Below are 113,150 nucleotides of genomic sequence, written 5' to 3' on the forward strand. Positions count from 1 at the left end.
TCGAGACAGTTTTGTTTTGGGGAAATAGATTTTCAGCAGCTGCTTTTTGGTAAAAGGGACCTCACAGACAATAGGTGAATCATCCTCCAATGCAGCCACTTGACATCAGCCACAAAAGCTTCCAGCCTCATGATCAATGAGTGCTTCTGAACTATACATAGGAAGAATTACGGTGGTATTTTTGTGAAGCATGGAGCTTTGCCTCTCCTATTTTCCTGGGAACACAATTACAATCCCATCTCTGACTCCTTCAGCTTGGAGTTGCCCAAGACAAGTCTGTAACATGGCAAAACATGAGCAGTAGATCATAGGACTTGTCTCATCTTCACCTGACAGTGAAATCCATGCTGGCCTCTCCCTTTTTATTTGACCTTAGACTTCTTTTTAGCATGTGACTACATTAACCTCAAAGGCAAAGCTATTGTTTTTTTTTCTGAGGGACAAAGGAAAAGGAAGCACCATAAGTTCAGCCTGGGAAGGAAATAAACAGCACATGCTATACCTATTTGTGTGCCCATTGAGGGTATAAAAAGTTGTGGATTAGTTTTTTAATACATCTGTGGAGGGGACCAATCCTACAGGCTGGTGGGCACTAGCATAGAGAAGCAGGGCTCAGCTGCCTGCAAAGGCTCTCCTTGTAGATTCATCTCCTAACAGTGTTTGGATTAATGTTTTGTATGTAATATTCTACCTTAAGATGTGCAGCTACAAACTTTTGAAACAGATTATGATTTATTTTGCTTGTACATTTGCCTACATAAAGATTCCATGCAGTCCACATGCAAAACAAACTGCAGGTGAAAGAGGAGATGTAAAGCAAAGGAAAGGCAGATCTGCTGTAATCTTCACCTTAAATAAGAAATAAGTAACAAACCTGTAGTGAATAAAGACCAAAGGTAGCGTGGAAAAAACCTTTGTTAATGACACCATCTTCTGGGATGTGTCCCCACTGAATCACACACAGCTGAATTACTCCAGTTTGATCCAGAGTGGTGACTCATATTAGCAAAGGAGTGAGCCAGAGATGCTTGTGGAGCAGAAGGGAGAGATCATGAATTGAAACTATGTAGGCTGGGATTAAAAAAAAAAAATTGGACCTTCACAGAAATTATGGGGAGGTTTCAGTTTTGGAGAGGACAAGGAATAGGCAAGGAGCAGTAACCTGTTCAGGAATCAGGACGCATGTGATGGAATTTTTTTGTTGGCTGTGTTTTGGCTCATAATCATTTGTCTCTTCTAGCATGACATGGAAAAGAAAGAACTGACAGTGAGTTTGCAGTACAGTACTTTCTTTCCAGAGGGACTAGCATTAACTCTACTAATCCACAGTGATTTTTTTTCTGCCAAGTATTATTCCTCACTTTCAGAATCTTGCAGCTCAGTCTGAACTCCTCAACACAGACCTGAAGCATAATAGAGGAGGGTGGTGCAGACAGCTTTCCAAAAGACAAAAGCTCCTCCAACAGCAGCCACGCCATCGCCCTCCAGTGTTTTCAGGAAGAGAGTGGCTTGTTTCTCTGTCAGTTTGAAGTTACCATGGCAGAGACAGGATGTTTGGTTTCAGAGAGCAGGCAGTAAGTTTATATTGTCAGAGCAAACACTTAGGACTCTAGATCACAACATCCCTTGTTGTTTACAGAGTGTGTTATGCCAGAAACGGACGCAAAGATGCACTTCATGACAACAAAAGAGGACAATGCCATTATCCTGCAATTGTCAACAGTGTTACAGTGCTGAAGACTTTAGTTCAATATTTGCCAAGCAGTAAAATGAGCAATGCCTGTCAGTTTGTTGACCTAGATGCATCAGTTACTAGAAAAACTATATTGAGCAGACAGCAGTTCAGTTTCAATTGTTGGGGTCCAAATTCCAGCCACAGAACTAAGTGCTATTGAGTCACATTCAAACTAAAAAGAAAACTGTTGAAGTCTTGCTTAGATCCTGTCACCAGGACACAACAAACAAGCATCCTTATGTTGAGACACTTTCAAACCAAGTGTAACAACAGTTTTGTCAGCACTAGGCACTACAACTCTTGCAGGCTGAAATTCCAAGGGAGATTTAAAATGCTCTAAACATTGTTTCTGGAAATGCTGAAAAACCTTTTAAAAAAGGTGACCTTTGCCTTAATGCAGAACGATCGCTGATGTTCTGCCAGCTTCAGGTTACAGCAAATGTTGAGACAGTGATACATTTGTACAAAAACATACTGTTATTCAGTCACCTGTGTCTCAGCACTGCCAGAAAGGCTTCAGTTGGCTCTCCCTGTTGGGAAGGCTGATAGGCCTGGGAAAGTGCCAGCCCTTTCCTTACACCAGGGCAGATACAGGGAGGGAAAGTACTTTAGTTACACTCACTGGGTAAGTGGCACAGACCCTGGACTGACAGCAGCTTAAACATCCTTCCCTTGCATTGTGAGATGTCCCACTGCCAAATCACTTTATGATTGATGTGCAGCTGCAATCTGTGTACAGGAGAATGACAAGCCAGTAGAATGGGCTTGAGCTAATCACAGGACAGAATGAACTGTACTGACACTAATGTTTCTGCGAAGAAAAAGCAAGCAACAACTGATATAAAACAAAACCCATGGTAAAGTCTGTCAGAATCAGGACAGGATCAGCATTCACGAGAATACCTCTTTGCCGACACCACAGTGAAAGACTGACAATTTTGCAAAAGTCTGATTGATGAAATCTGCTATAGACCATGCCTTTGTGCTTCACTTGGGAAAAGCTGGCAAAATGCTTTTCCCCATTTTGCCCAAGGAATCTGTCTTTCACAGAGCATCCCCTGCCACTGACTCTCCTGCATCAATCACAGACTGCAACTGCTTCAGACTGCATGGACTCTATATACTGAGTGTTTAATAACTAGGAAACACACCATACCAGGCATGACAAATACCCAGTATATTAAAGGCAGAGGCCCACCAGTTGGCTTTAACCCATGCCTTCCTAAGTGCATATGTCACAGAGATTCCTCTCCAGCTTATCCAAGCTCTCAGAAAGGCTTTTCTTTATGTTTTAAAAGAGGTCTTGGATGCTAAGATACCATTCTGCTTTCTTAAGTAATGTCACAGGACTTCTGGTTTGGCCACACAGTTGCTCTTTAGAAATGAAAAGGAGAGTCTATGCTTCTGCTTGGGACAAGTGGCAGAAACACTGCAATCTTTTTTATAAAGAATGCAGGGAAAAGCGGGAGAAAAAAAAAAAAAAAGGATCAGGAACTGAGTTCAATCACTCTGGGAATCCAGCCTTTATGTACTGTTTACCAAAAGGATGAGCTGGGAAAAGGGGTGAGGGGCAAATGTGTGCATTAGGTCTCACCTGCTGATTCTCAGAGGTCATGAATATTCTTATAATCCCTGTCTCTTGGCCCAAGAGGCTACAAGCCCTTTCATCACAAAGCTTGATTTCAGCCAGGATCTGGGAGCTGCTTTAAGCTTCAGCAAGTGGTAGAATATTCCCTTGTTTCCACATGAGAACCACCTCTTGCCACAAGCCACTCTCCAATGTTTCTTTTCTGTTACTCATCTACTAATAGTGTTTTGTCTTTCAGACTAGCCTAGATACTTAATTCTGTTCTGGTCTATGCAGAGACCAGCCAGTAAGTCACGATTTCTGAGGCAATCAGCATTTTTTTTGCATTGCACACATAAGCTTACATATCTATACGTTGAGATAGTTCTGTTTATAAAATGTGCTACACACTTGTAGCTAAACCCAAGACACCAGAAACAACTGAAAAGGGATGTGATCAGTAGTGTGAATTACACTGTATATTTTTCATATCTGACTGCACTATTATAAGCATCAAATCTGACCTTCAGCACATCACAGGCCAGGGCTGTCACCTGGTGTGGGTGCAATTTGCACACCGATGAGGCAGAGGGCAGGGAAGGAGGTTGTGCTGGCAGGAAAAGTAAACAGGGTGTGTAAAAACATGCAAAAAAACAGTGTACTGAGATAAACCTTCATAAGATAACCTCTGGCTAGCTGTACTTCCATAAGGCTTGCTGAATTCTAATTTCCAGACACCAGGCAATGGAAAATAATTTTCTTTTACTGAAAAGGGAAGTGTTACCTTCTCCAGCTGAAGGGACGGACTATGCATAAACTGACAGGAAGGCAAAAAGTCTTTTGAAACAGGAAGCTCTTACTTTCTTTACTTCCAACAGTATCTAGTGGCAATGAATCTTGGGCCATGAAACAAACATTTGATAGCTTAAAAAAAGAAGCTTCCTATCAAAAAGATATAATTGATAAAAGCTGCCAGATAAAAGTCAAGATAAAAATCACTCTTTTGTCCACTGGTTTGAGCAGAAGTACTACATGATAAGAACAAAAAGCAGAGCATTGCTTTCCTGCTATTGGTGGAGAATTTTAAAAATTTTTAGTTATTTATGTATTTTTAAAGTGCCTTATACAGTTAATATTAATGCTGATCTTGCTCATGAGAAAGTAGGCAAGGTCTCACACAAAGCTACAGATGACCAGTACTGGAACTCTGTGAAAGTATGAAGTGTTTTAGCAAGAAATCCAGGAGAGGTGGGGCAGGGAAGCCATTCTATTTGGATGAAATATTTAGTCCATAAGTTGTCCTGAACTACAAAATAATTTGCACATGAAAATAGCTTTTAGGTTAGATGGGTTTGAGATTATAACTGTTCGACGAGCAAAATATGTTAATATTGCACAAGCATCAATACAACAGACAACATCCCTCATGTCTGTGCATTCAAGCTGCAGTCCACCATAAAATCATTAATGTATCTATGTTTTTTTTAAGGCAACACCCTTACCTGGGGCATGACCATCCTCCTTCATCCCCTTTATGTCTGTATCTTTCATACAAACTCTGAGGCCTGATGTTCTTGCAGATTTGTCCCAATGCCTGCTTTGGCTTATGGAAGCCTTCTGAAAAGCAGACGTGCAACACAGTGATGAGCCCAAATGACACACAGGCCTCTCACGAGGTTTCTACTGGGCCACGTAGATAGTGATGGTTGTGCATCTCCTGTTTTCCTGCCAGATGTGTGCTTCTTGGCAGTTCAAGTTAGCCAAAACGTTGCTCTTCAGCAGAACAACTCCAGGAATACTGAAAGAGTGTAATTGCCTCCTTTTGTGGTTTACTTCCAATTTTAAGCTTCAGATACTGCAAGCTTACTGCTAGGTACAGTTAAGACTTGGAGGGAGCAATGTGTTTGTGTTATGTTTGATGCCTTAGGAATCCATTACTCAGGAAGCCAGAACTACCTCCTAAACATGATGGCATTGACAGGGCAGAAGGCGAACTTATGACTATGCAGGACAGATACAGTGGTATTGCCACCTCACAGTTTGCTACCTGCTGCAAAGTCTTCCTTCATCCTTTTACAGAAGTATCTTCAAGGATGCATAGCTCTGGCATGAAAGGTCTCATCAGTTCCTAAGATTCAGTCCTGATATGCAGGAAGCCATTGCTCTCCTTACTATCAAACACATGAGGCAAGATCAATCCCTAAATCAACAAATGTGACTTTCTTCAAACCTAAAAGTGCTCTGCCACTTTCAGGCACAGGTGTCACATGCTGCTTTGCAATTCATTGTTTAGTGCATGTTGTACTCAGGTTTTGCCTCAGTCTCGACTTCTTCCCAACTACAAGACATAATGCTGGGTTGTTCAAAGGTTGTTCTTTGCTTCTTGTCTGCTCTTAAGACAGATGTTTCAAGATATGAGAGAGGATATAAACACACGTACACTGAGGAAAAGAAAAAAGGTGTCCAGGTGTTTAAGCAATGGCAAACGTGAAAGGATTCCAGTTCACTGGTTTCTCCTTTAACCTGGCAGTTCCAAGGGACCAAGCGTGTCACGACTTGTACGCAGAACACTTTCCGCTTGGGTGAGTTCAGACAAGGTCTGCATTAACTCCCCAACCTGCAAGAAAATTATTTGAAACAAAAGGTTCAGATATGTCCCTTTCCCTCCAACAAGCTTGGAAACAAATGGTACAGGAATGAGGTCAGAAAGGAATCATCCGCCTACCATACCGCTGAATTCATTTACCTACCTCAGAGCCCATTCGGGGAAAGGGGTGGGATGGGGAACAAGGAATGATATAAAGCAGAATGAAGCTCTAGGGTCACTTGCTACATTACAAGATTTGACAGGCCTTTGCCAGCCTTCAGCTTCTTTGTGTCCTTCACATAATAGAGAAACACAAACTGAGCAGCCTGTGATCCGGGGATTGCACTATTAGATGGAGCAAACCCTTTGCAAATGCTAATAGTATTGTAGCATCCTGTCAGGCAGCAACACAAAAAAGGGTGTTGATTTTCACATGAACCAGAACAGACTCTTTGTAAGGAAGCTTGCAATGAATGTTCCATCTCTAAACATCAAAAGCCATAGGTAATTGGCTTGTGGACATGAGGCAAAATACTGCTTCCCATGTTCTTAAATATAGGGGGCATACTGTTTGTAACCTTAACACCCATTTTGTGAGGCTAGGACACAGTTGCTTGAAATGGAAGTGAAAATGATTTTTGGTTATAATTTCTGTAGTGAAATAATTTCTAGATCTAAAGAGGCTTTTGTTGTGCAATCTACTGTATTCCAGCAAGCTGGAAAGAGATGCTCCTTTATGAAACATAAATGTGCAGATTCAGTCACGGGTAGAGTTTGTCTTTTCCAAATGGAAAGGTTGATAGTAGCAGAGCACAAACAGAATGTGCTTGTCCTCTGCAGGCCTAAGGATGTAGCAACTGTCAGTCTTGCCCAGTGATGCCCAGCTCTTTCCTGAAAAAAGTCTCTAAAACATTAAAACACATACAACACTTAAAACTACTTCTGTTATAAAACTCATTATAAAATACCCTTTTAATTCAAAGTTCACATCTTCTCATATACTAAGAATGGTACAATCCAAGGTGTTAACAAATACAACACTCTGATTAACCCTCAAAAAGTTCACTGTAGTCCTGTGGTTGAAATACTTGAACAAAGCTCATCTTGCTGATTGTCACTACCAAAGGTAGTTCAGAAATCCATTTTAAAGTCAGAATGTGAAATCACCAGGCAGGTTTGCTCTGGAAGACCTCTTAGGTCCTAGAGACTTCTAAAAGCAGCAAAGAAATAGCCTTCTATCAGCATTCTGCAACACAAATACACAACCATTTGCACAGGAAACAGCTTTTCAGCAGAAATGGCTAAAAATACTTCCGGAATTGGCTCTAGAACAATACCTACAGCCAGTTCCAGAATCAGTCCTACAGCTAATGACTCATTTCTCAATGCATCTCCAGAACCATTCCTAGAACCCCAAGAGTCAATTCAAGAAACACTACACTAGTTGCTGGACTCAACATTCAGCCTTTTTAAATGCAATTGTCAAGGGTTACTATGTTTAAGACACATGAATTTAAATTATATAAACTTCAGCTTCAGAAATACATCATAACTCAGTTTGGCTTCAAAACAGATTCAGTCAAAAAATGGATCAATAAATCCTTGATGGTGCAGTAGAGCATACAAGCACATTTTTAATAACTAAGAACTTCTTGACTCTCTTCACACTCTAACTTACCTACACTTGCTTTTGACACTTTCACACATTTCAAAGTTTTAAATCTCTTTTAGGTTCTGATAATTTAGGATGAGGTTATTAGAAACAGTCAAAAGGAAAAATTCTTGACATTTGAAAAAGCACTATTTATATCTTTTCATGAAAAAGCAACAGAAAACCCCTTGGCCATTAATATTTAAACCTTGACTCATAAACATCTTATTTCTTGAAAAACAGAAATATCTACATGACAGTAAAGAAGATGCTTTGGAAATGCAAACATCCATTATTGGAATAATTGTATTTGCAGTTGATGATCCCCTCCCTAATTGCAAAAAGCCACAGGAATTACAGAATAATCTTTGCACCTTACAATAAACTGCTTTATGCAGAATCTGAAGGTAGTGGATGTAATACAGAAAAATACCTTGAATTTTGCAAAATAGTTTGGAATAACATACTTTTCAGTACCACATGAATTTTAGAGACAGTTCAAATAATTGTGTTCACTATCTAAACATTGTTGTAATAATCAGCACATCCTTGGTCTGCTGTGGCCAACTTATAGCTCTTTTTAAGTCCATTTTTACTTTTGTTAAGTGATGCTAATTTACCAGTGAGATAAGCACAACTCGCCATAACTTTTCTTACTGCTAACCTTAACATAAGATCCTATAAAAACAGCACAAAATTACCTGTTGCTTATTTGTCAAGACCATTTTTGGTTAGTTTAATCATTAAATCAAGTGAATGCAGAGTTCTAATCCTTCACTGATCCTAACATGTCCATGTCTGCAATTTAGGCTTTGTGGAGCAAATATGCAGCCTCTTCATTACCACAGTCTTACAGTGAATAATGGTATTTTCAACTGATTTTGTAAAAACTTTATCTAAAAAAAAGAAAAAAGAAAGAAACATTCCTGATTTCATGAGTTGGTAAAGTGACTGCTCTATAATTTTCAAACCCATTCTCCCAATGAGCATGTTTATTTTAAATGCACTTGAAACTAATACTCCATAACCAGTCTTCATTTATATTTGGAATATCAGTTCCTTAAACTGACACAGAGATAAGATTTCAACATTATGATTTTTCGTAAGAGATCTTTGTCTAAATGTATTACATAAATGGTACAGTAAAGGTTCCTTAATTTATATAGTAAAAGATAACACTTAGCACAGTTACCACTAACTTGGTGCTGTCACAGCACTTCTGAACCAGACATTTGAATACCATTAACGGAATACTTTTTCACAATTTAACATTGAGAAAAAGAAGGCCAAAGTGACTTCTGAATTAGGTGCAATAGCACTGTGTTCAAAATCCACATTTTTATTATTCTTCAGTTACATTTTTATTCAATAAATACCTAGTTTCCATGGAGTACATCATGCTGAGCCTTAGATGAGCAGCACAGAGAACTTGGAACTAAAAGTATAGGAACATCACACTGTAAGAGATGAAGGCTGGGCCACTGGATGCAACATTTACATTACACAGAAGTTTCAGTGATCTCTAGTTAATGCAAAAGTTCTTTTTTTTTGTTTTGGTGTTTGCATTTTTACAAATAGGGATTTAACAGAAATACAGACTTATTTCACTTGCTATACAACTTAATAACTGCCTTCAGAATTGTACAAACATTTCTGAAGTTATCTTCAGAGAATGATGATGACACAAGCCATTTTTACATTTTTCCATACTTGAATGCTCATTTTCAGGAAGTAATTTAAAACAGAAATACCCCAAGCATTCATTTAGATCACCTTGAAATATTTAAACCTTTCAACACCATTTTATGAATAGCTCTATGTTAACTTTCTATCCACTTGACTGAATATTTTATGTCTGAACATTTGGGGAACATCTTACCATATTTTGTACTGTTTCCTCCAAGAGCAAACAAAAACAGTATCTGTTGGAATATGTTCAGATTCCTCTCTTAATTGTCACACATCAAAAATCAATAGCCTTTCAAAAGGGAAAAATAAACCTAAGTCAATTTTGCAATGCATATAATCAGACAACTGCAAAACAAACTTTCTGGCCTAGTACCTTCTCCCACAGAAGCATTCAGAAGTGGATCCAGATCATTCATGGCAAAGTGTGGACAGAAAAATATGGTGATTAATCACCAGGCACCTATGATACAGGCCCTATATCATGCTTGAATTTGTCAGGTGACATTTCTATAGTAAAACTGAAAGGTAGTAATAGACTTACTTCCTATTTTTACTATACTAAACAATAGAAATCAAGTGGTTGCAGAAGAACCTTACACATAACATTCTTATAAAAGCAATTTTGGTCTTACGGTAGTTATTAGAAAAATTAAATTGTATTTTTCCTTTCTTAGTTAAGGAGGTTGCCAACTTGGAATTGTACAGAACATCTTTCTACATTTCACATGTACTCAGATCAGGTTACTTTGTACCCACAGTGAAGGGAGGAGTTAACAAGGAAATCAGAGTCTGTGGCATGGCAGAATTGAAATGTAACCGGCTGTGATTCAAGAGTGACAACAGACATTAGGGAAGAATGGGTAAAAGAAGCAGCTGTTATTTCCTGAGCCAAACCTTTTAAGATGACAGTGAACAGCAGTCTGTACTTTGACTTGCAAGCACTACAAAAACTGCTTGGGTGATGACTCTCAAGAGCTTAGGAGTTTAACAAAATCCACAACTTCCTCTCAAGATCTGGATACCATGCTTTTCAATCTGCACCAGAGAAATCAGAAAATGCTTCAACACAGAGCATAACAAATACAAATGGTATTACTTAGAAGGGCATTTTAGTGTACAAATACTAAAACTTTATCTCAAACTCTGAGGATCATTTGCAGGCAAAAAAATGACAAAATATAAAATAATTCTATGGAATCTGATCCAGCTCTACCATACAAGACAGATGCCAAAAATAAAAGCTTTTTTTCCTTTCAGGAGAAAAATTAACCTTAAATGTACAACTTCTGCAAGCTCCCAAGCTATGTCATTGTCACACAAGTCAGATTCTTCAGTCATGGGCATGTAGCTTCAAAATTAAAAGAGCAGGTGGATTTAAACTGAACTTCTCAATCGCATGAGACACCATTTTCTTACTCCTCCAACACTTCAGGATGTTCCCAATAAAGACAGGAAAAACAATGGGACACAAAAGCCACTTCTGTTCAGTCTTCTTTGTGCAAGGTATCCTGGAAAAGGCTGCATTCTTGTGTAAAGCTGCTGTTGAAACAAAAAGGAGATTATTTTAAAATGTATGAAAATATATGACAGCACTTAGGCTTATGTTTTCATGAATTAATATAGAAGAAATTTGGGAATCATCAGCATGCAAACATTTTGCTAACAATATACAGTGCTTTTCAGCAAAAAAAAGAATAAAAATTCCTTTAATTTTGATTCGAGCTAGTTATAACTTCTTTCTCCTAACAGATAAAAATAACAAACTGAGAGTAATAAAAAAATATTCTGCATAACTACCCAGTAATCATATTTCTACTCAGTTTCATATCTGCTTGTAGCACAAAAGCTAGAACTACAGCTCTGCACTTTAGAAACCAGAAGCAGCAGCAGCCAGGCAGTGGAATAGAACAAAAAAGGAATTCTCACAAAGTCTGTATGAAAACACATGTATCTAAAAGGCATGGATCATAATTTTATGCTGAACAGTAAAAATACTGTAGTGTTGTTTTTATGTTCTAAACAAAGTTACCTGCTTGAACAATCTATTTTTCTTGATGGAGAGCTTCTATGAAAGCTTCAAGTTTTTCCTGGATTTCCCGAACTTTTTCTGGAGGAATTTAAAAAAAATCACCATTAAAATACCTACCACTTAACTGAGGACATGCCCAGAAAAAAAAACCACAACCCCAAAACAACAAACGCATAAACCTGAAAACATGAAGAAAAACATGCTGTTATCAGTATATTCCTATGTATTTAGTGTCTTAATTACTAAGATTTAGAACACTTTTCTAAATCAAAATAAACAAAACCCATTTTAACAACTTTTACAAATGCATTTATGATTATCTTGCTAATTTAATAATTAAAAAATTTACTAAAACAATCCAATCCTAGAAACACTGTCTTTCAAAAAAAGTGAAATTTCCATTTCATCATGCACAGCAGTAAGTACTGTACACTTGTACCATAAATTTGTTCTCTTTTAAACATTGTCCCCTCATCCCTTTCTGTTTTAATCAAATATCCTTATTCTCCACAGAAAGTGTAACAAACACTACTAATCATTCTAAACAGAGTTGAAAGCTAGTGCCCTTTCAGCAGGGAGAATTTCAGAGAATCAAATTCAAGACACCTCTTCAAAAGGGCACAGACAATGTTAAGAATGCTTAAAACTTGCACTTTATTTCCTTGCATTTCAGTAGTAACCAGGTGGGTGCAGAAACTTATTTTATATAAATACTAAAGCTGGGAGTTTATTTCTTTACAAAAACATGCCTTCCACACCACTACAAATGGTTACTAAGAATGAAAATGCAACATCGATTGCAAAAAAATCTGGAGTTTAGGCATTTTTCCACTCTTTTCTCAATTCTGAACAACACTTGTCATCATTCAACCTATTTGATTTATTACATTGCATATGAGGCAAGATTTGGAACATAGCTGGAATCCAAAGCCTGCGAGGTTTCCTGCTTCTCTCTCACCACATCCTCATTTGAAGCTCCTTCTGTGCGTGATTACAGCCATGAAAAACACACACTTCAGAAATATGAAGGAACAGGGGGAGAGCAGCAGGACAACCAAAAATAAGTTAGACGAGCATAAACACCGACCATTTTTTTTGCAAGCTAAAAATACTATTGGATTAAAGCCATATGTTCCTTTGTATGAAATACAAGGTCTGAGCTTTTTTTTTTTTTTAATCTTTTATGAATGTTTTCTTCTCTTTAGCAACACCATATGTTATGAACTTGCATTGCTGAGCTAAAAGAACAGCAAAACAGAAAAAAAATTAACTGATCAGCCTTAAATGGGATACATAAGGAAGAGTGAAAAAAACATATTACCTCCAAAGAGAATGCTCTAAGAATACAGCTAAGGGAACTCAAAGTTTCATCCAGTAATGAAGCAACAATCACACAGATGGTTATGAAATCAATTTTAAAGTAATTATAATAATGACAGGAATAACACAAACTCAACAAAACCCTTGTTCTAACAGAAGAATTTTAGTTTGCATTTGAAATAGAATATGGAAAATAGCCTGCAAAAGGATGAAGAAATCTCAAACTAGTATCTCTATGACACAATTGTTAGGTGACGAAGGGCAAGCCATGTGTGCTTTCAACACATCCATGTCCCCTTCCCCAGTGGTGCTTATCTACAAACACAGATGTACAGCCAGGCAGAAACACACTCTGGGTCCTACAGAAAACACCAAAGAACTTTCTTTTAAAAAAAAATAAAAATCAGCTGAAATTAAAGTACTTTAATATCACAAGAAGATTACAGCCAGTATGAGGGCAAAAGCTGTATCTTGAAAGAAACAGCAGGAGCCTTTACCATGAAAAAAACAAAAATAAAATTAAAAAAAATCCTTGATTCAGTTCAGAAGAATCTTTGAAAGCTGCCAATGAAAAAAACAGTAATCCCACGATCGCTTTCTACTCAGCATAATCAAAGTGTTTTTGTTACTATTTTTTAAAAGAAAAAAAATACATATTGTTTGTATGTTAGTATATAAACTTCTTGCATAATGTTAACATTAATTCAATGGCATTTATTTAAGCAACTACTTAGCTCAGCTTCCAATGCTGATGGTCTAGGTTTAAAAAATTAGCCTTTGAAATCAAGTCCTATTAGCTTGGACAGAGCTGACAGATTTTTGTAAATTATTAATCCCAGACCTCACTCTCCAAAATGAGCAGCAGTTGCCAGTGACAACTGGAGATTAGATCTTGTGATCCAGAAGATCTCTTTATGTTGTGCTTTCAACAGCTTTATTTTTGATGTGGATTTTTTTAATTGCGACATGCTTTTCCCAAGTATGTTCTTTATATTGATCAAGCCATTAGACTTGGTGAAAGCAGGCAGATTTAGCAGTATTAAATGGAAATAAATTCCCTTCTCTACCTCTTGCTAATGAAATATTACAGTCCTGAAAATTAATAGCATCAGCAAAAATCTATAATTATTATTCCACCCTTAAAAAAAAGGGTTTGTGCCAACAAAATCTATTTTAATTTTCTGATTAGGGCATATTAAAGTAATAGGATAGCAAATATGTATTCCACCAGAATATACTGAATCAGCTGTGTTTGCTCAGAGAACAGACATACTAAAATTGCCCTGATATTATTTTTTATACTTGGACTGAATTGAAATGACTGCTTAACTGTAATAATTATGAGGTCATGAGGTAATTTAATACTTTGAAAAAACATGCTGGCTATTCTTAAAAAAGAGCAGTTACAATGACTGCCAAATAGCTGCAATTATTCATGCTATGCCCTGTATTCCTAGCAGTAGTAAAGCCTTTTGCAGCAGCAGACCTCAGTCAACCTATAACATTTTCCCACAAGCCCATTCTGTAGCACGGAGAGAGAGAAGCAGCCTGATAAACTGGATTACTTTTAAAATAGGCTAATGGCAGAGTTACGCATTTACACAACACTAATCTTCATAAACCAGTAAATATAAATGCTTGGGCAGAACTCTTCTAAAGAATGCAAGTACAGGGTCTGCAATGCTGGGATAACTGCCCACAGCTTCATCAGCAACCTTGTGACACTGCTTTTAGAAAAACAATTAATTGTTACAATTTGAGAGTCAGATGTCACCCATCTTTACTTGGGGAAGTTCTCTGTGAAATGCACATTCTATATACCCATATTTACAGGGGTTTAATTGACCTAGATAAAAAAATATTAGTGCCTTATGCTTGTAAATTATAGTAATTTTATTTTGAGGAAGGTTTATCAACATACCATACCCAGAATATAATCTAGGTTTCAGATATGAATACTTGAAATATATGTAAATTAAGAAAGAGAGAGAGGAGACCTGTTGCTTTTTCTGTGTTTTGTGATACTCTTTTTCCATGTACAAGTAAGTCACAGATTAAAAGCATTTGGCTTGCTACCAAAATATTTTTGTAACAGGTTGAACTATCCTAGCACTGTTATACAATGCTCCAATATCACAGAAAGCTGTCAAAGTACTATATTCTTCTTATATGATACTGCAGAAGTTTAAATATATACTATTGCTTACACTGGATTCCAGAAAGATGACATGGTCTTTGGTAGTTTTGATGGAGACCTGAACTTATAAATACATAATTTTTCCAGCACCTGTTAAACAGTGATCAAAACCCAAATCAAATAAATGAAGAGTAACTGTAACTAAACCCTTGTTTCCATGTAAAATTCAGTAGCCAAGGGGCAATGAATGGCTATTCTACTTCCCATTTACCCCATGTTTACCTAAAAGATAAGCTGGTTCATACACCAACTCACTATGCTTCTTGATCTGGTCATGAATATTGCCATAATCCTCCCTCCATATCCCATAAAACTTCACTGACAGAATGTGGAAATTCTTTATTCAGACATCTTGAGATTCTCTTTCATACTCAGTCTCTCCTGATCCCCATACAAAACGATATTGCTACCCAATCATTTTCTTTTCATGAAACCTATGATCCTAAATCTAAAAGGCTCAAAACCAGACTAATTGATCTGTAATGAGGGACTGGATAAATTGTGAACACAGAAAAATGCAGCTACAGACAAAGCTTGCTTTTCCTAGTATGACAAACTGGTCTGAAGGGAAACCCCTGAAATACTCAGTGTGACAAGGAGTGCTTATCTACTAATTAACAGTGCAGAAGCTGGGGAATCACTCCTCAAATGAAAGACCTAAAGTGAGTTATCAAACAAATCTCCTGAGGTAAGGCCAAATAATCTCAAAATGATGTTAAACACACATTACAAAAGCAAAGTATATTACTGATTTATTTCAGCCATGCTCTAAGTAGCAAGAAAGTTTTTTAATATATATATTTCCAACTGCCTTTATTGGTTTAATAAAACATGGTCTTTGCCCACAAAACCTATCTTGCTTATGCTTCATAAAATGTATTTTGAGACATTCAAATTGTACATACTTACCTGTAAAAACCCAATAATTTTTAAATAATATAAACCCAGTAGTTTTAGCACAGAATTTTAAAGATGCTTGTGTCTGTCTGTGCCACAAGTGAGAAAACTGCTTGAGTATTTTAGGCAAAAAGTTTTCACTTCCCCTGTTTACAAGTTTGCCTGCATGACACCAAATTTCAGTTGCAACACCAAGAAAAAAATTGTAAAATCTTTCTGGACACAAATCCAACTTTATTTTGTACTTTGATGAAACTACTAGCATGAAACAACCACAGTAAAAATGTGTTAATATCCCAAATCCTCCTGTTGCACATTAAAGTGATCCCTACCTGCAACTAAGGATTACATGGCTTTGATATTTTAAAGTTGAGGATTGTACTCCTTTTGCTTTGGATTATGCTCAGACTTCAGTTTTCCTCCTCCTTTTTCAATCCCTTATTTGCCTATAAACATTCTCACTGCTTGCGATTCTACTTCTATGTTATGGTTAATTGACCACGGAAGCAGAAATGTTTATTTTACTGCTGTGAATGCATCATCTTTCCTCTAGTAAAAAGGAAAGCCCAGTCTAGTCAGATTTAATCAGAATGCCCAGAAGCACAGCATTAAAAACTGGACATGTGAATCCATCCTTTCCTATTGAAAGCCAACCTGTAGCTTAGGGCTACCTAAGACACAAACCCCCTAGCTGTGTACCACCCCTGTGAGCAGCCAGGTGGAGAAGGAGGTGTCGGGGAGGGGGCGGGGAATCTCTGGAGCTCAGCCCTTTGTACTGCATACCTGGATTTTCTGAGGGCCACACAAAAGTTTCACTTCTTGTTTAAAGACAGTTCGAGGCAGCACACTCACAGCCACTCCAAATAATGTCCCAGAAAGCACATTTTCACCCACAGCTACAAGACCTGCATCAACACGCTTTCTCTTGTCTCACCCAGCCACAGCTACTACAATCTACTCATCACTGCAAGGTCACGTCCTGCTGAATTTTAGAAAATCCTTTGAAACTACCCATCACATTTTTGGCCAGTTTCCTCTTGTTCACATACCATGTTTTCCTCTGGATGAGGCCAAGAGGAAAACTGAAATTTTCAGGGGTGGGGGAGGTCAGTGGGGGGCAAAACCACCCAGGCTGCCCTTAAAGAGACAGCACATCATTTATCAGCTGCAAAGACAGATTTATAAGTAGAGGGCCTCCTCTGTTCCTTTAAGGTTGCAAAACAGATGGGAAGTGAATGGACAGTCAAAGGGTCAAGAAAACACATGGGAGGTGCTGCTTGTCTGCTGTATGTATGTTCACTGCTTAAGAAAGGGTCAAGATTGTAACTGCATGGCTGGGTGCTGGAAAGGCCTTTCCTTTAAGCTGTTGCAAAGACAACCGTTCTTCCTCATCCTGCTGTCAAACTGCTATAAATATTGGTTTGTCAAGAGAGTTTCAGGCAGCTAAAAGTTTTTTTAAAAAGGCTGAGCAGGAGGATGAATCATGTGAATGAGTCTTAAACAATTAGCTCATTAGTGTAATAAAAGCACTGCAGAACCCTGAAAAGTTTAAATGGAATTTATAATAGGTCGCGTAGTAATTCCATGAATCATTAAAAATATACAGCCTTTAAAGTGCAAGCTTGCAGAAAAGAACTGGCATACTCTTTAGTTACTAGTAGTTAGGCTGAATGAAGATGCTTATGCTACATTATAGTAGCCCTCCTTTGTTGTAATATAAGTAAGAAACATAACAATCTATGAGATTTAAATTTGCAGCCAGTTTGACATTTTAACTTCAAATTATGCTCACTGAAATGGGATAATTATGATACAAAAATATTGTAAATACATTTATAAATACAAGGCTTTCCCTCTCACACACAAAGCTAGACAACCACCATTATATTCAGAGTTACTGACACTTTTTCTACTTGCTTTAAATCCCTTTGCCATCCTGAGAGAAAAGGTATCTCAATCAGAGCAACATCTGGAACACCTGCAGTGCAGTTAGCAGAAAGACAATGAGGACAGAAACATGCTCTAGCAATCCAAGTTGATGAAGTGAGATGCTTCTATTATTAAATACATAAAGATAATATTTCAGTGTCCTTTCAGAAGTATTTATCTTAAACCCTAGAAGAAGACACAAGCTCTAAACATACTTTAATATCACTATGAAAATCTCCAAAGACCAGTAAACATATCAATGGATATGAGTTCATCAGTAATGCCTGCTGGTGACCTGGTTGAAAATCTCCTTTTGCAAGACATTAGCAGGAGAAAACACCAAGGATGCTGTATCCTACAAGTACACTTTTAATACAAAGTGCACATTTCTTCTTTTCCCTGTTGTAGGTGAATCCACCTCTAAAACAGGAAAAGCTCACCTCTAGATTGTATTTTTAGCCTGCTGTAGAAACATAATAAAATCTTAGTCTTAAGAAGCAATTTTAGACCAAAAAAAGGAAACAATCACAGCTACCATCACCAAAGTAAGTTTTGTTGTAAGTATTAATATCATACTAATTATTAATCCCTGCATATCATAGCTAAGCAAAGCTATCAGCTGCCTATGAAAAACAGTATTACCTTTATTTCAGACTAAAGATAACCAAGGAGCAGCAGAAGAGACCTTGTCTGAAAACACTTCAGCTATTTTTACAAGGTATTCAGCATTGGAACATTATTTTAGCATTACTAATAATACTTCTTAGTATTAGGAACTGTGCTTTGTGCTGATCAATTTGTAGATTATTAATCATTCAGTGTCTTGATCTATAGATGCCCCAGATTCACAAGTGAGGTCACAAACTAGTGTACATCTCTATACTGTCATTAAGGTTAGCTCAATGTGCAAATTATTATTATTAATCTATATTAGGCTGCAAGTTGATGAGAGTCACGATGCCTGCAATAGCAAGGGAGGACTTGGGTGCTTTCAGTTTTCTGTCTCTACTTTAGATTTTTCATTAAAACTGAATCTTTCAACAGATGAAGCTGTGCTGCTTACTAGACAGCTAGAAGGAGCTTTGTAGCAGAATGACAAGGTAAGCTCACAAAACAGACTCCCATCTTTAATCAGACTTACAGATTTAAATTTCAAAATCGAAACTGTCAAGCTAGAATGAATCTGAACATGATGACGCCCATTATTTTGGGTCAAGGTAGTGAAAAGTATAAAGGTAAACCAGAAACATTACCTGATGATTCATCCAGTGATGTAAAAAAACACAACCAAACAACTTTCTTTTGCAGAAATGATGTATACAGCTATAAAAGTAAGTTACTTGTGGTAAAGACCACTGTAACCTTAAGGCTAAAAAACTTTGAAGGGAATGTAAGAAATTAATTATATATGTTAGTTTTCCACCCATGATAAAGCATACTCAGAAGTTTGCTAGATAACAAAGAAATACACTACCAGGACTATGTCAAAGTCTCTCTAAAGTATAATGCCAGAAAATGAAATGGTGATTAGACAAAATATCTTAATCATAAACAAATTCATTTTTGATCGTGAGAAACTTAAGACATCATGCCCTAAAGAAAAAGTTATTCTACTATTTTTTCTTAGTTTGTTATCATTCCTAGCTGAAAATAGTTCCATCACTTTTGTTTTCATATAGACTTCCAAATTACAAGCCAATTGGATTCCACTACGTCAACAACGTGCAACCGACACGGACACTGACTTCCTCTGCTTTTAGAAATGTGAATGGTAAACTCCACAGTTCCATAGTAGTTCAAAACAAACACACACACATTGGTCAGTTTAAAAATTTGCATTTATACAAATAGTGATATCTCCATGATAAGTACTTATTTAAATTTTAATAAGTAACCTCAAAAGCAACCAGTACTAAGAAAATAGCATCCAATTAGATACTTTGATTCTTGCATCATTAAGGAAATTTTAGGAAAAAAATAAATTTGGCAGACAAGGCTAGAACCACTCTCAAGTACAATAGACATGGGTCTAGGGTAAGAGTCACAGGCATTAAATATGTCATTACTCACGTAGCAGTTTATCATTATTTTTCAATGTCAGCTTTAAATGATAGGCTTCGCCTAGTCAGTGATGAATGTGCTGAACTTTGTAAGGATCTGTTCTAGAATCTGGACATCAGTGCCTAACTCTTCATCAATAACTTTAAGAAATCACAGCAGACAGACTTGGGTCATCTGGGATTCTTAAGTTAAGTAAACCATCACTCCATCACAGGAGGTTTACAAGTGATGTATGTTCTCCCTTGAGGATTTACTTCCCTCAGAGAAGATGCCATGACACAAAGCAGGAACCACCTTATCTGCTCTTTGACACAGACCGTCCTACACATTCTTGTGGTTTGAATTCATCAGTTTCATGCAGCTGCCCCAAAACTCAAAGGAAAAAAAAAATTGAAGATAAAACTTAAACATTCAACCAGTATCTTTCATGTCAAAGAACACTTGCTTGGGTTAATTTCATAAATTACCTACAGGGAATTAAAACACGATAATCATTCACAAAAAATTAATTTGCATTCTAACAGAGTACCAGACAGTTAGCAAATCTACCAAAAAAAACGGGATGACTTGTTAACTTGGTCATGTTCAGAGGTAGCAGAAACTGAAGACATGATTGCATAGACTGATCCCAAGAATGCTGCCTCTGGATTTCCTGTGCCATGGAGCACCAGGACCTCAGCAGAGCTCCAAGGGAGCACAGGAGTCATACTGCCACCAGCACACTGGTGACACCAAAACAAGCTTGAACTCATTAGACACAGATGGCCCACACAAACACTTTATTTGATTGATTGAGATTTGGGCAGAAATGAATGTGCTCTAAATGACAATCAGCCTCTGATAAGATGCAGGCCATATTAATGTCCTGAGGGAAGCTGCTGGCAGGAGGCTCTGAAGATTGCAGCTACCCTGCACATGTTTATCAGAAGCTGGAGATCTGTTTGGGGATTCCCAGAGGAAAATGGGTGCTCTGCTTTTGTCTGGTTAGAAGGCCACTTCTCCTGCTGTGACATTCTGCTGAGGATCAGACTTGTAACTGAGTACTCCTCACTGCTGTGACCTGCTGAAAGGAACAAAGCAAGACTGCTGCCACTTTGGTGAGAGACTGTTTTTACTGATGTAGCTTCCGAAACTCCAATAATTAGGCATTGTGGAAGAAATGAGTGCACAAAATATCAGCAATTCTGCAGATTCTTGTAAAATTACTCCTCCATTTGGATTTTCTACAATGCTTTCCTCTTTCCCATGCCTGTCTTTGTGCAGCAGGGACAACATTTGGGCTCTGCATTCAAGTATCTTCAAAATTATACTTTTTTTCCCCCCTTCAGTTTTGTAAACACTGCAAACCTTGTTGGATCTGAACAAGCACCTTAAGGATTGATTTAAGGACTACTAATCACTGGCTTTTGAGCTGTTTTGTCTACTTCTGGTTTCTAGGGAAAAATTACCAAAGGTCTACTTATTTGAGAGATGATCATTCTCCTACAGCTGAGCCTTGCCCCTTATGAAACACTGTGACCTTTTAAAAAAGTTAGGAGCTCCTAACAAAAGAGTAAATGGAAGCAAATGTTTTAGATTTTTTTTTTTTAGATCTTAATCAACATTGTAATCAACAATGTCTTGAAGGATAGAGGTCAAATCAAAACAGTGTTGACAAGCCACCTCAAGGGACTGGAATTTAATTAGGCTACAGTAATGACCACAATATAGGATTAGTTTCACACAACATTTTTATTGTTCAACTAACAGCAAAGAAAGCAAAGAAAAGGTAACCACAGAGCAAGTCATTATCTGTAAAGTACTGGTCACAGACTTTATCCTCAACTTTGCATACCTACACAACAAAAAAGGAGACTCACTTGGATTTAAATCAGTTTGTGACATACAACAGACATGACAGAGCCCTCTCAGCTTAGCCAAACACATTGTAGGAATTCCAGATCCTGAATCAGCAACTTGCACCTGAAGTACCAACCTTAGCTACCATTAGCTTTCAAACTCCATTAAAAATGGCAAGTTTATTATATGCATGTATGATATTAAATCATTCATGCTTGAAGTTTGCAAAAGGTTTACATTAGACATGAATGGATTCAAAACAAGGGAAAAAAGTTAATTTAATCAGTGACTTTAAAGCAATGGCTTTAGATATAAAACTTGAAAATATTTACGGAAACATTTATTTAGTTTTTATGTGTTTCAGTCTAAGAAAATAATTAAGTTCTGCAAACTGTTATATTTCAAACCTTACAAATATATGACAATTTAAACAAATGGCCCTAAGCTATCTTTTCTTCATGTGAGGGCTCACTCCTCCAAAGTTTCAAAAAGCTTTTGTGCAGAACGAAGCCTCAGCTGGCCCATGACACCTGTAGAGGTGTCAGTACTACTGACAAATGAACTTGGAGGCTGATCCCTTCACATCCATACCTAGTAATTTCAGGATCAAGTTTCCACAGGCATTCTGCAATCTCTGCAATCTCTTCTCACCTCCTGCCAGTGACTCTCCCTGAGTAAATGCATATGGTTTTACTTATAATTTGGTGAAGCTCTGGGTTTTCTTTTCCCTTTTTAATTTTTGAAGAAACAGGATGCTGGATGAATTGCATGATGACCTAGGAAAGATGCTTGGCATGTACTATCCTTATATGTGTTTCTTATACACATAGAAGATGCTTTTGCAACATTCATAGTTTAGCTGTTTAAAAGGAATAAAGAAGAAGAAACAAGCAAAGATAGAGCACGTGTATCTCTTTGGAGTCTGAAATTTCATCTCTAATGAAGTCAATGGCAAAGCTCCTGCTGACTGCCTTTGGCTAGGATTCACCTGAAGTATTCAATGCAAAAGTGTGCACCACCTAGCACATTTTAAATGTTACTGCAATACGTGTATATGTAGCTTGGGTTTAGGGTAAGACACTGGAAGACACCACTTCCCTTCTGAAATGATTCAAGCACTCAATTCATAACAGTATTTTATTAACAGAGCTTATTAAACTAATACTAAACTAATGAAAAATGCATAACTGAGAACAAGCGACCATCACTTACATTCTTCATAAAAAAACAGAAGAGTGGAAAACAAGAGGGACAAGGCTAGGCTCACGCATCTTCCTCCCAGAGGAAAAAGCCTAACATCCAAGAACTCAGCGTCCACAGTTTAAGCCACGCTTGAGCACCAAAAAGCAAGAAAAAGTAACCAGAGGCTGCTCGATGCTCATCCTCCTCGTACCTTCTAGAAAGGTCATTTGTTGCCATCTCGTGTTGGAAAGTTGTATGGCAGCTTAATCATTGCACAAAGTTCACACGATTGAGCAAGTTTCCTTTGGCCCTCTATATAAAAAGAGCAAGTCTAGCAGAGGGGAATTCTGGCAACAATTACGTAGTTCTGGGAGCTACCAACAACAAAACAGCCATGTTAAAAAGCAGTCTACAGACTTAAGATTAATCTACACACTATGAATTTTGCATAGAGCTATAGAGTATTTCTGCTGAAATTACTACTCTATCATTTGTGTTAAAAATAAAACAGCAGAAAAAATACTAACTTGAAATCAAGTTCTTTCACCTATGTATTTATTTTTTATCCAGTAAAGAAGTGCACTGCTCAATACTGGAAAACATAATAAAAATATATATAGCTCTTGGGAAGGTTTGACTTCAAAGATTTGTCTTTTATAAATAACCTATTTTAGCATTGCCATCAAAAAGATCCTGAAACTCAGGAAATGCCAGTAGTTTTACTGTTTTGACAAATTTGGCAGAAAAATTCCCACATTTTAAAATACATTTAAAATGTGAAAAATTTTAGTAAGTTCAGAGGCAGCCTGCATCAATGTTCAGTGTCAGTCACTTTGGAAAATTTAAAAGCAAACACAGGAGAAAATAGTCTGAACTAGTACAACTAAGAAAGAGGAAAAGAGTGGCAAGGCTGATGGAAGCTATGAAACAATGTCCAGCCAAAGAACAACTACTCAGATGAGAACTTTTCAAGCCAGGAAAAAGAAGAGCAAGCACAGATAGCATAAACATCTTTAAAGTCATGACTGGCATAAAAAACAAGGAAAGATTACTGAATGCCTTCCTCAGTGCAACAACTAAGGAGAACCAAATGAAACTGGCAGGTGGCTTAAAAACAAACAAAAGGAAGTACTTTTTCACACAATGTGTAGTTAAACTCTGGAACTAATTGCCACAGGATGTTGCAGATGCCAAAGTTTACATGAGTTCAAAAAGCAATTAGAGAAACTCACAGGAGGAAAAAAAAATATGTATGAAAGGCTATTAATCACGAAGATAACTAGGAGATCTTGGAACCAGAGATTGTTAGATGCTGAGAGAACACACCAGATGAGTACTACTGTATGCTTAACCTGTTCTTATGCTGTTTCCTAAGTACCCACGCCTGCTTATTGCCAGGGACAGAACACTGGGACATAGTGACCACAAGTCTCTTTGAATACAGGTTTTCTTACAGACTGATTGCATTTTATGACATTTTAAAAATAATGTTTCCAATTCAGCTACTCATCTTCTGCTCTGCCTCTTTTTGAATCTTATGATCCTTTCTTCCAGATGGTCTGTACTCCTAGTGCTTCTTTATTTCCATCAACTTAGTTAACTGCTCTTTGGTACAAGTATAATGATGATACTTATGATAAGGAGTATATTCACATTATATTTAATTTTTTTTTTTTTAAATGTAGCCTTCAGGAAATTATAAAACATGTAATTTATTAGAAAGGGTTCAAAAGTTCTGTTTACACTCTTGAAAATATCTAGAGTAAAACCCAAGAAATAAGCACTGAGAAGCAGCAAGACTCAAGGCCCAAAGGTCATCAAGGAACATCCTTATATAGGGGTAAAATACCTTTCAAGGCTGTAGAATACAAATAACAAAAACTGTTCAAGTAAGTTTTGAGTCTTAATATGAGCTCTCATGAAACTGGGTCACCCATGGCAGAAACAGTTTTACATTAACCAGGATTCTGAACAAACAATGAAACACTTCCAGCATTAACAGACTGATGTAACTGAAGTGAGATGGTGTTTCCAGCATCCCAACCTCAGGTATATAAATTTAGATTTACAAGTACAGTTTCCAATCAGGAAGGGAATCCCAGCCTCACATTTACAAATTTAGAATGGAAACTAAAAGACTGTTTCTAAATATCAAAGGAATGACATCCTGGAGCATGTTTTCAGTCTCAATAGTGAGCCCCAACAAGTTAACTGATTTAAAGATGGAACTCAAGATATGTGAATGAGCTGGGTTATATAAACACAGCTGCTTGGAACAGAGAGACTGGACTTCATGATTCAGATCCCTTCCATTACATTCCTAATTCAAACACAAATACTTTATGAATGTGTTTTGGGGGAGTTAGGTTTTTCTTTCCTTAAGCAGAGTCCCAATCATCACTGAATGCTGCAGGAAGGAAATTGTACAGCCATCTGAGAGTTCAATGCTCTATGCTAGCAAAGTCTGTCTCAGGAGTATAAAAAAAGAAAGCCTTCACCACAGAGAAGTACTCTATTCACTAAGGGAAAGACAAAGAAATCCCTTTTTCACGTCATTTGCCCATAAAAACTATAACCACTTAGCAATAAAAGCATGGAAAAATAGAGAGAACATAGCTGACTTGACTACAGAACTAAGCAGTACTAGTTTTAAAATCTTCCCACAGGCACAATAAAGCAGCACGTTTCATAGCTCTTTTGGTACTGAATTAAAATTATTTCCTTAGAAAAATGCATGTGGGATCTGTGACCTCTTGAATCTAAAGAAATACAGTGCAGGGACTGGTGTTTTGGCTACACAGTAATTTATGAAAGGGTACTACAAACTTTAAGCATATACACTAACACAGGTACCGTGGATTATAAACACACACAGGGACTGCTCTTACAGCTCTGGCCTTAGTTTACAAAATAAGGACCCCAGCTGTTACTGGTTTGAAATGGGAGGTTATTCCTGAAGCTGGTGAGAAGTAAAATTGACAATGCAAAAATTCAAAGTTGATTTCGGTGCAAAACAAAGATTAACTTAAACATTATGTATTTGCTACTGCTCCTTCGCTTTGTTTTGAAACTTGGAATATTTAGGGAAAATCAAAATCACCAAGTTTCACTCCGTACTGGTATTTACCCAGAAAAAAAATTAACATCCAGTACCAAATCAAGAAAGCAAGCAGCACTGCTCACTAACACAAGAAGGTAACTTCCTCCTTAAATATCTGTCACACTATGCAGGCTAACACTAGTTTTACCTTAGTCTTATACAGAGAGAGGAAAAAGTCTTATTTTGTAAAACACATTCCACCCACTCTAAAAGTATGGTACCATAAAGGTTGATACCGGGCCTTTGGAGAGAATTATGAACCCATCATAAAAATTATACACTCACATCAGCAGTTTCAGAGATCAGTCAAAAAACCCAGACAATTAGCCGTGAATTCTCTAAAACTCCTACTCACAAATCCAAAATATTGTAGCAACAAATAGTATAACTGACTGGGATTTTTACCAAACTAGCAACTACTAAATATAAATCCTTAGATATAGAAAAATATTTGTTTTATATGACATTTTGGGGGCAAAAAATTGTAGACATATTTCATACTTAGGAAACAAACAGCAACTGAAGCTTCTCTGGCCCACTGAAGCCTGGGTATAAGAACACTGCTCAATAAAAGAGGAAACACTGACCACAGAATTAATTTATTCTGAAGTAAATATCTGAATAGTATTTTAAGAGAAAATTAGTTTTTACATTAAATGCAAAATAAAGGTCTAGGAAGAAAGGTCACCTGTGATGTTCACATGCAGACATTTATATATCTTGCACATATGTGCAAGAGCAAACCCCATCAGCTCAAAGTCAGTGTAAACCTTATTGGATGTGCAGGTAAACAGGAGTATCACCTCAGCCTGGATCATCCCTTATTTAAAATCCTACTACATTGACCAAAGCCACTTTTTGGGTGATTCAACTGCTTAAAACTACTGTAAACCTTCTGGAAGGCTAAATCTGCTAGAATGTCTTCCTTGTTAAATCTCATGGTCAGGTTTTGTTTCTGTATACCTAGCCTGAAACAAGCTGACCAGTAACTCAAAAGTATTTCCAGCTAACCTGCATTAAAAGTAAGTATTATCTGTAGGAAGGATGTGTATTTCACCCAGTAACTTAGAAGATGGGATCAAAACTTCCTTACAGTCAAGACTGAATCACCCAGAGACAGGTCTCTGAGGTGTGGATTACGGATGTTGTACTAGAAAAACAACAACTTCCCTTTACAACATTACTGTTTTAACTACAGTTTTCAATATACTGATGCAACACACTTGCATCAGTGAATTTACATCTAGTGTAAATTATGATGTTTTATCACACTACCCATGCTCACCTTTGAATCAGTATAATCTGACCTTGTTTAAGAAGAATTCCATCTGTGATATTAACTAAATGCAAGTACATCAACAACTCGTATCCCATTAAAGTCTTCTCAAGGACAGTGGTCATAATTTTCTTCATTTCAAGTTAGTTCCAAAACACTATCAAGTAGGTACTTACTAAGATCCTCTGCAAGCTGGACCCTCTTGCCAGTTAGGAGCTTCACTTTTTTTTCATTGTCCTCAGCAAAATCTTCAAGCACTTCCTTTACATTCTTCTCCAAGCGTCTTACTGCAAAAAAACCCGAAAGAACAAGAATTGGTGGTAATGCTTTTGCATCTTTTGCATCTAAGGACCGAATTCTGGGAACATCTGTGGGAGACATAGCAGATATTACCATACAAACTAATTTGGTTGCCTTTTCTCCAAACTTCTGAACACATAAGCTCCTTGTTCAGGCCATTATGACAAAATTATTTGAGAAAGATGCTGAAATTTCAAATTATATTTTCTCTTTGAATTAAATTATTACTGGCTGACTTTTTTAGGAGGAAAAAAAATGTAGAGTGCTTTTCTATTTAATTCAGCAGTTTCTTCTTTGAGACTGATTGTCCAACAAATCTTTTATTGTAAGCATCTTTGCTGTCTCCCTTCTTAACAGTTACACTTCTGCTACCAACATCACCCTCATCAGATGAATAAAGACTAAGCCAATTAAAGGTGAAAGATGGAAAAATGACAACAGTGGAGTGTGGTATTGGAGGACTGGTGACACACAGAGGGCTGTTGCCATATATTCAAGGCCAAGAGGAACCAAGAGCTCTTTATTATGACCATTGTAAAACTTACATCCTTGCACTTCATGCTTAGAGGGAGCAACCCCTATTAAAACTTACTCATTTTCAGCCCAGTAAGTTGCCAATAAGATAAGTGTTTTGAAGAGCCAAGACCTAGTTTTCTACACTTAGGTACAATTTCTTCTCCATGGTAATGTGCATCACATGTCAAAGTTAAACCTTTTATTGCACCTTTTCAGGAAGCAGGTTGAAAACTACTTTACAGATCAAAGGTCATTATTAGTAGTTGTACCTCAGTGCTATTCAATTGCTACATAAATGATGCTTTATAAGGAAGCCACTGTTGTATAAGCTTGTCTAGATACCAGCAGGCCCATTTTGCATAATTTTAAAAAATGCATTATAATTTATTTTTATATTAAAACATTTAAAAATTAAATCTACAGCCAGGCTGACCTGAGAAAAAAAACAGCCAGTACTGAAATTCTTTCTGCTTGGAAAAAGTTACTGACAACTGGCATCATGAAAATATTTTAAACTGAAGGGTGTCTTAACTACTTGACATTCTATTTACACTAAATCCTTTAATGTAAATAGAATGTCAAATTCTTTGTTCTACACCTTTTAAATACCTAAACAGGAGACAAAAATCAGCCAGCCAGGCTAAGCATGAAAGGAACACATAGCCAGAGGAACACTGGAAAATTTCTAACCAAATGTTTGTTTCAAACACCTGAATTCAGTAGGAGCCTTACCTTCAGTGTTGGTGAGCTGCTGCCTCAGGGTGTTTGCTGTAATTGCCAGCATTCGCTGTATCCGCCAGAAGAGGACAATATCATTGCACTCCAGCTGAAACCAGGGAAGTTGTGCTGTCAGACCTCTGGTGTGCACTGAGCATCCCACACTTACTAGAACCCTTGACGCTTTTGGTGGCAACTGGGAACTCATGTATGCATACCCTTATCTTGCAGAAATATTCATAGAATAACTGCTCTAACCACGTCAGCCACTACATTTCCATCTACTCTTTTGAACAGAAAGATACACATCCAGGGTTATAATGGAAAAAAACAGTTGCACACACTATATATGCAGGCTGGTGAATATAACCTAATGCTCAATAAAAAGAAGACACTTGTTCATAGCAAACACATTGAAAGACAACAGCTGAACTCCAAGTCATAAGTCCCTGTCTGACAAATGCTTCTGAGACAGTGTTGCTGTATTTCTAATATTTGGCTATATTTGTTAACAACAGAAAATACAATTTCTACACCTGCAAGGATGGCAAGAGGGAGCACTAACTTCACATTAGGACACCTCAGAAAAACAGTAACAGGAGGTTAAGTGCCATGGAGAGGCAGCTCTCTACTCTAGGATTGTAATATCTCTTATAGGCATATAGGGATTTCTACAGTACTAAAGATTTCTGGCTTCACAAGGGCTCATTATTTCTCATTAGAAAGCAAAATAAAAGACCACAGAAAGTGAGGAGCTTTATCTTTACAGGAATTTCTTTTAGATTTAAATAATGGTAAGAAAACTGTATATTCTCTTATTTGTGTGACTTCATGCATACTGACATATGTTGCCCAAGCTTGGGTTTACAAAACTGCAAAGTCATCTAAAAGATCTGCTTGTAAGCTCTACAGTTTTTTCTTTTTCTTTTGAGCATGTGGTTCCAAGCATTAACTCTGAACACTTACTTATCATACTTAGCCCATAAAAACCCCTTACTTAACATTTTCTGAGTTTTGTGTATCAGCAAGGTAAATAAATATCAATGAGGAAGTGGGAGAAACTGATACCAATAGCTGTAAAACTCCGCTTTTAACAGTGTATTTTCGATGCTCATGGATAAGAAAAAGATGTTTAGGTCATGGCTGATACCTAGTGGTCATTTTATACAATTACCACCAGGATAGCATTTTATATAAATTAGAAGCCTCATGTAAAACATCTCTATGATCACTAGCAATCTGAAGGTAAAGGATATAAAAGAAAGGTTAGGCTAGTTTAAAGTTTTTTTTAACTGAAATGGAAACATAAGGCAAAACATCAGCATGTATCTGCTCTTCAATTTACCTCTGAGTCCACAAAATGCCTCTGATAATAATAGAAGCCTCTTCGACACAGATTACAGTGGTTCAAAGCAGTCTTCAGGAAATATCTTCTGTAAATTTGGTGCCATGTGTCTTTAATCTAGGAAAACAGTACTTAAATAAATACATACACTCGTTTTCGTGCATAACTTAATGACTGCATTTTATTTTAAAATGTAACTCCAAATTCCACTATCCCTGTCACATAACGTATATTCAAATATTTCTCTGCAATTCATCTGCTACTGGGATATGATTAATGTGTTAGTTACATTTGACAAACATTACAGATGATTGTCAACTTAAAAATCTACACTTCCATGCTTGAAACATAATTCAATGCTTAAAAACGTGCTTTGGCTGCAGACATTTAAATTATATGCTACAATACAGGACAAAGTTCTGCTCTTGGCATGATGCAATCTTCATATCAACACAGAATACACTTCTGAATGGTACCCATTAATCTATCAATTAAACCAGATTACAGCATAGGGAAATACTTAGTGGGTCTTATGTAAACAAACATTTGAAACTTTTTTATTAGACTTAATATATGTTCCAGTTCATCAAAATTAAATATGCACGCAGATATTGCCCTTGAAAAAGGGCCATAAAATAAAATTTAAAAAAATAAGTTGCCTAGCTAGAAAGGAAACTCAATTTGCACTCAGTCTCCTTATGCAGAAGATGTGCATCCCTACTCTGCCCTTTAATACAATGTATGGTAAGGGCTGTACAGGAAAGGGGCAGTAGGTGTTTAAATAACTCTTCTGCCTTGAATAAGTGCATGTATTAACATTGAATAGGGAGCCAAAGCTACTGCAAAGAATAAATCACTGTTAAAGGAAATCTTCACTTATTAATATTTGAATTCTGATTTAAAAAGCTTGTATTTAATGAGATAAAAGATCTAATAATGGTTAAGAGCCATACATTGCAATGAAATAAATAACCTTCCAGAACATTTAAAATGTACAATACATTCCCTCAGGGCACTCTAAACCCCATCTTTTTCCAACTATTTTTACAAAATTTCCCTCTCTTCAATGTACTTTTGAAATTCAAACTGCACATCTAACCACACTGAAAGCTCAGGATTGCACAAGATGTTGTTACTGCATCTTGCTCACAAAGGCCTTGATTCCACTATTGAACATCTGAACAATAAGTGTAAACAAGCCTCGTCATAACACAGGCGAGAAAATCTGCTCAGCAGATCCTGATTTCAGTCTAGGCTGACAGACCCTGAAGTCTTGTTCTGCATCTTGTCTGACAGCCAACAGAAGGGTGTGAATTGCGTGCAGCCATTTAGACATTCATTTGAAAACATCTGGGTTACAAACTCAGGATTTAGATGGAGATTTTTCGTATGGTATCTTGAAAGAACATTCAAATGTTCACAGGGGGCTTCCATATGTTCTGTTACAATTCTGCATCTTACCAGACATGGGTCCACTGCTATTCCTCTTGCTTCCAGATTCTTCCTGACAGTTGTCACTTCATCATTTGCCAGATAAGCTGCATGTTCTTCATTGCATTTGATTAATTTCTCAAGTTCATTTTTTGTTTCGTTACGAATATTCTAGGATAAGAATGATTAGTTAGAATTATTTACTATGGGCTCAGAGAACCTTAGCACTTCTTCAATAAACAGTCTACCTGCTCAATAAGACAGAAAATACCTTTGACACTATTTAAACAACTCAAAACGTATTTGTGCAAAGACATGTCAAAGTATTTTAAAACTGATAATTTGCTGTAATTTTTTTCTTTTTTTTTTTTTTTTTCTTTTCCTTATGCACAGAAATGCAGAAAAGGAAGAGAAGGCTGGGAAAAAAAGTAAGAACAGATGTTAGCCTCCTTTCCCCAGTGGGGTTCACATTCATAGTGATGAGAATTGTAGTTTTCGCCTAAGAGCAAAAATTCTCTATCAATTCATACCTTCAAGTTGCTGTTCATTAAATTCAAGTAAGACAGGTTGAAGTCACTACTTTTCTCCCATACCTGGCTGCATACAGATGACTGTGAAACTCCTTCCTCTGAAACAATTACTTTCTACTGTATTCTTTTAAACTCTACTTACTTCTTTAAAGTATGATTCAGTTTGAGAAATATCTAGAAAAAGTAACATAAAAAGCCCATCATCTCTGGGCATTGAATGGAAGGTGCTATTTAAATTAAAAATAAATTTCCAAAAGCTATGAGCAAATTAGAGGTTATGATGACAATGATCAATCAGAAGATACAACTGTGACTAGAATACTAGTGATAATGCAATCACATACTATTTAAATCAAATGGAGCATGATAGGAAATGGTACATGACTTTTACTTAAAAGGCATGCACAGAAAGTACAGCCCAGTTTCCATCCTGCTTTCACCAATTTCTATCCACTGGAAAAATTTTAATATTCAGGTCAATGGCATAATAGTAAAGATGTAATTCAGCTGAAGAATGCAATACAGTTTCCTAACCACTACATAGTTTATAGAATTCTCTGTGGTATAACATTTAAAACAATGAATAATAACAGTAATAGTATTTAAAAGTAACTTTTTAAAATAATCCAAACAGTGTGGTGAGGGTTAGTATTTTTGAAAAGTTACTGAGTCTTCTAAAGGTAGCAAACTACAAAATTATGGTTTTTTTTCCCTTTTACCTGTTCTTTAGTGCGGCCTATCCAGTATAACCATCTTTTTCTCCAGTCTGGACCCACCATACCTTCAATAACAGATTCAGCTAAAAAAGAAAGCATGATATTAAGTATCACTCAAAATAGATGTAATGAGCCAAACTTACAGCTCTAAAATTAGGTACAAGATCGGGAATGGACATTTTATGCCTAAGAATGCCATACTGAGAAAAGGCAGATGTCTTTTCCTAAAATTTAAAATTTACTGCCAGCTGGTACATCCTTGAAGACACTATCCACTGAGGCAACCTTCCAGGTTCCAATTTGGGCACTTAAAAAGACCTTACTCTGTTGCAACTCACATCAAAATTACACTTGGTAACAATAAAAGGACCAATTACTTTCCCTGAATTTATCCTATTCTTCTACATGTGTTTGTACCATTTTTGGACTCTACAGATCTCTATTACCTATCTTCCAGTTGCCTCATTGCAAGAGCACCAGGTTTTGAGGCTGTATTTTGCTGAATGTTTCTAACAGTATCGGTACCGATTTAAATTGTCACCATTACTTCAGTTGTGCTGACACTAAAGCTTGCACTGCAGTGAACAAGATCTGGAAATGGGCCCAGATGATAAAGCACACAAGTGTGTAATACATCACACAACTCACTGTCTTTGAGACGACTCTGGAGCGTCTCTTCCATAAAATGAATAGCTGCGTCCCACTGCTGTTTATCAGATATTGACCGATCTTCCAAGGCATTGTGCTGGATGACTCGCTGCAATACAGAACACCACTTCAGCACAAAATACATAGTTTACTCAGGATTTAGTAAAAACGAAAGACTTGACATTCTCTGAATTTCTGCTGCCTATGAAAACAGCATGGATTTGGCACACAGGATTTATTCAAGAGGCGTCTTTTCAAAGCACGGCCAAAAATATTTTCTTGTGCCTTTAAATTGACTCTCTTCTATAGCCAAGCATAAATAATATAAAAACCACAGCAAACATATGAAATCCTTCCAGATTACAGAATCTATAAAGACAGTCATGAAACACTGTTATTTTATGTGGCTATACTTAACAGAACAAATGAGTTGATGTTGAACAATTCTTACAAGGGTGTCCTGGGGCAGCCAGTGGATAAGGGAGGACTTTTTTCCAACCAGAACACTTTTATTAGATGTTACTTAGGGCAATAATTAATAAAAAGTACTAATTAAATGAATTGAGAAACACTGAATTAAAACATTAGATAAAAACGAGAGATGGACACATCTACCTGTCATTTTATGATTACATTAAAAGAATACAAAAAACCACTAAAGATGCAACTTTTGAAAAAAGATTTCTACAGCACTTGGTCAACAAAGCAAAAAACCCACTAAATTATACCAGGCTATCCTCTGCTCTCTCGTTCCATTTATGTCGCTTTATACTTTCTTCTTTGACAGCTTGTTTCAATTTATCAAAGATATCATCGTGCTCTTTTCCTTTTTTTTCTGTCATGAAACGGGAAAATTCTTCTTGCAAAGTCTCCCATGCCACCTAGAAAGTCAGCAAACAATGCCTGCTAAAGTGGACTGTTATGCCATCCATGCACCAGCTGGTAAAGGAACATTTATGACAATTCTGGCGAGTATGAAAATTTGCCTACTTTTTGAAAACAACATACAAGTATAAGAGTAAGTCACCAACTTTTCCTGTGCTGCCTTATCCATTATCCTTATCCATTTAAAGTCAACACTAAACTTTGCTTTGCTATGTTGTAGCAAGTGGAATTCTGTTAAACTTGTATAAATCTATCAGATATCAATATACCAAGTCTGAAGGGTTTGTTTAACCTATTAAGAGTAGGGGTTTTTTGGTCTTTAATAGGGAAAATTCACTAGAAGAGCAAAATATGATGTTTCTGCTTTACATGCTTTTCAATATCAAGGTAATACTAGCCTTTTCTGACATGTAAGCTGATGAGAAGAACTGTAGTGAACCCTTCAGACCATCTCCTTACATTTCAGGAGCTATGCTTTTATTTCAACAGGTTCTGCACATTTATTTTTACATTATTTAAATTTTTTGAAGTAACTAAATTCTCACCTCTACTGCTTTATTAGGCAGTTGCTTGTCAGTCCACTGCTTCAGTTTGATGTCCACAGTGGTGTTAAATGTCCCTGAGTTCATAGTTTGTGCTGCTGGAAGGTAGATATTCTCAATCACATGAGTAGATACCCTTTCCCATAAAGTCTTCTGAAGAATCTCCTCCCTAAAAATGGAAGTTGTAACACATAGGATAGCTTTCAACACAAATGCTTCTAACATGTATGTATCCAATTCATAAGAAACATGGAGAAAACAAGACCACATAACACAGGGAAATACTCCTTAACATCAGGACAAAACTTCAATCAAAATCTGCTTGGAACTAAGGACATAAGTACACAATGTTTTCAGCAGCAAAGCAAGCTTTGGAAGTTGGCCTCTACAACTCTTCTGGCTGCCACTGCACTGCACAGCAGTTCCTGGCAGCCTTTAGTTACACTGGTATAAGCATGCAGAGCTGTGTGTGCAGATGTATGGCAGGTGAGGGAGTGACAAGGGGGGAGACTGTAAAGCATCGAAATGATTTGACTAAAAAATCCCCACTCCCAAAAAAAGCATGCGAGTTTTGCTTCTGTACCATTCTGATTTGTTTGTTGGAATACGCTATAGTTTTCCACCTGGGATTTTCTTTGTTCCCAGATTTGATAAACAATGAAACAAGCTGAGAAGCCCAACCCTCTACCAAAATATATACTGATATTTACGAATGTGTCTCACATCACTATAAAACTAAGCACCACTTCCCTATTTATGATGCATTTCAAGAAGTAACAATGTTAACTTTAACCTTTTAAAATGACAGTAAACTTCCTCAGGGAAGTTTGCAGCTGCAGTGACACAACTCAGCTGAGCCAGAGTGACATGCAGCCAGTAGCCACAGAGGCAGCCACGCTCCTTCTGCTCCTGCCACAGTCTCTAAGTACAGGTTGTGTGTTTCTTGCAGGTTAGTTTTACACTAGCTCAGCAGCTAAACAAGTTTACCAACAGGTCATGTGAATGCCAGGCTAGAATGGCAAGAGCTAAGAGCTAAAGAATAAAACCTGGCTTTTTTTTTGGTGGTACAAGACTATAAGGTTCAGTCATGCCCTTTTCTTCCAAACAGGCTGAAATTCAGGACACAAACCTAATCCTTAATAATGTCCCTACTCTGAATGGGCCATCTATGGACAAAGACTGAAATACAACTCCCCCCGTTTCAACAATGACATAACTGAAAACGTCTTGTGTGTTTAAAGCATCCTTAAAGATTTTGAAGCTGTCCTTCCAACATACCAGTATAAACAGGGATCAAAGCCACTAGTTTTTCTACTGTTGGAAGAGATTTTTTGCATACTTAGGGTAATAAAAATATTTATACAAAATTAAAAGGAACTCAAGCATTTAAATGTTGAAATAATCCTCTATAAATAAAAATTTTCCTTAAAAAGCTTTAAAATAGGATGATTTAGACAGGGTTCAATTAAAGATCAATTATTTTTTATCACCCTTAAAGAACTAGGGATGTGGCAAATTAATTTCATTTACAGGGTGTGCTGGGAATAGTCTGTTATGGATTTTACCACTTACACATGCACTGTAGGAGAAGGGCACAGTTAAAAACAAATGCAATCTCATGCCTTCTTTACTGACATATCAATTAAAATAGACTTTTGCTTTGCTTAATCCCATCAAACTTAATTGGAAGGAATGGAAATTTTAACAGGATAGAAACATTTGCATTCATCAAATACTCTGCTGTTTTCAGGCTACATAAAATGGCTAACAATCACTTTTCATTACTTAGGTTTCCAATTCTACTTTATAGCTTATTAAGTGTTATAAAACGAGTAACATCAGTACATCTTAACTTTCAAAAGAAACAAAGAGAAACATTCCTGTTATGCCCCCACCCAATCCACAACACAAATTGAATCAGACTAGGCATGGGTCAGGGTACCTCAGCATCAACTACACAGCAAAGAGCAGCAAGCACCAAGACGGCAAAGCTGCACTACGTTTGGACTAGAACATAACTTCAACTGATACAAGGCCTACAACACTTTCTCTGAACAAATCCATGTCATTAATTCTAACGCAACTGAGAGACAGACATTTTATCTTGGTTTTTAATCTATGCCCAAGTAAAGGTTCAATCCAGGTCGCAGAAGACAAATGCATTAAAGGAATCTATTTTTGTGGTTCTCAGTAGTGGTACAGGCTGTCAAAGTAGTCCTTTACATTGATTATTCTCCTCTCAGTCTGCATCTACAGTGGCTTTCCTATGCAGTGATGCTCCACTGCTCAAAGCCCTTGGCTAAGCACACTCTCTCTCTCACTCCTATGTCTGTCTAGAAAGAAGCAGGGCAGGGTAGAACAGTGCTGCCTCACTGAGGCTAGCAAGGAGAACCACATTTGGATGAAATCCTCAAACATCCAGATCAGTTCTTTTTACAGCCAGGAATTAGATATTTTTCCAACTTCCAAACCTCTGATTCACAGAGATATAAAACTTTTTTCTGAAGTCACATATGTTATTTTGATATGCACAATGAAAATTCCCAAACATCAAGTTAGAGGAATTCCTGATTCATATTTCAAATGTATATCTATAAACATTTTTTACTGTGACTGCTGCTTTTAATTTGAGGAATATCTATTGCTCATTGCATAAAAACAGAGTAACACACAAACATACTATAATTTTTGTCAAAGGATTATATAAAGTATTTGCTGATTCAGAACTATAAACAGACTACTGCCACAAAGGACATAATACATAATCCATAAAAAAAACCCAGTTCCTCGTTTATAGTTGAGAATTTTGTTTACTAATACTTTAAACTTTAAAGGCAAGTTTCTACTGGTTAATAAAAAAGGAAAAAAATGACCATACCAGTGCTTTGGTGTGACCTGAGTCAAACTTATGACTTCATCAAGAATCTCATTCTTTGCTTTTTCAAACAATTCATTCTATACAAAAGGAAAAAAAATGAAATAAGCATAGTTTCATCATGTTTCCATACAAAGAGTAAAAAACAAAACCTTTTTCAAACACTGGCCTATTCCTGTGGGCAAGTCAGGTCAGCTAACATGAAGAGTGAAGGACCTGTTAATGTTGGAGTATCACAGTTTTGAAGCATAGTATTTTGTAAAAGAGAGCTCAGTATTTCTTTTGCCTAGAACAATTTACACTGTCCCCACACTTAAAATGTCAGTATTTTATGTTAACTCTAAGAAATCTCTACAAGCAAGATAAAAAATGGCATAAACTTGAATCCAAAATCTCCAGCACCTTGTAATACACAAGTTAAAGCAGCAGTGTAATTTACCCTGTCGAGCTCTCGCAACCGGGGGTAATTGTTCTTCCATTCAGTCTCAAGATTGAAACGTGTGGCTGCAAAAAATCAGAAAAAACACCTTAGTTTTTTAATTGTCTATATGCCCTTCGTGGCCATCTTAAAAGTTTAGCAGCCCCTAAAATTGCCACAAATCTTGCTTATGACAAACCCTCCAAGAAATGCCTCTGGAAATGAGCAAAGGTTTTTTGCTGTCTATGCTCAAATATTCTGCTTGCAAAAAGCAGGATTCATGCATTTAAAAAATTTAGAGGAAAACAGACATTCAACTTCCAGCTAGTCAGTCCTGCTCTGGCTGATCAGATCTTAAGTAATTTTAAACAACATCTGAATCCAGTGGAAGAACTGTGTTTTGCCCACAAAAAAATCCTGATTTTTTTTCTCCATACTTACTTATTCCTTTGGCTTTTAGGGCAAGTGGGTCCTTCATACCATAAATTATTTGGTAATGTGTTTTTGTAAAGATTAATTGGGATAATTACCAGTTCATGATAAATGGTGACTGTATAAAACATATAAAACACAACTGCCCAAGCATGCTGGCAATATTATATAAACATATATAGAACTGTTGTGTTTGAAAAGTTGTTTACCTTTAAAAGCATCTGCTTGCTGCTCCACAGACTCTCTCACCATTTTCCAAAAGCAATCTGACACAGCAAGACTTAAGTTCTTTGTTGTTACCTGGTGTGCCTTCAGCATACATGTCCTGTACAGAAAGACAGCTAGAGGAAATTCTTCTCTGCATACCCATGCTCTCTGGTCCCCATTTTCTTCTCAGAAAATAAAGCTTTGCTTTTTGTAACACAGAATAACGTGTCAATGTGCACCAAACCCACATTCCAGTCTATTCCTCCAAAATTTTCCATGCAGATAATCAAAGCAAGGAAAAACAAAACAAGCAAACAGAAACACCACAAATAAATTTTTATCCTAGAGATTGCAGTGCAGGTACTGCAGTCCCAAAGACCATGCAGTTACTTCCTGAGAAACACAAACCTTTAAAATGAAAATTCTGCTCAATGAACTTCAGCAGAACACACAAGCTAATCTGAATACAACATTGTTGTCACACCAAGACAATGGATATTCAGAGGCACTACAACTACTATTTGGGCTAGATTCACTCCTCATAGCTGTTTCAAGTGCCTAAACACAGGTTAGGAACATAATTCTTCTAGAGCCAATGGAAAGACACAAAAACCTCTGAAGAGAGGCTCAGAACTGCAGTGGAATCAATTGAAGATGCCTGTCTTTCTCCACTGACTTACAGCAAGCACTAAAAAACCCAGCTAACTCTGTCACCTCAGCAAGATATTTAACTTAAACAGATTGAATGTAAAGTACTGTTTCCAAAATGCAAACCTTTAAGTTCAACAAGAAAAAATGATGCTAGCATTTACCAGCACAGGCTCATTTTAGTAAAAAAAAGATTAAAATAGCAACTTACTTTAACAGCTTTGAATTTTGAAAGAATTCCTCTTCATATTCTTTAATAGATTCAATGCTTTCACTGCTGTTTCCTGGAGAAAGAACAGAGTGCTGCAACAGTTCCATTTAGACAGTTTTCTCTGCAATTAAGGAGAAAATAAGCAGAGCCAGAGCTCTTTTTACCTTTTCCAGTAACAACTGCAAAATATCCCAAAGCTTTCATTGGGAAGAGTTTGCCTTCAATTATTTGCTGGATCTATGAAAATAAAGGATTAAAAAAACGTGGTTAACTTTGCACAGAGACATTCTTTCCTTCAGAACAGTTTAAAACCCAGATCTAATTGTATCTATGCACAGACTACTGGAAGAAGCAGTTTGTTGTGGGACTATGAGTTCTACAAGTAAATGACGTCCAATATTTCTGACAGCATCTCAAGTATTTTTCCATGTGTCACTTGAGCCATCACAATAAGAAATCAGTTTCAACTCACCCTGCTTGGGCTAGCCACGTTTTTCTCAGCAAGATCAACTTTAGTCAACACAAAAATCGTCCGTTTTCCTTGAGGATCCATTTGGCTAACTAAGTCTGTGACAATACTGCGTTCTGCATCCACAGATCCATCTAAAATAAACAAAACCAAACTTATATTTTAGGGACAATATAATCTAACAGGAGGTACTGAATCTACAGTAGGCATCAAGTAAGTTTCATGTTACAACTTAAAAACAGTAAAATTACACAAATCAGTTTTAATTGTGTAAGTTTTGACCAAGTATTAGCTTGCTCAAAATATTAAACTATTGCTGTCTGTTGCTTTCAAAAACACCTTAAGAAATCTTGACATTTTATTATGACCACCACTCTTTAATGATAAACAACTCTTATCAAAAAGCTGCTTTTTGCCATGGACACCAAAGGTCCCTTAACTAATAAACAGACATTCTACAGCACACCTTTTTCTACACTAAACAAATTACCACAAATGGAAACAAAATATAATCAGGAGAGATTCACAGTTAATATTTTAAAGAATCCTGCCAGTTGGATAACCATCTAGACTCATATTACCTTGAATACAAAGAATGATGGCATTAGGATTCTGCATGTAGGCCTTGCTGATGCTAAAGATTGTTTCTTTCGTATCTGGAGCCATACCTGACGTCACAGTCTTTATATGGAGATACACATTTAAAAGAAAAAAGAAAGATGTAAAATAGAAAAACAACAGCAAATGTTGTCACTAACAACACCATCTTGTTTACACATCTTAAATATTTGATTTTATTGCATACTTACACTAATGACTCCAGGTAAATCAACCAATACCATTCTCTGCAAACCAGGACCTTTCACACTTAAGGAGATGGTCTGTGAAGTAAAATTGAAGTTAAAGGTTTATACACACACCTACATTGTATGTAATTACATACACAAACACATATATAATGTTATATAAATGTATATTTACACACATATATGCTTTAAACCAGCAGTCTAATTTTACATGGGAAGTCCAATTTTATATGCATGACCATGATATAAAACTGATTTTAACAGTCCAAATACACTTTGTATAATGCCACATATTAAGATACACAAACTGGATTCACCACAGTCTCCTATTTGAGCAACATTTACAAAAGATACACATGTACAGATATTTGCCACTAAATATTAGACAAGTCTTACCTCAGTACTAACAGTGCACCCCTCCTTCACACTGTTTCTCATTCTGATTTCTATTTCATTTCTCAGAGCTGCTAGCTGTTTTAAGAAAAACAAAATATCAAACTCCTTATAATCATGATAGAAGAAAAAAATCATCAACAAAAGCAAAGAAGTTAACTTCGGGGTTAAGATCTCTGTTTATAAATACTGTTTCAAATGCATGTTGAATAACTAAGTCTGATAAATGGGGCACTAAATGAGATTACCTGCAGACCTCTGCATACTCCAAAAAAAGGCCTGACAAGAAATTCTCTTACATTTTACCCACTTCAGTGCCAGCCAAAAAACACACTAAGAGACAATTTAGTAAAGAATATAATGCCTTGCCACACTAAACACATTTAACTCTGATTAAACAGGAGTTAATAGCTCACAAAGACACATTTTTTTTCAAAGAATTAAAGTCACATTCACTTTCAGTCTCTTCTTTGTACTTACATCCTCTTCCTTGGTCAGATCAAACTCCCGAGAGCTGTCTTTGAATAAAGCCACGTGGTGGGGACCTTCACTAAGGGTGACCTAAATGGTAAAAGCCTTATATGAGAAAGTAAATCTAAACAAAGAAACATGAGAAGCACATAGCATATGTACACTTCCTGGGCAGACATACAACTCTGTGTAACACTTATTTGGCACAGTACTCCTTGCAGTAGGAACTACTACTACTCTGACAGTATATATGGACCATATACAGGCTTGCAGAAGCTGTCATTGACTGCAACAGCTCACTTGTATAGAGCCATTTTATAAACAAATGTTCATGTATAATTCAATTAATGGCATAGTTACAGGAAAACAATACTGCAAATGCTGATTCAGATTATGAAGTTTCTTACCTTAACAGGGGACCGTGTCATCATCTCCCCAGACCCTCGAGGGAATATGCGGGCTTGGGCAATCATTTCTAGCACGCTGGTTTTTCCTGCACTTTGATCTCCAACCACCACCACCTTAAGTGAAAGTTTAAATAACCTCTGACTTTCAGCAGGACATTTTGAAAGCTTATACAGAAGCTGACTAGAAAGACATTAATCTGCACCAGCACCACCTGCATTTTGTTTGACAACAGATACATTCATTTAAATACGGAATACTTGAAGAAATACTAACTTGGAGTCATGCAAAAACTGACTTGTGCTTAAGACAGCACAGTCCAAAAGCACCCTATGGGCCTAACCTGCCAGGCCACCTCATGAAGACAAGGAAAGGCTTGGTGTTCTTGTGGCAGGCAGTTCTTCTCTCCTTGAAGAAAATCCTCTCATCAGACAAAACACTGAGGACTGTTGGTCTGGTAGATGTTGCTTCTACCTGGAGAAGGCCGAATTCTGATGTAGTTGCTGTCATTTCCCCATCTTACCAGCTTCCTAAAGAAGCCACCATTGCTACAGGTGATTGTGCAAGCAGGAAGCATTCCTGTCTCTCCTCTACACCGAGAGTCAGGGTAGCCAAATCCCTTCTTATGCTCCTCCCTCCAACAGCAGCACTACTGTGGGGACTCAGCCAGGTCACCTTACCTTCTCAACTCCACAGCTATACATTGGGAAATGAGTCAATCTACAATGCTGAGAAGGCTGCCCTGTCTGAAACCCTTTAAAATGAAAGGCTGATATGAAATATCTGGATCTAGATAGGATTTTTTTCTATGAGGCGAGACAGGCTTGACATAGTTACATGGATTATTCTCAAAATTCTCTTGTTGCATTTGAAATGTTCCATATAAAATTCAGAGCACTAGCTCTGGATTATTCTGCTATTTAGTTCAATGTTCTATTCAACTATAAACTGGTGTTTCAGTAAAATACACAGAATTTTTAAATCTACTTACTCGAGGTAGGTGATCTTGAGTGTTATAACTGGCATCATAATCAGACAGGATGTCGAGTACCTCAGAATACATATCAATCAAAGATTTCTACCAAAAAACACAGGGAGAAATCATAGCCAATTAAAGAAAACAAAGACTGGTTTTCAGGCTACTTCATCTGTATATTTTGTAAACTAATCTGAAAAAGTGTGTTTATTCTCTCCCAATGGTTTGAAGCATAAACTATCCACACTGCAGCACAGATTTCTGCTTTACTAAGTACAACACCAAGTCAAGTAATTCCTTGCCTTCTGTGGATAAAAATACTACAGTTGCAGATGCATTTTGCTGAAGGAGCAAACCTAGAGCTCTTACATACAGCATCAGAGAAGAGCAGCACTCAGACTTGACAGTCTCAAACAATCTGAATTAAGTTTCTTGCATGAAGCATCCAAACTCACATTTTCAGCTTGATGAAGCATAAGCATTAACAATGGTATAGTGCTATCAACCTCATTCTGTACAAATAAGAATTCCCTATCTTCCAGTTCCCAGAGGAAAGAGGAAGATCCATACTGGTCAGTAAGTGATGCAAAGAGAGAAGGAAAATGTGGTTTTGGAATGCTCAGGATGTTGGCAGACAAAAGCAAAAGCACATTGAGTTCAATCTTTCAGGATTTATACAGGGCCATTGAAAGATATTTCCTGACCCTGTAACTATATTCTTACCAAGCTCCTTAAGACCCATGAAAAAGCACAAAGGTATCAATCAGATTGTGTTTGTAAGAAGAGCTGGAAGCATATTTATTAGCAAATAGCAAAGCTACATAAAAAACCCAACCCACATTTTCTACTAACTTCAGTAAGTTATTTAATTAGACCTGGTAACCCCTTTGTGCTCTTCAACTGAAGCCATTTTCAAGGTTATATAGTTAAAAAGAAAAGGATGTATGAAAGCCTTAACATGTCCATGTATTTGTATAGATATAACAAATGTTAAAAGTTCATATATGAATTAAGAAATACAATTTAGAATAGCATCATGGAAAATATAGCATAATTATATTTCTATGATGACTTGTAACACATAAGTACCTTTAACTTCCTCTGATGAATTCCCTTGTCATCTCTTTGCAGTACCAATTTTCTTAATTCTTTGTTCTCCTTCTCTAGTCGCTCAAGCATTCTTTGGTATTTGAGCTACAAAACAGCAGTATAAATATACTCTTGTAAATAAAAAAGTAGCACACTCACACGGGCAAAGTTTTACCTCTGAAAAATAGAGGTTTATTAAAAATACAAGTCAATCGAGTGAACACTTAGATTCCCCCCCCAGCAACACTACTCAATGCCTTTACTTCTAAGAATTTAATATTTCTTTGTAAACCAGATCTGCAGCTGCACACTGTACTGCCCAATATTATGAAATCTACCCTCAGAAGGGCTGGACATGCTCCTCACTGAGATGATGAAGGGAATTCTTAGATTAGCTGCTGAATTCAAGAACAAATTCCATAGAACATAAAAGTTTTAATTTTTTAAATTTTGTTTTTATATAGCTCATGTTCATATATACTCGTATCCTTCACAGATGGTACTAGATTTGTTACTATTTTAACATTGTCAAGTTGTAAGCATAAGTTTTATGTAAGGGAAACAAAGTGACATGTACCTATTAATTATATATACAAATTTGTATTTAAAAACAGGCCTTCCAAATGTCTGCTACTGAACTGGGTCCTCTGAAGTTAAGTGATGCATTTTTAAAAGACCAGTTTGAAAAGGAGTGATCATAATGCTGACCTGCAGATCTTTTCCTTTCCTGCCAGCTAACGTAGAAGGCTTCTCTTTAAACACAAGTAACGAGGAAATACTGAAAACTTGCAAAAACACCTTCTCTCAGACTGTATGAAATTACAATAACTGAACCAGATGGAAGATATCCAGAAACTCATATGGCTTTGGTTTTGTGAAGCAATGTTTTTTTCAGAAATGTGCATTAAAAAAATCCTACCAATGGCTGCATTATTCAAATTCTCATTTATTTAATTTTTTTTAAAAAGGATGTCACTCTGAACACCACCATCCTCTTCAGCTTCTTAAAAGGATTAGATATTCTCTTAAATCCCAAAGAGAGGGCAGAGAAAAAGCTGTTAATCTGCTCCTAGCAATTTTCATACCAAATAGACTAAGCATAGAAACAGCTTTAATTGAAAGAACTGCTTACTGCTTCACAAAACAGATTTTGATTAACACAGCATGGCTTATATACAATTCTAGTGTTGTCACTGCAATGATTTTTCCTGGTAGAAGAAAAAAAAAAGAAAAAGATACTTTGGCTCTTCTGATTCTATAATCTGAGTACCTCATTCTACATATCCCATATGTTGTTTATGTTCCCTCTTGGGCCTTCGCTGCTTGTTCAGCAAATGCACTTAAAAGCTTCTTCACTAGAAAGTTTCCTAGATTAAGGGATTAAATTGTAACTCCTTAATAAACTAATTTCCTTCCACAACAACTGTGCCATTAACGTATATATGAGGTATCAGAGATATATTTAGCAGCACTGAAATTATAAGAGAATTGCAGAATGTTAGTAAAGTTATAAACTAGAATATCACCATGGTATTTATGTAACAGACTCAACTGACCTTTGGTCTGTGCCAACACCATCAACTCTGTATCAATCCACTCAAAGATTAAATGAAGCACTGCATTTCTACCCAATACCTTGTATTCCAAGTGTGCTTTTGTCTAGTAAATCCGAGTCTGCTGCACATAAATCTCTACGTAAGACTTAAAAAGGTTACCTGAGTGCGTAGAAGTTCTTCTTGAAGTTGATCAATCTTCTCTTTGTCAGAAACCTACAAAGAAAAATAACGATGGCTACCAACACATTGTTTAGTGTATCCACTGCAATTAACCAAATAGCAAACCGAAAGTTTCATTCCACAGAAGAAAATTAACCTCACATGCATTTTAAAGCAAGTATTATTCTTCAATTAGCATTCCAGATTTAACACTGATTACAATTTCCATCTGTAACTGGATGTTCACAACAAAAACATTTCCTAATTCCAGTACATGCAAATGCAAAAATTAACCCTTCAAGACTAGGAAATTTGGCTTAGAGAAAACCAAACTGTACAGAGCTCAGAGATTTCTGGCCACTGCCCTAAGTGCAATTTTAGTGGTCACACTCTCAGGATCTCATGTGTTCTGAATCTGCATGATTTTAATGGCATACACCATTAAAACACTTGCTACAGAAACTAATTTCAGGTGAGTATTCGGTATTTCTGAATCTTTAAGGGAATTCTCATTTCTTATTTGCTTTTCAGAATTATAATCCTAAACATACATGCACAACCTCATAAATTGTAGCTAGCCAGGACAGTCTTGAAAGGTTTTTTTTCAATTATTTAAATTAGAGAAACACCTGGAAAAATTAGAATATTATAATACAAAACATTTTGAAGTTCAAGACATAAATGCAATCAGATCAGGCAATTACAGCCATTCTTAGTTAAATATTCTTAAAATAAGATAATCAAATTGTAATTAACATCTGTTCAAAACAATCCCTTTTTAGTAACAGAATGACAAAAGCATAAAAGGTGCAATACAAATCTGTATGATTGAAATATTTACTCACAACAAAATCTAAAGGTTGACTGATGAAATATTAAAATTTGGAAAATTATCTATACAATTACTGAAGTAATCGTATAGGTAAAAGCTCCAATATTTAATAATGCTCATATCATAAAGCTTGTGACATTTACAACTCAAGATAGCTGCATTTCAGAAAGGGCATATTATCTAATATGCAGAGGACAGCTCTTTAGACACAAATCAGTTACTGTAATTTCAAATTAGTTGTTACAAATAAACCAAGCAAAAACCCACAGTTATTTGTAGTGATTGATATTATTTAGCTATTAAACCTGTAATATACAGGATTGTGCCTGCAGTTTACAGAGAGCAATGCAAGCTGACACTTCCATCTGAATCCAACTATTTTCTTATGCATAAACAGCAAAGAGGAAGTGCTGTAAAATGAATTCCTTTTAATTTATGTGAATGAATTCAGAGATAGCAAACAGGGTTAGTTTAGCACACACAACACTTGATGCGTGCAGCCACAAGATGCCATATGCAAATAAACATTTACATATACACACACTTCTAACACCTCAGAGGCACAAGGGAAAAATAAAAAAAGAAGGGCAGAGTCAGAAGAAGCAATAAAGGAAAGAGAAAGAAAACCAAGTGCTTCCATCTGCTGCAGAGTTTCAAAGCAGTTAAGATTTCCCTGCTCTCTGCTCTTGAGCAAGCAGCTCCTGAAAGCGCCGCTGAGGCCTGGAGGCATCTCTGCAGTACACACTTACAGACAGGTTACCTCTAACCACACCAGCACTATCTGTTATGTACAGGATACTCATGTGAAACACAGTAAAAATATTGCACACAGCTATGTTTCAAGATCAGAATAAAAGAATTATCTAGCACTAGATGATTAATTCTAAAAAGACAATTAGAAAAGTTATATAAAAATAAACAGCTTGACAGTGATGCATATACTTCAGCATTTGGTTCAGGTGTGCTTTGAACATGAATATTTTAACCATCAGATTAATAATAATGGTAAAAAAATAAGTTACCAATAAAAGCTAAAACTGTCACAACAATCTGAAGTACTAAGTCACATATGACTAACTTATGATCTATGATTTCTACTAACAAAAAAGTTTAAAAAATCAGCTATTAAAATATCTCTATTACATGCGCATCAACATTTGTTTAATACAGTTCAGCATGGTTTGTACATTAAGATTCCTCCTTTCTTTACCCATTGCCACCATAAAGTGTTAGGAGAAAAATGTAAGGCCATTTGTAACCAAGGGTTCCTGCAAACCAAGGTGCAGATGCCTCTTTACAAAGATTATCAGAAGCTCCTTGTAGAGTGACTTATTTCGCACAGAGGCTGCTTTCCAACAACTTTTGTCACACGTTGTATGAAGTATGTGACTGAAAATTCAGTCACTTTGAAATCAGTTATTGGTTTTGCATATTCTCTAACTAGACTGTAAATAATCCTAAACTGATCCTCTACAGAAGAACTACAATGATTTCCAGTAAATACACTTGAAATTATCAAGGCCCACAAAAAATGCATGTAAACAGAAGCCATGCACAGTACAGCTATACAAGAATAATCTATTCTATTGTTAAATATTTATCAAAAGACTAAGAAAAAAAGTAATCAACAGGAAACAATTACATTTTTGTTTTTAATATGCTCTTCTGATTGTGAGGCAGTATTATTCAATGTACAACTAAAGCAGATTTAATATTGAATAATGAAAATAGAAAATGTTCAAGTAAATTGGGCAACAGAACTTCCAAGAATGGAAATGAAATTATCATGTTCTTCAGCAGACAGGCAAGCAAGTCTAGTCAATTAAAAAATAAACAAGGTTAGTTTATGCCTTGTCAAAAGGGCATACCATGATTTACTTCATTGACAGCAAGAACTTTCAAAGAAGAACTTGCACCAGTGACAATACAACAAGGAAGTAAAATATTTGCTTGAAATGCTACTATAGTTTCAGAGAACTGTGATTTCTTCTGTTGACAGAAAACTGCACCTATGTCTAAAAGTTTAATTAACAATTACTGTGTTACTCTTCCTCAGGGAGTTATCTTCAGATGTATAGAAGATTAAGTTCTGCATCCAGTGGTCAATTCCAAAGATGTTGAAAACTAAGTAATCAGATTTTTGGAGGGGCAAAGAAGCAGCCACACACAGCCAACAAAGCCAGGTGGTTAAGAATTACAATTTGTAACAAATTAGACAACTAAAATATCCCAATTTAGGAAGCACTTCCAATTCATCACAGCCATATAACAATGAATAAAATTATCAGAGCTTAAATTAAGTAAAGTGATACGTAGATGTTCAACAACCACAGCACATCAGTATAAACTGTGCTTTAAAAGGGAAAAAAGATAAAGACATGCCTTTGATGAATATACTGTAGAAACTGTTATTAACAGCAACATTTAATTGTCTGTGCAAAATCTTTTCCAAAGAGCTGCTGTCATTTTCAAATCAGTAACAGTATAAAGTAGGGAAAATGTTGCCAGAGGCATATTGTCTGTAAAAAGCTACAGTCATACAAGATAGAGCTACTGTAAGCAAGCAGTAGTAGACAAAACAGACTTGACTTTTATTTACACACTTTCTTTAAATGTATGTTTAAGGCAACTTTAAGTAACAGTTTTATAGAAACATACAATTTCAAAGTGACACAAAGTATCTGTTCCGATTTCAACACCATGCTTCAAATGCAACTTAGTTAAACTGAAACAAGACTACAGGTCTGCAGAGAAGCTGGCTGCAACAATTACTTGTGCCCATGATTTACTTAGATTTTTCTAGCTCAAATGCAGAATGCTGAAGTACTTGATTAGTGGGAATACAGTACATATTGTCCCTTAAGCCATCACCTTTCGCTTCTGCTGGGAAGAGCCCATGTGATACTGGCCAGCGGCTCTGCGCGCTTCCTCTTCGTGCTGCTGGATTTGTTGTTGTAACAGAATGAGTTCACCAAGCAGGCCCTGCCATGAGTTCATAATAAAAAGGAAAGGAAAAATTTGGGGTGTAAGGAGAACAAAGTTAAACCAAGGGGCGTGACAAAGACAGATGAAAAACAGGTATGAATGGGTCAGTTCAAACAAAAGTGAAGTTTCATTACCAAGATCTCTCGCTAGCTGGCAGGGGATCAGCCAGCAAAACCATGCATTTTGCAAATCCAGGTGGAATAATAAACATTTAGCTACATTTTGTAATTAAACTTTGACTAAGCATATAAATCTTCAAAAAATTCAACTATCCCGGCTTTAAAATATTATAAAAGGTTTCAGCATTTCATTTCAATTATTCATACCAGAAGTTCCTCAGTGTCAGCAATTTTTTTTTCCACAACTTAACCATGCATTTATTGCAAGAGTGTTTTGAACATCCTACATGAAGTTGTGCACAACAGCTAATAGGCTCAACTTTGTCAGAAACATAAAAGTTCCTATTTTGTTCTTATTCCCAGCAACACACAGATTATAGGAAGATGATTTTACCTGCTACTTAACTTTCTCAAACTAGGAGAAGCAAAATAGTTTCTAGAGCATAAAGGGAAATGCCCCTCCCCACTTCTGTTAACACACTGCAGTTTAAAATCATGCTGTCGTAATCCTTCCTGATCACTTCAAAACCCCTGCAACTCAATGCTTAGTCCTTTACTTTTTCAGCACTTCCATGAAGCTTAGTTTTCTGTTCTTCTCCCTCCACAAGAAATATTCTTCTAATTGTAACCCGTCTTTCAGAACTGACTTAGAGATATTAAGGCAGCACCTAGTTAATTTTTGTACCATTTCTGAGAATCTAGACAAAAGTATTAATGAACTATTTAAACATAGCTCTTTAAAAATTACATAAGCTAAGAAAAAACTAAATGAAATGAAAGGTTTAAAAAATGCAATTCAGAAATCAAACCAAACCTTGAAATAGAACTTTGGTGTAAGAATTTAAGACATCTACCATGAAGTTATACATTTGTTGCATGAAATACACACACAGGCATGTACACAGAAGGATAAACAACACAGGAGAGAATGGATAAAAGAAGAGAGATGATCAAATGACCATATAAACATTAACCATTGGTGATTTGTATAGTATTTCATGAACAATCTTCACCTTTGTATTTTACTGAACCACTTTAAGACTTAACACATTTCTATATTGCCAGACTAGCAAAGGCATTGGAGCTCTGTCAACAACTCATGCAAAACACAAGATTTAATTTCTGTACAGCAGCAAGGAGACTGCCTCACAGCTACACTTTGCATTAGAGGAACAATATTTTGCTATTTCACAAACAAGGAAACTCTCAATAGAACTTGACACAGCCCCTTTAAACATGATGCTATGGGTTAAGAAAACAGAAGAAAAGACAGTGAACAAAACATTGATTAGTAGGATTTAAAAAAAAAACAAGTTGTTTACAATCATATTATAATTATATAAAGATCATATTATAATAATATAAAAATAGGAATAACACTAGCTGAAAAACACACAGGCAGGCACAAGCCCTGCAAAGTCACCATGAGAATGTGGATACACAATAAATTGAAAAAGGCAAAACAAGTGCTGACATTGTTACTCCATTGGCTTTAAAAAAAAATACATATATTAAAAGTTAATACCCTGTACTTCAGTAGAGTATGACTCTTTAACTTGAAAGTTCCACAAGACTGAAGTGCTTGTGTCCCATTTTCATGAACAACCAAAACCCCATCTTTTTGCATGTCTTGACTCTTTTCACTATTTCTCACTGACTACAGTGAAACTCATGAGAAAAGCTGAGCCATAATTAGATCCTCACATGAAAAATAATTAAAAGCTGAGGGCTGTAAAGCAGTGAAATTATGAGGAAAGTAAAGAGATCAATTTCTAAAAATTTAAATAAATGGTACAATTTTATCCAGGTTACCTGTAACATGAAACTGGGAATTAAGTTGAGAATATAACAGAGCTCTGAATAGAAAAAAGTTATTGTGTAACTTGTAAGAAAGCAGAAAAACCCCACATAACGTGTTTTTGAAAAAGTAAGATCCACGTCAAGTGATATTCCTTTACTAAAGCCTCTTCTTCACTCTCCAGCAGTAGCTGTAGAATGACTGTGACATTCATTGCACCAACTGAAGGTGACCCTGTGCTGGCTGAGTGAGGTGCTGCCAAATCCTCACCCATTGGGTTCCTTGAGGCATGAGGTTTTATCCAAGTACCAAAGCCAGGGAAGGGACTGTATGGTTCATTCTGAAATATTTATCTGGCTTCTAAGTGCCAACTCAATACTTGAGTCATATTTTTCACACCCATAGCTTCAGTTATAGCCACTATAATTTTTCTTAAAAAACTGGGCTAAACTTTGGAATTTATTTGCTTTAATAGGAAGCTGAAACTCTTTAGGATTTTTATTTTTCAAGACAGACAATAGTATAAGTAACACTGCCATTTTCAGTGCAAGCCTGAACTCGTCCACACATAATATTTTACTACACTATAGCTTTTGTAACTATCTTTTCTCCTCTTTGTCTAAGAACAACATTTCTTTTTTAATTCAAGAAGATTTAAGTTTCATTTATTTAAACTACTTAACTGAAAAATGTAGTAATTTTAATTTAATTTTCTTTAAAAAAATTGTACTTTTTGTATTAAATGAGAGATTAGGGGAAAAACACACTAGCTGGCAAGAAACAGCACAGCCTGATTCAGTGTTCAGGACAATGTTCCTGCTCTCAAAGGTACCTTACAAACCAACTGGTTCCTCACAATGTACAGGAGTTTCCAGAGACCCAGCTGAGCACCATGCGCATTAACAGCTCTATAGAACTTTCCTCAAATGAGGAATTCCTCAATTTCTTTACCAATTACTAATCTTTACACAATGAAAAAAGGAAAACCACCTCACCAGACACATTTATGACCATGCTACATTACCTTCTATACCCATACAATCACAATTTTTAAACTAGTACTGGCTGGCAGTGGAAAGCACTGAATGAAAAAAGGCCATAAAACCCATTGTCTTGAAAATAGAATTTTACTTGCCAATAAACTGATTATGCTTTGTTAAGTATTCTTATGTGCCTTGTTCAGAATCTTATGACCAAAACTGATCATATCAATTAGCAAACCAACAGTTTCTAGCCATAACATATCTGAAATAATTGGAATAACAAAAAATTAGTAGACCAAATTTTCTAATTAATAATGATTTAATAGGGGCTGATATTTTACAAACCATAGCAGTTTTTTTTGACAAAATTAAATGCAGATGTCTCTGCATCCAAAAAAATTAAAAGATTAATATTATTAGTGATATTGCCAATATCAGTAAAACACTGTTAATTTAGCTGTCAAAGACAATGAACTGAGATGGCCACTTCTTCACAAACAAATAGCAAAGCATTTTTTGTTTTAAACAGTGAAACCTGTTCTAAGCAATCACTCAGGAGAAAACAAAATATATACAGACAACTTACTGACAAAGGGGAAAGAAAAAGCTAACTTAATTCTCATGTACAAATACAACACTGTTCTAAAGGGAAAAAAACAGTTATCAAGAGCGAGCTTTGTACAGGTTTCACTATATTTTGCCAGGCAGAATTAATGTAGAATAGATGTATACATGCCTGCATATACAGAAATGCCTTTTATGAAGTCCCAGTTATAGTTCAGACACTTTCAGTTGCAAAAATAAATATATAATAACTTACAAATTCCCCAATATATATATATATTGTTTTCCTTCCATTTTTGAAGAATAATGTTTAAAAATATACACAGTGAACAATATTACAATTTTGGAATTTAATAGAAAACAAAAGAAAATTAAAATTCACCTTATTTACTTCAAGGAAAAACCACTAAAACTTCTACTTATCAAAATACAGTAACATTTTTTTCCAGAAGACAATGTTGTATGTTTTAAATAAATAAAGTAAAAAGACAGACTGCTTTAAGAAATAAAAATTCTTTAATAAAGAAGAAATCCTTAAGGAAGAATCACAACTGTGCAAATGTCAGCAGACATGAGGTTGCAAGGAGAAATGCTTGAAAATAAGTATAAAAGGCTAAACCAACTTAAATAATAAGCTATAAGCTCAAGTGCTGAGAATATGCCCTGAAAATTTGCAAATCCACCTGAAATACCTAAAAGTGCGTTCATATTACAAACTCCTTTTCTTAAGAATGCAATTCCTAATGGTTTCTGTAACTGCCTTGTATTCTCTTGACACTAAAATGTTTATTATTATTGTAGTGGTTATATATTGAAAAAAAATGCATACTCAAGTAATTTTCAATGCTAATTTCTATTCAAGCTGATCAAATAAACATCTGCAACTAACAAATGAAGCACTTTAAAAAAAAATTACCTGCTGTCAAGACATTTTTAGCTTTGTAAGAGAGTAGTTACCTTCTTGTACTGTTTGTCATTGTCATATCCCTGGTCAGTAGCTCTGAATGCTGTTTCTCCTGGAGAACCTAGGATGTAATTACAGAAACTGGTTATAAAGTGCAAAAGGTACTGAAAAATTCTCAGACTACACCTATTACAAAGTTAATGTTTCAATCCCTATGAATTATTAAGTAATCTGTTGAATTCTAAATAATAAAAAAAATATTCACCTTAAGAAACTGGAAAAGAAATGAAGTGTAAAACTCCTTTGGAAATTTTATATCTAGTTTGCAACTCAAATTAGTTACATCACAAGGGAGCTTCAGTTAGACTATTAAAGTACTGAAAACACTGTAAAATGAATTATTTCTGATAGACATGAAAAAATAACTAATTCCACAGATATTACTGTAATAAGAAAAAAATTCTTTCCTATTGTAATGACACAGGTTTTCAACAAGGTCCTGCAAAGTGCCTGAAATAAAAAGCACCTACTAAGGACTGTGGCAAGGAAATAACTATTCATCTATTCATTCTCACAGAGGAGAATCAAAGTGGTTTTTTTAAATAGTTGGAAAGTATTTGTAATTCAATATTAAACTGCTATAAATGGATGCGTTTACATTGATATTAATTCCTCTTAGTAGTGTTTTAAAAGCTTGTTTTAAAGAGGCAGGTTAAGGGCAGTAAAAAGGGCTTTTACACACCTAACAACAGAAGTAGATCAGAAGCTCCTATGACATCACTAACCAAATTGTAACCTGTGAAGAGTCAGCAGAAGAGGGGAAATAAAAATTATAAATACAAAAAGCAAAACAAAGATAAGGGATCTTTGTCTCATTTGGAGGACCACTCAATCATAAATGGCAATTCTGCCCATGTATGACAAATAATAGGTGACATCTCATTGTACCAGTCAGTAACCCCACAATTTTAAACAGCCAAAATTTTAAATGTCCAAAATACATAGAAGGCTCTGCTGAACTTGATCCCTATTTAAGTGTTTACTGAGCTTGTAGGATTAAAAACTAGTTCCACCACTGCCAATATTTTAAGAAAATGAGAACACACTTCTTGTGCTCCCTGATAAGGAAATATTTTCAAACCCACTTAGAAGAATTACTATGAACACCTCACAGAAACAGTCTTTCACAAATACAAATGTACGTGGTTCAATAATCAAGATAGACATTAGGAATAATTTTGCACTTTATTACAAGAATGACAGGGTGAACTTTTGTGCTGTGCTCATTAGCAAGTCAGATATGATGATCAAATAAATAACTTTTAGTTTCAAAAATTCCACTAATCAGAAGTGTCTTATTTAAGCTTCCCAAAACCAGCAAGCCATTAAGTCTACTACTACGTGGACACACTGAGTAGACACACCATCCCTTGTCTTCTGTGAAGGATTTAGAACTCCTTCCTACTCCTTTGAAATGCAGCCCCTAAGCTAAATCTTCAAGCAAGTCCTTCTGGAGCTGTGTCCAGATGGAAAATATTGTTCAACCTAAAAGAATACCTTCGTTACAGATCTCTTATTCCACATGCCTGCAACATTTAGAACCATCACTCTTAATAATCCAACTCTTTTCTCCTGTAACAGCTGTGGTTACTGTTAGTGTCCACTGCCAGTGTCACCTTCTCCAAATTCCAGCTGGGCACATCAAGTCTCTACGACTCACTGAAGCAACCTGGCTTTTAAACTGTTTGTTTAGAGTTGGAGGTTTCTAGTCAATTTCACACTTTGGTTCTCTGTGCTTGCTACTGCAATTCTTGCTTTTAAAAAATGCATGACACTTACCTGCATCCATAACACTTTCAGATGAGATAGTCAATGAAAAGCTATTTTCAGGATCCGCTTTCTCCTAGTGTCTAAGGACATAACTGTAACCTCATCTGGTAATGGCTTATGTTTTCAAAATTAAAACTAAGCTGAAAAATTGTTCTCACCAAGAGAAATAAATCCTTTCAGTGAAGAGAGGATCTCTCCAATCTTGTCAAAGTCAGGCAGAAGTTTGGCAAGGTCATCTGCATCAGGAAGGGCCTGGATAATTTTTTCTAGGAAAACAGTACAACAGCTAATGAGTAGGGTTTTTACCTATTATTTTTGTGAACAAAAATGACTGTAAAACCTAGCAACTGTTTCAGGACACATTTATATATATATTTTTTTAAAAATAAAGAATTAAATACTTTCTTTTCACATGCACCTCCCCCATCAGTGTTGAGAAAGATTATCAGATATGAAAAACCAATTGCTTTTTAGACTTTGAACTTCCTGATAAGTTTGTTGCCTCAGTTGCTTTAAAACTGTCTAAAACTTTTTGCTGCTTCTCACCACATTTCATACATTATTCTCACAAACTTTGTAAAGATTTTTTTTAAAAATTAGACAACACTGTAACTGCAATCACCCCTTGCACATGTTCAGAAATGCTTATTTCTCAGTTTAAGAAATAAGTCAATTTTGTAATCCTTCAAAAAACTCAAAACTTAAAGTACTAAAAAAGTAGTGTCCACTAGCAACAAAAAGAAGAAAACATTTGTCTCAGTTATTCAATCTATGCAATGCTCATACATGTAGCAAAATCTTCATAAAGTCTTTTTTAAAAGAACACTATCTTACTACTTTGCATATGTAAGTAGTAACTCAGTGTATGTTTTTTAGGTTTCAATCTTTCATCTGAAAGGATGCAAAAAACCCCACTATAACCAAAATATACAGGAAAAAAATGTCAGTATTTTTTCCATTTCTTCTGTACCTTCAATGTAATTTTGTAGATAGGTAGGTACATTGTTCTGCATTTTCAATTGGTGTTTTACTCATATGTATCTTTTACTTTTTTTATTTATTTATTTACTTTTAAGTGTCATTCATAGAGAAAGAACTTTGTGGATAATAGTACCAAAACATGTGTAAGTCTCCTTAATCATGCTGCAACTCTCCTTTCAAGAATGGGATTATATGGTCATATGAAAGGACCAAGAACATTCTGAAATGGAAGAACAAATTATGGAATATCTATGCTACAGAACACTTAATTTCTTCCTGCAAAAACACGGATGCAAATGCCTTGGTAAGACACACCAAACCCTGGCAATGCAAGTTCACCCACATTACAGCTATCAAGATACTAGTGGAGAGAGGCACTGAGGATCTGTGCTCTTAGGTGTAAGTTTTTCACGTTAGTCTCTAGAGAGTAACATTTTAGCTTTGGTGATACCGAAGTCAATATATTCATCAAGCTCCCAAATGAAGTCAGGAACAATCCACTTATATTCATCGAGATCAGGCATCATGTCCTTCCACTGATCATATGTCTAATGGAAAAAGGAAAAAAATATAGTAAAAATAGGAAATGTATGAAGGATACAAGTAATCTATTAAAATGTAATACCTACATATAAACCACACTAACTTACCATCTTTTACATATAAATACTACTACTTGCATCTTTTTAAATCCTTACTAGTTCTCTAAACAACCTGTTTTCCATTAACTCCTTTTCATTGTCATTAGTTGACAAAAAAAAAAAAAGACATTGTCTTTTTATGGCTATACCAAGAACTATTGTTCTGAAGTACACAACAACAAAAAAGGCAACATGCATAAAATAGCTTCCACAGATAAATACCTTCTTAGCTGTATAACCACCACCAACAGCAGATCCCAAGATAAGATAGCGAATTCTGAGAAGCCTTGATGCCAGTCTAGCAAGCCAAAAGTTCCTGTGGAACTGGTACCCATATTTGACACTTAAAAGTTTTGTTTTGTGTAGGGGAAGACGATTAAGAGAAGAGAACAGCTGAATGGATATCCTTAGTGGAGGTCTTTGAAATTTTGAGCTTGGATAGCAGGGATGATGTATGCTTCGGGAAACCAGACACAAGCTTTGAAGTGATGATCTTCTTCTTATTCCATAGCTGCTCTTTGCTTGACTCCTGCAGATGACACTAAAAGAAAGAAATACAAACTCTAGGCAACCCGTTTCCTCAGTGCCCAGTTAACTCAATCACCTTTTTAGGAGCATTTCACATTACATTTTAGCTGATTACAGATAAATCAGCATAATTCTAAATGTACCATTTCCAGCTATCATTAGTATGCTACCAGGAAAACAAAAAGCTGTTAATGGGTGTAGCATTGCTGGTGATTACAGAAACAAAACCCTAAATACTGTTTATGAAGTCTGTTATGAATTAAATCTAACTTCTACACTGGATAAAGGCAAGTAACATGTCTGTGGTAAAACAGTCTTGGCAAACAGAAGCTAACAGTCCACAGAGGACCAAGATCAACCTGAAATATACAAGACAACTTGGAAGTTTGGCCTGTCTTGTTATTCAAAATAAACTTTTAGAGAACATTAAGTTTGTAGAGGATTTTCAAGCTTCAAAGAAACAATACACAGACAAAATTCCTTTGCAAAATATATTTGTCCTTTTTTAGTGAAGCAGATACTTCTGTGGGGTTGGTGACATCTTTCAGTTCCATTCACTCCAATTTTCTGTGGTTCTAGGACTACAGCATTACTGCTTTGTCTTAGGTCATGCAAAGACAAACTGGCTTCTGGAGCTGCACCTTGTTTGCTGAAGGCTTCAATGAAGCAATTCAGATTTATGCAAGATGGAAAGTTTCAGACTCTGAAAAGAGAGCTCAGCCATGAAAAGCGCATGGTGAAACACAGGAACATGATCAATCCTGCCAATGTTAGAACAAACACATAGGTCAGAGCAAAGCTCCTTGTGTACTAATTACACTATCTGAATGCTTCAACATCTTGAGGTGGCTTTGCTACTTTAGGGAAAAGACAACTTCTCTGGAAAAAACAATTTTTCTACCACTTTTTGGTCTCACCATCATATAAAAATGGTTAATGTTAAATAATTTACTGGGTGAAAAATGAGAGGTTACATTTCTTGAAATGAATGCTTGTACTTTGATGCATTTTTCAGGGTTTTCAAAATTATCAAGCAAATTTGCTCACAAAGAGAATACAAAAGCAAAACATGCTTCACACAGCGAAGAAGGCAAGTTATTCATCCCACAATCCCAAAGCATTTCAAATTAACAGATCTTAGGAAGAATAAATGAATCAAATGAAACTGAAAATATTACAGCATTTTCTGATCTCATGCTCCATAATCTACAGAGTTCTTTGCTTTGAGATTTTCTATGTACTAGAGATGACATTATCTATGATGGGCATATTCTTAACACCCAAAGGGAACTCCACTGAATTACAGAAGTCCTGAAGGGTATCCTCTTGCTGCTATAACTAAATTATCAGAAGCCTGTGCCTTTGCAATAACAAACTCAGTATCTAGAAAGGGGATAATAAGCAGGAGCAGAATAATCCTTAATGTTGTAACAAGTTTCTCCTCCTTGATGTGTAATTACAAGAGGCTCAGAAATTAACCACAGATAGTACCAATAAAAAGTGAAAGTGCCTGGACACTAGAAATGTTTCATTTCCCACTTTTGAAGACAGTTTTTTAAATCTGGGTGTGGAAAGCTTGTACAAGCAAGGTGGTGACTAGGCTTCTCTTTGATTTTGCAGTCACTACCATTACACAGATATTTCACATATCCAGCAGAGACTAAGAAATAGCACATACCCTGGCAGCCACTTCTCATTATTAAGTCTTCACCTAGGTTAAAGGCATTTTGTAATATTATGTAATTTCCTTCTCTGTAATTGTTCTTTTAAAACACCCTGTGCTTTATAGCATTCATTCTGTGTGTTTAAACCGAAGGAAAAACTCAGTTCCATCACAAACTGTTATGGTAAGAATTTGATCAACAATTGCCTTTTGAGTGCTGTCCCAGATTTGAAACCCTAGCTGCTTCAATTGCATATAAAAAAGATTTTTATTTATTTAAAAAACCCCTTATTACTCCACGACTAAGCTGAAACTTGTTTTCTCCTTTCTTCTCTTCTCCCACTGCTAAAAACTTCTGATGAATACCGACAAAAATAAATAAATAAGTCACCTTAAGGTCTTCACTGGAAAGTGCACTTAGACTGAAAGGGCACCAGAACAATGCTATTCAATAAAGTATTTAATTACTTCCAAGTTTAGAGCCCCCGTAAACCTGGTTTAACAACAGTAACAAAAAATTAGCCTTCCAGACATGAGCAGCTCTGCCTTTAGCACCTGCCTGATGACAGGCCTGCAGCCTCACTCCTGTTACACTGAGTTTATAGATCATGGAATCACAGAACGGTTCAGCTTGGAAGGGACCTTAAAGATCCCCAGCTTCCAAAAGATACCATGCATGACAAGAAAGCAGCCTGTTTGATAGCCAAGCATCACACCTGGAAGTCACACCTAACATTTTACACCTATTATTCCAGTTTAAGTGACAAAAAAATCCCCACCTGGGACAAATTTTTCTGTAAAAACACAGGTTTTGTCTTTACACATGACGACTGCAAAGCTTCTCTCTCAAACACAACCCAACAGAAAGCACTGGGGTATTTTCTTTCTCATTCCACGCCAGAAAAACAACTTATTTTTCCTACTGCTGCTCCCCAACCTGCCGAGGACACCGAGAAAGGCCCCGCTGGTCAATTTCACCGCTCCTGTCCGGAGTCCTGCGGGAGGGCCGGTGTCTGGGCACCAAGGGCAGGAATGGGGGAGACGCAGCTTCTTTCCGCACCGCACCCCCGGGGCCCAGGGGAGCTGAAGGGCGGGGAATTCCGCCTCCTTGGAAGCGGCAGCCCCAGCCCCGCAGGCCCCGGGCTCAGCCCTGCTCCCCCCCCAGCCCTCCCAGGACCCGCCGTGCCGCTCCGGCCTCCCCCGCGGGCCGTTCCCAGCCGTGCCCGGGGCCTGCGCAGCCGGGACGGGTGTTACCAGCGGCCCCGAGGCCGGCGGAGCGGAGGAAGAGCCGCGGCTCCGGCCGCTCAGCCCGCACGGCGGCCGCGCCCCCGGGGCCGGGCCCGCAGCGCCCGCCCTGACCCCGGCCCGCCCCGCTCACCAAGCCGCCGCCGCCGCCCGCGTCCGCCACATCGTGGCCGCCGGGAGGGCCCGGGAGGAGCCGCGGGCTCGGCAGCCGCGCCTGGCGCCCCGGCAAGGGCAGGGGCGGCCGCGGGTAACGGGGCTGCCGCCACTTCCGGGCACTGCGGCCCGTCCTGCCTGGCCCGCCTGGAAACCGCGCCTGCGAGCACAAGCGTTCCGGGCCGAGGGAGGGTTTTAGGGACGGATCGCCGCTGTCATGGCTGCGGGGGGGCCCCTCGGCCCGGGGGGGGGGGGCCCGGGCTTGTGCCTGCGCCTTCCTCGCCGCTCGGCTGCGGTTCCCGCGGGGTGCCCGGCGGTCGCTGCGCTGCGGAAGCGGACGGGAGGGCGGGTGTGAGCCGCGGGGCTGCGCCGGCAGGAGCCGGTGTCAGCGGGAGGTTTCCCGGGGCTGCGGCGGAGCTCGGTGCCCTTCCCGTGCTGGCGGCTCCCGGCGGGGCCTCGGGAGAGCGCAGCGGCTGAGCCGCCCCAGGCTGGCGCGGCCCGGGACAGCTCTGCCTTTCCGGGCCGCGCAGCCCTCCCTGCGGCAGGAGAGCTGCTCTGCCCCCGCGGGCGCAGAGGAGTTTCCTCCACTCTCATGTCTGAAAACTGCTGTCGTGACTTCCCTCGATCTTCTCTCCTTTAGATTCAATGGCCCCAAGTCCCTCTTCCGTGTTTCCTGGCTCCTTTGTCCCGCTTCTCCCGGCTGCCCTGGGGCTGCCGCCGGCCCCTGCACCGCGTCCCTCCCGGGGCGCGTCCCGAGCCGAGCGGGAGCAGGACCTGGGGCGTCTGACAGCGCGGACTTCTGCTCGTACAGGTCGAAATAAGCTGCACGAGGACGATGTAACACCTGAACGCGTTTCCAGGACTGAGATTAAAGTTGCAGGGATGACCTGGGATACACGGTTTTTGTCTCTTGCTTGCTTTTGTATTGATTCGTTTATTAATTTATAAATTTAGGGCGCTACCTTTATTTTAAATCTTACCTTTGCTTTTGTGTTTTAACTTTACCGGTTATTTTTATGATGTATTCTGGGGGTTTTAAGGCAAATTTCAATATAAAGGTAAGAATGAAGATGCTCCACGGGACGCGAGACAGAACTGTCCTTTACAAACTAATATATAATTATCACTTTGAACAGTAGAGGGCATCGTGTGACCGAAGGTGCCAATTCCCGATGTCTTAGAAGTGTTTTGTTTTTTTTTTCCAGGAGAAAGTGAAACTGCTTCAGAAAATTAACGAACCCCACCATTTTAATTGGTTCTGGATTAACAGATTTGGCTCGAATCTTATGACAGGTTGACAAGATGTGGAACTGAGGGATATTTTACAACTTAATTATTTTTTTAGTTCGTTTTCAGTTGTGAAGATATAAATCTCCCCAAGAAGGGTGTTCTACATGGGCAGAAACTGTCAGTATGATCTGGACTAAGCCTATGAATAATGAATGGAACGGATGACCCTTGGTTCTTCCCTGGAGACATGGGTACAGTGGGATACTTTGTATGCAGCTCATCTCTTTTCTCTGTGAAAGGGCAGCCAAGGATCCCTACTACACCCTAGTCTTTTACAGGCACTAGAAAGAGCAAGGCTGACATCTGGGGAAGCAATAACAGCTGACCAGGCAGAAAAGGTGTGTATGGCAATCTTGGTGTCCACTTCTGGCACCTCCCAAAATAATGAGTCATTTCCCAAATCATCATCCTGCCTCGGAAAAGATACCTTTGCACTTGTTTCCTTGCTTCCAGAAAGCAATACTTGGTTTTTACATATTAGAATAGCCATGCTTGGAATGGAACTCTGAGATCACTGAGTCCAAACAAAAAAAAACCCCTCCAGAACCCCAACCAAACAAAACCCAACCAAGCAAGCAAAAAAAACCATGATCAAGTTTATAAGAGATAGACTTTACTGCACTCTTTCTTTTTAATTTTTAATTGAAAACGGTGATTCTTGTATAATGACTGGAGTTCCTGCATCTTAGAAGAACAAAATGAAGAGCTGAGAGGCCCAAGGGTAGCCTCAGAGTTGCAGTGGAGGGAAGGAAGGTGTAACAATGAAGCTGGAGTATGGAGAGCACCTTTTTCCCCATCCATCTTGTTCCAACAAATCCCCAGTCACACATCTTAGTAGTTACAGCCTTTTCTGTCCTGCCTCTGGATTGGGTTCATTTTGAAAGTGTTCTGGGTATCAATACCAAACAACTTAGCTCCAAATCAAACCGCTTGTCCCCAACATTTTACATGCATATTTGTCCCTGTGCTGTGCACACAGGCACATCTGGTTTGCAGGTCTGTGCCTTCCTCATGTGTTTAGCAATGGACACCTTTTATTGTGTTATTTGACCTAGCTCCCCCATTTTCTCTTCTCTGTTCACTGCATTTCTTCCATTTCAGTTTCTCTGAGCCTGTCCACTGCAGGAGAGGCAGTGGGTTTTCCTGGTAGTTGAGATATCTGGGACTTGTACGAGTCCATGCCACATGGAAGAAAAATGCCAATGAGTAGGACCTAACTTGGCACCTCTTCATCTGTTTCAGTCACCCTAGAAATACTATTTTAGTTTCCTTAACATGTTTGCTGGAAGAGCAGGTTTACCTTTCCTGACCTCATTCCTAAAATATGTGGTGTGTAACTTCTTAAAAAGTAGCAAAGGACAAGGAAATAATAATGAGAATGAATCACAAGACTAATAAACTAATGCAGCTTGACTAGCGAAAAAAAAAGGAGGCGTTCAAACCCTCAGTGCTGTTTTTCTGCCAGCTTCCTTTTGGCCCTGATTTGGAGGTCAGAAGCACTTGTATCCAGCTTGCTGACATCAGTTGTGAGCTCAGTTTTTTCACGGGAGTGAGTAAGTAACATCTGTGATGTTTGCCAAGGCTATATGGTGAGGTCAGAAGACATTATGTGGTTATATTCCTAATAATGAATAAAAATACTGGTTACAGATCCTACATGGCTGGATCCTGACACACAGTCAGTGCGTAAATCCACCTGCACAAACTGGGCCCCCTGGTTACAACACCAGAGCCTGAGTTTTTCTCCAAGGCATATGTGGGGATTACAGCTGGACGCTCAGTTCAGGCTGGTTGCTAAGAGTGTTAACAACAGCAATGCCTATTCTCCTTCTCATTTGGACACACTCCTGGTCTCCAGTGATTCTGTAATCTCTTGGAGAACAATAATCCCCTCTTGCCCTCTTCTGAAAGTTGCATGCCAGCAGCACTTGCTTGCACCTGTCAGAGTTATGACCCAGAGTCCTATTGTGGCAAACACTTGCAAGATCTACCTATCTTTCCTTGTCTTTGAGTGAATTTTGCGTGTACCCTCACAGTTGCCAAACTCCAGCAACAGAATGAAAGGAGGAGGAATGAATGTTACCTGCTAACCCCACAGGGAGGGAGGAGCTCCACTCTTCAAACATCAGCAGTTATAAGGAAGGTGTGTACTTGGAGCACTTCCTCAATGTGGCAGTTCAAGCACACAACGCTGAAGACCTGTCCTGAAGGTGCTGTAGAAAGTCTCCTGAGGGTCATTTCATGGGGGAAAATCCTGCCAAGAACCATTATGCACAGCTTAACCAGGGAGAAGAGAATGAGATGGTGAGTTATATCTCTGTCTAGGTCTTTCTCAACTTGAAGCAGCAGATGGCACATGTTCTGTAATAAAATGCTACAGTCTGTAATTTAGTTATGGATAGTGGGGGTGTTCCCATTGAAGAAACAGTTAGAAAAAGGTTTAATTTTCTTTAGGCAGAAAGAAAAAAAAGTTGTGTGTGTCCACTGGATGTAACTGTTTATCTCCTCCAACAGGGGATGGCTTGACAGATTATTGATGTGGCATTATAAATCTAGGTGGAGGTGTTTTTATATGAGCTTGAGGGATGGATCAGAGCAGTGTTTCTAGCCATTTGACGACTGAGTTTCTCAGTTCAGCTCTAGTTACCTGAGGCCTGGGAACCCTGGCTTTCTTTGGAACAAAAAACCACATATGTTTGTTCACATTATTATTATCAAATGCAGTCTGTTGGATTGGCAGCATTATTCCAACCTGAGCACCTGTATGAAGCTAGATTTCTAAATTCAGAACTACCATATTTCTTTCCACAGTTCCCCAGGGAGGAGCATGTTTACATGCCTTTTGTAACAAGTGAAAATAAGTCCTATGTTTATATGCAATATCTGACCTACTGCATGACACTTCTCTTAAGCAGTAAGCCCAGTGCACAGCTGTAGAACATTCAGTGCTTCTTAGCTGCTTTGGCACTACTGTGTGTTACGGATCAGCTATTTGTCACGTGCCTTCTGTCTGTTAAACAGATTCTGCTGGAGATGTCAGCCCCACCGTGCAGCTGCACAGCAGCAGCTCTCTTGCATGTCTGGTAGATGCACTGCTTCTCAAAATCCCTCTGCTGCAGAGGGCCTGGAGCTCTGCTGTCAGCGTGTGTAGGGTTTCCGGGTGTACAACAGCCCCAGCTAATGAAATGGGGTAGCTTATGAGATGGCATGTTCACTTCCAGAAATCCTGGAGAAATCTTCAAAATCTATTCACCAAGAATTCTACTTTTGTGAAGAAGAGACCTTGTCATGGAAAACCACGGACTCGTGTTATCCCTAGACAGAAACACAGATTTTCGGTCAGCTCTTTGCCATCCAGGGAAGGGGAAATGCCGTATTTTTGCACAATGCAAACCTGTCTAATCTGGGATGTGCTGCAGAAGGCAGTGCAGTCCCACCCAGCAGCAGGGCCCGCGCACCGCGGGGCTCGGGCAGCGGTGCGGGATGAGCGCCCGGTCCAGCCCTGCCGGCAGCGCCCGCTCCTGGCTCTAGCCCTGGTGCTGATGGGCCGCTGCTCCCCAGCTCCACACGGCCCCTGGTTCTGGGTCGGTGCTCCATCCTGTCCCTGTCCTTCCAGCACCAGAAACGCCCTCTGATTCTGTCCCCACTAGTGGCGCTGTTTCTAGCAACGCCAGAACAGCCTGAGCTAATCCGGACTGCCTGGTGCTGTGCGGAGCGACACTGTTGTACCCTGCCTGTCCAATTCCAGCTGTGCACTACAGAGGCCCCCAAGTTGCCCTTGCATTGAATCAGCTATCCCAGTAGTGTTCTTGTTTCTCACCAGTATCATACTGAGCACATGTGCTGTGAGTTCAGTACTCGGGGATCTGTGCAGGGAATCCAAGGTTTTCTGTGCTCAGCTGGTGTCTGTGAAGTGCTGAGCCAATCTGCCCTGTGGATCCGGGGAGGCTGGCACTTGTCCTGTGCCTGCAACGGGTGTGAGCAGTGCTCATTCACCTGGGGTGCTCCTTCTGAATGGAAACCACAGGAAAATATTGATAAAGAATTGAGTAGTAGGTGCAACTAAAACGGTAGCCAAATTGTTCTAGATTTGGTAGGAATGTCTGTGTCTTTGTAGCATATATGTAAGAGAGAGAGAAAAAGGTTGAAAGTATGAGAGGAAGATATCTGTGAGTGTGTAAGAGGATGAGGAAGAAAGGAAGAAACCAATGTGTTTATAGAAAGAGAGAACAGCTAGTGTGCATATTTGAGTGAAAGAGAAAAAGAAAGTATGTAGCTGAGGGACATTGTGAAGAAAGTGACAAAGATGGCTGTGTTTAAGCAGAGAAGAAAGAGTACATGGGGTAAAAGAGAATTAAGTGCAGACATTCTTTGCTACAATCATACACTTTAAATTATTGGCAGCCACAGCAAGTAGCACTGACATATAATGTCTCAGTGGCCCTGTACATTTTTTTTTTATTTGAAAAATATTTTTGAACATTATTTTTAACAGCCAGTTTAATCCTCCTGAACCAAACTATTACCAAGCAGTTCTTGACTCCTCAAACAAGATCATATCACATGATGTAATAATATTACAGCTGACATTATACAGGTGCCAGTTCTTCCAGAGTGAAATAGTTCAAGTAATTTTGAAAGCATGCAAGTAGTTAATTTGGCCTCTGAACATGCAATGCTTTCCTGTGTTGAACTACCTGTCCATTCTGCTGAGGGAAGTTGGGGAGCTCTAATGAGAAGAAATACTTCTAAGTTTTCTTCAGGGTTTCCATTTCTTGGTACAGCTGAGATGCTAGATAAGTCTTATATTTAAGAATAGTTACTCTAACTTAGGAAATCTACTCTAGGTCATATACTATACCCAAGGATATGTCCCTGTGTACATCTTCAGGATTACTTTACATGGCTGGAGCACATTTGCTCGAATGAGAGTTCACTCTCCTGATGCCCAGCAAAAACTTAGTGATGTATATGAAGAACATGAGATGATAATCTCTCTCTTCATAACTATTTGTAGTACAAGAAAGATCTCAGCAGTGTGAGAAAGAACTCAGCAGCTTGCCTCAGAGAGAGCTAAGAAGTATGGTAATAAGAAGGGATTTATTTTAGGAATTAGCTTGCTGGGTTTTGTTTTTTCTTTGTTTGTTTGTTTTTTCCTTCAGAAAGATCTGCTTTGTGGTGGTTTTGAGAATAAACAATTGTTGGTGGAATAAGAAGAGTGGGAAAAACACAGTTTTATGCCTTCTGCCAGTTTGATGCTCCTCTCTGTACAGTTTGGGGCTAATTCCCTTTGCACAAACCCTAAAGAGCAAACTATGTCTTGCAGTGCAAAAGATTGTGATAGACTTTGACAGGCTGCTGCTTCAGGAAAGATTTGCTTAAACATGTGTTCCTCAATTGCTTATGTCTGAAGGAATGGGACAACTGCAGTCAGTCAGCTGGTGAACCCCAGTTTGCCACTGTATATTGACATGTCTTCTTCTTTGGGATCCCAAAAATTCTGAAAAGAATCTGATCCAGGAATTTTATATATGTCAGACTTTGAAAAATATAACTCTTAAAATTAAGATAGAATATGAGAGGCACAACCTTGTTCCTCATTAAACAATAGTGAATGTTGCTACTGGCTTCAGAGGGAACAGAAACAAGCCTCTGATGAAACAGGTTCTGATTGGTAAGAATGAGAATCAGTTATTAAATTCCTTGTGGATCTTAACCAGTCTTTCAAGTCTAATCCTATTATATGTTGTTATAGCAACAGGTTATTTGTTATAGGGTACCAGGTGTTTGGGTTGCCAGAAATATGATAGTCCACAGCCACTCTTTAGGCTCCTTATTGGTAGCTAGAGGCCTTGTTTTCATCAAAGACAAGGATGCCTGAACTTGTTTGACTTCTTCGTTTAAATTCTGCTATGCAGATGACCTGGCAGTTACAGGCAATTTTTCTTTTAAGCATAAGTAACAAGGACTTGCTGGACACTAGAGCAAATAAGCCCTTGAGTGCTAGCTTTGTATGATTGTAAAAGCAGCTAAGAACCTTTCTTGGAATAAGCACATTTTCTGCCAACTGAGCAGGTCTGGCAGCTTTTTCTATCCAATAATCCATAGCCCTTCCCTAGACCCTTCACTCACAAGTTAAACCATTTTGGTTTAGTCAGTCTTCTGACTGTTGGCAGTCTCAAGGGAAAGAGGATGTCAACAGATGAGGAAACAAAGTTTCCCAATACACTACAATTTATTAAGAATTATTCTACAGAGATGAGCCCTGCATAGCAGCCTTTTTTTGTAGACAGTGCTAACTCCTGCGAGATGATGAAAACCCCTTTGGAGTCTTACAGATAGCTAATGTTAGCTTTGTTTTCTACCATCCACCACTCTCAAGAGCCCAGGTTATTTGACTGTGCAATGTTATACGTGCAAAATGCACATGCTGAGACTTTAGAACCTGCTCACAGAGTAGAAAAGTTGTCACAGTCCAAATCTGTATTCAGCACAGCCTCTTTGTGCAATGAAATATAACTCTCCAAAAGTTATTACCTTTTCCTTAACAACATAAGCCAACCTGACATATATTCTTACTGGTGACAACACTAGGCTTTCTGCCAGCCCTGGAAGTATCATTTTCCACAGTGGACATGCATTTGCTTGGAGATCTTTGTAGTAAAGACCTAGTGAATCCTTAGTAATGTTGAAGAACTTACAAACTCCGGTTACTGTAAGACATTCATGTGGTTAGATAAACCTGCTGAGAATCCTGCATCGTGTGTGTGCCTGTTCTCCCTTTCTACATGCACATTGTGGATACCTCTGTTGTGGGTCTAATATTAATTCACCTTTTTTTTTTTGGAGAAGACAATGGTTTTGATAATTTTTCTAAATAATTCCACTGTTGACTTACTTGACAAGTGAGAAGTGTTTGTACTACTACTGTTTCTTTTTCAACAAGGAGTTATTTACATACTGAATGTTTTTTTATTCATTTCTATAGTCCTTCCAGCTGAAGGCACAGGGTCAGGAAAAACACTTCAACCTCACAGAACATTGTATTCTGAAGTTAAGTATTAGAAGGTTCTAGCCTAGGTAACTTTAGCTCAGGTTAGATTTCAACCTCAGTCTATTCCCTGCCTAGCTTTACTTCTGAGTGGTGTGGCCCAGTTAACCTGCTCCAGACATTTCCAAACCACAGGAAATTCTTTGCTTTGGCTTTAGATTCCTGCACAGACATACAGATATAAAAAAGAAGGTAACAGCTGATGTTTATTCTTTCCCAGCTCACTCCTTGAAGAGCTCCTGAACACCTACATTCAAATATGTCGTGTTCATCAACACAAACCAATGAAATGGAACCACCTGTGTTCATAGGGCAGAATGTGCACTGGGTCAGAACAGCTCAAGGGTATTTATTTATCTATCTGTCTGTCTGTCTGTCTGTCTGTCTATCTATCTATCTATCTATCTATCTATCTATCTATCTATCCATCCATCCATCCATCCATCCATCCATCCATCCATCCATCCATCCATCAAAAGGTCTCTTGTGAGAAGCAACAAGATCCAGCAGACAAAGTAGTGGATCTTTTAAGAGAATGGCCCTTTTTTTTCCCAGCTGAGCTCTTCTCCTTGTCTTCCTCTCTCCTAGTTTTCAAGATGAGGAATACTGATGCATGCTTATTTTTGGGAAGTGTCTTGAGATCTAAGGAATCAAACCATTTTTTGAGGGAGAACTGGAAAACAAAGGCCTGAGAACATATGCAGGTAGGGGGACCCAGGTACATATTTTGATAAATAGATGCATGATTTCCCAGGCAGAGAAAGTCAGAGTATGCCCTAGCTCTATGATTATGTTATCAGGCTTGGAAAATCATTCAGCATTTCAGCAGAGAAGAACACTGCCAACAAAAGATGATCCCAAATGACTGCCAAGCACATGCCAAGTGCCCACCCTCTCCCTCCTTAATTGCATTAACCACAGCCTTACTGACTTCTCAGACACTGGGTGTGAGGCACAAAAGCTGGAAATTAAAGGAATGATTCACTGACAGAAGCAAGATGCACATGGCAGCAATCTCATTTTTCCCCACCCTGATTTTCATGCCCATCCCAATTTGAAAATATTATTCTAGTTATTCTGGGTCCATCCATTTACTGGAGGGAGTTTGAAGGCACGTTCTTTTAACAGTTCTTCCCTTAGGCATCTCTGCCTCCTTGGGAGTCCCTTTGCCTTGCTGACAAGTTGTAAAGTCTGGATTCAAGCATCTGGATCTTGCAATGAAGGCCATTGCTGTGAACAGTAAATTCACATCATTCTATGTACTACTCTGAGTGCTGGTAATACTTTTGTAACCTTTTTGTTAAGTATACAACTAGACAGAAGCAAATGGAGAGCACTTCACCGTTCATAGGAGCGTGTGAATATTAATAGCACATGACTGTCACATCAACTACCTATGAGTAACCTTGCCTATCTGCCATCCTCTGTGAGCTTCCTTCTATCTGCTGAAGAGTTGACTTATTTTCTTGGGCTGCCCAGAGATTATAGAAGCCTTTAAAAGTGCTGAGTGTGTGCATGTCAACGTGGTATAACCAGGTCCTGTGCAATGCAGGCCCCTTCACTGTGTCCCCTCAGTTGCCAGTTTCTTCCCTTTAGAAAACCCATGGAGATTACCTAGGTAGATCAAGTCTGTCTTTTGGGGAATGACATTGAGCTGAGGCAGCATGTGGAACCATTGGGCAGGGCCTGTATTTCGCATAACAAGCAAAGACACCAGCACAGAACCAGGAATTATGCATTACTCAACCTTCCAATTACGTTGCCTTTTCTTCTCACCTTAGGAATGGATCTTGCAATATCTGCGGCTGTAGATATCTGATCTTCAGAAGCAGATTGCACAATTGCTTGTGGATGTACTAGGAAGAAGGAGATTGAGGAATCTTAACCCTTATGTTAGCAAATTCTCCTGGTTACCTGATGTAATTTCAGCCATGCAATCTCCTACCTTAGATCAGGGCTGGGTTTCTGTATTCACTGTGTACATTTCATTTCACCTTTACCAAGTCCTTGCTAGCACTGCTGAGAGGGAGTCTGGCCATGGTACCAAGACCTGGCAGCTCTTCAACTGTAATGCTGACAGTCACCCCTTTGAAGTTTTGGGCAAGTCACCTTCCCTCACTGTAACCATTTCCCCAGCTTTAAAAGTGGAATAATAATACCTACTCACACAGCTACAGTGAGTAGCTTCCTTTGGTCCTCTGAATATGTAAAGCATTCTGCAAGTGTTCATTAGTTGTTCTTACTAACAACTATTATTATTATTTTAGATTGTTAGGACAAAACACATTAGCAAGGTCCAAAATGCTCATACTGGAGCAATCATGGAAGATGGTCACAGCCCTACAAAGGCCAACTCTGTGCCATGTTGTGCAAAGCAGCTCCAGCTGGTGCAGCCACGCAGTGTAATTTGTACCATTAGCCAAGTCTCTAAAGTGTAGGTGCATTAATGAAGCCTCACTGCTATGGCTGGACAGCAGTAGTGTTTCTGACTCTGAAGCAGGCCCTGTCTCAGCTGCAGTTCTGCACCAATCAGCATCCTCTAGTGCAGACAGACTCCAGTTGTTCAGCTGTCTCACCCAGGGGCTTTAAAAAAGCTGCCCAGGTAAATTTGTGTTACTAACTTGGGCCTAAACGCTGGGGCTTCTATATTTTTATATAATTCCAGAACATGCCCACACATACATTGTCTCATGCTGAGTTTCACAACTACATACAATTATTTTGAGGTTTGGTCAGCAATCCAGATTTTGCAAAGTTGGATGAAAACTTCAGTGGAACATGCAAAATTTTTTCTAGCAGGTTTTAGGACACATAAAGAAGCAAATACAAGTTCCATGACTTGATTTTTCACAGTACCACACCAAATAGTACCTATGGGAGAGCAGTGGATGATGGAAAAATGTAGTATTCCAGGTGTTTCATTAAGACAAATACTAATGATTTTTTTCCTTCAGTCACCAGCCTATCTTTTCAATAGACTTGGGTGCCCCGATGAACAACCAGGGTCAAACTTGTTATCAAAGAAAGCTTTCTCTTTGTGGTACAGGAGATATTTGGCTACAAAACCCAAGGCTGGAGGAGGGTCCTGTGCATTGCTGGATACATCTTGTCCTGCGGAGCTTTGCTGCTGCTGTTTTACTGGAAGCCAGAGTGGGACGTGTGGGCAAACTGCATCCGCTGCAGCTTGGAGGAAGCGGACATTGTTCTGCTCCGAACAACAGTAGGTGCCTACTTTAATCTTTAAATTAGTCCCTAGTATGTAGTTAACTGGAAGATCAGTTAATTGGAAGGAATCCAGTTAGCTGAAGTCTCTTACATTGCTGATTTCCTGCAATAATATCCCATGTTTACCATGATTGATCTAAAGAACTTCAAAGTATTCCACAAACTATGCGTAAGATGATGATTGGAATGGAGTGTAACAGCTGATTAGACAAGGTGAAAGAAATTGGGGTGAAAAACTTCTAGTATCTGTGGTTTCCAGACTGTCTTACTTGCTCTCAATCCTTCCTCCTCCCTTCCACTATCTGTGTGCTTTTTACATTGTATATCTATGCTCCAGATTCTAAAGCTTCTGTTTCGTGGGCAGCATCCAGCAGACCCTTTTTCCCTGACTTTGGTGTCCTTCTCTGCCAAAATCTGACCAGTGGGCCAAACCAAAGATTTGTCTAGCTCTGCCGCCAGCAGTGTCCAGCAGTGCATGATGAGGGGGCAGTACAAGGAAGAAGGCAAACTTAGACTGCTTGTTTTCTTGGATGTATATGTCCTTCTTCCATCAGCACTTCTGCATGTCCAACCAGCCCATGATCCAGCAGTCGATGCTTTCAGGACTGTTACATTTCACTAGTAGTTTCCTATTACAGATTTCTATCTGTTGAGAACTGTACTCAAGCACTGCAACATGCACAAACCCTCATTTCATTTCATGCAAGTTCCTGCAATACTGAAAGAAGGAAAGTGAGATTTGGCTCTGAATCCCAACTGAGCCCAGATATTCCAGAAGCTGGCAGGGTCAGATAACTTCTAGAAGTTTGATTTGTTCTGCTTCATAGATTCCTGAGCAATGGTGTTTGCAAAATGTGCAATTGCAAAATGGATCACTTGCTACCACTGTACTTGAGCTGCCTTCTTAAATGAGTAGAGCAGCAAGTAGTTAAAATATTGGGTTTTTAAAATAATAAATCTGCCTGTTGAGTATTTGATACTGGAACATTCTGCATCTTAATAGGCTGGGGGTATGTGTATATATATATATATTTTTTTTTTTTTTTTAAAGCATATTAGGTTTAATCTCCCTTTTTAATCTTCAGTTCAGTTTGTGTTTTTAATTACTTATTCTTGTGTGTCAATTTAAATGGATTTGCCATGCTGAGCACTTTTCAAATAAATGAGGTTTTTAAATGATCCTTTATGTAATTAAACAAGAATTATATTGTACGTTCTTGTTAGTAGGAAACTCTCTCCAAGTATGCTCTGGGCATTTTACAATTTCAGATTTCCTGAGCCTTCTGATTATGTTAGTTCTCAACATAATATGGCTACTGCTAATGAGGTTACAAGTAATCTCATCAGCTTCATCTTTGGAATTCTCTTTTACTTCATATAAAACCTTCATTCATAATTCATCCTCATCTCTGCAACTGCAATATAAGAGCCTATTAAATCACTTTTGTTATTGAGTTTTGACTCACTTTAGTTCAAATAATGAGCACCTGTGTTATTCACTGTTTCCCATCTGAATCTGCATCCCAGTGTCATCTAATTCTGAAGTTTAAATTAAAGATAAATATCAGAAAATAAATGTTATTCTACTCAAAATACCAGTTTACAAAAAAGTACATAGATAACTCAGGCATATAAACATAATTGAAGTTCTTTTTTGGACACTTACATTAATCAAAATGACTCGTATTTGGTACAGATTGTTTTGTTTGTTTGTTTGTTTTTTCTGTTGTGATTTCCAAATTAAGTTTAATAACTGTGCTTTCAGAACCTGGCTGGCTCAGAGAATCAGCTTTTTCCATCTGCCAAGCTGTTCAGACACTGAATATGATCAATAAGTCAGTCTCATAGTTGTCTTTAATGCAGGTGGTTCAGACTTTGGGACTGAAACTTAACATGAGGGTACTTATTACAGTAGTTGCTCTAATCTCTAAGACTGTACTGCCAACACTGCTTATCAGACAGTTCCAATGTTGAATTTATTGAAAAAAATAGCAAGATCATTAACTCAGCTTGTGACAAGGGCTTGTCTGGGGAACCATGAGGGAGCCATGGTGCTAACCACTTGTTCCAATGAAGTGTTAACACAGGAATAAATGTGAGAAGGTATTGGCACTAAACATTTATTTTGCAGTCCAGCTCTGTTTCTTCTTTTTTTTTTTTTTTTTTTTTTTTTCCCTTTACAGTTATGGTCACTGCATCTCACTTTGTCCTGTACTGCTTGCCTGTCCTAGATCATGAGTGGGATGTTCATATTCCATCCTTATCAGCCAAGCAGCAGACCTGTGGGCAGGGAATTATTCACAGTACTCACATTTTGCCAGGACCGGGGTTTCATTCTGCTGATTTATTTATCAGTCAGAGGTTCTGAGAGGCCTCTGTTGGTTAGTTCTTTAAAAAAGCTGGAGCAGTGCTCTAGCAAGGACCACTGTAATCATTCACTCTGAGGTGATAGAGAACTTGGGCTGTTTTTGAGGGAAATTTTAATGCTTCTCTTTCTTATTAATTTAGGATGAATTTCAGATTTATTCTCGTAAGACTGTGACATGGATCTCTGTGTCTGCACTTATCAAAAGTAGACTGGAAAATCCATCCAACGTTGAGGAAGACTCAATCTTCAGCAAAGCCATAATGAAGTCAAGTTTGCAAGTACGTAAAATATTCCCAGCATCTGGGAGATGATAGCAAATCTCAGCCATGCTTCATAAAGTGAAAGTGAGCTGTAAAACATATCCAGCTAAGAAACTTGCAGCTTGTTAAACACAGTGAGCTGTGGAAAACAAGCTAGAGATTTTGAAGAACCATACTCACCTCTGTAAAGGTCCTCTCTTACTCCGAGGTGGGTTATAAAAAAAAAAAAAATAAATCCTCACTACTCCTGAGAGAAGACCTACATTGTAAGTAGGAGAGCTTCAAGAAACTGGGGTTGGTAGTGAAGAATCAGAGTTCCAAATCAAAACTAATTCCTCACATAGGAATGGAGGAATTTATGGGTGGCTGTGTGTCTGAAGGGAAACTGTGAGGACTAAGCATCACAGTAACAGGAAAACAGGGGTGAATGCAGCTGAAGGGGAACAGAACAGAGAAGTGCCTAGTCAAAGCTGCAACAGTATTTCCAGAAATGTTTCATCAAGGATGGTCTGAAACATGTTTTACTTTCTTGCCTTTGTATGCATCAATTTGCACCTTCAATTATACTTGCTGGATTCAGGTCTTGCACTTTTGATGGTTCCTGCAAAAATGTATCCTGGTCTCTGCCAGTTCCATAGCTTTAAGATCCCAGTGAGGCACTGAGGAGAAGGTAGATGATTAATTGTTCCAAGCAGATCACAATGTCCCTCATGGGTAGAGAAATATAATTATCTCCATTTTAGAACAAGTACCAGACAGTTCAGTTATATGTCCTGCTTAGCATTACACAGTAAATTGTTGTGAGCAATAGGAATGCAATTGTACATTTGCTAATATCTGGCTCTTGATTATAGCTACTAGATCTTTGCAGTGGGGAACCCATAAAAGAGCTATATTCCATTCCATGCAGTAGATTTCTAACTTGTTAGCATTTATTTTTATACCTACAGCAATTTTTAGTACAAATTTTCACTATAAACCTAACTTTAGCTGAGCAAAGCTGTTGCTATTACTGCTGCTGTGTGTGGGCACATATTAATGTAAATAAGAAAGTTTACTACCAGCTAGTTTAATCAACTGGCACAGCGTGAAAGTGAAGACTGGTTTGTGATGTTCTTCAGAGGATCGAATTAGTAACATAAAAAAGCCCAATATAGCCCTCAAATAATATGCTCTTTGAACAATACTTTAATCAATCAAAATATCTAGATAGAAAAGAACAGATTTCAAAGCAGGAAAGAGCAGTCTAATCCTTTACTAGCAATTCAAAATCCCTACTCATATGTCAATTATAAATACCTAAGTCCACAGAGCAATGTAGTGCCCAAGATCTGTCCAAGGACCTGTTCTGACCTTCAGTTGAGTCCTTCATTTCCCACTCCAGTATTTAGCATTGTAAATATTGCAGCTGTTATTGCATGAAATCCTAACTACAGACCTGTTGTTAGGTTAATGACTGTGGTTACAGCTCCATTTTGAGCAAGTATGTAAGCTGAGTATAGATTTCATTTGCTTCTAATAGTGCTTACTGCACTGGGTAGGAAGAGTATCCTACAGCCTATTTCTTTATTACTTCTGTGTATGGGTATCTAGCCTTGCCTTCTTCCAGCTGATATGACCATTATCTCCAAGAAGCTTTGTTCTGCTTGCACAGGGCAGGACAGACTCCCTTTGCAGGTTGTAAATGGCAGTGTGTGTTGCTTGCTAATGGGTAGCAGCTCTGCAAGGGCTTAGCATTAGCAGTGACTCAGGAAGTATCCTGGGATGGGCTTTCTTGTCTGTTGGCATATCTGTTCAGCTGAAGGGCTTTGGCACCATGCCCAAAGCCTCTGCTTCCCTCAAAGCCAGCCAGAAGATGAGGAAGTTGTTCACTGAAGACAGGCTTTGACATTTGCCTGTGTACCCACCACTGCATCAGTGATCTCTTCCCTTTGTTCTGTGAAATGGGAGTGAGGACTGTATTCCTTGCTTCATAAAATGGGGAGAGAGGAATGCTACTTTCTACTTGCTTAATCTAAAGATCTGCAAAGCTTACTGGAAGCTGCACTGAGGTCAGGATCCCACTCTATAACATAACCAGGGAGTTAATGTATGAGATTCTGTCCTTTCTCCCTCCCCACCCCTGTATAATTTGCTTTATCTGTGCTTCACCCCAGTAAGGATGCCTAGCTAAGATCTGTGAGCAGGCCTGGGAATATTTTTGTTTGCTCTGTTGCATGTATTGTTGTACCTGTTTTCTTCTGCAGGTGAAAAGTATCCAAGTACAAAAAATCCGTTATGTCTGGAATATCTATGCAAAGCAGTTCCAGAAAGTTGGGTGAGTTCAATGCCCTGGTTACACAAGTCTATGAGGAAGTCAAACTTCTTTGTGAATAATGTCCTAAGGAAACCCTCCCTTTGTATTCTAGAGCCCTAGAAGATGATTACTCTTGCTCAGCTATACACACCAAATTTGGTTCTGGCCTCACCTACTATGAACAGAATGTCAGGTGCGCATTTTAAAATACATGTACTCAACATATGGATTTCAAAGAAATGTAAATGTACTGCTTTTGGTGCACTTCCTTGAGTTTCTTCTGTATCCACTAATATGCATATAATTTTAGATGAAATGGCCATGCATGAAAAATGCAATGAAAAGGGCTAGAGAATGTATTCCTTGTCAAAGTTTTTGGAATGTCTCAGTATTCATCACTGTTATTTTTCTTATTCAGGGTATAACTATGTCCTGTAACTAACTCTAAGCAGCTCTTATTTGGAGTAAGAGAAAGTCTCCATGAGATGGTGCAGATAATTGTATTGAACTTCTAAATCAATTAGTCCTGTTTTTTGAATTTACTGTATAATGAAACAATTTACAGAATAGTTATTCCCAAAACCAATAAATAAAGAAATTATATTCTGTTGATATAATACTGAAAATGCAGCCCCTAACCCTAGCTCATGTTGAATCATACATTCAAATCCCCCTTAACTTCATGCAGAACTATTTGGTTTTAGACAATTTGGTTTTAGGTGCAGAATTCTTTTGTTTATGGTGCTTCACAAGGATTTTTGTGATTTGTAAATGTTTGCCTAAAAGGCTGTATTACACCTTGTCTGTTTAAGTTGACTTCACTAGTACATTCATCTTTTCTGACACAAGCCTTGTAGAGACATTTAAATTTTTGTCTTTTTCTTGGAGAAAGATCCTCACAAGCTCTCAGGACTATGGCAAGCTGGAACTTTCTGAGTGAGCTACATGGTCACTATTTCATCTCTAAGTGATGGATCTTTATCCCATACAGGAGACTTATATGCGGACCAAACACTATTGATGTTCCAGTGGTCCCTGTTTGGAAACTACTCATCAAAGAGGTGAAACATTTCTGTGGGATTTTTATTCTAGGCTACTTGGGGAGGCTGAGTGTGTATAGAGATTATAATGGAGCCTATCTCTGAATGAGCTTCCCAATACTCTCATCAAGCACACTCCTTTTTCCAATCCTGTTTGAAACCATTCCATGAAATAACCATACATTCATTTATTCTTCATTGTTCCCTAACCTGCATCCCCATGCCTGTTTGGCTGCTTGGTAGTTGTATGTATCCATGTCCTGGGAGCTCATTCTGTTGGCCTTATAAGAGTCAGGGAATGTTTACAAGCTGCACTGGAGATCAAACCTTCCAGGCAAAGGCTGTATTTTAATCAGCAGAGATTAAGTGAGCAGCAGTAGCTGGTATAAATCTACAGCTGCAGAGAGATCCAGTGAGCTCATGACTCTGGGCACAGCATCACATAAAACACAGTATCTTTTGCAGACAGGAACTGGCTGAATATGGCCTAAATAGAGTGTGGAGACGTGCTTAAGGTATGTGAGCTCCACCTTCACTGCACAGCCTGCTCTTCTCTTACCTTTGTTACATTTCTTGTAATGAAGCAAGCAAAACAGGGCTTGGGCTAAGCCATTCACATCCCAAATAAATCCTACTGGTCCAAGTTATTTGGCCCTTCTGACAGATTGAGATGGTCTAACCTGATAAGACTGAAGCTACTGCTAACAAAATTAAAAAGGGGTTCGGGAGACACCACTCAACTCAATAGCTTTTATTTCAGCCCGTTTCTAACAGGGTGGACTGGATGGACGTACTGGAGCCATTTAACTAGGGCAGCTCTTGAGTTTTGCTCTCTCTTCAAACAGGTCTTAAATCCATTTTACGTGTTCCAGCTGTTCAGTGTGTGTCTGTGGTTTGCTGAAGATTACATGGAATATGCCACTGCCATCATAATCATGTCTCTCCTCTCAATTTTTTTGACTGTGTATGATCTTAGACAGGTGAGACACCTCCTTTTTCCACAAGGAAAGGCCAGGATGTCACAACATTCACATGTACCATGCTGTAAGAGTTACCCAGAGGTTTAGTCTCTTGACATTGTTTAGTAGCAAGCGTAATATCCTGGCCTCCTAGTCATCATAATCTCTGTGTGGTTCTTTACCCACATCTTCCCTTCCCCATTCCGGTGCTTTGCTTTGTAACTTTTTTGTTACACCTTCTCCATAATTAAGGTGGGGAATTTCTTTCTCTGTATGATTGTATAGTTCCTGGTAGGGCCAGACCCCAGTTTCTGAGGGCTCTCATAACCACAAATAAAGGCATAATTGTTAGTGGATGAATTGCATCATGTAAGTAAGATGTAACACTTCTGTGTGTTCTCCTTTAATTTATAGCAATCGGTTAAACTGCACAGACTGGTTGAGTCTCATAACAACATCATGGTCACTGTCTGCAGAAATAAGGAAGGTGACTCCTGTACACTTCTTTCTTCAATGTGTTCCATTTCTCTAGCAATTTATATCAAACCCAAGAGTGTATAGTATCAAATTCCTTCTAGAGCAGTTTCCTCTTCTGTTTGATTAATTAGCTTCTGTAGAGTGGGTTAATTTGGCTAGAAGTATGATGTGGCACATCAGTCATATTCATAACTGTTTGAGCACAGCCTTAACAAAAATTAGCAGGAAAATTATTTCCTTTTCCTTAAAGCAGTGCTGACAAAGCCACCACATTGCCATTAAATGACTGAGAGTCCATCTAATTTCTCCATGCAAAGTCTGTTCGTTGCCATGGTTTTCAGAGCACAATGCAAAAAGGAGGAGCCAAACTAAGATACGTAGATACCAAACTTCTTCAGTTAGGTCAGCACATTAGAACAATAACCATTGATTGGGCTTCTGGGGAGATAAGGAATTCTTCAGTTTCAACTGATTCCTTGGCTTTTCTAAATATTGGAGGTTGTATTCTTAGGTCCTACTTGTGGTCTGTTGTTTATCAGCCATTATAAAGAAGTAACAATCTGTTTGGCAGGTAGTTCCTTGTATTTTTTTTCCCCTTACCACAGAGAAATCTGTAAAGCACAAAGTTTGCGTTATATGTCACCTACAGGTTTCCAAGAGCTGGAATCACACCATCTTGTTCCTGGAGATATGCTGGTTCTGAAAGAGGGCAAAATGCTTTTGCCTTGTGATGCCATCCTGATCAGTGGGCAGTGCATCGTAAATGAAAGCATGTTGACAGGTACAGCTCATCCCTCCCAGGTTTACCATCAAAACATCATCACCTTAATTATGAGACAGTCCATAGCTGGTCTGTAAGGGAGTTCTGTCCAGTGTTTGCTATAACAAAGACTGAATTGTAGTTAGCCCCAGCCTGTCTAAATATGGGCTTCAGGAAGGGCAGCTCATCCTTTTCTTCCTTTCTAGGAAGAAGGTGCAGAATTTAGGAAGGGGTCCACTGATTAGAAAAGAGTTCAGGGGAGTGAGCAGGACAGAAGAAGAAACAGTAGATGCACAGCAAAGCTGTTACCACACAGGGCCAGTGGTCCACTCAGGCTGTAGGGGTTTTTCTCAGTCACTCCAAATGTCACCTTGCTGATTGCTGCAACATCTCCAACCTACTGGATTGTCTGTCTAGCCCTGATACTCAGCCTCGTGTTCATGGGATAGCAGTAGAGAACACACCTCGTGAGAGTTCACTGCAAAGCAGGATTTCTGGTGCAGAAGATGTTAATAGTTTAATTTCTTGTCTTTATACTTGGTCTTGGTCTGCATCGAACAAAAACCTACAAATTTTGAAATTTGCCCTTGTAGCCAAGAAGGCCAATGGCATCCTGGGGTGCATTAGAAAGGGTGTGGTTAGTAGGTCAAGGGAGGTTCTCCTCCCCTTCTATTCTGCCTTGGTGAGGCCGCATCTGGAATGTTGTGTCCAGTTCTGGGCCCCTCAGTTCAAGGACAGGGAACTGCTTGAAAGAGTCCAGTGCAGAGCCACAGAAATGATGCAGGGAGTGGAACATCTCCCTTATGAGGAAAGGCTGAGGGAGCTGGGTCTCTTTAGCTTGGAGAAGAGGAGACTGAGGGGCTACCTCATCAATGTTTACAAATACATTAAAGGTGAGTGTCAAGAGGACATAGCCAGGCTTTTTTCAGTGATGTCCAGTGACAAGACAAGAGTCAATGGGTGCAAACTGGAACATAGGAGGTTCCATGTAAACATCAGAAAAAACTTTACTGTGAGAGTGACAGAGCCCTGGAACAGGCTGCCCAGAGAGGTTGTGGAGTCTTGTTCACTGGAGACATTCAAAACCTGCCTGGACACATTCCTGTGTGAAGTGCTCTAGGTGATCCTGCTCTGGCAGGGGGTTTTGGACTAGATGATCTTTTAAGGTCCCTTCCAACCCCTAAGATTCTGTGATTCATGTAAAAGAGAAGTTCCAGAAATCCCTCTCATTTAGAAACCTTCAATTGTCAGGAAATATTTCTTCACTTATCCTTAGTGTATCCACTCTGACATAAATAGGATATTTGTGAGCTGTCAAACATTAAGTTAAAGACTCTCCTTTCACTGGGAACAGGAAATGGGGAATGTCATGTTTCATCTGCCTGAGGGAATAGCATTCACATGAGGTTCAAGCTAGGTAAATAACTTGTGGCAATCAAGGGGAGTCAAACAACACCAGCTCAGGTTTCTTTTCAGGTTCAAAGTGCCTGGGCTTCTTTTGGTTCTCAAGCTTACATGAACCTGTTGTGCTGGTGCAAAGAAAAGCTTTTCTCTGGCAGAGTCCATTTGCTTGCAAAGCTTCAAACTCTTACTCACTCTGAAGATGTCACAATATAAAAGTAACATTGCTCTAAACTGTTTTCTCTAGTAAGTACCTTAAACTTGTCATCTAGAGGTCTACACGCTGTACTTATTTGAGAGTCAGCAGGCTAATTTTAAGGTGTACTGCAGTTTTCCTTATCTGAGCTAATCTTCCCCAGGAGAAAGTATTCCAGTAACAAAGATCCACTTACCCCAAGCTGATAACTTCAAGCCCTGGAGAATGCACTGTGCAGACGATTACAAAAAACATGTCCTCTTCTGTGGAACAGAGGTCATACAGACCAAGGCAGATGACAGAGGAGTGGTGAAAGCTGTGGTGCTGCGGACTGGTCAGTCAACACTTCAGTTTGCTTTTCATTTCATGCTTTTTCTTTCTGGAACAGTCTGACATAATGTGCCCACTCACATTGAGTTAAAGGTGCTAATCCAAGGTCGCATGAGTCAGATGGAGAATCTATATCCTGGGGTGGGCTAAGCTATTACACATTGTTTCTATTTGCTTGACATAACTTTTACAAAAACCACTAGCTTATGATTATAAAGAATTTTGATTTGCTTCTCCTCCTGAAGATAAAAATAAGTTTCTGTATTCTGCAGAGTCACTCATACAGACCGAAACTAAAGATCTGGAGCCTTTTTTCTTAAGTTGCAGAAATTATGATCCATTTTAAAGACCTCCATTCTATTTAGAGAAATTTTGGAAGTGTTTTCCTCTGGGAATTATTTTAATTTGTCTTTTCAGGTTTCAATACAGCCAAGGGGGATCTGGTGAGGTCCATTCTCTACCCTAAACCCATGAACTTCAAGCTTTACAGAGATGGCCTCCGGTTCCTGATGTGCCTCATAGCATTTGCAGCCATTGGCATGATCTACACAGTGTGTGTATTTGCACTTAATGGGGTGAGTTACTAAATGCCTGAGAAATGGTCACAACCCAGTTTCAAGAGACCTGAAACTTGAATGGCTTAATATAAATTTATATATAAAAATGTCATCCTTGTCACTCTCCTTTTTGCCTTAGTATATGAGGTCATTTTACAATCTAGTTTAATTTGTGACAGTACATAAGCTCTCCTACATTCAGTTCCAAGGTTGCAAAATCAACTGTTCCCAATAATAATTTCCTCTGAGGTCTTAGCAAATCCCATACAAGCACTGTGTGTCTTACCAACAGCCTTCTGCACGCTAACTGCCTCTGTTTGTGTGGCCTGCTTATACATGTAATTATCAATGCATGTAATTAGCAACAACTTTCTGGAGCTCTTAAAACAGGAGGTCCCAAGATCTTAGCACTCTGCAAATAGCTTTTACAGAGTTTGTGTAGCACTTTTTGTATATTCCTTGAGAAATCACAAGTCATGGGTTAAATGGAAGACAGACTGATGTGTCACTGTAAAAAGTCAGCTTTCCAAAAGCTTCAGTTTAGATCAAAGACCTGTCTCTGTCCACTGTGTCTGAGAGTGACTGGTATCAAATGCTTATGGAAGGTGGTGTAGTTTTCTAACCTCTTGAAAAGCAAGGTTTAATGGTTCAGTAAGCTGTCTTTTGTATCTAGATCATCTAGCTGTAGTAGCCACTGAAAATCTCCCAGGGTGTGGTTTAATATGTTTCTGAATTAATTTAAGCCTTGGACTTGACAGCACCCGTGGCGATGATTCCCACAGCTTCATTTTATGTACTGCATAAAAATGGTTTTAAAGCTACTGTCTAAATCACTGAAGGAAACGTAACTTTTAGTTTTAGTAGCAAGTAGCTGCCTTCTGTTTGATGTTTCCTGTACTATTCATGACTTGGAGATCACAGCCACCCCTTCAGCCACCTTTTTCCTATATTACAGAGCCCTGAAAAGTACAAGTATAAATACAGATCCCAGAAATGTGCTGATGTTACAAAGAACTCCCCATTTTTTATCTGCCTTCCCCCCCGCCATATCTTTGGATTTGGTCGTGATGGGAGGGGGGGCAGGGGTGGAAGGGAAATAACCTTCACTTACTTATCACTCAGCTTAATATGCTTGAGAGCTTTTGGGAAATAACTTCTGCAAAACCAACTATCCTGATTAGTTGAGTCACCCACATCTCCACTGACTTTTTCCAGTGCTCTCCCGGAGGCTTTTTGGATATCTCTGTGACGATTGCATTAACTCTTCTCTAATTTACCATATACATCAAGGGTCAATTAATTCTGTATTATAATTTTAATTGAATTTCTCAGTATAGAACTAATACTTACCATGTCAGGAAGCAGCAGGGGCCAGCTGTTCCCTCAGGGAAGGCAATCCAAGAGCTGGGGGTGGCTAAGCACAGGTAGTGCTATCACCCACCAGGGCACAGTCACACAGTATCTGAACACAGTAATGAGAGCCGGGTGCTGGTAACAGTCCATCAGTAGTCCCAGGCAAGGCAAAGTGGTAAATAATCCAAGCAGGCCAGTCAGAAGCAGACAAGAGACAAAGCTGAAACCCACATCTAAAGGTCTCCATCCAGGAGACAGCGCTAGAAGAAGGCACATCTACAACATAGCTCAAACAAAGATTAAAGGCCCAGGCCTGAGTTTAAATGGAGCTCTAGAACCCATGACTAGAGGTTGTGAGTGCAGGTGAGACTAGTGAAGGTAATTAAGGCCTATTAGTTCACCGAGGGCCCAGCTATATTGATCTCAATCTCTGGAGTGTTCACCTGAGACCCTTTTAAAAACAGTTCACTCATTCTCATGCATCAAGGTCAATACAAGAAATAGTTGTACACTGTAAACAGCAGTTCAGCAATTTTTAGAGCCTAATTTCTTTAGAGCTTCTTCTAAAACTTAGAAGAAAACATTTCATGCCTTGATAATTGTCTGTTAATGCAAAGCCCAAGTCCTGAGTTGCAAGTTTGATTCTACAATTCAGCTTTTGAGTAATTTTTCTCCTTTGGAATAATCTACAATCAGTTGGCTCAGAAGATTAGTTCCCCTCAGGATATCAAAGAAAGTGTATTTAAGAACATATCCTGGTGTCTGATTTGCATTTTTTTTTCTTAACTTCCCATTGTAATATGTAAAGTACATGCTGATGTTATCACAGTAGTTGAAACTGTCTTGTCAGACTGGCAAGATTCAGTCACATGATATAGTAAATGCTTTCTCTTCTGTGAGTGTGTTTATCTAAAGGTGCTAAGTATATAATTCTAACATAAACCAGATACAAAATATTACCAAACAGGTGCCTTCTGTGATCTGAAATACTACCAGTGAGGGTAGAATGAGTATGTGACGGAAATTCAGCACATGAAGTGCAACATGATTTATGGGCAATGTCCCAAGCTCAGCAGCAGTAATAATAGAACTCTATGATGGTTTGCAGATCCTTCTGAACTGCAAATCTGCTTTGGTTTGCAGTGTCTCAGTTCTTGGATTCCAATTTGAAATGCATTCAGTCCTTCAGCAGTGATATCAACTACCATGAATAACAATGCTGACACTCAGCATACTGGCAGTCAGTTTTACACTGACCTCTAAGCTCCCAAATCAGAGATTGCTCTTAGAAATGTAACTTTTACTTCCATGACTATTCCTGCAGGTTAAAGCAATTTCCTTTCACAGCTCATAGAACATAAGGTCAGATGAAATCATTAGCTCATGAATTCTGCCTTCCTTTTGTTGCACCATTCCGTATGTCTCACCTGTCATAGTCCAGAGCTATGCCTGCAGGCAGCTGGATGAATGCCCATATAAATGGCAGATTCTTGTGTGCTGTATCATGGGAAACTGGGCTTGGCTGAGGGTGCAATAATGTAGCTGGCATGTTTGAACTCATGTGCTTGGAGGAGACTGAGCTCTACCTGGCAGGCTGCTTGGCATGGAGGATGAGGGAAGGCCTGGAGGCTGCTCTTCAGCAGTGGTGTAGCCTTAAAGCCTTTGGTTAAACCAAAGCAATTGATTTTCCATGGAGATGAACACATGATGGACCATGGGCACAGCCTGAAGCACCAGCAGTGGAGGAGAGAAGGGGTGAAGAAGGCTACACTCATACAACCCAAGCAGCAGTCCTTGGCACCCTCTTGCTGACAGCTGCCTTTGTTTTTTTGTCAGGAGGATGCAGGAGAAGTGGTGAAGAAGGCTTTGGATATTATCACTATTGCTGTCCCCCCAGCTCTGCCAGCTGCATTGACAACAGGGATTATTTATACCCAGCGAAGGCTGAAGAAAAAGGGCATCTTCTGCATCAGTCCACAGAGGATCAACATTTGTGGACAACTGAACCTCGTCTGCTTTGACAAAGTAACTGCTGTGTGGTTCTTACTCTCTTACTAGTAATGGGAACCATGCTAGGGGTGGGAGAGTCTGGGGTTTGATCAAACGTTTCCATTGTGTTTTAGAAACATACTGATGAGTCTGACAAACTTAAATTTGTGTTGTCCATTGTGAATTGTAGTTCTTGGAGTCTAAGAATGGGCTAGTAGCACTTCAGCTCTGCACTGCTGTGCTGGCGTTTTCTGGACAGTAACTTCTTAAAATAAGTCTTTTTTTGTGTTCCTCTTGGAGTTGTCATGTGGGAAGTTAATTTAAATGTACATTTTAACTCAGACTGGCACCCTAACAGAAGATGGCCTGGATCTTTGGGGTTTGCTACCCTCTGAAAGAAGCAGGTAAGGCTCCATGACACATTAATGGCATTTAAATTTGTTGGGATAGTGACTGGACAATACTCAGACTTGTATCAGCCTCACAGCTCATGAATCATTCCACAAGCTGCAAGAAATATATTTTACAATAATTTGTTCTTCTGTCCATTCTAATGGACTCATTAACTATGCAGAATTCACCTGTTCTGAGCATTTGTATCCCAGCCTTTAACAGGTGTGTGAGAAATAACTCACAGGGGAGGACAAGTCCCCAGAAACATGCTTCTGGTCTGACCACAGAATAGTACTTTAGCAGCCCTCTGACTTAGGATTGTTGACTTTTTTTCCTGTTAGTCATATGTTGTTTGGTGTCCTCTGATGATAGTGTTTATGTTCTCTTTTGGGTTAGCTTCCAGGACATCCACATCTTCCCTGCAGACCACAGCCTGCCTTGGGGCCCAGTGCTCAGAGCAATGGTGGTTTGTCATTCACTGATTGTGTTGGAGGGCAAGATCCAAGGAGATCCACTGGATGTAAAAATGTTTGAGGCCACTAACTGGGTAAAACTGCTGTTTGTTGTTACGCAAACAGTGATGGGGAGTTTCCGTGTTCTTGCAACAAATAAATGTCCCAAGCCCTCCAATGTAAACAGCCACTTTCCACACAGAAATAAAACAGCTAAAACCCAGAAGAAATGCCACATGTTCGGGCCTTTGGAAAAATGGTCCTTGTTTCTGTCTAGTCTTTCACCTAGGAGTACTTTGAATATTTAGCTCATTTGACTGGAAGACTGGAAGGTGTACAAACCCCACTGGGGTACCAACACTGACCGTGGCTGCTGCCAGATAACAAGGAACCTTGGATTATATGCAGATTAAGACTGCTTTTAAAGAAAAAACATACTTGTGAGAGCTTTGAACTAGATAAAAGATGATGACCTTTGTCAGAGCTCTGTCAATGTGGAGATATTTGTACCATCTTCAGGTCTGAAATCCCATGCTGCTGTGAAAGCACTGCATGCAATCTCTGCCCCATTGCCTACAAACAGCCTCCGTGTGGCTATTTACTCCCTGAGCAGCTGCAGGGCAGGAGGGCAGAGGGCAAAAATGACCATTTATGAAAACTGAAAGGCTGCAAATCTGAGATGGATAAGAGGAAAACAGTCCATGATTACTGGGTTGAAGGTATAGCCATAAGTCATTACTGACAAAAGAGAAGAGATCCAGGACAGGATTAGCTAGTTAAGTGGATGACAACATCTGTATTTGACACATCTGTTTTGTATCTGCAAAATACCTAACCCAGCCAAGTTTCAAAGAATAAGCTATCCAATAATGACAGGAGTTAGATGATGGTTTTTCCCAGGGGCATCACCTTGCCATCTCAGCCTTAGGCTGATGAAACCCATCAAAGTTATAAATTGAAAAAGAATGATCCTGTTAAATAGCTCCTATGAAACATGAATAATTGTATGCCCTTTGAAACCATAAAATAATTTTGCTCCTCACAGTCCAATTGTGATGATTTAAAAACCCAGCTGATTTGTGAATTACTTCAAAAGCTGAGAGGATGATTCTACATTAACAAAACTCTTATTTACTGTTTTTCCATCAGTTTTATTTTATATCTACAGATTTTTGCATATTTGAATGAGTTATAATGATTAAAGGACTTATTGTCAGTGAGAGGACATTACATATTTCCTGTGCAAGACTTCAGTGTCTTAGTGAAGCTGGTGAAGCTCTGGATTTGATTGTCAGGCGAGGCAGTGGGTTAACTATTGCTGGAGCTTTTAGTGTGAGATCGGAAAAGCCCCCTCGGGAATGAATAAGATACCTTGTTGTAAAGGAAGGAAAAGCTCTGAATGATTTCCTGAGGTTCCTTTCAGCTTTGCTGGTGCTGTGTTCTGAAATATTTTGTCTTTCAATTCACAGGTGATAGATGATTCCGGTGGACACCAGATTGAAGGTCAAGAATCCACACATGCCACACTCAGACCTGGGCCTAAAGCCAGCAGTGTAAGCTACTTGCAAGAGCTACATTCATGATCAAGTTAAACTATCACTGTAAGGGCTACCTTTCAGCAGAGAAACACTTGGCTGTCCTGGTCCAAGGCAGCTTTTCCACTCTTCATCTTTCTCGAACTGCTTGGAGAGAGATTGCCTTGCTCTCTGGTTAAAAAGAGATGCCTGGGGGAGCTTTCTGCTCACACTGGAAGCAGAGGGTTGATGAATGACAGATTGTCCAGCTCCAGAATTTGCCTATCCTGGTAGCTTGAGACTCAATCCAAGCTCAGCTGAGTGGTGAAGATCTCTAAGAGCACTGGGGCTTCAGTGGAGTCTGGTCATGTATCTGGGAATGCTTTCAGTCATCCATTTTCCCTTTGCAAGACCAGTGTAAGACAGTCTTGTTAAAGAAATAAGACTAGTTATCTCCTTTCCATAAATCACATCTAATATTCTGTAAAACTGTCAGTAAACTTTTCCTACTGCTTAAGCTAGACTTTTCCGTACAAATTTCACCTTCTCTTTATGTGCTGGTCCTTTCTGTATCACTGTGACAAATCAGCCTGGTATATATGGTTAGCTTCTTACCATGGTCCAAAGGACAGACATAAAATCCTTTGACTGGAGTTTAAAATCCTGGCTACAATATCCAATCCACTTGCTTTTCTTCTAGGCTCCAGTGGAAGGACTTATCATTTTACAACAGTTTCCATTTTCTTCAGCCTTGCAGAGAATGTCTGTCATTGCTCAGGAAATCGGTGGGGAGCAACAGGTCTTCACAAAAGGTGCTCCAGAAATGGTAGCCATGTTATGTAGAGCAGAAACAGGTAACTAACATTTATAAATGCTTCCTAGAAACACATATGTAAAAGTGTCTTCTGATGATGCAATGGAGTGGAAGGTCCAGATGAGTTTTCTGGGTCTAAGACTTTGTACTTCAGCCTGAAAAGTTAGATTCTCTCTGTAGTGCTCTGATGCTGAGCTGTCATAGAGCTGTTCTCAGCAAAGGAGAACTGCCAAGAGACAAAACAAGTGCCAACTCTTGTACAAGGTGTACAGTCTCTGCCAGAATAGGTATTTGAAAAAGTTTTCTACTGGTCCAGTATACACCAAAAAAAGTTTTCTTTTTCCTCCAAGACTTGGGCGGGCAGCTAGAAGAGCACAGCTCCTTCATGACACAATGGAAGGTGGTAAGTCTTTGCAGAATAGTTTAGGATCCAAAGTGCAAAGTGTCAGAGGAAAGACAATGATTTTCTTATTGAGCAAAATTCAGTTCAGCAGTTTTCCTTAATGTCCTTGGCCTACGGGCAGACTCTAGGTATGCTGCCCTCTGGGACAGCTGCCCTGCTCCAAGGCTTCCCTTTACTAGGAAGAGTCAAATGCCCTGATAAACTTCCTTTTCGTCTTTTGCACAGTCCCATCAAACTTTGAAAGCCAACTTCTGCTCTACACAGCACAGGGCTTTAGGGTCATTGGACTGGCATGTAAATCTCTACAGGAAGGGAAGCAATCTACTGATCTAACAAGGTAAGCCACAGACTGCTTCTCATCAGCCACATTCAGCCATGGGCTAGTGGTGCCTCACACAGCACCATTACCACAAAAGCCCTGCCAAGGGGAAGACTGTAGTACAGAGTTTTGTTAGATTTAGGCCAGAGGAAATCTGATTAAAACTGGATATAGGTCTCTCTGAGAATGGGTAGAGGGCACTTCACTATCCCATGCTTACATAGCTTATAGATGTCCAAAAATTCTTGCACATTTCTTCACTTAGGATCAGTCTAGGAAGTATAATTCCACTACATTCTAAAGGCTAGTACACCCCTCCCTCAGTCCATCATTTCTACCAGAATCCTTGAAGATTTATCCAGGCTTTCAGCTCAACAGGTCTTTTTTTTTTTTTTTTTTTTTTTTATATCTATCTATCTATCTATCTATCTATCTATCTATCTATCTATCTATCTATCTATCTATCTATCTATCTATATCTTGGTTCCTTGATTAAGCAACGGCAGCAGATTAACCCCATTGTATCACCTGTTCTCTAGCACAGTCTAAGTCAGCAGACTGTCCTCTGCTGTTGGCTTGGTCCAGTCCTTCAGCTTTCCAACTTTAGCTCTTTTTAGCTTCTAGAGGAGCCAGCAAAATATTCTGCTACACTCATGATATTAGTTTTCCTAACAGCCTCAGGCAAGAGCATTTGCACATGAGCCCATCGTCTTTTAACCAAATCCCTCCAGCTTTTGCCTGTTGTACTCCAGAAACATCACTTCTGAAACATTTGTGGTTATTTAGCATCTACTGTCGCTTCTGTTTACTTATTAGCTGCAGGTCCTAATACAGATGGGGCTCACTTGCTTTTTCAGAGGGCTTTTTGATTTGCTGAATGGGCCAATGACACGGAGGCAAAGTGCAAGTGGTTTGTTTAATTCTTGTGACAGGTGTCATAACAGACCTATCCAATCCAATGAGCAAGTGTGCACGATATGGCCCAGATTTTGCAGTTGTGTCTGCAATTCTAGCATGCATGATGTATATACTGCCAGGAGAAAGAAGAAAGCTGGAGGTCAACACAAGATCAGCAGCGGAAGCAGTGACTATTCAGGCCACCACTTGCTGCCAAGGGGAAGCAAGTCTTGCTGGTGTTGAAATAGCACCTCAAAAGACAGACAGCCTGGGACTGCTGAAAACTAACAAGTTATTTTAATTCCTTTGTGTTAGAGGGGATGGTTAATAGTTATAACTGGCAAATTCAGAGCAAAAAAGGGCCACAAAAAGAAGAATTAAATCTGCCTGTTTGTTCTTCACCTTTAGGGAGGAGGTAGAATCTGATCTAACATTTCTGGGTCTCCTGATAATGGAGAATCGACTAAAAAGGGAGACAAAGCCTGTCCTGGAGGAGCTCAGTGCTGCCTGCATCAGGAGTGTTATGGTTACAGGTATCTAAAAAGTGTGGATTATTTATATGGCTTCTGGTCTGGCAGGGAGTTCAATGATGTTTGATTGAACAGTCTGCTGCTTTCTCACCACCACTGGTAGGAAGGCACAGACATTTCTGTCTTTCAGATAGTAATAGTCCAAGAAGCATCAGTGTTGTAATAGTGATGTGAGCTGAATCCTGCAACCTTATGTCCCTGACAACTTCACCAGGCTGTGTCAGATATCTAACTCTCAATCTGTCCCTCTCTCACCACTGATCAGAGCCTTCCTGTTCCTCTGATACTTTCCAGTGAGTCCATTTGTTCTCCCTGGTAAGGTTATTGGATGACATGCATAAAGGCATGTCATGCAAGATCTTCTAATGAAATCTTGTTGCCATAAATGAACAGAGAAGGAGCATGGATGTCAGGACAAATCACTAAACTTTATGACATCTGGTAACTCATGCCTACCAGTCCCTATTTATCCCATTCTTCTCCTTGAAAGGCTGGTTTGGATTTGGAAAGGATAACCCTCATTTTTTTCCATGGTCCAAAGACATTTTTCCAGCAGTCACACAGATCTTGTCTTCTTGGACTTCACCCCTTTCAGTAAACATCCTACACCAAAGCCATCAAAGGCCAGTTGAGAATCAGAGATCCTTAGCAGCAACTTAGCAGTAAATTCCTTACTTTTTTGTCTAAAACTCATAATCTAGGAGCACATTCCCCATCTGGGTTTCTTCAAGTGGAAAATATTCCATTTCCAGATGAAAATATGTTTAATTATTGAGGCAGATGTAATTTGGAAAGTTTTGTTCTTTATAAAAAATGTTCCCAGGCACAGACACAGATATCTTACTGATTCTTGCAGATATATTTGAAAACTTGGAATTCAGGAAAGGGCTAATGTTTCCTCCATAAACAATTTTAGATAACACTCCCCTTGATTTTTTTAGGTGACAACATTCAGACAGCTGTAACTGTTGCCAAAAATGCTGGGATGATTTCTCCAATGAACAGAGTGATTCTTGTGGAAGCAAACAAAATACCTGGATCTTTTTCAGCATCTATAACCTGGAAAGCACTAGAAGAAAACAAATCTGAAGATTATGGAAACCTGGTGAGCATATAGGAAGCAGGTGTTGTGCAGCAGGAAAACAAACTAAGCTGGAATGCTTTAAATAATGCAGTGGGATTATCCTGGTATAACAGAGACCAGTTATTAAGCATCATCTCTGTGTCAGAATGTTATGTGCTACAAAAGTGTTTAAAAAGAAGGGATCTTTATAAAAAATGTACTCCCCTAGAGCTTCCTTTCTAGCATATTATCTTATGAACACAGTTTTGCTAACTGCTTAGTGAGGTTTTAGAACAGCTTTGCAGAAACCCAGGGCAGATTTTTGTCTCCCCCTTATGCTTAGCTGATGCCAGTTTAAAGCAGGTTTCTTTTCCCTGCAAGGTAAACTTGATGGTATAGATATGCACACAAAATCTGTGGAACTGCATTGAATGAGCAGGTAGAGACTTAGCACTTCCCCACACTTGCCAAATTAAAACACAGATTAACTATTTGGAAATTACATATACACAGTGAAAGATAGGCTAGATAGGCTAAGAAATTATATTTTACCAAGTATCTCCACAAAGAAACTGAGACAAAGACAGCTACTCCCACCCAAAAAAGCATGTCTGGAGATGCTGACCCTTCTCTGAGAAGTGTTACAGTCAGGCAGTCAGTAGGTGTTGCAAGCCGGTACCGGGGGGCTACCGGCTGTCAGGATACTTTTGTGGGGAAGAAAAGAACAGTTTCCCACAGTAGGGAACCTCTGCGAGGACTGTTAAAGGGCCACTTTCTACCAAACCTCAGCTTGAGCAACATCTTGACTGTATTTTACTGCAAAAAGGCATGTCTAGCAGTGGTGCCCATGTGCTCTCAAGCCCCTCTCACTCACAATGCAGCCCATCAGATTGGCATTGTGGCATAAATTCTATCAAATGTGGCAAAGCTGAGGGCCAGCTTTTAAAACCTATGAAGCATCCAGTTCACACTGAAGTTAAAGGCATTATATGCCTGAATTCCTTCACAAATCTGGGCAAAGGCAAGGTCTGGGAGACCCCGGTCTCTCAGAGTCTTCAAAAGCACCATCTCCATGATATGTTGTTTTCTTTGTAGTAGTGCTTGGGTAATTGCACATAGTAGCTTTTGAGGTGTTGGGAGAAGCACTCATTCTGTCTTGTTTTATAGGAGCACCACAGTCAGACTGGAGGAAGAATCAGGCTGGCACTGGGATCAGACCAGTATCATTTTGCCATGAGTGGAAAATCTTACCAAATTGTAGCACAGCATTTCAGACACTTACTCCCAAAGGTAAGATCTGGATTATCTAACTGGGGTAGGCTTGCAATTCCGTAGATTCTGATATAATTAGAATCTGATATAATAGCAGAGTCCTGATATAATTAGCTGAAGAGATGTGTACCATGACATCTTTGGGGAACAATTCTATCCCTGAAATACCTGTTGGTCTTCAACCTTCAGCAGCCTCACTAGAGAAGGGTCATCTGAAAGGCCAGGCAAAGTACGCAGCTGTTCAGTGTCCTCAGTCTCTACAGCTGCTATACTAAAGGCCCACTGGTACCCTTTCGGGTCACAGAAGTATCCTTTCCTGAGATAGTCTATGCCAAAGATGCAAGAAGCATCTGGGCCAGTCACCACAGAGTGCATTTGCCATTCCTTACCAGTGAGGCTCACATCAGCCTCCACAACAGTCAGTTGTTGAGAACCTCCTGTCACTCCAGAAATAGTGACAGAGTCTGTCCCTTTAGGATTTGATGGCATTAGTGTGCACTTTGCATCAGTGTCCACCAGGGCTTTATACCTTTGTGGTTCTAATGTGCCAGGCCACCAAATCCACACAGTTCAGAAAACTCCATTGTCCCTCTCCTCCCCCTGGCTGGAGGCAGGACACTTCTAATATTGAACATTAGAAGTTGGTGCACCATCATGGGTGGCTTCAGCAGCAGCAGGAAAGAAGTTGTCTTCTGCGATCTCTGACCTTCCTCTGAGTTTATGTATATATATGGAATGGAATATCTCTGGCCAATTTTGTTGTCTAATTCAGCCTCCTATGGGGTGGGCCATAGATCTCCCCATAGTGTCTGAGCCAGCAGAGTAAGGATGTGACCTTGAAGACCCAGCAGTTAGAAAAACATCCCACTGTTTGTTATCATTCCTAGCTGGAATGCTCTGCTACTAGTTAAAGGGGAAAGGGAAAAAAGGGGAAAAAAAAAAAAATCAGTAAAAGGAAAATTGACTTAATCCTTGCTCAAACCACGACAACATGACTTAAAACATTTGTGCCATGTGCCTGGCACTTGCACAGCACTGGTTCTGTAATGTTTTGGAGAACAGAGCAAAGCGTGGTATTACACAGCATGCAATTCAGCAGGACTTGTCTGTTTTATGGAAAGGATAGTTTCACAAATTATCATCTAGTAAATCTATGCCTGGTAATCTGTGTTCATCAGGTAACTCAACACCAGGCTTCTTGTGCTTATTGTCATTGCTATTTTTTCAAGATATTAATTAAGATGCCTTTTATCTTTGATCATCAGCCTTCCCTACTTTGGAGTCTAGCATTAGTTGTTTGGAAATGTGAATTTTTGGTAGTTTCTAATCCAAATTATCATGGAAATCACTGTGACTCAAGTTCTTAAAAAAATCACTTCCTTTTTCTCTTCTTATAGCTCCTGCTGAATGGAACAGTTTTTGCTAGAATGTCTCCTGCTCAGAAATCCAGCCTTGTGGAAGAGTTTCAAAAGCTGGAGTAAGTTCACAATGAGTCCTAAGAGTCTGGAAGTGTTTGATGAATTTCCAGGCTTGAAAATAATATAATTTGAGCTAGTTTTTGTCTAACAGTGTTTTCTCGAAGTGCACAAAACTGACAATTCCACAGACATGCTGCTTGTCAAGCAAATTTCAAAAGCCTGTTGAAGTCTGAAGTTGGTTTGGCAACCCATCAAAGACCTAACAATCCCATAATTCTGGGTTTTGTTTTTTGCATCATCCTTCATTTTTCCCTTTGTGGGCCTGAAGGAGGGGCACCTATCTACCCAAGATTTCTAGGAATATCTCCCAGCACTGCAGCTTCTCTGATGCTAGTGGTCTTTTTACTGCACTGTTGCGGACTCAGCACGATGGCAGAGCATCTGGATTGGTGTGGCCTGTGCCAATCACAGTATAGAAGTGTGTATGTGTTCCCCAGTCTCCAGATAAATTGTTAAACCCATGTTCTCCTCCTCTCTCTACTCCTGCTGCCTCTGTCACTCTCTTCTCACCTCAGGAGGTTCTGGCAGGACCAGACCCCAGAGCAGTCCCCAGTCATGTCTATTCCCAGTGAACATGAGGTGCCAGTGCCTGTGATCCTTCCTTTGAGCAGGGCTGTCACCATCAGCCCTTTCCTCTGTTAGGACTGACCTTAAACCCAGTGAGGGCAGGAGACTGTGTCTGTTGTAGGGAACAAAAAACTCCATGCTACTGTACTCTGCCATCCACCACAGCAGAAACTGTAGGCACATCTGAGGTGCACACCCAAGGCCCATGCACAGCCCAGAGTCCCAGGCTTGTATTTCAGTCTTTCAGCTTTCCAGAGGGACTTTTAGTAAGAAGCTCACATGATCTGCATAAATTACTTCTATGGACGAGGTTCCGATTCCCTCCTGTTTATAGGTCTCACTTTCCCCAGAAATGAACTGTAGGTCACTTTATTTTTTAGTTACTTTGTGGGCATGTGTGGAGATGGAGCCAACGACTGTGGGGTAAGTGAAAATTCTTTATAATATATTTATTTTAAAAATTAGAAATTAATGCAATGCCAATAGAGTATCCTAGACTGAGCACATGCTGGAGATGGGAGTGCTCTGCTTATTAACAGAGCAGATGTACTGGCACCAGTACTGCTTCAGGCCTGATCCCACAGTTGGTCCTTACCAGGCAAGAGATGTCCTAGATAGAGATTGTTGAGTCTGTGGTCTCCAGGGCTGATTAATTTCCTTTGCAAAAACCACCTGAATATTCTTCAAATCCTTTACTGGTGTTTCTGTCAACATATAGAGTGTCTGGGGACGGAGAAGACTGGGGTGAGGAGGAGTTTCCATGGGGAACAGATGTAGCGCTTCAAGGTTTTTGTAAATGCACGCTTTAGAATTGAATTTTTTTTTCCAAAAGGAAGGGTCCCTGTTCAGGAGGGACCCAAAACTCCCTTCTGGGGAGGTTCAGTTCACTCCATGACTTTGCACCTCCTTGTGGCAATGACAGCAATGCCACCAAGCCAGTGAACCAACCACTTGCCCTAACAAAAAGTCCCCAGGATTTTCCTGGGGGAAAAAAGCAGAGAACCTAGACTGTTTACATAAGCTGTGACTGCAAGTAAGTGCAAGGAGGCAGAGCCAAACCTGTCTTCTGCAGCTGGCAGTGGATGGATTTGGGGTCTGTAGAAAACGGACTTTCCCATGCTGTCATCCCCATTCTTCTTCTGGACCTGATGCCTCAACCACATTCCACTGGAGGAACTTTTTGGGTGGAGAACACCCAGGGAATGAGGAGGGACTGCTGTTCACAGAACGCATCCTGTGATAAGGAGTCACTTCTTGGCTGACATGTCTTCCTGGTGTGTGAGTGGTGAAGAAGAATGTGACTTTCAGGCTTTGAAAGTGGCGCATGCCGGGATATCACTGTCGGAGCAGGAGGCGTCTGTGGCTTCACCTTTCACATCCCGAACCCCCAGCATAGCGTGTGTGCCAGAGCTCATCAGGTAAGCATGCGTTTTTTTCATGTTAAAGAAAGAAGACAGTTTCCACTCTTCTCAAATATTAGTGTTGGATGTTTCCACCAGGCCAGAATGCACATATCTAGAGAAAAGGTCTTTGACCTTGAAATTACCATTTGTCTTGTTCTCACCTGAAATTCCTAGAAGATACATTAATTCCCTGAAAATTAGAGGAGGAGGGTATCTACAGCTGAGCCTCATGTAACCAGCAGCATTTTAAAATCAAAAGAAAAAGCAAAAAGCTTCATAAAGCTGAATCAAATTCCCCCAAATCAACATGTACACTACTGTTAGGCCCTGCCCCTGATAACCTATGCAAGCAAAATGTCCAGGGCCCAGATTTTACTTACTGGGACAGATGAATAACCAGAGAGGGAACATCGCCTTCATTGGATACTATATATTCACTGCAGGAGAAGAGGACTTGTTTGTTTGAGCTTACTGAACAGCTGCTTGGCTTTGTATGTTTTTCCTCCTATGGAGTTTGTTACCTTGACTATTTCAATCAGCAGGAAAACTTGCTAGGGGAAACTATAATCCTGAGAACATAGATTATTCTAATCAAACCCTTTTGCTTGCAGCAAGATTTCTGCAAGTGAAGATACTTCTTTCATTCAGGTCAGATTTCTTTCTTTCACTTGTCAGCAAGGTACTGGCAGAGACTTCTCTACTTGTGACACACCCTTGTTTTTTTATCAGTGTTTTGAGAGGACTGTCAACAGGAGCAGACCTGTGACCTGACTGCTGTCCTTTATTCATGTCTTCATACAGGGAAGGTCGTGCTGCCCTTGTCACTTCCTTCTGCATGTTCAAGTACATGGCACTGTACAGCACCATTCAGTACCTTGGTGTTCTTCTACTGTATTGGGTATGTCTTGGGAACATGTTGGCCAGAACTGCATGAGCTACTACTCCCTTGTAGGAGAAACATGGCATAAAAGCCACAATAATATTAGGATATGGAACTTTACCTATCTGAGCTGCAAACTTCTGTGGCATAATTACATGGTCCTCAGCTGAAAACTGGAAAGATTCTTCCCATTAACTTCAGCCAGTGGACTCAAGATCCAAGCTGGGAAAAAGAAGGCTGAAATACTGGACAGTATTTTGGATGAGGGCATATGTCTGTGAAAAGGGAGAATCTGGTGTATGCATGTGCTTAAAGCATGAATTAATTTCACAGTAAGGAAAATCCCCTGGAGTGCCTTAAACCATTTTAGCATGACTTCTTCCCAAACAGAGAGGAGGGCTTTGCATTCAGAAGTCACACAGCATTGAGAAAACAAGTCTCTTCTAATAATCTTCTTTTTTATTGCATGGAGTGAACCCGCTGCTGAGTCTGTTGGCAGGGTGGTGGATTTGTGGTCCCCTTATCTGCTGAGTAGCATTGCAGAACAAGCAGTGGAACATTAGCTCCATGAAAATACTACAGCTCTCAAACCAGCCCACGGCAGATGTCTGATTTGTGATCTTTTTTTTTTTTCTTTGTGTTCCTCTTTTCAGCAACTAAACTCCTTTGGGAATTACCAGTTTTTGTTCCAAGATCTGGCTATTACCACTGTAATTGGTGTGACAAGTAAGCCCCATAGTCATCCTTTGTATTAATGAGAGAATGATCTCAAATATTTTCCACCTCCTTGGAAATGCATAATTCTGTGTACAGAAAGGAAGGAGACTACAGAGAGTATAGGGTGTTTGAATCAGTAGAGGAAGTGACTTGCTTGAGACAAGTTTTGAGGTAATCTGGGGAATTCTGATTCTTGCGTTTGCTGAGCATGTAGGTTGTTGATAACTGGGATGTTATCTCTACACATAAGGGTAAAACCAGAGCTACTGTAATGGAAAGTTTATTCAGGCTTTTTCCTCTTGACTTGGAAAGGCAGATTAAGAAGATACCTAAGGATCTATGCCTAAACGAAAAAGTGATCAACTGTTTTGAGTAAACTTGTATTTGAAGCTGCATAGATAGGAGACATGAGAGGAAAGAGAGGTGAAAAAGGAGAAGAAAGAAATGACAGATGCCAGACTCTAAAGAGCAGAAAGTAAGCCAAGAAAAAGAGAGGAAACCAGTGGAAAGAGAAAGACAGGGTTATTGAGATGGAGTGAATACAGGGAGAGGTTTAGAAGCAGGAAGGGGAAGGGCAGGGGCATGAAAAGCATATAGCAAAACCAGGCAGCTGTCTTCCATCCCTGCTGAAAAACAGACGACTGGAAAAGGCCTTGAGTAAATCAAGCCTAAAAGGCTCAGCCACAATACAGTGTGCCAAGTTACGTTGCTGCAAGTAGCCCATTTGAAACTCTGTATCAAGGCTCTCTATAGCTCTTTTATTCAAAGTCCAGATAATTTTGTTTAACCTAAGAACAGATGAAAATGTGCTAGGTCAGCTAATGCAGTCCTCTACAAGCTCAAATAACTGGGCAGTAGGTGCTTAGTCCAGGAGGATGCACAGAATATGGGGAACAAAAAGTCCCAAGACACAGTTGACTGAAAGAGAATGGGAGAGCTTGAGCATATCCTTTAATCCTTGGGCCTGACAGCAGCCAAATAAAATAAAAATCCAATCCTTAATTTTCAAAAATGCCTCATGATAGTAAGATGCCATTACTTAACCTCTTCTGTGACCAGTAAGATTTTGTGAGAAAACAACTGTATTTTGTACTTGATATAGTATTTCTGTGAATTATAAAGAAAATTACAGACTGCAAAAGTGCTGACCATTGATAGCAGTCAATAATACACAGCAGCAATGCTTTCATTTTGGACACACTAGAAAACATGTCTGTGCATCTTTCAGTGAGTTTCACAGGTGCCTATCCAAAGCTGGTTCCCTACAGGCCTCCTAGCCAACTCATCTCACCCCCGTTGCTGCTCTCTGTTGTACTTAACATCCTCTTCAGCCTCAGCATGCAGATTTTTGGTTTTGTGGTGGTCCAGGAGCAGTCTTGGTATTCAAAGACCAATATACACAGGTAGGTCCCCTTCTTGGGACTCTGGGTGACACAAGGCAGACCTAGTGGAACAGGTCTGCACAGTACTATTGATCAGCTTAACTACAGGCCTGATCAGCTGCTGCAGACCCTGTGCTTTCCCACAGAATGAAATCATGTTGATCAGTGTTTTCTGCAGGTCCCTAAGCTCTCCAGCAAGTCTGCTGTGCAGCACAGTGCATGTGGTGAGAATGCTTCTGTTGAGCATGAAGAGTAGTATTTGGTTGCAGGGAAGATCAGGGTATCCAAGTAGGTTTGAGCTCAGGCTCTGCCAGGTTCAGCAAGCTCAATCCAGTGGGTAAGATTGAGGACATTGCCAATAACCTATATCCTTGTGATAACAGCAGCAAATTATGGCTGATTCCTGACAGTGGTAGTGGAAGCTGGGGGAAATAAGCAGGACAGTGATCATTCTCTGATCAGTGTTACACTCTTTTTCAGTGCCTGCCTCTCAATGAACAACCACACGGATAATTCTTCCTCTGTTTCCAGCCTGGGGCTCCATGGGGTAAGAGATGAAGCCCATGGGCAAACAGACAATGGCTACAAGAGCTATGAAAACACCACAGTGTGGCTGCTAAGTACCATCAACTGCCTCATCGTAGCACTAGTGTTTTCCAAGGGAAAGCCTTTCAGGCAACCCATCTACACAAACTGTAAGTATGGGGAGAAAGGGAGGGATCTGTGAGTAACTCAACTCAGAGATTAATTCACTGGGGAAAGATTAAAACTTGACTAAAGCGATGCCAGTCAAGAAAAAGCAGGAACCCAGTATTTGATTTCTAAATTACTAAAGATCACCTTTTCAGAAGCTTTAGTGCCAGTGGCATCCTGTGACCAGCAGCTCGCTGAGCAGGGCCCACATTTGGTGCTCGTCTACTGCTAAAAACTTGGCCCTGGTATTTGGATTTCTGAAACAGACAAAGGCAGTTTGATAAAAACTTCTAAGGAGTAGCAGGAAGGTGGAAGCAGCTGGCAGAAGCATCATGTTACTTCAGGCAGGCTGAATGGGACAACTCAAGAAGAGCCAGAATAATTCTGGAGGAGTCCTATGACTGTCTCCCTGTATGCTGGTTAAGCAGTATTTGATAGAACTCACATTTAGGACATTCTTTTGGGCCCATCTCAGAAGAAAACATACAATGAAATCTGGGCATTTACAAAGGCCCTGCTTCCTATTCCAGAACCAGGGACGTTTAGCATTAACTAACTCTATGACCAGTAACTTCTCTAAAAAGAAAACATCAAAAGAGGCAATAACTTGAAGGAACTGTAGGTTGTAGGTACTTGAAGGTAGTCTAGTAGTTCTGTTTTGCCTCTGGAAGACTGTCATGTGAAGGGAAGATGAGAACATGTGATTGTGGCAGTTCTGGAAGTTGCAGTGAAGCACAGGAGAGCTGTTCTTTGTGGCACAAATCCTGCAGCTCTCACTCAAAGCTCTGTTCAGTTTTGGGTTTTTTTAGGCTGTTAAATTGATGCTGCAGGCTTTATGGCTTTGGTGTTTGGGTGTATTAGTAGTGAGGAAGGGACATTCCTCCCAGATAGTACAGAAGGAGGTAATCAGTCTCCCAAACCCTGACAAAATCAGAGTGATTGGCTGAGGTGTGAAGTTTGGTGCATGTCAGCTGAAGAGAAAATGAATTTACTAATTCATGGAACATTTGCCTCTGGATGGGGAGGGCAGTAGAATCTCCATTACTCCAACTATTTAAGATCCTGATCAAGAGTGAAGTCTTGATATCATTGAAATTGAAGGCACAGCTCCTAATCATATCAACAAGAACAAGACACTTCATCCTGGACATCTTACTGAATGGTGGGAGACACTGAGCTCAGAGTGAGACTCACTGGAAGACTGTAAGACTTCTCAGACCTGAGAAGTCAGATTGAATGTTCAAAATACTTGTTTGGCACTTTAAATATGTGCCTCAAGGCTGGTCTCAGCCTTACATATATCTACTTGACTGAGTAAAACAGGAGTTTTACTCTCTTCGTTCTCCTTTCTCTGAAAGTTCTTTCCTATCTCATGGAATTTTGTTGGACTGACACAGAAAATGATTACAGTCTTCTGAGGTAAAGACAAACAGCTGAGATTGCTACAAACTTGTGGTTTTATTTACTTGTTCTTTTTCCCTTCAGATGTGTTCATACTGGTGCTCATAGGGCAGTTGGGCATTTGCCTCTTCTTGGTGTTCGCTGATATTGAAGATCTCTACTCTAAGATGGATGTGAGTATTGGTGCATTTTCTTCCTACTGCTGATCCTGTTGTTAGTGCACAGGGGTTGTTTTTGACAAAAGGCACCAGCTTTTGCAGGGATACAGGGCATGTCTAAAGACAAATCATATTTAAAGAGATGGGTTTTAGATGATGGGATTGAAGAACATTCTGGAGATATGGTATTTCCAAACTAAGATCTGTTTATTCTGACAGCTGGACAGCTACACATGAACATTTGATTGTTTCAAGGAGTTGTTCATGCAACAGAAGACGACATCACTAAGCTTATCGTGGTTGGTAGATTGGTGGCTTGATAGTTGTGGAGACAAGAGAAGAAAGGGACTAGGCCCTGCGAATTTAAACTAAGGCACCATGCACTTTCTCAGGCTGAGCTGAGGATGAGCTGCTCTGCATACAGATACTCTTGCCAGGCAGCAGTCACAGCAGCTCTCAGTGGGGCTCAGTGGGCAGACCTAGTTGAAGAATCTGCCACAGGATGGCACTTCAAAGCAAGTCTCAGTTCTGTTGTGGACCAAGGGGACTCAGGACATGGCCAACACTGCAGCTGTGAGGGGCTAAAATGACTTTGGGGAGAACTGCAAAACTCCCAGAGTTGCTGAGAAGAGAAAAGGAGGAAGTGGCAATAACAGATTCTGCAATAGCCTAGCGCTGGAGAAACTGCAGATCCAAATGTTGGATCAGCAGTGCTGCCAGCTGTGGGAAGCTGGAGTTGGAGTTCAAGAAATGCTCAAGACTTCAAACTACTTCCTATATTAGAAAGAACAGAAGCATTTAGATTTAGTTCTGGAGCATGGTTTTCTCTGCTGCACCATAAGTTTAAAAAGCATCTTTATCAATAGTTCTTCAAGACCAGCAGCAATACTGGCTCATCAGCAGTGTATGGCCAGTGTGGGCTTCTGGTGAAGCTGGTGAAGGGTCTAGAGAACAAGTCTTATGAGGAGGAGCTGGGGTGGTTTAATCTGTAGAAAAGGAGGCTCAAGGGAGACCTTCTCACTCTCTACAACTGCCTGACAGGAGGTCGTAGCAAGGTGGGTTTCAGTCTCTGTTCTCAAGTAGCAAGTCGTAGGATGACAGGAAACAACCTCAAGTTGTGCTAGGGAGGAAAAGTTTATTAACCGAAAGGGTTGTCAAGCACTGGAACAGGCTGCCCAGGGAAGTGATTGAGTCACCATCCCTGGAGGTATTTAAAAGACATGTAGACACACCACTTAGGGATATGGTTTAGTGGTGGAGTTGGCAGTGTTAGGTTTATGGATGGACTTGATGAACTTAAGTCTTTTCCAACATAAATGATTCTATTATTCTATGACATAAGCTCCCATCAGTGTCTTGTGTGCCACATGTTGTTGAACAGCTTCTCCTGCTTTTTTTTTCCCAGCTTGTTTGCACCCCTACCATGTGGAGGATCTCCATGGTGATAATGCTTGCAGTCACACTTGCTGTGTCCTTCCTTGTTGAGGTGAGTATGCTTCATGAAATGTACCTGTCAGCACTAACTGGAGAGACAAAAGGGTCAGGTCTCATTCTTTCTTGTTTCACTTCAGCCCATCTTAGGAATAAAACAGTAAAACAGGAGCCATTGCTGCTATCTCTCCCTTACTCTCTTTCCCCAAAGCCCCACATCTGAATGATCAGATATAAGGGAATGCCAGGCCCAAAAACCTTTTCTTTCCTCTGGTGAGTGGGATGTGTCAGGTCCTGCCCCAGGCTAGGGAAATACGGACAGTCTTTGGTGTTTTCTGCTCAGATCCTGAAGACTCTCAGGAGGAGCTGGTCCCAGTTTTCTGGTGGAGATGCTATGAGAAATGGTCAGTAGAAGGCTATTTAAGGGATATGGATGAGCAGGACAGGGTGGGAGATCTGAGTCTTTACTACTTGCCCAGTGTATCCCCTGTGGATGAAGAGGGAAAACCACTGTCCAGGTCCTCCAGAATCTTCTTTTTCCTCTTGCTTTTACAGGAAGCTGTCATTGAGAACAGATCTTTGTGGCTGCTGCTGAAAAAGACCTTCCAGTACCACTCGAAGAGCCAGTACAAGAGACTGCAGCGAGTGTTAGAGCAGGATTCAGCCTGGCCACCTCTGAATGAAACCTTCTTCTCAGATTCTGTGGCAATACCAGTAGAAAGAAATATGGGAGGCCACAGCAATCCAGCATTTGACAGCAATGAGGATGCACTCTGAAGGAAACTGCAGTGGACACATATTCAGGACAGGTGCAGTCGGCTGTAGTAGAACTATGTGACATAAGAAAAGAGGAAGGACTGACATGTCACTTCCCCTTCCATTCTAAGACTAACCATCTCTGGCTTGTTTTTAAATTAACTGGGAGCAGAAAAGCTGGCTGCAGCAGCATAAAGACACAACAGTGTTTCTCCTGTCCCCTTGCCCATGTATGAATGGCTACCAGCTGCCAATGGAATGGCTTGCTGAATATTGGCATGGCTGAAACACCCTGTGGCTGCATCCCTTTCTTGAACTGCATTATATAGTCCATTAAAGTGGGGGCTCCTCCAGAGGAGAAGAAACTAATACTAATAGCAGCATTCTTCTGAGGAGATGCCCTTTGAGAAAGCAAGTAGAACTTAAACCTCATAGAGTCTACTGAACATAGGCAGGTCCTGGGATTCTTATAGTTCCTGGACATTCAGGTACTTCTACCTGGTGTCTGGCATTTCTTGGGGTTTTTTCCCCTTCTGGCAATACTTGGCTGCTGGGCACTCCCAGCTTGTAACACCGAGAGAGCAGTAGAGAAACAGAGTAAAACTCAGCTGCTTGATGGAAAGAGTTGTTCTGTAGGAGTTTTATAAAATTGTTTTGTGAATTCTGAGGTTGCATAAGGGCCAAGAAAATCTGACAGCCCTGTATGTGGCTTCCACAGTCCCTGTCTGCAGTCCAAGCTATGCAAACACAGCTGAAGAATCCTCTAGAAGCCTGAAGCTCCAAGCTCACTTTCCTGTTTTCTGACTGGCAGTGGACATCAGTTGGATAGACCCCCAGTGATCTTTGCCAGCAGACACTGTCCATCCTGGTCAGCTTTCTGCAACTAAATCAAAGGGACAGACTCCCTGGAGCAGAGCCAAGCCACTGAGCCATGCAGCCTCTCCAAACAGCTAATTTCAAAACTTGATTTTCCTTTGAAATACACTTGTCCTAGCTAATGAAAGAAGAAAGTAACTTTTTTTTTTTCCTTCTTATTTTTTGTGACTTGTTTTTATAGATACAGTCATCATAGTTTTTGTCTGCTCATCAGCTCTCTAGAGCTCAGCCTGCTCAGCGGCACTCACCACCAACAGAGGAACAAAGCTCAATTCAAAGGATGCAGACCCTCACCAATAATAGCTATAGGTGTACAAAATATCAACAAGAGAACATTTTATAAGTCATACCAGCTGTCCACTCACATAGAGCATCTTTTGTCTAAGGAACTTGATGCACAACACAGCTCTTCAGGAGAACCACAGAGGAAGCTGAGAAGACAAAGTACCTGTCAAGGATCAACCAGAAAATGAAAGCACAAATATCTGGTACCTGGATCACCACTTCAAGGAAAGGAAACAGAGAATTCAGTTATCACATACTGCAGGTGTCTGGTGGCAACAACTGAATTTAGAGGACTCATTACTTGCCATTAGGGCTTCTGAAGTTTTCATGCTGGAAAAATAGTCCCAGAGTATTCTGCACTAACATCCCCCACCAAACAATGCTTAACCCTTCTACAGCCTTTATCTGTTTTGTGGGCAGATGGCACACAGCCCCCAAGCTAGGAGGGTCATGCTGTGCTGCATGGTGGTTCTGTGCACCATGGACTAATTGCCAAATGCGTACAAGGAATGGCACAACCTCAGCCAAGCCAGGTTGTGCAAATTGCTTTATGGTTGGCTGTTGGCAATGGGGACACTAATCCTCTTCTAAGAAAGAAACTATGTCCTTTGTGTCTAAAATACCAAGCATATTTGTCCCTGTCTGAGAGTAACCTGATTTCACAGTGTCCCTTGTGGCTGATGACCACAAGAGGTGCTTGCCACTGACATAGCTTTAATTACTCACTATAGGTCATTGTAGGTAAAAGGGAGTCAAGAAAGATTCATCCACATCTAGTTTAAATCTAATTAATACATCTCTTTGGTACTTCCTAGATGATTAGCAGACAGGGTTAGAACACGAGTCTTCTGCTTTATTGTGTAATTGTCCCAGCCTTTTCTCCTAGCCCACAGGAGCCCTCTTTCAAGACGAGAATCTGGAGGGAGAAAGGGGAAATCAGGAAATCATAACAGGGTCTTTGTCCTGAACCTACAGATTACTTGGTAGATGCTGGAAGAAGTGCTTTTGGACCTGGGAAGGGGTTCAGTGAACAGGAGACACATTTCATTTATGTCTTACTTCCCTCTCACACCCCACCCAAGGCCACCTAGATCTTGATAGATAACTCCCAGCCACAGAAACCAGCAGTTTCCCTCAGCCGTTCTTCAATGAACGATGTTCTACTACTACATGCCACACACATGCCAGCCAGTGTTGAACAGCTACTCTGAGCAGAGCTGCCTGTTCTCTAAAGCAGCAGAGCTCTGCAGAGGTCACAGGAGCTGCACCCCTGGGCACTGGCAACTGCTTTCTGTTCCTTGCACTGAACCTCCAGTCTGCTACTCCAGTCTTCCTTGTGATCACCCTTACACTTTGCTCACTGCCCCGTCACTGCTGACTTACATGAGAGCCTTAAGCTGCCTCTCACGATGCTCTGTTACTGCTCCTGTTAAATCTTTATAGCCTTTCAGAGCACAAGTTGTACAGGAGCATCCCATAATTTCAATACAGACTGTAAAGCAGGAATGTGGACATGCTGGCCTATGGCTTGAGTCCAAGGCTCAAAGCAAGACAAGCATTCATCAATTGGACTGGTCTTTCTGCCCCAGTGGCTGCGTTGTTGTGGAGTTAGGCAAGCACACAAATCAGGGAAGAACATGAGGACATGAGGTACTACTGCCCAGTACAAGGCTTGGTGGCCAAGTCCTGATGACAGGGGGTACCTCTGGAGAGCTGAAGATACCGTGGTACTGTCTCCAAAGTTTGGAGGTGCTGGTATAGCACATGCAAAGGGCTGATTGTCTTCCTCTGCCAGCAATTTGTGCCACAGAGAAAGTGCCCTGGACACTGACAGGATCTTCAACAGCACAGAAAGGAGGAATGTCACCCCTACGCCCTGGAGGGCAGCTGGAACAAGTGGTGTATTGCCAGCATGTGGTCTGTGGCATGGGCTGTGAACACTGGAGAGTGCGTTGTATTGTTACATACCAGAAACATTAAATGCTTGTTGTAGCTGCCTTTTTTTGCTCATTTGAGTGGACTACGTTGTACCTGATTAACATACCACTGAATACAGCCTACCCTGTTTGCTGAAATGAATATAAATTTAATTATAAATGTCTTTTTGTTTCTTTGGGGACAGAGGGTGGTATTTTACTGCTCTCTATAGGTTATTTGCTTTCTTCTTTATACTTCAGAAGCACCTTTTGGCATGGCTACAGATTCATCTTTCCTTACAGCTAAATGGATATCTGGTACTTGAGCAAAACCAGAGCTTTGTTAAATGCACAAAGAAGGAAAAGGACCTGAACAGCATTAAGAGGGGACTTGTGCACCAATAAAAAAGGAGAGTTCAAATTGTGAAAGGTAGAGGATGAATAAAGGTAGGTAGCCCCAGCACGTCCCTCTCCTGTCCCTCTGTGCCTCCTCCTGCTGTGTCTGTGGGCAGAGAACTCTTTGCCCTCCAGATTTGCCCCACTCAGAATATGCCAAGAACTGCTGTTTCCTGACTAAGCAGTTCAAGAGGGACTGGATCTTTGTGTCTCCAGCAGGTATTCAAAGCCAGAGTTGCACTGAAGAGGTCTGGATTACTCTCTGGAAGACTTTCTTCCCCGTAGCAGTCCAGTGAGGATGCGGACACAGCCTTCTGGTGTGACTTGTCATCTGGGAAGGCTGCAAATCAGGGGCCTTGCCTGGTGTTTCAGGGAAATGGTGGCAAAGGCAGAGCTCTGAACAAGATCTTACCTTTCCCTCACTGCCTTTCTCTGAAGTACCTGACTCAGCCATGCAGCTTCAGTGCCTGCAAAAACCAAGGCAGAGACCCAAGTGGCCCAAGCTGCCTTCCCCACACTCTCCTCTGCCTATGTCAGGGAAGCAGCCAGGTGAGACTGGCAGATAACTAATAGAAGTATACAGCCAAGGTGCCTGGCCAAGGCAGTGTGTGTTTCAGCTCCAGCTGCAGGAATCACACAAAAAATCTCCTTGTGGAGCCCCTCAGTGATGCTTGGTTTTGTGCCACCATGTTGCCCTGGGTAATACACAGCCTTGTAGGTGCATGCTGATGCTGAGGGCTTCACCTGGGCAGTGCTATGGAATGGGAAAGAGAAGGGCTTTCAGACAGGCTATGATTCAGGTTTGTCTTGATTATTCTCCTTTGGAGAGTGCCAAAACAGTCTGTCCTGTTAAGATAAGAAGCTCAGAGCAGTGGGTGCTTGTGCCAGGTGGAAGGGACCAGGAGCCAGAAGCAATTCTGAAGTGCCCTTATCCACCTGTTTTCCCTAATGTTTTATTTGCTTTGCTGGTTGGTGATGTTTTAGAGCATTTCTCCAGCTCTTTCTGCCTTGTGTGTGCTCAGCTGAAAGGGGCACCACACAGAGCAGCACACTTTCCCTGGGCTCTCTGGGCATGATTTGGCTCAGTACTGGAGGCATTAGGCCCTATAAGTGCAGTGTCCTCCAGACTGACCCACTGTCCTCTCCAGGATACTGGATTAGTGCACAGGGTGTGTTGTGGTGGTACAGCTATAGAATATCTAAACTAACTCTGAAAATCTAGCTGCTGAATCTAACAAGAAATTGGTCTGATTTCTTCTTGCCTCTAATAAGAATAGGAGAAAAAAAAATAATAGTTGATTGTCTTCTTTTGTGTATTATAGGAGTTATTATATTTCCCTTCAGCCTTCTCATTTCTAGTTTAAACAAACTTAGTTATTCAGCTTTTCCTCGAGGGTCATGTCTCTTGTCATTTAGGTGGCACCTCCTGAGATGTTGAGCTCCACCAAGGACTTGCTGACAGTGAATTGAATGGAGTAATTTCCTCCCATCTTACAGATCTCACCAACCTCCTTCTACTGTGGCTCAGAATGACAGTCACACTTTTGGCAAGAGGAAACACAACCTGCAGTTCGCTACATCTCCTTCTCTGTCATACACCTGCTTGCCCACTACTTCTGCATTTTGTTCGTGCTTCCTCCAGCTACTAAGTGCAGCATTTTACTGAATTTCGTATGATCATTTCAGCCTATTAGGCTAGGATCTCAAAATCGTGCTACATTTTTTCTTTTCTTTAAAGCAGGCACTTCCGTCAGCTCAGGGTCATGAACACCTTTGACTTGTCCTCTCCATCCTGTTATCCAAGCTGCTGACAAGAACATGAATATTTTGGGTGATAGGATGGGCAGTGAACCTCCTACTTTGGGTTCAACCCTTAAGCCCATAATAGAAAAAACCTATTCCTCAGTATCTTTGTATCTCATGGGGAGCTCTGTCAAAAGCCTAAATGTGCCACATCAGCTGCTTGTCTCTTGTTCCCTGCGGCACCTCCCTATCAGGGAGGAAATTAGCTTTGTTTGATAGGATCTTCCTGTACCAGATATATGTTAGTTGCTCCTTATAATTTTATTATCCCTTAGGTACTTACAAACCGACTGCTTAAGAATTTTCTCTCACATCTGTCTGGATATTTAAGTTGGGTTGGCTGGCTTGTGATTCCTTGTGTCCTTCTTTTTTGCCTTTTCTGGTGCTGGGTGGACTGGGGCTGGAGCCTGGGGAGCACTTTGCATGAGCAGGCTGCAGTGGTAGTGGTGGGCATCTTGCTGCCCCATATAGTGAAACTGCTGAGACATCCATCCAGAGACTGGAGGTCATATTCCTGTAAATGAAACACACCTCACCCTGGATGATCGAAATGGAGAGAACTAGTAGAACTGCCCAACTAATGACACCTCTCTTGAACTTCCTTCTCCCTGAGAGTCACAGGAGGTGTTGGCTGTCAGTGATGCAATCACTGACATAATTTATCTCTTTGTGTACAAGCCTTTTGCCAAATGAAGGTCCACAGCTTTGTGTAAGAACCCTTAGAAGTGGGCACTGCTTCTGAATCTAGGGAGGGAGGGCAATGACTGCAAGTTTATCACATCCAGGGACCTGCAAGACACTAGCAGATGTGCAGAACAGTGTGGTAGATGGATGAATTGCTGATGTCCTCTCAGAGCAGAGGTACAGACAAAATGGGACTGTTTTTTTGTTTTTTTTTTTTAAAAAAAAAGGAAGAAAAAGATGTATTTTTCCACCACCACCCTGTTTTTTCAATATCTTTCAGTGTTTGATCCATCTTTGCTGTTTCATGGACACAGCAGCAGCTGGCAGAACCCCCCCAAAGTTGGATTTGGTTGGACTACACAGAGCTAGTTCCAGGTAGATCCAGGGTGCAGCAAAGTGACAATGGCTCTTTGGTCATCCTAGGCCCAGACAGCCTGGCATCTCCTTGCTCTGTTTCAAAGAGCAGAGACGTGGATAAATGCTTTTATTTCCTTAGTAATCCACCTAGTGAAAGGTGCTTCTCTCAGTTGTTGGAGCTCTTTCCAGGATGGAGCTGCAGATTGAGGGAGACTAAAAGGACCCCAGACATGCTGGACTGCAGTCCCTGGGCATTGTTCTCTCTCCCACCTGGGGGCAGGAAAATTTAGAATTACTTATTTGCTGTCACTGGGGAAATACGCTATGTGCAAAGACTCTTTATGGAGTTTAAATCCCCTGGTCTCACCAGTGATAGAATACTTCTTCCCTGTGGCTAAGCCAAAAAGAATCTGAGCAAATTCCAAGCCAGTGTCTCTAGTCACACAAACGTGTACTTTATTCCAGGACAATAATGCAGCACATTTTTCCTGCCTGGATAAATGGTTGTTTTCAGACTTTGTGGCAGAAGGAGAATTGAGGGTGACAGAGCAATTTCAGGTTAATGCCTGAAAAATGTCTCTGACAACATTGAAAGCTGGGACACAAGAGAGTGGAAGATGTGGTGGGGCTCCCAAACCTGCCTGCTGCTGCTGTCCCTAGGGGTGACAGGCTGGAGCCCCCACCTCTCCCTGCCTTGCAGGGTATCATGCTGCTCACTGAGTCCTGTGCTGTTCAGCTGGGCTTCTCCAAAGAAGTCATCCAGCCCCATTGTCTGTCACTTAAGCAGAATTTGAACCACAGCTGGTGTTTGAGGTGAGGTGCAGAGCTAGTGGGGAAGTTAAGACTGGACCCACACCAGAAAGCCACTGCTCCAGCATGCACCTTCGCTGAGCTGAAAACAAGCCCAGGCCTGGACCCCATAAAATAGAATAATAGATTCATAGAATTATCAAGGTTAGAAAAGACCTTCAAGATCATCAAGTCCAACCATCTGCCCTACAACCCCTAACCACTAAACCATCTCCCGAAACACATCTACCCATTTTTTGAACACTTCTAGGGATGGTGCCTCCACAACCTCCCTGGGCAACCTGTTTCAATGTCTCACCACTCCTTCTGTGATGAAATTTTTCCTGCTGTCCAAACTGAACCTCCCCTGTTGCAACTAGACCCCATTTCCTCTTGTCCTGTCGCTGGTCACTAGGGAGAAGAGGCCAACACCCTCCTCATTATAACCTCCTTTCAGGTAGTTGTAGAAAGTAATGAGGTCTCCCCTCAGCCTCCTCTTCTCCAGGATGAACAGCTTCAGATCCCTCAGCCTCTCCTCATAAGGCTGGCTCTCAAGACCCCTAATCAGCCTAGATGCCCTTCTCTGCACCCTCCCCAGCACCTCAATGTCCTTCCTATGCTGCAGTGCTCAAAACTGCACACAGTGCTCGAGGTGCAGCCTCATCAAGGCTGAGTAGAGGGGCAGGATCACCTCTCTGGTCCTGCTTGTCACACTATTCCTCATGCAGGACAGGATAGTGTTGGCCTTCTTGGCCACCTGGGCACACTGCTGGCTCATGTTCAGGTGGCTGTCAATCAGCACCCCCAGGTCCCTCTCTGCTGGGCAGCTCTCCAGCCACTGCTCCCCAAGCCTGTAGCACTGCCGGGGGTTGTTGTGGCCAAAGTGCATGACCTGACGTTTGGCCTTATAGAAACTCATACTGTTGTCCTCAGCCCAGT

General features: G+C 39.6%; 2 protein-coding genes across 11 annotated transcripts; one reads left to right on the plus strand and one right to left on the minus strand.

The window, feature by feature from the left end:
* Positions 1–8,843: 8,843 nt before the first annotated feature.
* On the minus strand, positions 8,844–61,145 carry OPA1 (OPA1 mitochondrial dynamin like GTPase). Of its 10 annotated transcripts, none has more exons than XM_051626102.1 (31): positions 61,011–61,145; positions 57,664–57,982; positions 57,252–57,348; positions 55,978–56,085; positions 54,732–54,785; positions 54,043–54,110; positions 49,508–49,618; positions 45,805–45,858; positions 44,090–44,194; positions 43,016–43,102; positions 42,027–42,140; positions 41,629–41,709; positions 41,152–41,226; positions 40,759–40,830; positions 40,531–40,630; positions 39,953–40,083; positions 39,645–39,717; positions 39,481–39,553; positions 38,624–38,739; positions 38,004–38,068; positions 37,568–37,644; positions 34,693–34,858; positions 33,991–34,143; positions 33,263–33,371; positions 32,618–32,697; positions 31,399–31,539; positions 29,938–30,054; positions 28,608–28,701; positions 27,236–27,346; positions 11,259–11,336; positions 8,844–10,765 (listed from the first exon to the last, which is right to left on the minus strand). In XM_051626102.1, the coding sequence occupies exons 1-30, from the start codon at positions 61,040–61,042 to the stop codon at positions 11,272–11,274; spliced, it is 3,048 nt and encodes a 1,015-aa protein (XP_051482062.1). In that variant the 5' UTR covers positions 61,043–61,145; the 3' UTR covers positions 8,844–10,765; positions 11,259–11,271. The 10 variants fall into 10 exon arrangements, with proteins under 10 accessions (XP_051482062.1, XP_051482061.1, XP_051482067.1 ...); XM_051626101.1 differs by having other exon boundaries at positions 8,844–10,768; XM_051626107.1 differs by lacking the exon at positions 61,011–61,145 and adding an exon at positions 60,412–60,484 and having other exon boundaries at positions 8,844–10,768.
* Positions 61,146–64,346: 3,201 nt separating this feature from the next.
* Positions 64,347–108,279, plus strand: LOC127387738 (probable cation-transporting ATPase 13A4). The gene is made up of 31 exons (XM_051626486.1): positions 64,347–64,624; positions 72,418–72,591; positions 75,105–75,242; positions 77,471–77,541; positions 77,633–77,713; positions 78,512–78,581; positions 79,406–79,540; positions 79,934–80,006; positions 80,646–80,777; positions 82,517–82,687; positions 83,101–83,258; positions 86,430–86,618; positions 86,925–86,986; positions 87,372–87,522; positions 88,897–88,980; positions 89,642–89,795; positions 90,384–90,495; positions 91,783–91,907; positions 92,846–93,009; positions 94,135–94,257; positions 95,637–95,716; positions 96,665–96,707; positions 97,593–97,702; positions 98,489–98,585; positions 99,221–99,293; positions 100,513–100,687; positions 101,147–101,361; positions 102,845–102,933; positions 104,324–104,404; positions 104,905–105,158; positions 106,163–108,279. Exons 1-30 carry the CDS (start codon positions 64,562–64,564, stop codon positions 105,124–105,126), a joined length of 3,615 nt encoding a protein of 1,204 aa, XP_051482446.1. The 5' UTR covers positions 64,347–64,561; the 3' UTR covers positions 105,127–105,158; positions 106,163–108,279.
* The last annotated feature ends 4,871 nt before the right edge of the window (positions 108,280–113,150 follow it).

This window comes from Apus apus, chromosome 8 (assembly GCF_020740795.1).
Source record: "Apus apus isolate bApuApu2 chromosome 8, bApuApu2.pri.cur, whole genome shotgun sequence".
NCBI classification, from domain to species: domain Eukaryota; kingdom Metazoa; phylum Chordata; class Aves; order Apodiformes; family Apodidae; genus Apus; species Apus apus.

Bases quoted from the DNA above. Each gene is read 5' to 3' on its own strand.
- LOC127387738 (XM_051626486.1), top strand. From the start codon at position 64,562: ATGGGGGAAAATCCTGCCAAGAACCATTATGCACAGCTTAACCAGGGA. The intron at 101,362-102,844 runs GTAAGTATGGGG...TTTTCCCTTCAG, and splicing joins GCAACCCATCTACACAAACT to ATGTGTTCATACTGGTGCTC. The intron at 104,405-104,904 runs GTGAGTATGCTT...TTGCTTTTACAG, and splicing joins CTGTGTCCTTCCTTGTTGAG to GAAGCTGTCATTGAGAACAG.
- OPA1 (XM_051626097.1), bottom strand. From the start codon at position 61,042: ATGTGGCGGACGCGGGCGGCGGCGGCGGCTTG. The intron at 39,718-39,952 runs GTGAGTTGAAAC...TTATTTTCATAG, and splicing joins ACGTGGCTAGCCCAAGCAGG to ATCCAGCAAATAATTGAAGG. The intron at 33,372-33,990 runs GTATAATTTAGT...TCTGTATTGCAG, and splicing joins AGAGAGCAGAGGATAGCCTG to CGAGTCATCCAGCACAATGC.